We start from the raw sequence: 142,731 nt of genomic DNA, 5'->3' as shown, positions 1-142,731 counted from the left end.
TTACATGGGAACTTATGAGCTGTTTCTAAGGGCAGAATCTTAAACCTAATGGGTTATTATAAGAGGAGGCGGCAGGGGAAGGAACAGGATGAGAAGCTGAGAACAAAGGAGGCTCTGCTGGGTGCTGGTGAGACTTTCATAACCTCAGCAAGTGGGAGGTGGAGATAGAAGGCTGGAGCAGTGAAGGTCACCATCAGCTACACAGTGAATTCAAGGCCAAACTTAGCTAAATGAGATCTTGCCTCAAAAAATAACCAAGTAAGTATATAAACTGTCTTAGTCTCAGTACTTTCTAAACTAAATTTAATAGAACATATTCAAATGAGCCAATATATAATAAAGGAAATCCATGGTTTAATTCAAGAATGTTATTAACAAGCCAAGCCTAACAGTTTTTTGTTTCTTTGAGACAAAGCTCTGTACCACAGGCTAGCCTGGAACACTCAGCAGTCCTCCTGTCTCAGCCTCTGGAGTGCTGGGATTGCAGGTATGTGCCACCATGTTCCCCAACTCCAGCCTAAGTATATAACACTTGATCTAAATATTTCTCCCAGAAGTGCCTTAGACTATAAAGAGGAGCACAAAACAAAACCAGAAAAGAGAGAAAAAGAGCACAAGAAGCTGCTCAGAACCCCCAAAACTGTAAGCAGTCTGGTTTTTTTTTTTTTTTTTTTTTTTCGGTTTTTTCGAGACAGGGTTTCTCTGTGTAGCCTTGGCCATTCTGGACTCACTTTATAGACCAGGCTGGCCTTGAACTCACAGCGATCTGCCTGCCTCTGCCTCCCGAGTGCTGGGATTAAAGGCGTGCGCCACCATGCCCGGCCCACAAGCAGTCTGATTTCAATCTTCAGTACCATACCAAACTCAAAATTAGTAGCAAGCCAGAAATGTTCTCCTAGCAGAACATTTTCAAAGAGTAATGGAGAAGTTGGGGTGTAATTAGTGGTAGAGCCTGTGCTCAACCATGTGAAGGGCCTTGGGTCTGAGCTCTAGCACAAAAAGAATTATTAACTTTCTTGCTATCAAAATGCAATTTGGGGCTGCGAGAGCTCAGGGCAGAACATGTGCCTAGCACACACAAGGCTACACTTCAATCCCTAGCACCACAAAAAGCAACAACAAAACAACCCACATTTTAAAGGAAATGAGCAAAATAAGAAGTGTATATAGCAAAACACCCCATAAATAAGACCAAGGTGTCCGAGGGGAAGAATAGCTTACAAGACATATAGTTTACAAGACAAAGACCAAATGTCTGTAACAGACAAAGGACATAAGCAGAACAGGAAATGTAAATATATCGGAAAATCTTTTTTTTTTCCCCTTTGTTTTTTGAGACAGGGTCTGTGTATCCTTGGCTGTCCCGGACTCACTTTGTAGATGAGGCTGGCCTCGAACTCACAGAGATATGCCTGCCTCTGCCAACTGCTGGGATCACACCACTCATGTACCACCATGCCCAGCTCAAAAAATATTTAATCTCATTAATATTTGTGTGTGCATGAACACAAATGTAGCCATGCATACGCTGTAAGGCACATGTGAAAGACAGAGAACAACTTCCATCCACCATGTGGGTCTCAGGCTACCAGGCTTGACACTAAGTACCTCTACTTATTAGGCCATCTTGCTGGCCCCTTCATCAGTATTTTTAAATGAACATTAAAACAAAAGTTTACGGCCAGTGAGATGACTCAGTGGGTAAGGTGCTTGCCATGAAAGCCTAAAGACCTGAGTTGGATCCTCAAAATGTATATAAAGGATAGACACAGTGGCGCACACCGTTAGTCCCAGCACTAGGGAAGCAGAGGCAGGATGAACTCTGTAAGTTTGAGGCCAGCCTGGTCTACACAGTGTGTGCCAGGACACTAGGGCTACATAGTGAGACTCTTGTCTCAAAACAAACAAACAAACCAAAAAAAAAAAAAAAAACACGTAAAGGTGGAAGGACCAAATCCAAGAAGTTGTCTGACCTGCACATAAATCCTACATACTTACACCACACATACAGGATAATACTTTTTATTTTAAAATATATCCAATTTAATCAAATTAGAAAAATATTTTACAAATGAGTGCTAACTGGTGTGAAGAAAAACAAGCAGGCAAGCTGGGGGACACACATGGCATAAGATTTAGAGAGAGTGGCCTTTTCTGTGAAGCGGATTTAAAGTAACAGAGCATTTAGAGATTACAGCCATCACTCAGAAAAAAAGGGTGTTCAGTGTTAACTTACCAATCTTTGAAGGAAAAAGAGTTTCATCATCAAGCTGATCCTGAACCCAAGTCATCAAGTAGTCAATGTATTTTGGTGCAGAACACTTGATTGGCTTTTTAATATTGGTGCCATCTGCCCAATGGTATTCATACCTGCAGACAGCAATGAAGTGTTACTAACAGTTGTTTAAACTTTAACATGTACAATCTGTAAAATCAAAGCAAGTTCACATTCTGTCCACAGAAACTTTATGTGACTCTAAGAAATTATAGGAAGCTCTAAGCCTGTTTTTAATCCAACACCTTTTTTGTTGTTTTCTTTTGTTTTGTTTTTCAAGACAGGGTTTCTCTGTGCAGCCTTGGTTGTCCTGGACTCATTTTGTAGATCAGGCTGGCCTTGAACTCACAGCAATCTACCTGCCTCTGCCTCCCTGAGTGCTGGGACTATACATCCATTTTAGCCCAACATCTTTTGGAATGTGCACCTACTTTCATGAATATTATACAGGTAACAGACCAAAAAAAAAAACCAAACAAACAAATATTAAAAGATCACCAAAAAATTCTTGTAAGACATTGAACTCTAATAAAAATAAATAAACAAAATAGAGATCTTTTGGGATGAATCTAACTCACATTTCTTTTCAAAGTACATTTATTTATTTGTATGGGCTTGTACACACAGTATATGTGAGAACAACTTATAAAAGTCATTCTTTCCTTCCACCTAAGAAAGGAATTTAAGTCACCAGGCTTAGCACTAAGTGCCTTTATAGCCTCTGAGCTATCTCACTGGCCCCTAATTCAAATTTCTATACTTTTACTCCTACAATAGAACAATATAATTACAATATAAATGTTAAACACTGAGTACCCATATGCCAAAGTATGTAACAGCAAGAGCTATTGCTGAACAGCCAAGAACTCACAAACTGAAAATTATCTCTACATGAAAAAGGTAAAAAGTCTTTATTATCTAATGTTTATTAGTTATAGAAGAAACTATCCAAGAGTAACCTTGGGAGAGCTAAGATGGTGGTGCTGACCCCACAGCGCTTCTCATCAGCAGGACTGCAGAGCAACCTAAACCCAAAGTGAGAGCTACATGACACCAGTGCGCCTGAGTCCCAGCACCAAGAGCAAAACCTTTGAAGAAAGCTTCCCAATTGGTCCAGTATTTCAGTCTGTCCCACACAGGACTCTAATTAAGCCTTCAATTTCTCAACATTTAAAAACTAGACCACAAATGCTATTCCTAGCTTGTTTAACCATTTCCCCAATTTTATTTGGGCTCCTACAAAGGTATTAGTGTCCCAAATCAGCCAGAAGAAGCATTAAGAAAATGACACCCCATTACCTTTAAGGGGGGTCGGGTAGGTTTTTGTTTGCTTTCTTGGGCTACAGAGGGCTATTTTCTTTCTTTCTTTTTGGTTTTTCAAGACAAGGGTTCTCTGTGTAGCATTGGCTGTCCTAGACTTGCTTTGTAGACCAGGCTGGCCTCAAACTCACAGCAATCCACCTGCCTCTGCCTCCTGAGTGCTGGGATTAAAGGTGTGCGCCACCATGTCTGGCTGAGTGAGGGTTATTTTCAATGGGAGTTGGTTATAAGTTATTATTGGTCTTATTTAGAGAGAAAACAAGGTTGGACTTAGGGATATCTCTCTTTTCCTTTATCTTCCATTCTTAGATTTGGAGATAGGGACTGTAAAGAAAGAAGGGGGAATATAGAAATATATAGGGAAGATAGAACAAAAATTAGATTACTGAATCTATTCCTTAACTTAATGCCTTAATTATCACTCACAAGGTAATTTTTAATTCACTGGTATAGAACTTTGTATATAGATGCAAAATAAGTTTAATTTTAGATATAGTGGTATAGAATTCAAATTTAAGATTATTCTGCACATACATTATATATATTTCTACTCTTTTTTTCAAAAAGATGTATTTATTTATTATTATGTATACAGTGCTCTGCCTGCATGTACACCGGCAGGCCAGAAGAAGGCATCAGATCTTATTATAGATGGTTGTGAGCCACCATGTGGTTGCTGGGAATTGAACTCAGGACTTCTGGGAGAGCAGTCAGTGCTCTTAACCTCTGACCCTTCTCTCCAGCCCTATTTCTACTCTTAATATGTGGTATTGTATCCATATAACTCATTATAATACAAGGTTTACTTCCAATACTTTGAAAGTGCTTTTGTAGGCTGTTTATGATAAATAAGTTATACAAGTTAATTATTAATTGATCAAACCATATCAATTACTACCTATTTTTAATCACAAGAATATACATCTTAGGTGCAACAAATAGATAGGATTCTATAGAAAGATAAGGTAAAATAGTTAAATAAGGTCTTCAAAAACCTCACTCAGAGACATACAGAATATGGCATTTAAAAACATTTTTATTATTTTAAAGATTCATTGACAATGAGACAGCCTACCTAAAAGAGGATGATGAGCATCAAAGAACCTCTTTATAGAGATGGCTTCAAATGTAGCAAACCAGCCCCTTGGCAAAATGTCCTTGTTTCAGCCACAGAGAGAATTCTGCCTTTAAAGGGAAAGTTTGGATGCAAGCAGAGTCAACGGGCAAACTCTGCCAAGACAGGATAAGCAAGTCCTCAATAGCTCCTGCCTCACAAATATGTCTATCAGATATTTTGGGCTGGAAGGCTGAAGATGATGCTCCAACATTATAGAGAATTTTGGGTGACTGTTCAGCAGCAAACTGTCTCTGCCATCTTCTCATTTGGGAAGCTGCTAACCTGCCCTCTCTGTCGACTCAGATAATTAATTTTATTCATTCTGAAGTCTCTGATAGGGTTGAAGACCAGATAGTTTAGTTTTACAATTAACCTTAGTTGTTTAGAGATTGAGATATTTTTAGGTCTATATAGATGTTTTAAGTTGATAATGATGAGATATTATAGATACTGATTTACATTCAGAACTTTAGATACACCAAGATAGGAAAGATGTTTTCAAGGTTGCCAAATACAAATAGCCAAAACACTAAGAATGTAACATTTATGTAATTCCTGACTGGTTCATGGTTACTCTTGCTGTAGGTAGTTTATTGTATATATGTGTAACAATATAAATATATGTAAAAAATAAAAAAGATTAATAAAAATAAATAAATAAAGGAAACTATCCAAAACTCTACGTAAGCAGCTGGAGACCTGCCTGGGCCCTGCAGACATGACTGGGCAGCTGGCCTCCGTGCAGAATTCCGTAATGGTCCCGTACAGCATGTTGATCTGATTGAAGAAATCCACAGCTGCAGAGACAAAGCCACCAGTGTGTCAAGTATCTACATAAACTGCAACACACCAAAGAGACCTCTCAGCCAAAGGGAAAATAAACAATCTTTTCTTTTGTGAGATGGGGTCTACGTTGCCCACACTAGTCTTGACCTCCTGGGCTCACACAATCCTCCTGCCTCAGCCTCCCAAGCAACTGGGATTACAGGAGCATACTGCTATGTCCAACTGATTTGAGCAAAATACCGGGGCTAATCTTAATAGAAACTAGTAAATCACTGGAGTTTTTATTAGATTAAATCCAAGGAGCTGAAAGATTCGTAGCTTATCAATCTAAACTACTACATACCATCATCTGTTAGGAACGAGAAAAAGGTATTGTAGAGCAAATTTAGTGAGAAGCCACACACTGTATGGTACATTTCAAACATCTGCTTCAGTGTCTGTATTTGAGGCCTTTGGCATACTGAAGACCACTCAAAAAGGACTTGGAATTAAATACCTAGTCTGGGGTATATGCTAACAGGAGAGCTTAAAAATGAGTAATTTAAAACAGAAGAACTTGGGGCCCACATGCCAACAGTAAGTTCTAGAAGTTCAGAGAAAACAAAACATCAGGAAGGACTAAGGGAGTCAGAGAGAACATTCCAAAAGAGCTTCTGCTAGATCCAGAGGATGAGGAGGAAGGAATAAAGGACAAACTAGACTGGATGTGAAGAAAATCATTAAGACTTGGAACATTTTTCAAAGTATGGTGATCCTATCTAAAGGAGTACCTGAAGAAAAAAAAAACAACAACAACAAACTAAGGCTTTCGAAGTTTCTTCAAAAATGGATTAAGAAAATAATTCTGAGCCAACCAATGGTGTCAAACACTTTAATCCCAGCACTCAGGAGGCAGAGGCAGGTGGATCTTTGTGGGTTCAAGGTCAACCTGGTCTACAGAGTGAGTTCCAGAACAGCCAGGGCTACCAACAAACCAACCAAACAGTTCTCTGACATGCTCAGTAATCTTTTTTAAGACCTATTTTAATGTGGAGGAAGGGGTTTTGTACAGGAGTTCAGGTGCCTGTGAAGACCAGAAACGTTGGGTCGGCCAGGAATTGGAGTAACAGAGATGCCTGATGTGAGTGCTGGGGAACTAAACTCTCATCCTTTATAAGAGCATTATGAGGGGCTGAAGAGATGGCTCAGAGGTTAAGAGCACTGACTGCTCTTCAGAGGTCCTGAGTTCAACTCCCAGCAACCACATGGTGGCTCACAACTATCTATAATGAGATCTGGTGCCCTCCTCTGGCCTGCAGGCAAAACATTGTATAAATAATAAATAAGTAAATCTTTAAAATATATATATATTAAGGATTTTTTAAAAAGAGAAAGTGAGAGAGAGCATTATGAGCTCTCAAATACTGAGTCATCTCTCCAGCCCCAAAGTAATTTTTAAAAGAATAAAGAGATTCTGGGACCAAAAGTATTTGTGTGTGTGTGTGTGTGTGTGTGTGTGTGTGTGTGTGTGTGTGTGTGTGTTTGGGTTTTTTTGTATTTTACATTTTATTTATTCACAGTATGTGTGTGCACAGAATGTACATATACATGGAGCTCAGAGGACAATCTCCAGAAATTAATCCTCTTTTTCCACCGTGTGGATTCCAGGGATTGAATCCAGGCAACAAGTATTTTTACCAGCTGGACTACCCTGCTGGCCAAAGACAAAAAGGTTTGAATATATGAGTTAGAGCAATTAAACCTCAAAGAAAAATCTAAACTGGCAAGAAGCCAACACATACCTTCAGAATAACATAATCTGAGGTTTAATTTAAAAAAAAATCTTTGTTTGTTTTGTTTTATTTACACAGGGTTTCTCTGTGTAGTGTAGCCTTTGCTGTCCTGGACTCACTTTGTAGACGAGGCTGGCCTAGAACTCACAGAGATCTGCCTTCCTGAGTGCTGGGATTACAGGTGTGTGCCACCATACCTGGCTTTAAAATGTATTTAAATTATGTGCATTTGTATCTGTGGGTATAAACATGTGAGTCCAGAAGAGACTGCTAGATTCCCTGGAGCTAAAGTTACAGGCAGCTGTGAGCTGCCCTATGTGGATGCTGGGAATCAAACTGGGCCCTCTTAAACACTAACCTATTTTTCTAGCCCAAACTTGATAATTTGAATAAAATTTAAAAACAGGGTTTCCCTAAATAAGTAGTATTTCACATTGTTCAAACAACATACAAGCTTCCCACTGTGCATGTACTGATTTAGTTGACCTTATTCATTTCTTCACAATATTCTCCCAAACAGTGCCCTGGACACCCAGCACTTCTCCTTAAGTCTCACCGTTCAACCACACAAGCATATACTTTGCCAGGTGAAGTCTAAATATACTTGTATTTCCCTTTTCATAGATAGCTGTTATATTACAATAGTTATACCTATAGATGATTCATTAAATGCGATTTCAGCAAATTCTGTGAATCAACAAGTTAAACGTTCTTAAAAACTTACTATTCACAGCAATCCATTCATTGAGGTCCTCTCCCTCTGGCAACATAACAGCTTGCCTCAGATTGCCACTTCCTAGAGTTGCTTCTGCATGTTTTAAGAGCTCATACTGATGGGACCCTTCAGGAATATTCTTCTTCGGTTTGAATGTTTTTGAAGAGCGGCTGCTGCTGTTGGGTTAAAAGTAAAAATATATGAATATTTAGGAATGAAAGAAGAGTGGCATTTTAAGGACATAAATGGCCCTAACGGTGCTGGGAAGATGGCTAAGCAGTTACAAGCATGTACTGCCTTTACACATACACATACAACTAAATAAATATTGGAATAAATAAGTTGATCAATAAAAAGCACTCCCTGAAAAAGGCCAAGATGGAGAAGGGGATGATGACAATAAAGAATGCAGTAGCATCAAACATTTGCCCAGCACTTGGGAGGCCCTGGGTTCCAGCACAGCAACACACACACACACACACACACACACACACACACACACACACACACACACCTTTCTTTTTTTTTCCACCTATAAAAGTGAGAGCATAGACTGAATAGATGATTCGCTAGGTAAGAGCACTTGCTGCACAATCTTAAAGACTCAGAGTTCAGATGCTATCACTCACATAACAAACCAGGCATCCTGTGCACACCTGTAATCCCACGCTAAGACTTGCTGAGCACTTGAGGGCACTTCCTGGGGAGGACACCGTGAAGAACTGAGTACGGTCAACCAAAACAAGACTGACACACACAAGCTGGGAGCCTTATATGCTGTTTGAACAATGTGAAGCACATGCTTGTTAAAGAACTATATTCATTTTTTTTAAAGTATTAAGTCATAAAGATCACCCCGGAACACATGGAGATAGGAAACTGAATGACAGGAAACTAAACTTGGAAAATTAACATTAATTGACTTCTTAAGATTCAATATGATCTTCATATTATAAATTAAGATGTGTGCTTCAAGGGCTAAAGAGATGGCTCTGTGGTTAAGAATACTTGCTGTTCTTCTTCTTTTTCTTTTTCTTTTTTTTTTTTAATACTTGCTGTTCTTGCAGACGACTGGAGTACAGTTCCCAGCACTCACATGATGGCTCATGATCATCCAGGGGATCAGATGCCCTCTTCTGGCATCCATAGGTACTGGATGCACATGGTATATATATCCATACATGCAGGCAAAACACCCATACACATAAAGTAAAAATAAATCTGAAGATGGGCATACTGGTACACATCTTTAACCCCAGCACTCTGGAGGGAAAGGCAGATCTCTATGAGGGTGAAGACAGTGAATTCTAGGACAATCAGAGCTACATAGTGAGACCCTATCTCAAAACAACAAAAACTAACTAAATAAATCTTTTAAAAATACATTTTTCTTCCAATGATGCCATCAAGACAGTTAAAGTAATCCAAAGGATGGATTTTTAAAGTCATTTTTAAGTCATAGATGGGATGAGACACTCATATCCAAAAACCATCAAGAATTCTTACAATTCAAACCAAAAAGGCAGATCAACACAACCACTGCACCATATATACATGTATGGAAATGTCACAGTAAAGCCCATTACTTTGTATAATTAACAGGTGCTAACAAAAATTTTTTAAAACCTGACTTTAAAATAGGAAAAGAAGCCAGGCAGTGGTGGTACACACCTTTAATCCCAGCACTCGGAAGGCAGAGGCAGGCAAATCTCTGTTGAATTCGAGCCTAGCGTGGTCTACAAAATGAGCCCAAGACAGGCAAGGCTATACAAAAAGAAACCATGTCTCAAAAAAAAAAAAAAAAAAAAAAAAAAAAAAAAAAAAAAAGACAAAAAAAAAATTATATAGGAAAAGGATTACATTAGACCTTATCTACAAATGCCCTGAAAATACACAACAGTGCTTAACATTATCGGTCCCTGGGAGAACGTAAAACAAGAGATTCCACTTCATATTTAGGTATAACAGAAAGACAATTGACAGATGTATGTGATCTGTGGAATTTTGAAAACCCACCCAGTGAGGTTGGGAAACAAAATGACTGTAGGCTTTAAAAAGCTTGGCAGGGCCTCAAAGGGCAACATGTAAAAATTCACTTTTAATACCCAGGAGATATCTGACATGCATACTCCCCATATCTCTCTCTCTCTCTCTCTCTCTCTCTCTCTCTCTCTCTCTCTCTCTCTCTCTCTCTCTCTCTCTCTCTCTCTCACACACACACACACACACACACACACACACCTACACCTATAACCAAATGTTCACAGCAGTGTTATTCAGAGTTGCCAATGAGTGGAAAAAACTACGGCATCAGTTTAAGTTATAAATAAAAACTCACATTTACCTCATTAAGTTGAAAAGCTATGGAAGAGTCAGGAGTTTTCAGGGACATAGACTGCCCATAATCACATACATACAGGCAACACTAACTGGATTCACTAGGTATGTATGTACGTATGATGTATACATGTGTATACACACATACGGGACGGGGGGAGGACATAAATTTGAAGAGAGGTAACTAGAGGAGTTGGAGAAGGAGAGATAAAAATACGCATATATTGAGTTCTAAAAAAAAAAAAAAAAAAAAAAAACCTAGCCGCGCGGTGATGGTGCACACCTTTAATCCCAGCACTTGGGAGGCAGAGGCAGACGGATCCCTGTGAGTTCGAGGCCAGCCTGGTCTACAAAGCGAATCCAGGACAGCCAAGGCTACACAGAGAAACCCTGTCTCGAAAAACCAAAATAAATAAATAAATAAACCAGTAAAAAATAAAAAAACCTTTAAAAACAAAAGAATCACATCGCGGCGCCCACTTTTAATCCCAGCACCCAGAAGGCAGAGGCAGGTGGACCTCGAGGCCAGCCTGAACTACGTACTGAGTTCGAGGCCAGCCTAGGCTACATAGTGAGACCCTCTCTCTCAAAACCAAAACCAAACCGCCCTAAAAATCCACATTTAAAGCAGGTCTGTCCTGGTAGCCCAGGCTGTGATCCTAGCTTCTCGGAATGCGGAGGCAAGAAGAGCCCAGGTTCAAAGCCTGCCTACGATACAGAGAGAAACGTCACATTATAAGGCGCAAGGCTTCTCCAATGTAAAAACCTGTGGGAAACCACAGTGGATCTGGACTTTTCTTTCTCGGCCTCGGCGAGTCACGGAGGCAGGGCACATCCTCCTGCGAGAACCTTTCCCGACGCGCCAGGCTCAGGGCAGCCACACGTCCGGCTCCGCCCTCCGCTTGGCCCCTCGGCCCGGCCCGGGCGACCGACACCCGCCCCGCCCAGCCCCGGCCCGGCCCGGCCCACTCACAAGAGGAAGCTCATCCTCGTTAGCCCGAGGGGCCGCTGCCCCCGCCCCAGTCAAGACTCGGCGCCGCCGCGGACACCGGGAAGCGGCGGACGGTCCGCGCTTCGGCAGGGCGGCCGAGGCTTCACGACCCGGGTTTGGAACTGGGTTCCAGGCGCCACGAGCAAGCTCAGACCGCAGCGTCCTGCCAAGCAGCCTTCCACACCTCGTAGACCCGAAATGCGGAACCAACAGCATCTCGCGAGACCAAGCTTCCTCCCATCCGGCTGGGCTTCGCCCCGCCCCTTGCTGAGCTCAGCCAATCAGCACTCTGTGGGCCCGGGTTGACAACGGGGCTGACATGGCACTACTGTCAACTATTCTGAGGCCGAGGGACGGACGCCTACCAGAAGGACTTTATTCCGTTTCCTAAAGGAATACTATTTCAGCCACATCACCTATTTGTTGATGGACACTTGGGTGGCCTCTACACACACACACACACACACACACACACACACACACACACACACTATAATACTGCTATGAATATTCATGTGCGTGTTTTGTGTTGGTGAAGGATATATTTACACTATGGTAGACGCTATGACACTATGGTAGAATGAAAAAAAAAAAAAAAGAAGGAGAAAAAAGCTAACTGTGGAGATAACTGAGAGCCAGCATTTTGCTGCTCTAATTCCTGGTGGTTTTAAACCACTCAAGCGTCACCTGTCACATTAATGACATCAATTTTATTTTTATCAACTTTGGGTTTCTTCTCTTTTTTTCTTATTCTTTCTTCTTTGTGGAGACAGAATCTTATGTATCCCAGGCTAGTGTAAAGCTCACTAAAATAGTCACGGATGGCCTTGAAGTCCTGATCTTCTTGCCTCCGCCGCTGCCGCCTAATAGCAGGGATTACAGGTTTACGCAACTATGCTGGGCTCCTTTTATTAACTTTAAAAAACACTCTGTAAATTTGTATTTATTAGTGTGTGTGAGTGTGTGTAAGGGCAACATGTAGAAGTTGGTTCCCTTTTTCTCCCATACTGAATTGGGGGGGAGGCCCAACCCAGGTTTTCAGGGTTTTCAGTAAGCGTCTTCATTTTATTTTTGTTTTAGTAATTTCTGTAGATTTGTATGTGATTTAGACTGTGTGCCTGATACAGGGTTTTTTGTTTATTTCTTTCTTTTCTTTTCTTTCTCTCTCTCTTTCTTTCTTTCTTTTCCTGGTTTTTTTTTTTAGATGGATTCTCTATATAGTCCTGATGTCCTGGAACTTGCTATGTAGACCAGTCTGGTAATGAAACTCACAGAGATCTGCCTGCCTCTACCTCCCAAGTGCTGGGATTAAAGGCACATGCCAACACACCCAGCTCATAATAATATTTTAAACTAACATTATTAGGGCTGGAGAGATGGCTCAGAGGTTAAGAGCACTGACTGCTCTTCCAAGACTGCTCTTCCAAGACTGCTCTTCCAAAGGTCCTGAGTTCAATTCCCAGCAACCACATGGTGGCTCACAACCATCTATAATGAGATCTGGTGCCCTCTTCTGGCTTGCAGGCAGAATACTGTGTACATAATAAATAAATCTTTTTTAAAAACACTATTAAGGTTTGAATCTGTGTCCTCATGTTTATAACTATATCAAGGCAGGCCAGGCATGGTGGTACATACCTTTAATTCCAGCACTGGGAGGCAGAGGCAGGCAGAGCTTTGTGAGTTCATGACTAACTTGGTCTACATAGCAAGTTTTAGGACAGCCATGACTACATAGAGAGGCCCAGTCAAAAAAAACAGGTGCATATATTAAAGTATAATGTGAGGGCTAGAGAGACAGCTTAATGATTAAGAGCACTTGCCTGTCCTGTATAGTACTTGAGTTCGGTTCCCAGCATCTCCATCTGACTGTAACTCCAGTTCCAGAGGCTCTGACACTCTCTTCTGGACTCCACAAGCACCAAGCATGTGTGGGTACCACATTCATGTAATCTGGCAAAACACTTACAAAAATAAAATAAATCCTCTTTTAAAAAGAAGTGGGGGGGGGCGGGGAGCCCAAAAGATGTTCCACCATACCACAAGGACATTTGTCAACCATGTTCATAGCAGCATTGTTCATAATAGCCAGAAACTGGAAACAACCTAGATGTCCCTCAACTGGAGAACAGATAAAGAAACGGTGATACATTTACGCTATGGAATACTCCCCAGCTATCAAAAACAAGGACATCATGAAATTCGCAGGCAAGTCGATGGACCTAGAAAGTATCATCCTGAGTGAGGTGACCCAGGCCCAGAAAGACACGCATAAGTATGTACTCACTTATAAGTGGATATTAGTCATATGGCACAGGATGGCCATCTTACAGTCCACAGACCTAAAACAGCTAAGGAAGAAAGAGGACCCAAGGGAGGATGCTGAAACTTACTCAGGAGGGGAAATAAAATAGACATCTAAAGCAGCTGGAGGGAGGAAGCTGGGTGAGAGAGGGGGTGGGGGGAGAACAGGGTGGGGGTCAGGTGTGGGGAGAGGGGGGAGGGCTGGGAGAGAGAACTGAAATCGGTGGGGGGAGGCATCTGTGGAGTTGAGGCGGGGGAGGTGTAGGCTCCCTTGGGAGTATATGGTGTTGACCCTAGCTTAGACCCCCAGCAGTGGAGGATATGGAGCCTGGAGTGGCCACCGTCTGTAGCCAGGTGGGACTTCCAGTAGAGGGAGGGGACACCAACCCACACACAAAATCTTCAACCCAGTCAATTAGTGACTGGCCCAACTTGAGTCGTATGCCGTGAGGGAGCACCCGCCACTGACACTATTAATAACACTCTGCTCTACTTGCAGACAGAAGGCTTGTGCAACAGCCACCTGAGTGGCCTCACCCAGCAGCTGATGAAAACAAATGCAGAGACCCACAGTCAACATTAGGCAGAGACCCACAGTCAGTCAACTGGGAAATCTTACAGAAGAGCGAAGGAAGGATTGAAAGAGCCAGCGGTCAAGGACACCACAAGAAAACCTACAAAATCAACTAACCTGGACCATAGGGGCTCACAGAGACTGAACCACCAACCAGAGAGCATCCATGGGACGGTTCTAGCCCTACCACCACCACACATGTGTAACAGATGTGCAGCTTGGTCCTCTTGTGGGACATCTAGCATCAGGAGCAGGGGTTATCTCTGACTCTGTGCTTGGCCTTTGGATCCCTTTCCCTTACTGAGCTGCCTTGTCTAGTCTCAGTAGAAGATAGGCCCAGTCCTGTTGATATGCCAACATGGGTTGATACCCGTGTGAAGTCTCTCTTTCTCCAAAAAGAAAGGAGGGAGGGCATAGGGGGAGGGGACGGGAGAAGGCAGGACTGGGAGGAAAGGAGGAAGGAGAACTTCCTACCAGGATATAAAGTAAATAAGTTAGTTAATTAATAATAACAATAAAAAGACAGAATAAAAGAACTCCAGGTTTTGTTTTGTTTGTTTGTTTGTTTTTACTTTTTAATGAAATTATTCTTAAAGTTGTAGAATTATTAAATCTATGGTTGGTGGGAAACCAAGGTACTTAATAGAGAATCTTCTCAGTATGGAGAAAGCCTTGGGAACTAGGGAGGAAAATCTCTGCTCAATATTTAAAGAGGATATCAATATAATCCACTAAGGAGTCAAAGATAAAGTTTCCCAGTGAGGGAGGGGAGGGGAGAAGTTGCTTTCTACAGGGCAATTTGGTCTCTACCAGACAGGGGCCGGACAAAGACTGTGGTGCTTTATTCACTCTGGCTCAGAAGGATGGAAGATAACGCCATTCCACCTGCTACCAGCAGATGTGGGAAACAGAAGGCAAGCAGCAGAGCAAAGGGCCATCCTGTCCCACCTCTTCTGAACTGCTCCCCACCCCCACCCCAACCCCGGTCACCATCCAGTTCCCCTTTTGAGCTTCCTTAGGCAAAACTTGCAGCCTTGACTTTTCGTTCTGTGTAAGCACCCCGCACCCTCCTTTGCAGAACTTCAGCTTGTCCCTGCTGTCACCCACACAGAACCTCAACCTCGGACGCTTCGAGGTATCTGCAGCTCACTTTTGGGGCCCCCTCGCAGGTGAGTGAAGAGGCCTTGAAGGCTTCTAAGCTATTCCTGCTCCTTGGATCTCCGGTGTAGGAGAAATCTCAGTTTGTCAGGAACAAAACCCCATTCTCAGAACATGGAAGTTTCGATTCTGAAAATGATCTATAAAGTCCCTGGTCAGACTTCTGTGTCTGCCATATGCATCTGTAGACAAATGCGCAGCCTCTGTCGTCCTGGAGCTTGCACTGGGTTAGACGAGGTAGGGGTGCGTGCACAATATGGTTTGCGTGTGCATTTTGATTTCCTTGTCTTTTAGGTAGATCTCACGTAACCCAGGCTGACCTCCAGCGCACTGTGTAAAGTGTGGGCACAGCAGCTCATGCTTTTAATCTCAGCACTTGGGAGGCAGAGACAAGCAGGTCTCGGCGAGTTTAAGGCCAGCAGTGTTATATAATGAGATTCCGTTTCAAAAACAAAAAACATAACAGGCTCACCACGTACCTGAGGATGTTCTTGCTCCACCTCCCAAGTGCTAGGAATACAGGCACGCATAGTTTTATACAGCAGAGCCCAGGGCTTCGCGCATTCCAGGCAAGCACTTTACAGACTGAGCTACACCTTTGGGCCTGATAGACTGTACAGTAATCCATCAATCCTACCAGTAAATGGTACAGAATTGCAAATCACGGCACTATGATGAGGAGAAGCAAAAAACTGATGAAGATGATTGAAATACTAACAGGAGAGAGAAAAACAGACTGATTGCTCACTCCAGCAGCACACACACTAAAATTGGAACATGAGAGAGATTTAGCTTGGCCTTTGGGTAAGAATGGCATGCAAAATTTCTGACATTTGCTGCCAAGCTTAACAGCTTGAGTTTGATTCCCAGGATCTAAGGGGAAGGAGAGAACAGACTCCCACAAGCTGTCCTCTGACCTCCACATCCAGTGTAACACCCAAGCCCCAACCCCAACACACACACACACACACACACACACACACACACACACACATTTTTTAAAGACTGAGCAAGACATAGTAATACAAACATTTTATCCCAGCACTTGGGAAACAGAAGTAGGCAGATCTCTGTGAGTTCAAGGCCAGTCTGGTCTACAAAGTGAGTTCCAAGACAGACAGAGCTTTATAGTGAGGTTCTATTTTAAAAACAAACAATCAAATAAACAAAACAAAAACTCTGGAAAATTTAAATGTCAATGAAGCTAAGTCACCAGAAGATGAGATTGTCCAGTGGGGGGAGGGGGCACTGCTCAGAGCTGAGCCCCATGTGCAAAGGCTTTGATGCAAGCGGGAGTTTTCTATGTTAGCTACTGAAAGAAGAACTGAAAGAATTAAAAAAAAAAAAAAAAAAAAATCCAGCCTGATGAGACTGTGACAAGCCAGGGCGAAAGTGAAGGAAAATGAAACCAGCCACTCAAAAGTTCTTTATGATAAGGTATACAAATATTAAAAGGCCTTTTGAAGCTTAGTGTTCTCTCTCTCTCTCTCTCTCTCTCTCTCTCTCTCTCTCCCCCTCTCCCTCTCTCCCTCTCTCCCTCCCTCCCCTCTTCTCCCCTCTCTCTGTGTGTTTGTGTTATTCAAGCATGTTTCTGTGGATATATGTGTTTGTAGGTGCCTATGGATTGAATATATTTCTCTGTCATCTTTCTTCCTTCTTCTCCTCCTCCTCTTCCTCTCTCTGCCTCCCCCTCTCTTTCTCTCTCTCTCTCTCTTTCTTTCTTTCTTAACAGTGTTTCCCTATGCAGCCCAGGCTGGCCTGGAACTTGATATGTAGAGCAGACCGGCCTTGAACTCACAAAGATCTGCCTGTCTCTGACTCTGGAATGCTGGGATTTAAGTGTGTGCCGCCATGCTCAACTCAAAGCCTAATTTTTAAAAAGATCCATTTTATTTTATTGTTTTAAATTATGTGCATATGTGTATATGGGAGAGGCTAGAGGCTAGAGGGTCCTGTCCCCCTAGAGTGGAAGTTTCAGGCAGTTGTGAGCCCACTGTGGGTGCTGGAACCTGAATTCGAGTCCTCTGCAAAAGCAGTATGCGCTCTTAACTGCTGAACCCTGTCCCCAGCCTTCAGTCACCTAAAGTTACAAGATAGGGTCTCATCACACCAGGTTAGCTGGCTCCAGACCTGCAAGGCTCTCCTGTATATTCTTCCCAGCCCTGGGTTACAGACATGGCTGTTACATGGATGGGGGTCCAGCACTGACTAAGCCTCCTCCTCAACATCCATTTACTCTTTAAAAAGGGAACTCGATCCAGGTGAGGGAACAGCTGTAATTTCAGTGTAGAAGGGCTAAGGTGAGAAAATTACTACATAGCAAGACTTCATTAAAAAAAAAAACACACACACACACACACAAAAATTCAAAAATCCAGGAAGCCATGGAGATGGGTCAGTGGGTAAATGCGCTTGCTGCCAAGCCTGACTCCCGAGTTCAATCCTCAGAACCTGCATGGTGGAAGGAGAGAACAGACACCTGAAAATTGTCCTCTGACCTTCATACCTGTGCCATGGTGCATGTGTGTCACACACACACCACCACCACCACCATTTCCACCACCACCAACAACAATTTTTACATTAAATAAAGTTATTGGAGATGGATTTGATAGGGACTTAGGTCTGTAGAGAGTTAGGTAGATGGAACAAATTAAGATCTATTTTGGAAAGAAATTCTACAAGTTCTGAGCAGGCTCCAAAGACAAGGAATGTTAGGAGGGCATGAGAAAGGAAGGAGGCTCTAACCCCAGGAGTGTGCCTGAGACCTTTTGCCAGATGAAGTTCAAGATTTTTTGAACAGCTGGGCACAGTGGCACCTGCCTGTAATCCCAGTATTCGGAAAGGCAGAGGCTGGTGGGTCTCTGTGAGTGCGAAGCTACCCTTGTCTACAAAGTGAGTTCAGGACATCCAAAGCTATTCAGAAAAACTCTGTCTCAAAAACAAAACAAAACAAAACAACCAAACTAACAAAAAACAAAAAACAAAAACAAAAAAAAACAACCACCACAACAACACGAATTTCAGAACAATAAACATTAGTTTGAGGTCTCCTTCCCTCCCCAGAAATAAACCTGCAATGTTTGGAATTTCACCAGAAACCCAGTTGATAGCAAATAGCAGGCTCTAACTCCCTTGTACAACCCTTGTGTTCTTGTTAAGGTTACTATTTCTGCGATGAAACACGTGACCAAAGCAACTTAGGGAGGAACGAGTTTATTCAGCTTCCATTTCCATCACTGTTCCTCATTGAAGGAAGTCAGGACAGGAACTCAAACACGGCAGGAACATAAACACGGCAGGAACATGGGGGCAGGAGCTGATGCAGAAGCTATGGAGGAGTGCCACCTACTGGCCTGTTCTTCATGGCTTGTTCACCCTGCTTTCTTACACCACCCAGGACCACCATTCCAAGGATGATACCACCCACAGTGGGTTAATAACTAATTTTAAAACGCCATACACCAAGACCCTATGGAGACATTTTCTCAATTGAGGTTCCTACCTTCCATATAACCCTAGCGTGTGTCAAGTTGACAAAACTAGCCAGCACGGAGGGGCTGGGGAGGTAGCTCAGTAGGCAAAACACTTGCTGTGCAAGCATAAAGACCTTAGTTTGGATCCCTGGGACCCCTGTAAATGCCAGGCAGATGTGATGCTCTGTTTGCAATCCCAGTGCTCAAGGGGCAAAGACCGGAAATACCCAGGGCCAGCTGGCTAACTGGGCTAGCCAAACTGGCAAACTCTGGGTTTAATCAGAGTCCTTGCCTCAACAAATAAGAGGAAGAGGGATCAATGAAGACATGAACATTATTACTATTGACTTCTGGCCTCCGCACACATATGTACCCACATCACATACACATTTGCATTTACAAGCCAAGAAAGAAAAGGGGGGGAAGGGGGCAGCAGGGAGAATAAACAAATTGAAGAGTGGCTAGCTAGAGAACATTTTTGTTAAACGGATGACTTCGGCTTTTACATATGCTACTATGGGAAGCATAGAAGCAAGCAAGCCTTTTTATTAAGCATATTAAACCTCCACACTTGGAAGTCAGGTTTGATGGGGCATGCCTGTAATCCCACTTACCATCAGACTGAGGCAAGAGAGTCACAAGTTAGAGGTCAGACCCTGGGCTACACTGGAAGGAAGGAAAGGAAGAAAGGATGAAGGGAGGGAGGGAGGGAGGAAGAAGGAAGGGAAAACTAGGGGTTGGAGAGATGGCTCAGTCAATAAATGAAGTGTCAGCAGTCACACAAGCATGAGGATCTGAGTTCAAATCCCAAGAGCCATGTAAAAAAAAAATCATTTGTACTTGTGCATGTAGTCCTAAAGCTACTGGGGCAGAGACAGGAGGATCAGTGGAACTTGATCAGCCTAGCTTCAGATTCAGTGAGGTGCCCTGTCTCAAGAGAATATGGCAGGGTGTGATAGCATAGGGTACCTAATGGCCTGTTCTGGCCTCCATGTGCTCCTGTGGGTGTACACACCCAGAAATGTACACCATGCTCATATGCATGCACACACATAAAGTAAAATAAAATGAAGTGGAGAGTCATTGAGGAACACACCCCATGTTGACCTCTGACCTACACACACGAGCTCATATATATATATAAATTTAAAGTATATATATTCAGATGTACTGGTATACTTCTAAGAATTCATATTTTATGCTGGGAGTGGTGGTGGTGCATGCTTTTAGTCCCAGCACTCAGGAGGCAGAGGCAGGTCGATCTCTGAGTTCAAGGTCAGCTTGGTCTACAGAGTGAGTTTCAGGACAGCAAGGGCTACACTGAAAAACCCTGCCTCAACAAAAGTGTAAAAATTCACATTTGGGAAAAGCAAACTTTGAAAATGTGTAAAGAGGTAAGTGACTAGTCTTCTTTTCTTAAAAATTTTTCTTAAAAAATTCTTAAAAAATTTTTCTTAAAAATTTCTTTTTCTCAAATATTTTTAGATGCGTTTATTTTATGTCTGTGACTGTTTTGCCAGCGTGCGTGTGCGTGCGTGTGCGTGCGTGCGTGCGTGTGTGTGTGTGTGTGTGTGTGTGTGTGTGTGTACCACATGAGTGCCTGTGCCCATGAAATTCAGAAGAAGACATCATATCCCCTAGAACTGGAGTTACGGATGTTATGAGCCAGTATGTGGATGCTGGCAACCAAAACGCCACACTTACATACATGTACACCATGTATCTTGATCATATTCACCTCAACTCCTGCCCCCAACTCGCCCACGCCCAACCCCAACACACCTCCCACCCAGCCCCGTGTGTTTTCTCCTTCCACAAATAATCCCTGAATCCAATTAGCGTTGCCTATTTGCGCACAGGTGTGATGTCACTGATGAGGCGTAAGTGTCCCACAGTGGCCTCCCCTCAAGGTGAAGGGACCTGGCTCCTCAGCCTCTCTGAAGCAGGGCACATGCCTTTTCATATTCTCTCTGTCTCTCTGTCTCTGTCTCTGTGGCTGTCTGTCTGTCTGTCTGTCTGTCTGTCTGTCTGTCTCTCTCTCTCTCTCTCTCTCTCTCTCTCTCTCTGTCATGTAAGCCCAGATAATCAAAAGATGCCACTGCTGGAGGCTAGCTGGAAGCTGTTATCGAGTCCCAGTGTCTAGTCACATGCCCTGCAGGCCACTTGTGGGCCCACACAACTTTTCACCTCAACTGTCTTGTGGGCTTTCAATACCAGACCCTTTTTCTTAGTTTTTTTTTTCTCTTATTTGTAGCATATGTGCCTCATCCTAAGCCTCAAGAGTACAGAAATATTGCTATATTTTACATCTTTGAAATAATTTCAGGCATACGGAAAGGTGGTAATGTGCACAGAATACTTAAGGAGCTCCAATTGCTCCTATCTCACACTTGCTGTTTGTTTTATCCAATCATTTTTTTCCCTCACGAATGTACGTTGTCATTAAAAGGGTGTCCCCTTTCAATTCAATATATTATTTTGCTGGGGTGGTGGTACATGTCTGTAATCCCAGCACACGGGAAGGCAGAGGCAGGCGGATCGCTGTGAGTTCGAGGCCAGCCTGGTCTAACAAATGGCTACACAGAGAAACCCTGTCTTGAAAAAACAAAAACATCAACAACAAAATGTTATTTGGTTGTTTTTATTTTTGTTGTTGTTTGTTTTGAGATAGGGCTTCACTCTATAAAGCAGGTTGGTGGGACACTCAGTGTGTAGCCAAGGCTGGCCCGGAACTGATGGTGAGCCTCCTGCCTTAGTCTCCTGAGTGTTGGGGTTATAAGTGTGAAGTGCTTTTGTAGGCTTTCTTTGTGTTTTAAAAAATTATAATTAGTTTTAAAATTGCGTGTGTCCAGGATCCAGTTTAGAGTCACAGGTTGTATTCCGTAATCATAAACCTCAGTCTGGAACTTTAATTCCTCATTCTTCCATGATCTCAGCACTTTTGAAGATGGTAATTGGCAAACCTCATACCGTGACTTTTTGATATTGCCTTGTAAGTAGATTAAGGTCTTTTGTCTTATTCCAAAAGTTCAGAAACACATTTTTTTTTTTCCTTTTGCTGGACCGTGTTTACAGTACGAGCCTAAGATTTCTCATCTCCTCGTGGAAATGAGAAATACCTAGCACTTTTAAGGGGGCGTGTTAGTTAATTTTCTCACTGCTGTGAGCAGTCACCTGACAAGAAGAAGCCTAGGGAAGCAGCAAAGTAAGGTGGCTTGGGATGTACGGCTCGCTGTGATGCGCTGTGGTGCTCTGTGGTGCGCTTTGGTGCGCTGCCGTGGGGGAGGCAGAGCTACTCCCAGCTGTGGTAATAGGAACCTGAGGCTGCTGGCTCACATTTCAGTGGACCTGGAAGCAGAGAGACGGGGAACAGAGGCAGGCAGGCTTTTTCCTTCCCCACATTTAATTGATCCCCAGGCCCCAGCCCCTGGGATGGGTGGACAGCTCCTCCTCCTGTTAAACCTCTCACAGACACACCAAGAAGTATGCCTTCCAGGTCACTCTAAATCCATAGAAGAGTAACCATCAGTGGTGTCTTGCTTCTTTAGGAAAGTCACGAAATTAAACTTTCAGATTTGGGGCTGGAGAGATGGCTCAGAGGTTAAGAGCACTGGCTGTTCCCAGAGGTTCTGAGCTCAATTCGCCATAAGCACACGGTAGCTCACAACCATCTATAATGAGATCTGCTGCCCTCTTCTGGCGTGTAGGCATACATGCAGGCAGAGGACTGTGTATATATATATATATATATATATATATATATATATATATTTTTTTTTTTTTTTCCAGATTTGTTTAGACCTATCAAGTCAATGCCTCATATCAAGGCCACAAAATGTTTGTCCAATAAATGGTAATCTTAACTTTAATCTTTTTTTTTCTTCTTTTCTGGTTATGAGGCTGGAGAGGAGGCGCAAGAATTGGAGCACTTGCTGTTCTTCCAAAGAACCGAAGTTCCATTCCCAACACCCACATGTCGACTCACAACAGCCCATAATTCCAGTTTCAGGGGATCCAGTGTCTTTTTCTGGCTCCCATAGGCACCAGGCATTCCTGAAGTGCACAGACACCCAAGCAGGTAAAACACTCATACACATAAATAATGGGATAAAAAAGAGAGAGATCATGTTAAGTTCTCAATTGCCCAGAAGAAAAACCTTAATTTTGTTCATTTTATGTGTTTCATCTACATGGAGCTATGTCCCACAAGCATGAATGGCCATATGGGTGCAGGGAATAGGGAATAAAACTCCAGTCTTATGGAAAAGCAGCTAGTGCTTTTTGTTGTTGTTTTGGGGTTTTTTGTTTGTTTGTTTGTTTGTTTGTTTGAGACAGTGTTTCTCTGTGTAACAGCTCTAGCTGTCCTGGAACTTGCTCTGTAGACCAGGATGGCCTCGAACTCACAGGGATCCACCAGCCTCTGCCTCCCAAGTGCTGAGATTAAAGGCGTGAGCCACCACGCCCAGCTGCAGCTACTGCTTTTCCCAGCTGCAGCTACTGCTTTTAACTAACCACAGAGTCATCTTTCCAGACCCTGGCAAACTTTTAAAAAAAAGCTTTGTTTAATCAACCTGGTGATGGTGGTGCAGGCATTTAATCCCTACACTTGGGAGGCAGAGGCAGGCGGATCGCTGTAAGTTCGAGGCCAGCCTGAAAGGTCAAAGCTACACAGAGAAACTCTGTCTTGAAAAACAAAAAACAAAACAAAACAAAAAAAGGCTTTCTTTAATCTATGTGTATGTCGCTGTGTACGTGGGGGTCCGTCAGAGGCCAAAACGTATCTGATTCTTTTTTGTGGTGTGTGTATGTGTGATGTGTGCCTGATCTTTTGGAGCAGGCATAGCCTCCCCGCGGCCCCTGCCACAGAGTTTCTCTGTGTAACCTGGCTGTCCTGGAACTCACTTTGTAGACCAGGTTGGCATCAAACTCACAGAAATCCTCCTGCCTCTGCCTCCCATGTGCTGGGATTAAAGGCGGGAGTCACTACCGGCCTTTGGAAGGTTTTGAGCTGGAGTTATAAAAGGATTTGAGCCACTAGGAGGCTCAGAATCGAACTTAGGTTCTTTGCAAGGGCAGTAAACACTCTTAAGCGCTGAGCCATCTTTCCAGCTTCTATATGGCAAAGATACCTGCAAATATCTTGCTCCTTTTTCAGGTTTCATCATTGTTTTGACATCCTTCAGCGATTCCAGATCAATTTTCAGTGTGATTTTACTAAATGGTGATTTCTTCTTTTAAAATTGTTTTTAAGTGTTTTTCAGGTCCCCAGAAGACAGTAGGCGCTTCAGATTTTTGTTTGATGAATGAATGAATGAACCCCAGACCCCGTTGGCCTGGCTGAGAGGGGACCTCTGCTACTTCTGTCAGGGGCTTGACTCCTTCAGCCAATCAGGACGTGGTCCCGGACCGGCTTACGTAGAATGGAGACCTCCTATTGGCTCCTCTTTCTGTTCCGTGACCAATGGGCGCGTGGGTAGGCGGGGCTTCCGTGGGCCGGGGGTATAGCTTCGTGGCCCGCGCGCGCGCTTCTCTCCGGCGCGGGCACCGGCGCGGGCCATGGCTTCAGCTTCCCTGTTATCCGCGCTGGCCGTGCGGTTGCTGCGTCCTGCGCATGGCTGCCACCCTCGCCTGCAGCCCTTCCACCTAGCGACAGTGCGGTGAGTGTGTCGGGGAGCGGGTCCGTTGGGTCGCAGAGCCCGGCGTGGACAGATGTCCTTTCTGAGCACCCGATGGCCCTGAGGCTGGCAGCCGTTGGGGGGGGGGGCGTGTGGCGGGGAGACGTGGCACCGGGGCGCACGTGGAGGTGCGGACGCTTGGCAGGGGACACTGTTCTGCCGCCGCATCGAAGGGTGCGGAGAGGTCTGCTTTTCCTGGACCCTAGCGGCAGCCAGGGTTGCTGCAGTCTGATGAAATCCTTGAGCCGGCTTGCTCCAGGGGGTACCGACTTCCCTCCTCCCGGGTGGGTGTGGTTCGCAAGATGCTCCTGCCGGGCGGTGGCCCCCGCAGTTCACTCCGGAGCCTACCAGTTGTAGCCTGAGCGACCTAAAGTGATACGTGCCCCAAAAGTTGTCCGGGGCTGCTGGGAGTTGGGGTGCTACGGGAGTTACAATGTTGGACCTTCCGTTCTGCACGTGGACACCACTGGTGGTTACACCATTTCTGAAAGTGTTTAACGCACATAAATTGCCAGAGCCGGGCGCGGTGAGATTGCTTGTGAGGCAGGAGGATTAGTGCGGGTTCAAAGCCAGTTTGCAGTAAGTACATAGTGAGTTGGAGACCAGTCTGGGCTGCAGTGTGAGACTCCTCCCTCTCCCATCTCAAAATAGCAATTTTTAAAAAAGCCACAATGGCAAATTTCGTATGTGTATTTTAAACATCGTTTTTAAAAGTTGAAAAATAATGAACAACCCCTCCCCCCCAAAAAAGTTTAAAACAAAAACAACTGATAGGGAAAGCAGGGAATGTACCGTTTGCATTTCTTTCAGGAGAGAATTGATCTTTCTGAACCTCAAACTCCCATTCTGAGCCTAGGAAGAAGAGTCTATGAGGGGTTGCAAAGTCTTTCCCCACACCTGTGCACCTTAAGAGCATTTGCGTTGCCTGAGTCTTGGTTCTTGAAAAAGCTGGCGGTTGCCGCCGCCGCGCCCCCCACCCCACCCCCAACACATCACAGAGTTTGGGACTGAAAATTTAAAGCTGATAAAAACTGCAACTTCCACAATGGGACTTTTTGTTCTGGGTAAAGGGAAACAGGTGTGACTGAGGACATTAAAGCCATTTCCTGGCTCCTGCATGTTGGAGCATAGGATGCTGGGGCTTTGGAGGACTTGGAGGGACATGATTCAGGATTTTTCCGAGATCTGACCCTGACCCTGCCTCTTTGAGCTCCCGTTTTCATTTCCCTGTTCTACCTTTCCTCTTGCTGAGTTCCGGTCTTGTCAGAGACACTGCTTACTGAAAAGATCCCGAACTTCATTACCCAAAGAGCTAGAGCAGTTTGATTGCGCTCAGGGTTTACTCTTGCTTGCTTTTCTGAAAAGCGTGGGCTCCGTATGTCTGGAGGCAACCTGTGTTACTAGCTGTTCTGCTCGTTTGATAATTGCAGTGCTGGACTTGCTGTCCCAGAGTTTCAGGAACATAAACTCCATGGTTGAAGGGAGAGTACGGTAGCCTAGGAGACGGGGGTGGGGGGGTGGAGGGGGGAGAAGTAAATGAACTTGGTGGCAGATGTTTACACTTGAAGCTCGTTACTTAGTATTGTCTGGTTTTTCTTCTGTATAAAACAGGGTTTTTATAATAGGCACAATAACCAAGAGTAATTTATGGAAAGGTGTTGGCAAAGTACCTGGTGTTCAGTCGGTATTGGTTTCATTCCCCTCTGTCTTTCTCATTACTTGTCCATTAATTGAGTAGCAGAACATTACCCAAAATAACATGCTTGAGAGCTCTGTCAGCCTTCCTGATACTAACTGACTGGAAAATCACTAACTGTTGGTTTTGACTTTTATTAGAGGGTTATTAAACCTCTTCTTTGTAGCCTGTTTTTTTCATTTGAATGGAAACTTCTAGATACATCTGTGAACTCATTTAATATAAACTAAGTGTACAGACTTAAAATTTATTTATTTTAAATTTTGGGTCTGAGCTCAGTCTCCCATCTCCCTTTAAGTGGCGACTTAATTTGGCCCTTCCCAAAACCAATGGAGGGAACTTGGTAAATGGCTCGTGTTTTTGAGCGCTATGGGAAGCAGCAGAAGATTAAAATGCTGTTGGATTATAAGAAGTCATTATGTTGTAGCCTGGGTTTGTGTTGTTTTGTCTTCTTTCTTTCTTTCTTTCTTGTGGTACTTTGTCTTTTTTCTTTTCTTTCTTTTTTTTAAAAGTAAATTGGCATAACACCCAGAACCTTCCTTCTGAGGCAGAGATTATGACTTGGGGCGCTGGCCTCCGCAGAACCCAGTGTCCTTAACACAAGCCATCATTTTTGGACCAAGTGGGCGTCTACTCTGTGTTTACTGCTTTCCAAAGAAACCTTTTATGAAGTACAAGCTAAATCGTTCTCACGTAGTACTGTGTGTGTGTGTGTGTGTGTGTGTGTGTGTGTGTGTGTGTGTGTGATATCCTTATTAGTGTGTATATACCTTCCTTCTTCCCCCACCCCTTTCCAGGGTCTCAAGTACTCAGGCTGGCCTTGGACAACTATGTAGCCATGGATAACCTTGGTGGGTCAGCTGTGAGTGGACAGGGTGATAGGGCAGAGAGCCACTTGTGAGGATGACTCTATCCCAGTTACTTGCTGTTGCTGTGACAATAATACCCTGACAAAAGCAACCGTGCGTGGTGATAGTCCAGGCAGCAGGAGCGGTAGGCAGCTGGTGACGTCACATCCACACTTAAGAAATGGAGGGATGACTCCTGCTGCTCAACTCCTTTTCTCCACTCTTTCTTCCTCCCTCCCTCCCTTCCTTCCTCCAACACAGGGTTTTTCAAAGTAGTCCAGCTGTCCTAGATCAGGCTGCCTTTGATCTCATGGAGATCCACTGGCCTCTGCCTCCTGAATGCTGACATTAAGGGCAATAAAGGCGAGCCCTTTCCCCCTCCCCCTCCTCGCACCTCCCCCCACCCCTGCTCCCAGTCAGAGAACGGTGCTGCCCATAGTTTATGGGTTTTCCCTTCTCAAGCAAAGCACTCAAGATGACGGTGTTCACTGGCATGTCCAGAGGCCCATCTTCCAGGTGAGTTTAGGGTCCCCAAAGTTGACAACACTAGCCATCTCACCCTCTTATCAGAACAGTCCCCAACTGGGCAGTGGCAGGCGTTTTGAAGTCTGACTTGCCCAGTATGGTGGATGATGTTTATTGATCTAGCCACATGACGTAGTCTGTATACAATCAAGTCGTCTGTAGCATCCTAAACATATATGGATCTTTATTTCTTATTATTTCATAAACAATGTATTTATATAATAGCTGTTCACATAGAATCACATTGTGTTAGGCTTATAAACAAATTTACAAGTAATTTAAGGGTTGGGAGAGCGTACCTAGATCATACAAATACTGCACTATTTTCTATAAGGGGCTTGACTGTTTGTAGGTGGAGCGAGCATCATGCGACTGGTGGCGACAGCTGTGTTATTCAATACTGTCAAAATTAAAAGCCCATCCGCTGGGGCTGGGGAGTGGATCAGTGGGTAAGAGCACTTGTTCTCACAGAGAACCCAGGTTCTATTCTCAAAGTCCACATGGCAGCTCACAGCGTCTGTTGTCCTCCAGTTCCTGGAGATCTTATCGCCCTCTTCTGGCCCCCTTGGGTACTGCACACACACGGTACACATGCATGCATGCAGGCAAAGCACCCATACACAAAAAAAAGAAGCAAATTGTTTTAAAAAAGAAAATGGGTCCACTACCTAGGAAACATGGCCAGCTACCAAATCGTCAGCATGACACAAACTTAGATGGGATACCAAGATTTAGAGGGATGCTTAGCCTCAGAGTAGTGAGGGGGCCAAGGAAATGCCCACAGAAGTGATGAAAACTTTGGGTGGTGATGAGGAGGTGGCAATGAGAGACCCTGATCTGAAGTCTCGCCTGGGCAAGTGCCAGCTGTCAGCAACTTAAACTTCTGAGCCCCAGAAGAACTATTTCAGGCACGTGACCATCCTGAACTGGTAGCTGGTGACCACCCTTGAATCTGTCCTTTGGATTTCGCATTTAAACCTAAGCCTTTTGTGGAGTTTAATAACAACTTTTTCTATCTGGATCGTTCCTTTTTTTTTTTTTTTTTTTTGGCAAAAACCCAAGCCACATTTTTGTGACTGTATCACCTTTCGCAGAAATGAAGCTGTCGTCATTTCTGGAAGGAAACTGGCCCAGCAGATCAAGCAAGAAGTACGCCAGGAAGTAGAAGAGTGGGTGGCCTTGGGCAACAAGCGGCCACACCTCAGTGTCATTCTGGTTGGTGACAATCCTGCCAGTCACTCCTATGTTCTCAACAAAACCAGGGCAGCCGCTGAAGTGGGTAAGTGTCATCGTCAGAGCCTTGCTGTTGTTGCTTTGAGCAGTGCAAGGAAGGCCGCACTGGTGCATGCTTCTTTCTGAGTAGAGCCCTGAGTGATGGCTCACACCCTAATCCCAGCCCTGTGGGAGACAGAGTCAGGAAGACCAGGGAATTTTGAGGTCATCCTGGACTACCCAAGACCGTGTCCCAAAAATCTAAAATACAAAGAAAAAAAAAAAAAAAAGCCCCTCTACAATAAAAACAGAACACTCAAACATGTAAGACTAGTGTGATTAAAAAGAACCGACCCTTCTAGAGGGCTTTCCATGAAGGATGACTTGTCATGCTGTGGCTTCTGGGTTGTGACCTCGACGCTGCCCTTGGCCTTAACATTTTGCTGATGACCTGGAGCACACTTTGCATTTGCTTCCCATGAGCAGTTAAGAGTCTCTGTCTAGGGTCAGTGAGCTGGTCATTCAGCCCGGCCACGTCAGAAGGAAGAACACCAGACACTCAGACCATGGCCTGTCCCATCTGGGCCAGCTGCCTCTAGTCGGCTGTCCTCTGGTAATCTGCAATGACTCAACGGTAGACTCAAGCATCTCCCATCCACCCCGCCCCCCCAGACCCGAGCCACTTCAGCCCCACCATTATAAAGGCAATCAGTGAAGAACTCAAAAGGCACTTCCCTGAGTCATCCATTTCCTTCATACCTATAACTGTTTGACCAAATCACAGAGGCCTCTTCATCCCACTGCTCAGTCTTTCCCATGATGCTTCAGCACCCAAGAAGGCGCACGCGCGCGCGCGTGTGTGTGTGTGTGTGTGTGTGTGTTTACTCTACCTTTTGAGTCAGGGTCTCTCACTGAACTTGGAGACTGGCTGGCCAGCAGGCTCTGGGAATCCTCCCATCTCATGGCCCAGTACTCGGCTTACAGATGTGGGCCAGTGTGCCTTTTACGATTTATATGGGTACTTGAGGTGAAACTGGGGTCCTCAGCAAGCACACTGAGCCATCTCTCCGGCTTTCTAGCTGGTATTTTATCTAAGTCTCAGGCTCCTTGTCTCAAAATGAGGCCAATGAATGAGCCCCGAGTTGGTGTTTTGGGGTGGCTATCTGTGAAGGGCCCTGTAGGCAGCTCACTTAGCTCCCAGGGTGGTCGCACACTACAGGTCCTCGTTAAGAACTTGGGTGTTCTTTTTCTTTCCCCAGAGAAGAACTTAGTCTTTATTCATCCCCTACAGTTTGGAGCTGTGCACCTCCGCGTCCTCTTTAACCTTGACCTTTCTTACAATAGGGATCAACAGTGAGACGATTGTGAAACCGGCCTCCGTTTCAGAGGAAGAGCTGTTGGATTCGATCAGGAAATTGAACGATGACGAAAACGTAGATGGCCTCCTCGTTCAGCTGCCACTCCCAGGTGAGTTTCGGTCTTTAAACGCTACAGCGAGAGTAAGCAGGCTGCCAAGATGAGACTTGATAGCCTATGACCATATAGTGGGGGAGGAGGTCCCCCTCAGTCATAGACCTAGGGGAGGGGAATAGGGTGAGGGAGGGAGGGAGGAATGGGAGGATACAAGTGATGGGATAACAATTTAGTTGTAATCTGAATAAATTAAAAATTTAAAAAAAAAAAAGCTATAGTGATTTGGGCTTGAGAGATAGCTTGGTGGTTAAGAGCACTGGCTACTGCTCCAGAAGGCCCAGCCTTGCTTCCCAGCACCCACATGGTGGTTCACAACTGTCTGTAACTCCAAGGGTTCTGATGTTCTCTTCTGGACTCTGTTGGCACCAGACACAGAACTGGTATATATGCTAATTTTGAAAATTATAAAAAGGTAATGGTTTTTGGGCGGTGGGGGGACTCTGCTGCTGTTTGAAGTACTTAAATACTCACTCTCTCACTTTGTGCCATCCAGACTGGCCTCAGAGTTGCAGCAGGCCACGTGCTGCATGGATCACTGGTGGGAGTCATCCCTTGCAGCCTGGTAGAGATGTTGACGTACAGGATGGTGGAAGGAAGTGGTGGGGGAGAAAGATGCCGGCTGTGGTATTTGACTTTACTGTATGCTCATTCCGTGCATCTAGGTGTCACGTCACAGGAAGTGGGTTCACATAGGGAGCCTGACGCCCTGGTGCAGGGCAGCCTTTATATCACGGCTGGGACTTTAGGCTGTGACCCTGGTTTCTTGTTTTAGAGCACATTGATGAGAGAAAGATCTGCAATGCTGTTTCTCCTGATAAGGATGTTGATGGCTTTCATGTCATTAATGTGGGGCGAATGTGCTTGGACCAGTATTCCATGCTACCAGCCACCCCGTGGGGCGTATGGGAGATAATTAAGCGAACTGGTAAGTGTGTGTTTAAACTGCATTTCTGTGTTAGTGTTATGAAAGTAGTGTAGGTTGGGGCATCCCCATCCGAAAATCTGAAACCCTTTTAGCATTGTAAGTTTTGGTCAAATAGAAGCTATGCAGATATCCCCAAATATGAATAATTGGGACATTGGGACACACCCCTCGCCACATGCTTCATGTAAGGGTTATTCAGCCTGTAATCAGAACTGCCAGAAACCCTCAAATAGTGAAGAGTGGGACCCCAGCCCACAGCCCATAGCCCACCCTGCAGGGCTCACCTAGCCATTGCTTAGGATGGCTCTGTTCTATTCTACAAGCCTTGGGGAAGGAGGTGTAAGGGTTAACAGTGGTGACACCGAAGATCCGTGGGATCTTTTTCAGTTTACAGGGTACCTTTTTCTGTGTTCTCCATGCCTTCTCTATCCAGCTGGTGGTTTAATGATTGGATTCATGACTTCATGACCTCGGTCACCTGTCTTCCTCTGGTGCACATTCTGAGAGAGACCAGGACGGCTTTTGGTTTTTTTCGAGACAGGGTTTCTCTGTGTAGCCTTGGCTGTCCTGGACTCAGTTTGTAGAGCAGGCTGGCCTCGAACTCACAGTGATCCACCTGTCTCTGCCTCCCGAGTGCTGGGATTAAAGGCATGAGCCACCACACCTGGCTTTCCAGGACTCCTTTTTTTTTTTTTTTTTAATTTTATCAATTTATTCAGATTACAACTCAACTGTTATCCCATCACTTGTATCCTCCCATTCCTCCCTCCCTCCCACTTTCACCCTATTCCCCTCTCCTAGGTCTATGACTGAAGGGGACCTCCTCCCCACTATATGGTCATAGGCTATCAAGTCTCATCTTGGTAGCCTGATTATTCTTTCTTTGAGTGCCACCAGGCCTCCCTATCAAGGGGAGGTGGTCAAATATGGGGCACAAGAGTTCATGTCAGAGTTCATGTCAGTCCCCGCTCTCCACATAACTGTGATACTTAATTATAACTGGGCACCAGCCCAAAAGGCATGTCCCATGAAAGTCTTCACTTACCAGGAGACGGGGACAGATGTAAGGACATCCCACTGGGACCTCTAGGTAAGACAAATATAGGAGATGGGGAAATAGAAGGACCCAGAGGGTCCTAGAAACCTCCAGAACACCTTTTAATGCACATCTATATACTTGAACAATTCACTTGTGGAACTAGCTCCAAACAGATTCAAGTTCAGAGTAGAGCATGGTGGTAGGCAAGGAGTCGTTTTCAGATGTGGCTTTGATTGCACTTATTCAAAGTTGGTGTCTGTGCCCTCCCATTTGATGTACACACACATACAAGTGTATGTATGTGTTTATTTATTGTTATTTATTTTTATAGGCATTCCAACCTTAGGAAAGAACGTGGTGGTAGCTGGCAGGTCAAAAAATGTTGGCATGCCAATTGCCATGTTGCTGCACACAGATGGAGCACACGAACGGCCTGGGGGTGAGGAACTTACCTTTCCTGTTGTGTGAAAACTCTAGAAGCCATCCTGTGACCACTGTCAGCACTCAGAAGACAGCCACGGTGTGGAAGGCCGCACTCAGTGCCATCAGGGATCCTGCAATAGCCTCAGACAGATTTTAGTTTTGAGTAAAGCTTGGTTGTAGGCAATTAGAACTTGTCAGTCATGGCTTGGACAACACTAACAAAGCTTTCTTGCTCAAAATTGGTGTTCTGCTCCGTGTGTTTTGCAAGGAAAAGAAACAGGCTCCTGTAGAGGAGTGAACTGACATCACCACTGTGTCATGTCATCTTCTGTTAGCTCATCTAAGAAAAAGCTAAGCCAAAAATTGCGTGAAATTGAGCTGGGCGGTGGTAGCCCATGCCTTTAATCCCAGCACTTGGGAAGCAGAGACAGTTGGATCAATGTGAGTTCGAGGCCAGCCTGGTCTACAGAATGAGTTCCAGGACAGCCAAGGCAAGGCTACACAGAGAGACCCTGTCTCGGAAAAAAAAAAAAAAAAGAGAGAGAGAGAATTGCATAAAATTACCATAATAATGAACTTTATGACCAAAGCAAAAATGTATTTTCAGGTACCTTTTGCATTATTAAAGAGCAGACTCACCTTGAGTAATTCTGGTGGTGTTTTCTTAGAAAAGGTAAAACTCTTTAAAGTCCAGGAAATAGGAAATAGAATAAATGTGATTATATATGATCCCAGAGGGCAGAGCTGAGAGCAGTGCCAGATGCTGCACCAAGTATTGTGTTTAAATTTTTATTTCATTTGTGTGTGTGTGTGTGTGTGTGAGAGAGAGAGAGAGAGAGACAGAGACAGAGAGAGAGAGAGAGAGAGAGTTCTTGTCTTCCCTGAGCCCCGGGTTGGCCTCAAGCTATCAAGAATGGTTGGCAAGCGTGTTTACCCCTGACCTTGCCCACTGACCTGAGTGTTGGCTGTAAGAGGTAAATGACCATTAGCCATCTAGAAATCGTGCCGAGTCCTTGCTTTTCCACAAGTGCTGTGTCTGCAGTGCCCATGATCCCTGAGGTGTGCCTCCATCCCTGCCTGGGTCTGGAGCTCGAGGCATCTGTTCTCGCCCCTCAGGTGATGCCACAGTTACAATATCTCACCGGTACACTCCCAAAGAGCAGCTGAAGAAGCACACGATCCTGGCGGACATCGTGATATCTGCTGCGGGTAAGAGCGCTAAAGAAAGGCCGGGCGTGGTGGCGCACGCCTTTAATCCCAGCACTCGGGAGGCAGGGGCAGGCTGTGAGTTCGAGGCCAGCCTGGTCTACAAAGTGAGTCCAGGATAGTCAAGGCTACCCAGAGAAACCCTGTCCCAAAAAACCACAAAAAAAAAAAATGAAGAAGTGTGTACAGAGAGCGTATGTGTACGTGTGTATGACTTGCCAGAGCACGCGCCTGCCCAGATGCTACCCCATCCAGCTCTCCTCTTGAGCTGCCCACAAAGATGGAGCTGAAGTTGCAGGCGGAACACTTGTACCCGTCACTCTGTTTTAGACTGGAGGAGGGCACATCTAACCCTCAGAGTATTTCCACGTGGAGTTTAAATGGCTCCTTAGTTGGTGGTGTGTATAACACACACTAGTAAGTTTTTCCAAGTACCTGCCTATAATACCTGATTACTATGATGTCCCCTTCTGGCCTTCATGGCGCATATACATTCATTCAGGCAAAACATTTACGTACATAAAAGCAGAATCTAAAAGAAATGAAAAATGAGGACTGTCGCCTTTGGTGCCCTGCTGACCGGCTGCTCTCTGTTGCCAGGCATTCCAAATCTGATCACAGCCGACATGATCAAGGAAGGAGCAGCAGTCATCGATGTGGGAATAAACAGAGTTCAGGATCCGCTCACTGCAAAGCCCAAGTTGGTTGGCGATGTGGACTTTGAAGGTATTTAGTGCACTTTTTTGAAAACATAAATCTGTAAATAAGTATTACCTTTTCATGCATTTAGGACAGATCATTTTTCTTTTCAGGTTTGTTTGAGACAAGGTCTCAGCGGTTACCCTTGGCTAGCCAGGACTCACCCTGTAGACCAGGCTAGCCTCAAACTCACAGAGATCCACATACCTCTGCCTCCCAAGAGCTGGGATTAAAGACGTACATTTACTACATCTGGCTCTTTCCTTATAACTTTTAATCTTGAATTGTTTTGGTAATATTGTTTAAAATGCTTATTTTATTTAATTTATCTTTTAACGATTTATTTGTTTATTTATATGAATGGTCTGTGTGCATATACATCTGAAACTTAGTAGAGGGCATCAGATCACATTATAGATGGTTGTGAGCCACCATGTGGTTGTTGGGAATTGAACTTAGGACCTCTGGAAGAGCAGTCAGTGCTCTGAGCCATCTCTCCAGCATCCCTAAAGTGCTTATTTTTAAAAACGCGTGGTGTGTATGTGTACACAAAAATGTGTTTCTGTTTGCACATGTTGGGTGCATGTGTGTGGAGGCCTGAGGACATTGCGAGTCTTTCCTTCTTGCTCTTCACCTTCTTTCAAGAGGCGCCTTGGCCTTACATGCAATTTTGTTTTGTTTTGTTTTTCAAGACAGGGTTTCTCTGTGTAGCCCTGGCTGTCCCAGAACTCACTCTGTAGACCAGGCTGGCCTCGAACTCACAGAGATCCTCTTGCCTCTGCCTCCTGAGTGCTGGGATTAAAGGCGTGCGCCACCACTGCCCAGCTGAGTTTTTTTCCAAGACAGAGTTTCTCTGTGTAGCCTTGACTGTCCTGAATACTCTTTGTAGACCAGGCTGGCCTTGAACTCACAGTAATCCTTTTGCCTCTGCCTCCCGCGTGCTGGGATTAAAGGCATGGTGGCAGATTTTTTTTTTTTTTAAAGAAATTGTGTGTGTGTGTGTTGTGTATGTGTGTTGTGTATGTTGTGTGGATTTGTCTATTTGTATTATATGTCAGTGTTGTGTGTGTATGTGGTACGTTTATGTGATGTGTGTGTCTATGTCTATTTGTTATGTGTCTCTTTTGTATGTATGTGGTGTTTCTGTGTTGTGTGTCTGTTACATGCATATGCTATATGTGTGTGTGTGTGTGTGTGACATCTCTGTGTTAATGTGTATGTGTCCTGTGGGTATATGAAATATGCATGTGTGAGTTGTATATGTATGTTGGTGTGTGTTATGTCTGTCTGTCTGTCACTGTGTGTGTGTCCTCAGTGTCTTCAGTTCATGACTTGGAGTGTTTCCCTGGAATGTGCTGGTTTCCAGGCTGGCTGACTAGTAAGGTCCAACAATTTGCTTATCTGCCTCCTGGCGCTGGGACTGCAGGCACGCACCACCACATCTGGCCTCCTGGCCCTGGGACGGCAGGCACGCACCACCACATCTGGCCTCCTGGCGCTGGGACGGCAGGCACGCACTACCACATCTGGCCTCCTGGCGCTGGGACGGCAGGCACGCACTACCACATCTGGCCTCCTGGCGCTGGGACGGCAGGCACGCACCACCACATCTGGCCTCCTGGCGCTGGGACTGCAGGCACGCACCACCACATCTGGCCTCCTGGCCCTGGAACTGCAGGCACGCACCACCACATCTGGCCTCCTGGCACTGGGACTGCAGGCACGCACCACCACATCTGGCCTCCTAGCCCTGGAACTGCAGGCATGCACCACCACATCTGGCCTCCTGGCCCTGGGACTGCAGGCACGCACCACCACATCTGGCCTCCTGGCGCTGGGACTGCAGGCATGCACCACCACATCTGGCTTTTTTACATGGGTTCTAAGGCTTGAACTCAGGTGCTTGTTTGTATAGCCAGTGCTTTACAACTGAGCTGTGCGCTGGCCTGTAGGTACTATTTTTAAAACAATTCAAGATTTATTTTGCTTTTGCTTTTGCTTTTGTCTTTTGTTTTTTTTCGAGACAGGGTCTCTCTGTGTTAGTCTTAGCTGTCTTAGACTTGCTTTGTAGACCAGACTGGCCTCGAACTCACAGGGATCCACCTGTCTCTGCCTCTGCGGGGATTAAAGGCATGTGCCACTACGCCCAGCTCAAGATTTATTTTGTATATATGGGTGTTTTTGCCTGCGTGTTTATGCATGTGCACCAATGTGTGCCTGGTGCCCACAGAGGTTAGAAGAGGATGTCAGATGTCCTGGACCTGGAGTTATGGATGGTTATGAGCTGCCATGCTGGTGCTGGGAGCCCAACCCAGTTCCGGTACAAGAGGAGCCAATGTTCCTAACCTTTGCACCGATTCTCCAGCTCCATTCATGCGGTCTTTCCTGCTTAGTTTGAAGCTAATGAAGGCACTTACATTTTCTTTTGTGCTAAAACTACAAGAGATTTAATTTTCTTTTTCTTTTTCTTTTTTTTTTTTCCCCTCTCTTTAGAATTATTTACTCACTTTACATCCTGATTGCAGATTCATCTCCCTCCTCTCCTCCTGGTCCCTCCCTCTCACCTGTTCCCCCCACCCCCATCAGAAAAGAGGAAGCCACCCATGGCTGTTGGCTCTTACACCCTTTTTTTTTTTTTTTTTTGAGACAGGGTTTCTCTGTGTAGCCTTGGCCATCCTGGACTCACTTTGTAGACCAGGCTGGCCTCGAACTCACAGCGATCCGCCTGCCTCTGCCTCCCGAGTGCTGGGATTAAAGGCGTGCGCCACCACGCCCGGCTCGGCTCTTACACTCTTATTGCTCTTTCTTTGAATAGTTTTCTTTCATAACACGGTAAGGTACACGTGATCTTTGCCACACATATCTGACGCGGCCTGCCTGTCTCGTTTCGGTGCAGGAGTCAAGAAGAAAGCCGGCTACATCACTCCTGTGCCTGGGGGTGTCGGCCCCATGACAGTGGCCATGCTCATGAAGAACACCATCATCGCTGCCAAGAAAGTGCTGAGGCCCGAAGAGCTGGAGATGCTGAAGGCCAAGCAGCGAGGCGTCGCCACCAACTAGCAGCACTCCGCGCCAGTCTGAGAGGCATGGTGGGCCAAGAGGGATGCAGGGTTATTTTTTTTTTTTTAATTTATTCTGTCAAAATGATTTAAAATGACGTGTGTATTTATTGAAAGCTTAAAACGGGTGGGTGTGTGCTCGCGTGGCTCTGCAGAACCTCACCAGGGTGCCCATCAGTGTCCTCCTTTGACCTGGTGATGCATGGGAGACGCCCTCACGCTGAGAAGGGATGCTGAAATTGATCCAAAAAAAAAAAAATCTGCCTTCTTAGGCTCTCATTTCCCAAGTGCTATTTCAATACGAGTTGATGACTCATCTTAGGTCCCAGGCCTTTGAGTTCAACTTTCAAACCAAAGGAAAACTTATTAGAGAAAACTGGGGAAAAGGAGGAAGCAGCAGCACCTCACTTCTGTCTGTGTGTGCCGGCTCGTAACCAGCTTTCCCCAAGGAGAGCCCAGTTGGCGGGCCTGGTAGACAAAAGCCCAGCGTTCCTAGCTGTGCCCCTGTGTCACTGGGGAAGGTTTAGGGTCTCCCCATTTGCTGTTACCCTCATTTGATCTGTTATCTTTCTGTGAGCTTGCCCCATTTTAGTTTTCTAGATCGTTTTATAAACGATGTGTTGTCTTGTTCTGCTTGTGCAGTACGCCCAAAGTTTAAGTTTCAGGCTGGTAGACGAGAGTGTATTTCCTTGGCGTACGCCATGAAGCCTGTATTTTGAAAAGCAAAACCTGGGCGCACTAATCATGAAGGTAGCTCGTGTGAAACTCACTCGCCACCAAAGATCTGTCAGCAGCTGCCTGCGCGTCTTCCACGTAACCGTGTCAGCTTTCCTGAAAGGTATCGAGGAGCTTGAGTTAATATAAGATTTAATTGGATTTTCTTATTAAAGGATTTTGTTGCTGTTGTTGGCTTTTTTGTTGTTGTTGTCGTTTTGTTTTGTTTTTTAAATAAAACACATCTGTCTGGTGTGGAGTGAGTTTCTGAAACGCTGTCTTTTGTCTCAGACCTACGCCGTTCATTACTATTTCCTGCCTGATGTTCTGGCTAGCTGTTCCTAGATTACACCCACTCTGTGAGGAACTGTGGAGAAACCAGCCTAAACTCGTCTGTATCCCAACAGGCAGTTCCAAGCCAAGAGTTTATATTAATCTCTAAGATGTGTGTAAGTGATTCGGGGCGTCTTCTAAGCCATCCGGTCCATTCATATACACTCACCACGAAGGACTGGCTTACTTACAAAATTCTCACACACGCACCTAGGTATGCAGTAGGTGTATGTCATCTCTGCTGTGCAAAGATTTGATTGACACATGGAAGCTGCAAGCTGAACTCCATTCCTGTGTGTTCTCATGGGTGTCTAGACTTAGGTGCAATTCCTGCTCCAGGCAGCCCCGGGCAGAATGAGAAGCCATGCAGTGTTGACCTATTTTTCCCTTGTCCCCCTGCCAATGGGTTTACTCTCCCCGACTGGGTTCCTGTGTGTGCCGGGTGCATGCAATACTTGTGGTGGCCAGAAGAGGGCCTTAGGTCCCTTGGATTCAGAGTTCAGGTAGTCGTGAGTCATCATGTGGGTGCTGGGAAGCAAACCTGGGTCTTCTGCAAAAGCAGCAAGTGCCCTTAACCACTGAGCTATATCTCTCCAGCTCCCTTGCTGGATATATTTATAATTTTGGTTTTAAGAGACAGGGTTTCTCTGTGTGATCTTGGCTGTCCTGAACTCTCTCTGTAGACCAGGCTGGCCTTGAACTCACAGCGATCCGCCTGCCTCTGCTTCCTTGAGTGCTGGGATTAAAGACACGCGCCACCATGCCTGGTTTATTGCTGAGTATATTTTTATAAGTCAGGTATGATACACGTTATAGGCAACACCTGTTGACTTCCCTCAGATATTAAACATGACATAAGATAAGCAGACACAATTATGTTTTATTGAAATGCAGTTTACGTTAGAAATGAAAAAAAAAAAAATTCCCAAGTGAATGGAGAAGCAGTACACCAACATATTAAAGGCTACCGAGGTTAAAATGTTCACATATGTACAAAATGTAAATGATATTTAAGGTAAAAGTTACATGGATTGATTTACAAGCTAACTGGTTTCCCAGCTTGTTTGATTAATGCAGCACACTTAGCTCTGACTCCGTAACAATGCTACAGTTTAATCTGGATAGAGTGCTATTACTGATCAGTGAAGCTTTGAGACTTCTACATTTTGCCAGGATTGGTACAGAGGACAGCAACAATTTTATCTTGAAAAGGGTTGTATCAGGGAAGAGCTGGGCAGTCTTACCCCAGTTGGGAATGGTGTTTCTTCCAACCATTTGTATAAAGTACTAGTGTGATTCCAAACATTAGCTGCCTAACATGCAATGTTTGTGAGGCTGGAAATTTGGGCTTTCACTATTGCAAAATTCTGATGCTGGGAAAGAAGGGGACCTACTCAAATGTATCAACAAGTAGACTCCAGGTTACGAAGCCAGTGACAAATTTAAAGGCTCATTTGGTTGACCTACTGTGGCTTAAGAGTTCAGTTAATAAGCACTATGTTGCCTTTTCAAAACAATCCACTCAGAGGCAAGTGAAGAGGCACATGCCTTTAATCTCACAGGTTGATCTGAGTTCTGAGGCCAGCCTGGGCTACATAGGGAGTTTTTGGGGCCCTGGGGGCACATAGTGAGCACCTGTCTCGAACAGAAACAATCCAACCATACACAGGTTCTTCCACTGATAATTTTACAGCTGGCTTCTCAGTGTGGGGAAGGCCCAGACACACTACAGAGCCAGGCCCCACTGTACAGAGGACTCCAAGCAGGAGGTGGGAGATGGGACTCCTGGCTCTTCCCTAACACACAAACCTGCAGAACACTCAGCTTCAAGTCATTTAGACTTCAATCTGACCTTTAAACGACACTAAATTGATGTTTATTTTAAATAGAAGACCCTAAATCGGTATATATTTTAAATATAAGTCCACCGCTGACCCTTTATCTTCCTTGAAACTTTGGAAACCATTTTTATTCTTTTGAGAAGAAGGGGTGTATCTGTGTTGGGGCTCTGTTCTGGATATTTGAGTAACTGCAGAGGGAGGGGGAGGGGAGCTTTGTGCCTATGCTGGATGCCCCTGGAAGGTCTCCAGTTGTCTACCCGGGCTATGGGTACGGAAACATATGAAGCGCTTGACCCACATGCTCTAGATGAAGCCAGGGCCAGCCTTCACCCTGCCCCCAGCCCCGAAGAGCAGCGCTGTGTTAGAGGGTGGTCTCCCCACGCACCCCCACCTCTCTCCCATAGTCCTCGTCTGTGAGGTTGAGGTTGGACTCCATCTCTATCTTCACCTGCGGCACCGTGAAGACTGGACTCCGTGGGTAGCTGAAAGCCGGTGACGCCGGGCAAGAGATTTTGAAGTGCAAGGTGATGCTGAGCAGGACAAAGCAGGAGGAAGGAATGAGTTATCTAGTCACGGGTGTGTTCGCCACCAGCCGCAGAGCAGGGCTAGGATGGAAAAGCTCTATTCTCTCAACTTAAAAAAAATATTATGTGTGTGGGCATTTGCATGTATGTCTGTGCACGGCATCACATGCATGCAAGCTTTTTTTTTTTTTAAACACAATTCTTACAAGCCAGGAAGCAGAAAATGGTGAATCCAAGTTAAAGACCAGTCTGGGCTACCTACATAAGTGAGACTCTGTCTCAGAAAAATGATCTATTGCATGTATTTATTTATGGGTGTTTTGGGGTACAAGAATGGATGTCGGAGGACAATGCAGGAGTTGATTATTTTCTTCCACCATGTGGGTCCCAGGGATTAAACTCCAATCATGTTGTATTTTGTTTTCCCAGAAGGATCACATTGTGTAGAACAGGTTAACCTTGAACTTGCAGAGACTGCCTCCCAAATGCTTGCTTGGATTAAAGGAATGGCCCACTATTTCTTTGAACTCAGGTCACCAGGTTTGGTGGCAAGTGCCTTTGCTTACTACGTCATCTTGCTGGCCTTTTTTGGTTTGGTTTTTATTTGATTTTTATTTTATGTACATTGGTGGTTCTGACTGAATGTATGTTTATGTGAAGGTGTCGGATCCCCTGGAACAGGAGTTACAGACAATTGTGTGTTGCCATGTGGGTGCTGGGAATTGAACCTGGGTCCTCCGGAAGAGTGGCCAGTGCTCTTTCCATTGAGCCATCTCTCCAGTCGTTTGTTTGTCTTTTGATACAGGGTCTCATGTAGCCTCAAACTTTCTTTGTAGCTAAGAATGACCTTGACTTCTTGATCCCCTTGTCTCTGCCTCTCACAAAGGCATGAACTGTACATCCAGAGAATCAAGTGTCCTCTATCCGCTGGGCTTTCAGCTGTAGTCACTGAACTGGTCTCAGCCTGTTTTAACCTATTCCCATGGGTGCCAAACCCAACTTCCTGAATCATAAACCTGACTGTTCTGCTCTCGTTGGTCAGAGGACAGCATCCAGAATGCACAGCATGGCACACAGAGCCCGCTAGTTTGATTGCCCATCAATGCCTGTATGCGCGCTTTTCAAATGTTGCCTTAGGCCTGTTCACACGGCCTGTTCTGGTCTTTCCTCCTCTGCTCTGGCCCAGTGGGCATCAGGCAGGTCTTCCTGGCCTTTACGTGTGCCCATGTTTCTTCTTACACATGGTGCTGTGCCTTTGTCTGCACAACAAGTCTGTAACCCCAAGTAGGGCACCTCATGCCTGGAAGGCTTTTAAAAACACACTATCTTATGTATGTGTTTGCCTTCATGTATGTCTGTGTGCTCCTTGTGCCTGGGAGTCCAGAAGAGGGGTTCAGATCACCCAGAACTGGAATTACAAATGGTTCTAAGCTGCCGTGTGGGTGCTAGGACCCAAACTTGGGTCCTCTGGGAAAGCTGCCAGCCTGCAGGCCATCTCCCCAGCCCTCCGCCTCTCAGCCCCGCCCCTCCAGCACTGAGGCTTCATCTGTGGCCAGCCAGGTGCCGTCACTGAGCTCTGTCTTCTCTGGAGAGAACGCCTTTACTTCTATTTGCTTTCATAGATTTGGGGAAACACTAGTGCATATGGCAAGCCCCATCTCTAGTGAACCAAAATTCTTTGCATTTATGAACTTGTTCTGTGGCTCTGGGTAATTTAATAGTTTGGTTTTTTTTTTTAAGTCCCTATCTTGTTCTAGGCCCTTGCCTGCAGATGAAATGGTTAGAAGTTTGACTTAATATAAACTTTTTTTTTTTTAATTTAAAGATGTATTTGGGGGGGATGGCTCAGTGGTTAAGAGCACTTGTCATTGCAGAAGGGGGCTCTTGCACCCATGTTGGTGGCTCCTAACCACCTGTAACTGCAGTTCTGGGGGATCTGATGTCCTCTCTGGCCTCTACAGGCACCCACACACCCTAACAGGGTGACACCCAAGCAGCTTGAGCCATGTCCAGGACCTGCTGCATGCAAGACTCTCTTCATCCATGGCATCTCATCAAGACACCAGGGCATCCCATTGGTATGAGGGCTCCTGGCATCTGGACCTTAAATTTTTTTTTTTTTCCTGAGGTAGGGTCTCATATAACCCAGGCTGGCCTTGGAACTTGCTCCACAGCAAATGATGGCCTTGAGCTCTTGATCCTGCTGGCTCGGCTTCCTCAGTGCTGGGACTGTAGACACGTACCCACATTCCTGACTTCATAACCTTCTGGGGACTGAACCCAGGGCTTTTCACATGCTAGGCAAGCTCTCTAACCATGAGTTGACCTCCCTAGTTCTTTCCCCAAATGTTCCTCTCTCTGCTTAATCTTTACTTTCTAATCGGCTTTCCTTAGTCCTTTTTCTGACCTGTGATCAAACTAACCCACTGTTGTTTTTACTCCTTAGAGTACCTTGTGTTTTGATCCTTTGAATAGATCTACCCAAGCTTCCAGTAACGGATAATCAAGTTATGCTTTCACTGTTGTCTATGCTGGTTTCTTTCGTCCTGTGTTGACTTTCAGTCTTCTATGCAATATTTTGCAGTATGTTCCTTTTCTAAAGTTGAATTCCTCTGTGCACTGAAGCCAGGTTCGTGTCAATGAGAACACACATTTATTACTTAATCGCCACAACCAGACTGCTCATCATCACCTGGGCCCCTAAGTCTTCAGCTATTGCCTAGTCTCTTGTCTGACACGCAAGGGTGCACTTAACACGAGGACCCGCCCTTAACTGAGAAGCTGCGTGCAGTTTATGGCTGCTGGGGGAAAGAGTCATTCCTTTATGAGTGTATGCATGGATGAGTCTTCCATGGCCCAATCAATAAGCCCGCACCCATGCATATGAAACAGAAAAGTACCCCAGCAGCTTTTACCCGTAGGCATAAGGTTATTGTGTAATTCAAATGCTGATTTCTGTGGCCTCCCCAAATCTGGTTGTAATCCTTGTTCTGAGAGTCTCCTGTTTCAATGTTATGTAAACACTGCTCCCCAACTGTCCCCTGGTATGCCAATAAAGCAGCTTACAGCCAATCTCTGAGCAGGGGAGAGATAGGGCTGGACTTCCTGCCAGCCAGGGGGAGGAGTTAGAGGAGGAAGTAGGGGATCCGGTGGTGGGAGGAGTCCAGGAGAGAGAGAGAGAGAGAGAGAGAGAGAGAGAGAGAGAGAGAGAGAGAGAGAGAGAGAGAGAGCGCACTGGAACAGGAAACAAGTATCTGCACTTTGGGAGGAAACCAAATTAGCTTAGAGGGTTAAGAATAGTGTAATAATTTCTCAGATTTTATGCTGTGAAGCTTGTTAAAATAATATTATGACATCTCAATTATTTGTGTGATAGCCGGGTTGGGGGAGAAACTGAGACACAAACGCAGTTTCATAGAAATAACTTCAGCATTTACCTTCGGTCCAGTTCTGAGCCACTGAAGGAAGAGTCAGAGTGAGTAACTCCAACTGGAAGATCTTTTTCCTGGAAGGAGACAGAAATGCCAGCAGTGAGCAGGTCCAGCAGGGTACAGGGGGACATTCTAGGTCCCCGCAACCTCCTCACCATCCTTGTTTCCTGCCCCTCCAACCCTGCAGTGCACACTGCACAGGAGGAACACTGGGGTCTCACAGAGATGGGTGGCTTCCGGCTCAATCCCTCATACAGGGGGCTGGCTCCTAGCTGGTAAAGAAGGAAGGAGGCACGGGGAAGGCATACAGAGAATGACAGAAAGTGGGGCGGCAAAGGAAGGAACCTCAAGTGACCTTGTGCTATGATGGAGAGTCCTCGAGGGTCCCCTGAGGGTGCTGGCAGGATGTACCGGCCACCCACACCCGACCTGTCTTTAAGGAAAGTGACAAGTCCTGTGATAGGAGCCTCGGGACCAGGGATCCACTGCATCTTGCAGAAGACTGCAAGCACAGGTTGGACTATCTATCCCTGAGGTCAGATTTGAGGATACAAAAGGTCTAGAAAGGTCTTCAACGAGCAAAAGCTGATCCTTCCCAAACAACCTCCCTGCCACCTGGCAGGTGCCTGGGTTTTTCACAGCATCACAGCCTAATCTCGGGGCTGGGGGTCATCCAGATGGCTGTCTTTCTAATATGGAACGCTTAGCCCTGTCTGGGGCTCTCAGGCATCACAACCCCAGGAAAATGTGGGAGGCTCAGGGGCCACGTTTGGACAGATGTGTTCTAAAGGAAGGAGAAGACCAGCAGAGCCTAAGGAAAATTGGGAATGGGGGTTTGTCTAAAGTGAAGATTTAGAGGAAACTCTTTTGAGGGTGGCTTCTCCATATGGGTAAGTTCCTATGCTTATGGCAAGTCATATTTCTTTCTCCCTGATGCAGGAATCCTTGGCATCTAAAGCAATTAGAACACTGAGCTACAAGGGAGCGTCCATTAGGGGAGTAGATGGAAGATCAGTGGTGAGCAGGCCGGGAGAGAGACAGACAGAAGTCCTTTACTTACTGGCAATGCAGTGGATACCGTTTTGTGGGTCAGATGGAACACTTTCCATAGGGATCGTTATAACTGAGGGAGGGAGGAACTGGGGCTGGAGAAAAACAGTGGGAAAGTAGATAAACACCAACACAACACCTCATTGAACAGAAGATGCACACACACAGTGTTTGAGCCACCATTTTCTTTCCGCTCAGACCAAGAAGTGAGGCTGCGGCAAACACTCAGGCCTACCAAGACACCATGACACAGTTACCCACTGTTCTAGTGCCCAGGAGACAGGAAGGAATTCAGCCAGGAACGTCTTCCTGAAGAGTTTAATCTGCAGTGTAAGCAGTCACTGTGAGTGACTCACACTGTAGCAATATTGCCATAAAGGCACTTATAAGAAAGGTTTATGTGACTTGAATCTCATTCTTCCACTGAGTATATGAATTGTAAAATGCATAAATGTTTTACCTCAGACCTGGAGTAATTCCTGTCACACAGGAGTTACTCAGATGTTTACTGAAGAAACCAAAGAAATAGCATTTGTCTTTAAAAGACAGTGAGGGGCTGGAGAGATGGCTCAGGGGCTAAGAGCATTGGTTGTTCTTCTAGAGGACCCAGGTTCAATTCCCAGCACCCACATGGCAGCTCACAACTGTCTGTAATTCCAGTTCCATGGGATCCAACACCCTCATATAGACATACATGCAGTCACTTGCACTCACATGTACATAGCCACATACATATACCCTAACACATGCATGCATAATTAAAAATAATTAATCCTAAAATTAAGACACTTGGACTGTAACCCTCCCTCCCTCCCTCCCTCCCTCCCTCCCTCCTTCCTTCCTTCCTTTCTCCATAGGCTGCCCCCAAACTCACTATATGCCTGGGGATGCCCTTGAATTGGGGTGCTGATGGGGGTCTCAGCACCCAAGACCAACAGAGATGCCAGCTCTCTTTGCCAGGTACTATTGCAGTGGGTGGAGACAAGAGGGTCAGAAACTCAAGGGCATCGCTCGCGTTGGGATGGCAGGTATGCATGACCATGCCTGGTTTATAAGGTGCTAGCAACAGAACCCAGAGCTTCATGCATGTTAGGCAAACGCCCTGCCAACTGAGCTATCTCCTCAGCCCCAGAACGCTCCTCCTTCATCAAAGCACCTGAAATAAATCTGAGAGCTCTCTTTCCTCCTGAAAGAAGACAGCAGTTAAGGCTGGGAAAGTCTGGTTTACACACTGCTCACCAGTTGGCAAGGATCTCCCTGTGAACAGTTGTTATTTGCAAAGAGTGAGATCCCTACATGAAGGTAGATGAAGGTTATGGGTTTGAGTCAAATTGGGGCGGGGCGGGGTGGGAGTGGGGGGGGGGCTGAGAACTGGGCATGGACGGCCTCAGGAGACGGCAGGGACACAGTAGGAATGGGTGTTCTTAATTCTCTTAGACAGTTGGCTGTGTTTCCATCTTGGGAGGCCTTGTTCCCTCCGGGGAGGAGTTGTCATCATTGGTAATGAGTGTTTGAATCAGAAACTCTTCCTGCCTGATGTTTTGATGCTTACTGGACGGTGTGAACTATCTCCTTGACTCTCAGCTCCCAGAGTATTTTAGTGCTGGGATACAGAGGAAAGGTGCAGGCGGAACAACCAGGTGATCATTCTGTTTTCAGTGAAGACACACGTTTCTCCCACATCTATCCCTAAGACCCCATATGTAGATCCAAGCCAAGCTCGTTCCCAGGGCCACTCACCCGGAATCCAGGTGCTGCTGCCATCCACGCGAAAGGCCACCCCTCACCCTGGCAGACACTGAGAACCCCTCTGCCTCTGCCCTCAGCCCAGGCTGCTCACCGTCCCCATTTCCTCATCAGTGTTTTCATGGACCCCTTTCCTTCTCTTCTTCTTTTTGTCTGTCTCCGGGAGGATATTGTCAATCCAGGCCAGGTCATGCTGAGAGAAAACCAAGTCCAGGAGCCTTCGAACAATGATAAGGCCCAAGATCTGGGGTGGGAAGACGGGCAAAAAGGTTGAAGCTTCGTGGGAGCTCGGAGAAAACCGTGAGTTTGTGTTTTCTCCCCAGTTGGCTGAGGTCAGGGGCCATTTGTGGTCTTTGCAGCCATTCTGGTGTCCCCAAGACTAACTAGCCAGCAAGTTCTACAGATCTCAGCATCTCTAGTGCCAGGACTACCAGCCAGTGCCACCTGGGAACATTCTTTTTTTTTTTTTTTTTTTTTTTTTTTTGGTTTTTTGAGACAGGGTTTCTCTGTGTAGCCTTGGATGTCCTGGACTTACTTTGCAGACCAGGCTGGCCTTGAACTCACAGCAATTCGCCTGCCTCTGCCTCCCGAGTGCTGGGATTAAAGGCGTGCGCCACCACCACCACCTGGCCCCAGTATACATTCTTAAGTTCTTGAATCTTTGAGGATGGTTTCTGTCCCCTCATGAACCATTTATCTTTTCTAACGCAGTCGTGTTGCCCAGTGAAAACTTTACTTCCATTTCAACACTGGGAGCTTTGGTTTTCTGCTTTGTCCGGCTTCTCTCGTCCCGCCCCCTCCCACCTGCCCACCAGGGGAGGTTGGGTGACTTTTGCCTCGACCTCAGCATATGGGCTGTCCCTGCGGGGTGCTGTTCCTCTGGCACCCTTCCCTGCTCGCTGGCACTGAACCTCCTGGCGGGCACTGCCGAGCACCAAAGAGGCCCACTCCCTCCTCACCATGACGGGGAAGATGATAGCAGCTACGGATGACTTGAGGGTCCAGAGCAGTGCCAGGCAGAGGATCTGCACCAGGGTGAACAGGTGGATCCGGCGGAGGGGCACGTGGCGCAGGAAGGCGTGGTCTGGCTGGTGCTTGGCTGGCATGAGGAAGAGCTTACAGCGTTCCCAGAACTGGCAAGAATATGGCATAGGACTCAAACGGGAGGTCAATCTCCAGGGCCAAAGGCCTACTGGGCTATAGGAGTAGGGGAAGTGATGGTCTGGTGGGGTCTCGGAGAGGGGACTCCTAACGGGGCCTATGACAGACTAGTGGTACCTAGGCATGTATAACAGGGAAGGGGCCCTGAGCAGTGGATGTAGGAAACAGCCTGGAGATAGTGACTAAGGAACATGAACACAGTCCATAGTTAAGAGAAAAGCAACTTTTAACAATAGCACACACTGCCTGAGGCCCTGGCCTCGTAGCAAATCAGAACAAAAACGAAATCTTTTCCTTGGTAGACTAGCTTTAGGGAAGTGAGGCGGGAAGGTTCATCAGAGTTGACTCGACCTGGCCTTTAAATTCTCAGCCTCAGCTTCTCCACCTGTAAAATGGGGATCCAGGGGGGATCACACAGAACATATGATATCTGTCAAGTACCTGGTACAGTCATTTTGTTGGTATAGTCAATAGAAATAGCATCATTATCATTATTTTCTTATGGAACTGGGACAGAAAGCATTTAGAATCTTGGTAGTGCATGACTAAGCATGAAGTTCCGACTCTAGGTCATATTAGCCTGGGGAGGATACAACCTTACCTGGATGCCATTCAGGGAGGCCACGCCCATGTACAGGAAGACGCCGTAGAGCACTGGCATGGGGATGTACTGAAATGAGAGCAGAGGTGTGGGCTGCGGGGGCTCCTTGCTATCTGGTGATGGACAGGGGTGTTAGCCAACCACAGAGAGTGATGGAGAGAGGGACTTTGAAGGAGGCGAGGGTCCAAGAGCAGATCTGGAGCCAGAGGACATGGGGGAGCCCCATGAGGGTGGGACAGTACTGCAGCTGCTCTCCCGGCCACTCAGAACCTATGTGATGTGGGTTATTCCTTCCAGGAAGAGGAAGGGCCCCACAGAGTGATCACTACTGAGTCCCACCAGACCCTCCCCACTTCTGCCTCAGCTGACTCACTGAAGGGTCTGGGACCCTTGGTGAGCTGAGCAAGAGGGAGAAACAGAAGACGCATGCTACAGACAGCATTCTAAAAAGTAAGGCACACGGGTCACCACTCGCCCCCGAGGATTTAGTGAGCACCCTCCCTTGCAAACAAGGGCAACAGTTTGCTTGCTTTTTTCAGAAATAGAGCCATATTATTTATACTATCTCCCAACCATCATCCCAAATCTTCAAAAGCCTTCTTTCTACCACCTATCTAGGCTGTATTTCTGTTTTTTGTTTGTTTGTTTTTTCCTTTCTCTGTGCCTGTACTCATTGCTGAACCAAGGCTGAGCCTGCCTTGCTCTTGAGTGGTCCCAGGAGAACACTTTGGCAAGCACAAAGTTTGATACCAATACGGGCTGCCTAGCTTGCAGGTGCCGTGGAAGAATGTTGAGACGGGCTGGAGCGGGCGGATGCTCAGCAGTTAGGAGCACCAGCACCCACATCAGGCGGCTCCCAGGGGATCTCATGCCCTCTTCCTGCCTCTCCACAGACACCCGCATTCATGTGCAGATATCCACACACAGACACACACGCACATAGTTTTAAAAAATAAAATAAATGTTTAAAAGAAAAAGAGCATTAAAGGCATCCAAGGAAGTCCAGGTGAGGTGGCACATGCCTTTAATCCCAGCACTCAGGGAGGCAGATGTAGGCAGATCTCTGTGAGTTCGAGGTCAGCCTGGTCTACAAAGTGAGTCCGGGACACTCAAGGCTATGAAGAGAAACCCTGTCTCAAAACACAAACGCAAACAAACAAACAAAAAGACATCCAAGCAAGCGATCTCTTTTAAGTTAGACTGCTCAATGTTTAAGCACTAAAGAAAGATTTGGGTCTAGATACTGTAGACTTCAATGCCAAGGCATTTGAGCTAAAAGTTAAGAAGTTAGATGGACCTTGAATCTTCCTGTTAACACATGACTTGTGAAAAATGTCCTAATTATAAAACAACATACAAAGCCAAGAGGTTAACACTGGGCAAACTGCACTCCAAAGTATAGGAGCAATTGAAAGAAAATCTTAAATAAAGCATAATCACAGGCTGGTGTGGCAGCTCATCTTTGCAATCCTAGCACCTGAGAGCTCTGCTCTCAGCACTCGCGTTGGGTGGCTCACAGCTGCCTATAATTGCAGCTCAGGGTGACCCAGTGTCCTCCTCTGGCTTCTGATGGCACCCAAACAAACAGGGCAGACACTCACACAGACATATACACATACCCAAAAGTAAAAATAGAACAAATAATTTTCCCTTTTTCTCCGCCCCCCCCCAACCCCCGCACTTGGGTTTTCAAGACAGCATTTCTCTGTGCAGCCTTAGCTGTCCTGGACTCAGTTTATAGACCAGGCTGGCCTCGAACTCACAGTGGTCCACCCGCCTCTGCCTTCCAGAGTGCTGGGATTACAGGTGTGTGCCACTGCACCCAGTTAATAAAACAAATCTTTTTAAAAATTAATCAAACATAAAGAAGACAAAGAGGCTAGAGGCATGCACCACTAGATATCAGACAGTGCCTGGGTTGTGCAATGCTGGCATGGAACAGGAACAAGAAGGGGACCCACGTGCTCACGCATGCTCAGCAAGCACTCTACCAGCTGAGCTACCACCCTAAAACTTTGAAAACACAGCAGCCAGAGGCCTGGGAGGCTCCTGACACTCAGCATCAGGGCCGTGCGTTCCTCATAACCTCCTCGCGGTTGGACTGCGTGTGCACGGCAGGGCCCCCCGTGTCAGCAGCACCCCACCCGCGCTTCTGTTTCTTGGGGTAGAACTTTCTCATGTCCTGGGTTTGCAACTCTTGTGAGAGATGCTGTTGTTCAGCACTGGCTGCAAAGAACATAATACTTTTGAAATCCTTTTTATTTAGTGTGTGTGTGTGTGTGTGTGTGTGTGTGTGTGCGCGCGCGCGCCATGTGAGGCCAGAAGAGGGGACTGGATCTTCTGGAATTGGAGTTACAGGTGGTTATGAGCTGCCTGTTGTGGGAGCTGGGTACCAAATTCAAATCCTTGAGAAGAGCAGCAAGATCTCTTAGCTACCGAGCCATCTCTGCAGCCCCTTGAAGCCTTTATTTACAGGAAGGTGCATACCTTGATATGCTCAAGCCAGAAAGCCTATGGTTTGCCCAGTTCCTCACCAGAGTGGGGGTTCGCAACTGTGCCACCGAGTTCCACTCCAATCCTCATTTCAATTATTTTCTTTCCACTGCTGTGGGCCCTAGACTAGACACAGACAATGTTAGCGCAAAACCGGATGTCGCAAGTATGGGCATGAAAGACTGGTCGCTATATGCAGGATGTAATAAATGTGCCCATAAAAGGACTGATCACATTGGAAGTGGAACAAAAGGATAGAGACCATAGTAGAATTTTCTAGCTCAATTGTGTGCTCAATTCAAACGCACAGAAAACGCTTGTGTGGGATGGCTGGATTGCTGAGCCTGAGATTGTCACCGGGGGATAGTGGCTTTTTGACACAAACACTTGTCAAACAGAATTAAGCCTGACACATGATGGTTTTCTGGAAACAGTTTCATAAGAATATTCCCTGGAGGTTTAAAATACAACTTTGGGTCAGAGAGATGCTGGGTAAGTTAAGTCTACCAATGACTGCCAAGCCTGACAACAGAAGTCCAGTGCCCGGACACACAAGGTGTCAAGAGAAGCGATCCCAACAAGCTGTGTTCTGACCTCCACACATGTTCAAAACACATACTTACACACTTACACACACACACAAACACACACACACACACTGAAAGTGGTTCTATGGTCCAGAGCTACAGCCCAGCTTCAGAGCACTGTTTAGCGTTCACGAGACCTTGAGTTTCGTTCCTGAGACCATTAAAGTGCTTCTTAGATTGTTTGGGACTACACCAGGCCTCGCATATGCTAGGTGAGCATTCTACCACAGCTGACCCCAGGCCACAAATGTGCTAGGAAGGCATTCTATCACTGTGCTGCTCCCCTAGTTTTCACTGCAGCATTTTTTTTTTTTTTTTTTTTTTTTTTTTTTGCCTACGCCAGCATGGAACTCATTCTGTAGCACATGCTGGCCTTGAACTCATGACTCTTTGCTTCATTTTCTCAAATTACAGGTCTATTTTTTAACCTTATTTTATTTGTATTCATTGAATTAATTTTAAAGCGTAACATACTCATTTAAAAAGATTTATTTTTATTTTGTGTGTATGAGTGTTTTTTGCCTGCATGCATGCATGTGCATAACCTGTGTGCCTGGTGCCCACTGAGGCTAGAAGAGAGTGTCAGACCCTCTTGCAGATGATTGTGAACTGATGTGTGGTGCTGGGACCCAAACCCAGGTTCTCTGCGAGAGCTACCAGTGTTCTTGACCACTGAGCAGTCTCTCCAGCCTCGATTCATTTTTTCCATTTATGGATTGACAGATTGTTTGATGTGTGTATGTGTGTGTGTGTGTGTTCATGTATGCAGGTCACTGAGCACATATGAGGGTCAGAGGACAGCTGTTGGGAGTTGGTTCTCTCTTTCCATCATATGGTCCAGGGGATCCAACTAGACCGGCGGCTCAGCAACAGGCACTTTTACCTGCTGAACTATCTCACCGACCTGCAAACAGCCACTTTCTTTTCTTTTCTTTTTTATTTTAATTTTATTAATTTATTCAGATTACAACTCAATTGTTATCCCATCACTTGTATCCTCCCATTCCTCCCTCCCTCCCGCTTTCACTCTACTCCCCTCCCCTAGGTATAGACCAAGAGGGACCCCCTCCCCCACTATATGGTCATAGGCTATCAAGTCTTATCTTGGTAGCCTGCTTATTCTTTCTTTGAGTGCCCTCAGGCCTCCCCACCAAGGGGAGGTGGTCAAATATGGGGCACCAGAGTTCATGTCAGAGTCAGTCCCTGCTCTCCACACTTTCAAATGAACAGAAAACTCCTTCCCAATGTGTGATCCATTCTATACACAATGGAGACATTCTGTGGAAGGACCCGTCTACTAGTCAGCTGTGCCCAGCATCTATTTTCAAGCCAGAAACACCTGTCACAGTGAGCGAGACAGGTGCATCTGGCTGTTCACTCTGCTCTTTGCAAGGTCACCTCAGAATCAGCTGGTTTAAGAGACTGAAATGTAAGGTAAAGGAACGGCTGCAAAAGGGAACTAAGCTGAATAGAAAGAAAAGTCTTGGGCTGCAGAGATGACTCGGTCAGCAAAGTGCTGCCACGCCAAACACAAGGTTCCGAGTTTAACCCCCAGGATCCAAGCGACAGGGCCAAGTACAGAGGTGCATATTTGCTATCCCAGCACTGTGACAGTAGAGATGAGAGAAACCATTGGGCTTGCTTGCAGGCCAGCTTAATCAAATTTGTGTGCTCTAGGTTCAGTGGGAACCTATCTCAAAAAAGACAAAAAGAAAAAAACAAAAACAAAAAACAAAAAACAAAAAACCAACCGGGCAGTGGTGGCACACACCTTTAATCCCAGCACTTGGGAGACAGAGGCAGGCAGATTGATGTGAGTTCGAGGCCAGCCTGGTCTACAAAGTGACTCCAGGACAGTCAAGGCTACACAGAGAAACCCTGTCTCGAAAAAACAAAAACAAACAAACAAAAGGTAGAGAAACCAGAGAGATGGCTCAGGGGTCAAAAACACATACTGCTCTTGCAGGGAACCTGGGTTCAATTCTCAGCACCCATGTTGGGTGTCTTACAACCTCCCAAGAGTCCAGGAGAATCTGATACTTTTGGCTTCCCATGAGTAGTCTACACACACACACACACACACGTGCACACACAGACACGAAGGAAAGTCTTATGTGGGTATTGACTGAAGGAAAAGGGCCATGAACGTGGTAAAGAGCAGAGAGTGGTGAGACCCGTCAGGACCACGCGATTCCTGACTGGAAAGTGAATCTCCTAAGGGACACAGCCTCAAATGCAGCCCTGCTATAGTGTCCTCTAGCCATTGGAACAGCAGCAAAAGGAGTTTTGAGCTTTTGGGAAAAGTCACTCACGTGTCCAAGGTACATAAGACAGAGAAGTGGAGACGTGCTTGTAGAAGAGCTTGTGGGTTCTCATTTGCAAGGTTTACATCCAGAAAACAGGCAAAGAAGATCTGGAGTGAGCCCCAAGTGTGGCAGTGTGGACTGGCCCCAAGCGTGGCAGTGTGGACTGGCCCCAAGTGTGGCAGTGTGGACTGGCCCCAAGTGTGGCAGTGTGGACTGGCCCCAAGCGTGGCAGTGTGGACTGGCCCCAAGCGTGGCAGTGTGGACTGGCCCCAAGCGTGGCAGTGTGGACTGGCCCCAAGCGTGGCAGTGTGGACTGGCCCCAAGCGTGGCAGTGTGGACTGGCCCCAACCGAGGCAGTGTGGACTGGCCCCAACCGAGGCAGTGTGGACTGGCCCCAAGCATGGCAGTGTGGACTGGCCCCAACCAAGGCAGTGTGGACTGGCCCCAAGTGTGGCAGTGTGGACTGGCCCCAAGCGTGGCAGTGTGGACTGGCCCCAACCGAGGCAGTGTGGACTGGCCCCAAGTGTGGCAGTGTGGGCTGGCCCCAAGTGTGGCAGTGTGGACTGGCCCCAAGCGTGGCAGTGTGGGCTGGCCCCAAGCATGGCAGTGTGGACTGGCCCCAAGCGTGGCAGTGTGGACTGGCCCCAAGTGTGGCAGTGTGGACTGGCCCAGCTCTGGGAGTCAGTGACTAATAAGCAGGGACAGAACACTGTGGACCTCCCTGAGGAAGAATGTCCTCCAGAAAGATGACAGAACACAGCAGACATGATAGCAATCATGTCAACAGACCATGTGACATCACAGCCAGTGACGGATAAGGAAATACACCCTGGCCTGTCACATCTCACCTTTCCTATGGCCTGTTGGCCGCTGACCCCTAGGCTTTATGAGTGACAAGGCAGAGCCTCACCTTCAGGATAGGAGCCAGGAAGACGGAGATGCCTGTCAGGATGAAGACCATGACTCCAGTCACTCTCTGCTCCCTGGCGGAAATGAGGACACAGTTAGGTGTGACCTGGAAGATACTCGGTGACCAGTCCCAGCCCCCTTAGCTCATCTGTTAGACTTGAAGCTTGGTACGTCTACTGCTATGGACTTACAAGGTTCCTTAGTTGGGCTCTGCCTTGCAGCCTAAGGCCCAGATGACTTGGTTAGGAAAGGCAGGGAGCACCTGCCCCAGCCCAGGGGACTGTGAGGGGGCCAGGTGTGGACAGCATTCAGCCAGGCCATGAATACCCTGAGCAGAGTACAGTCAAGATAATATCGGTATGGCTATAGGCTTTAAAGTGCTTAGTGTCCTGTTTCTGTGACTCACAGCTAATGAAGATCTGGGAAGGTGTCTGACCGCTGGCAGAGGAGGCCGCAGTGGTTGCTGCAAGGAGTTTTCCTTCACTTTCAGGCCCTGGCACAACTCAGATAATGGCTGTGGGCTCTGGGGAGATTCCTTACGGACTAGGAGAGGACTCGCCCTGGCCAGTCTGGAGCACTTCAACCAAGCAAAGAGGTCTCCCTCAAGGCATGCCGGGTGGTCCATGTGACCCATAAAGACAAGAAGTTCCCAAGGTAGCCATTTCGGGGCCCCAAAGGGGCAGACCATGTGATTTCCTGCATGAGCCAGCTTGGGGCCTAACATGGGGCAGGAATGAAGGAGCAAACGGAAGGAACAGAAGTGACAAGCCAGGGCTACAGGCTGGAATCCCAGCTAGGTCCAGGAAGGCTCTCAAGAGGTATGGCAACTGAGTAGGCTGGGAACCTGTGGGAAGGCCTCTCTCTAGAGGGTCTTGAGGAAGGACATAGAAAGGGCAAGAAAAGGCCATACTATGGGTGAGACTCTAGAGCAGTGGTCCTCAACCTGTGGGTCCTGACACATACCAGGGGATCACATGTTAGATATTTACATTATGATCCATACAGTTATAAATTAGCAAAGAAATGATTTTATGTTTGGGGGTCACCACAATATGAGGAACTCTATTAAAGGGTCTTAGCGTTATGGAAGTTGAGAACCATTGCTCAAAAGTGTGTGTGTGTGTGTGTGTGTGTGTGTGTGTGTGTGTGTGTGTGTATGTGTTACTACTGGAGACTCATAAGAAATAAGTCCCACTTAGAACTGATAGAATTGAATTTTCATCTCTTTCCCATCAGAATATTCCTCCTATGGCTGTGGTTTCAATGGTCATAGGGAAAGCCTTTCTTTTTTTTTCTTTCTTTTTTTTATCTTGGCCGTCCTAGACTTGCTTTGTAGACCAGGTTGGCCTCGAACTCACAGTGATCCACCTGCCTTTGCCTCCTGAGTGCTGAGACTAGAGGCCACCACCTGGCTTAGAAAGCCTTTCTTACCCAAGTACCCTGAGGAGAGACAGGGTCCCTTCCCTTAAGATGTCCACTCCTGTTCAGGTGACCCATGCCTTGCTCCCCCCCACTCGTACCTGACCCCCAGGAACTGAGGCTGTTCCCCCGGGGCACTGGTCTCTGTCTCCATCTTGAGGCTGTCGATGTGAGCGATGGAGATGACCGTGGCAGCCACATACCAGGGGAGCCCCGTGAAGGAGCACAGCGCCATGAGAAGGCCCACCCAGAACAGGTCCAGATGGTAGCCAGCAGCCTTCTGCAGGACAGTGGACAGGAGAAATTCTGGGATTCTAATCCTTCCCAAAGCAACCGCTTTGTGGAGCCTAGTTCAAGGGCTCCCCCTGCCTTCCACCCTGAGGACTTGATAAGTGTTTGGGCCTCATTGGCCCCAAAGGTAGCTTTAGTTGCTACCTTGTCTTTAAAAAAAAAAAACTGAGTCAGGGCCACAGATGTGGGGTGCTCAGCCTTGGGCCCTGAGGTGGTGCTTGCTGGCCTCAGCCTCTCTGTAGTTCCCAGATAAGGGCCCCCAACCTAGAGTGGTCCAAATTAGGCTAGGGAGTGGTTGACTTGAGTCTCCCACAGGCAGCTCCCCTCAGACACACAGGCAGGAAGGGGAGCTCCAGGAAGTGGGGTGCTGAGGAAATTCCTCTGCCTCCTGATTTTAGGCCTAAACCCATCGGCATGTGTGAGGTGACCAAGTTTCACTGTCAGGTGGCACAAGCCAGAAAAATGTTTTGAGGGTTACACGGAGCTTGTGCCTGAGACCCAGCCTGGGCTTGCACCTGGTTCTCAGACTAAGTCACCTTGGTCCTGCTTAAGCACAGATCTCCCTCACCTAAAGACTGTAAATGGCCTCCCTTAGGTCCATGTCCGAGGGGGACCTCCTCCCCCACTTTATGGTCACAGGCTAACAAGTCTTATCTTGGTAGTCTGCCTAGTCTTTCTTTGAGTGCCACCAGGCTCCCCTCCAAGGGGAGGTCATCAAATATGGGGCACCAGAGCTTATGTCAGAGTTAGTCCCCACTCTTCACATAACTGTGGAGGTAATAGGTAAAAAAAAATTTTTTTCATTAAAAAAAAAAGACTGTAAATGGGACTTTTAAAAGTATGGATGGAAGAGCATCCCTCCTCCATCCCCACAACTGTGCTTTTGGCTCAGCCTTACCCTCAGCTTGTTCTCTTTCCGGTTAACAATGACGGCGGTGATCTGCTGGTCCATGAAGATCAGGATGGTCACCAACAGGGCGGGCAGGATGCTCGCAGGGTATACCCACCAAGGGTTCTTCCCAAAGGGGGCAACGAACCAGCCTCGGTCAGGCCGTGTGGGCTGAGTGGAGCAAGTGGAGAGGCCTGTTCCTCTCTTCCTCGTCCTGGACACTTGCCTGTGTCCCCTACTCACCCACTGCTTCCCCTTCCCCATTCGGAGGTGCTTTTCAACTACGATGTTTTCTCTTAAAGATGCTAGGTACCTGCATCTTTACAGAGCATCTTTACAGAGCATCACAGAGGCAGACGTAGCAGGGCTACAGAACTAAACAGAATACAATGGGCTGCGACACCCTGGGGAAAACAGGTGAAGGTCAGAGGCCAGCCAGGAGGGCATATGCAGTCGTCACTCATCAGAATAAGACAAAAGGCAGAAATGAGACCTGACAGAACAAAGCATTTCAGGGGCCCAGCGCTACCTCTGCAAAGCCAACTGTCTAAGGAGCATGGAGAGCTGTCTATAAGAAGCCAAACGGGGGCTGGAGAGATGGCTCAGAGGTTAAGAGCACTGTCTGCTTTTCTAAATGTCCTGAGTTCAATTCCCAGCAACTACATGGTGGCTCACAACCATCTATAATGTGATCTGATGCCCTCTTCTGGCCTGCAGGTGTACATGCGGGCAGAGCACTGTATACATAATAATAAATAAATAAATCTTTTTTTAAAAGAAAGAAGACAAACATCAGCTCAGACCTGCATGTCAAGAAAAAAGGGCTGTGTGTGCGTGTGTATGCGCGCGTGCATGCCTGCCTGCCTGCCTGCCTGTGTGGTGCATGCGTGTGAGCATGCAAATCCAGAGCAGTACATCAGGTGTTGATCTCTGTTGCTCAGCCCTCCACAGCCTTGATTCATGGCTTCTGACTGACACAGCTCACAGTTTTGGCTGGGCTGACTGGTCAGTGACCACCTAGACTCTGCCTGTCTCTGCCCTCTGAGGGTTTCTCTGTATAGCCTTGGCTCACTTTGTAGACCAGGCTGGCCTCAAACTCAGAGATCCTGCCTGCCTCTGCCTCCCGAGTGCTGGGATTAAAGGCGTGTGCCACCATGCCCGGCTCTTATGGGGTTTTTTGGTGGTAGATAAGTACATGAAAATATATTTGGTGGTGAAAATACAAAATCCAATAGGAAAACCCACAGCTTCAGAGCAGCTAATCTGCCTGTATAGAAGTCGTTGAGAAGAATGGACTTTGGGTCTGCCTAATCTTGCTGTGTAAATTTTTTCAAGTTTTTTTTTTTTTTTTTGAAGTTTTAACAAACTTTTTAAAAATGATATTTTATTTGTGTGTGCGCCTGTGCCACAGTGCATCATCTGTTGTCGTCAGAGAATGTGTGGGAAATCGATTCCCTCCTCTGCCAAGTGCATTCCACGGATTGAACTCAGGTTGTCAGTCTCGGCAGCAAGCACCTTGACCCATGGAGGCATCTCACCAGCCCCTAAAATAAGCAACTTTTGAATCATGGACCTTAACTTTAAGCATGCCCGGTATCATGTGGAGAAGTCATTAACTGGGCGTGGTGGCGCACGCCTTTAATCCCAGCACTCGGGAGGCAGAGGCATGTGGATTGCTATGAGTTCAAGGCCAGCCTGGTCTACAAGGTGAGTCCAGGACAGCCAAGGCTACACAGAGAAACCCTGTCTCGAAAAACCCAACAAACAAACAAACAAACAAAGTCTCCGCCTCAGTGTGTCAGATCCCATAGGTCTAGGATAGGACCGAGACTCTGTGTTAAAACTGTTTTTGTTTTTAATGAGACAGGGTCTGTCTCTATAGCCCTGGCTGTCTTGGACCTCACAATGTAAACCATTCTAGCCTCAAACTCCCAGAGATTCGCCTGCCTCAGCCTTCCTACTGCTGGGCAGGGATTAAAGGGATATGCCACCATACCTGGCAGAGAATCTGCATTTTTAAGCTTCCTCTTCCCTGACCCTGGGGGCTGTTCCCCGGGGTACTGGTTCTCTGTCTCCATCTTGAGGCTGTCAATGTGAGTGATGGTGATGACCATGGTAGCCATATACCAGGGGGGCTCCGTGAAGGAGGGCCATGAGGAGGCCCACTCGGACCAAAATGATACTAATAGGGGGCCACGCATTGGCAATGACCATTCGAAGGGGTCTCAGTTGGCCCCGTTTGTAGGTCAGGGAATTAGAAAGCCTCTGCCAGAATCCAGAGGCTTCAGCTGGCCTGGAGAGACCATTCCAGAATCTTCCCCACTGTGAAGGCCCACGGCCATAGATCATGATGCACACAGCTCCACCCACCTCTCAAATGACCCCCTGTGGGAGGAACACACAAAGGGCCAGGGCACGCAGGGTCTCTTGGCTGAGAAAGGAAAGCTCGGTGAGCACGAAGGAGAAGTTAGCAGGTGGGAGACAGGCAGAGTGACTGCCTAGGACAGGGTCAAGGGGCAAACCTTGATGACATTAGGCACATGCAGCTTGGGCGTTTGCAGGCCAAAACAGGCATCGATTCCACAGAACAGCAAGATGGAGAAAACAATGGAAAAGTCAGCCACCAGGGTCCGGACCTGCAGAGAGAAGGAGGAAGTGAGTGAGGCTCCTGGCTTGCTGAAGACTCAGTCCCTGGGTGGCAATGAGGACAGTGGTTAAGGGTTGGTTTGGGAAGTCAGCAGGCCTGGGCTCACACCCTGGGCTAGCAACCTTGGCTATGTCCGCCATCTCTCCCAGGCCTTGGTTTCCTCTTCTGCAAGAGGCAAGTAATGACAGCGCCCACCTTGAGGGCGCAAAGCCTGGGATGCATCAGTCAGAGTGGAGTGATCACTGAAGCCGTGCTCCAATCAAAATGACTGAATCTGGCCACCCAGCAGGTGGTGAGCTGAACTCAGAAGGAAACCCTAGCTCCTCTGTCTGTACCCCACCTGAGCTGAGAAAGGGGGGTCCCCTCCATTTCACAGAGGACTTGCAACTACTCTCAAGTCTTCCATCTGCTGGGAGTCTCTGCTCTCACTGTTTTCAGGAGGCTGCCCTCTCTGCCCCTTCGAAACCAGTGTCCCCAGGGTCTGCTTGCCATCTTTCTGTGCCTTTTCAGAGAAAGTGGTCGGGGTCAGGATGGAGCGACAGGGCCCCATCCATATCTGCATTCTAAAGGCACACCTGTTCTCTGTGTGGAAAGGACTCGGCAGGGACATGCTGTCATCTGCTTAGCATGTTCACACACTGTTCACACACTTACTTCCACCATCCTTCCTGCTCGTCCCTCACTCCAAATCCTGGGTAGTTGTTTTTAAATTCCTTCCATGAGCTGCCTCTGTTGTTTGCAATGACACCACCGTGTCTAGTTTTCCCAGTGCCTTTTATTCACCATCCTAGCAGGTGGCACTGCTGCCCTGCCCTGGCCACTACCTCTCTCCTCCTCGGTTCCCTGTCCACCTGGGACACTGTCACCATTGTCAAGTGGATTCTTTTTGTAAAAAGAATTTTTAGTTTTAATTTTTAATTATGTGGGAGAGACAGTGGGTTTGTGTACATGAGCGCACTGCTCACAGAGGCCAGAGGCCGGGATCCATAGAGACGGAGTTACAGGCAGTTGTGAGCTGCCTGGTGTGTGTACTGGGGACTGAACTCAGGTCTTCTGTAAGAGTAATACATGTTTTTAACTACTCAGCTATCTCATACTAATTACTCTGGCTGTACTAGAATTCACTATGTAGACGAGGCTGTCCTGAAACTCACATAGGTCTGCCTGCCACTGCCTCCTGAGTGCCAGGATTAAAGGTGTGTGCCCCCATGCCTGGCTCCATTTTTATTGTAAAAGGTTAAATATATAAATATTGGTCACATAGCACAACCAAATATAGGGCACGGATGTGCTTCATTTCTTATAACCTCTTCAGCATTCAAATCAAAGATTATGTTAAACAATATGAATTTGCCATTTTGTCAAATATAGGTGATTTCACAAAGATGGGCATAGTACTTAACAATGTACTTTCTTCTGCCTTAAGAAATAAAGATTCTCCTGGGTGTGGTGGCCCACACATTTAATCCCAGAACTCAGGAGGCAGAAGTGGGTGGATCTCTGTGAATCAGAGGTCAGCCTAGTCTACATGGTGCCTTCCAGGACAGCCAAGGCTACACAGAGAACACAGAGAAGCCAGGAGAGAGAGAGAGAGAGAGAGAGAGAGAGAGAGAGACAGACAGACAGACAGACAGAGACAGAGACAGAGACACAGAGAGAGAGACAGAGAGACAGAGAGAGAATATATTCCTCCATTGTGTGGATATCTGTCTCTCGTACCCAGTGGCATCCTTGATGTTGCTTTCTACAGAAAATCACTGGTAAATTTATCTCCTTCAACAAAATATAGTATTGTGCTTTGTGGTTAAAGTTTTCACATAAGTGGTAGCATATTGCCGATAATCTTCTGACACCTGCTTTATTTGCTCCACATCATGTTTGTGGCATTTCCCCTGGTAAATAGAGATAGCTATAGCCTGTGTGTATTGATTATAACCTAACGATTCCATCATTTTTCCTTTTTATTTACTTAAGGGTTTGTATTTTATGCGCATGTGTTTTGCCTGCATATATATATGAGTGCACTGCATGTATTCCTGGTGCCCAAGGAGGCCAGAAGAGGCTGTCAATATCCCTGGAACTGGAGTTACCAAGAGCCATGAGCTGCCATGTGGGTGCTGAGAACCAAACCCAGGTCCTCTAGAACAGCAACTCTCAGCCACGGAGTCGTCTCCACAGACTCTCCACTTACTTATTTGTTGTGCTGAAAATGGACTCAGATTAGCCAGTGTGGGTCTCTTACTTTGGAAAGCTGATGCAGGAAAATTGTATCAACTGAGTCTGAGGCTAGTGAGACCCTAGGCTAAGTGAGACCCTGTTTGAAAAAAAAGAAAAAGAAAATCTGGTTGCTTTCTTTTTTCTTTTTTTCTTTTTCCCCTTTTAGAATCAATGTTCTTGTGATAAGTTTTGTCCATGTGTGAGATTTCTGTGGAACGTACACCTGGGTGTGGAACTGATGATCAGAAAACAATGTTGTCTTCAGCTTCACCTCAGAGGGCACAGCATTCTCCACACTACGTGGGTGACACTCCTGGGTACCACTTTTCGTCTTCAGGTGACTCTGTAGTCACCAGCCCATGAATGCCAACCATTGCAGCCTTGTTTTTCTACATGAGGCAACAGAACATCTTTTTTTTTCCTTTAAAAAATGTGTGTGTGTGTGCCATAGCTCATGTGTGTGCAGGTCAGAGAACAGCCTGTGGGAGAGAGTTCTCTCCTTCTGCCATGTGGGTCTCAGGGATGGAACTTAGGTCACCAAGCATCTTTACCTGCTAAGCCATTTCACTGGTCCCTAATTTGAGTGAAATCTCGCACAACACCACACATAAGCTAGACATGCAAGGACAATGATGATGCTACTGAAAAAGGTGAAGAAGAACTTAGTCTATAAGAAAGATACTTATGAGCCGGGTTGTGGTGGCGCATGCCTTTAATCCCAGCACTCGGGAGGCAGAGGCAGGTGGATCGCTGTGAGTTCGAGGCCAGCCTGTTCTACAAAGCGAGTCCAGGATGGCCAAGGCTACACAGAGAAACCCTGTCTCGAAACAACAACAACAACAAAGACGGGTACTTAGCATAAAGCATAGGACTAAAGCTGGGGTGCTGGCATACAAATAATCCAGTGAAACTGAATAAAAATACACCCAGAGGGAACACTGTCCTGCAGGAACACATGAGCCATGGTGAAGGATGCTTTGCAGGACAGAAGAGAAAACAATGGTCTTTAAAAACAAAAAAACAAAAACAAAAACAGAAAACTGGGACAATGAACTATTTATACAAAAGCACAAAGCACCACTGTCTTCCATCATGCATTAGAGTCGCTTACGACGGACTGCAGAGCAAACACGAAAGGCAAACCGACAGGCTTTCGGCGCATGACCCGGGAGATTTCTGTATTTTCCACAAGAGAAATTCCGCTGTGTTTGACCGGCAAGTAAAACTGAGACTTCTGTTAATCGACAGATCCCATCAGAAAAGTCAGAGTGGGAGAGGCTGGTTGGAAGGCTCGGCTCCTGGTTCCTCTTGCAAAGTTTCTGTTCTCAGCAGCTATATGGTGGCTCACAGCAATCTGTAGCCCCAGTTCCAGCCCCTTTCCAGCTTCTTTGGGCACTGCATGCATGTGGTGAGCACACATACATGTAGGCAAAGCTTTCTTTCACATAAAATAAAACAAATGCATTTGAAAAAATTTTTTTTTCGAGACAGGGTTTCTCTGTGTAGCCTTGGCTGTCTTAGACTCACTTTGTAGATCAGGCTGGCCTCAAACTCACAGAGAGCCACCAGCCCCTGCCACCCTGAGTGCTGGGATTGCGGGCATGTGCCACTGTGCCCAACTCACAAATGAATCTTAAAAACAATAAGGAGGGGCTGGAGAGATAGCTCAGAGGTTAAGAGCACTGACTGCTCTTCCAGGGATCATGAGTTCAATTCCCAGCAACCACATGGTGGCTCCCAACTATCTATAATGTGATCTGATGCCCTCTTCTGGCTGCAGGTGTACATGCAGGCAGAGCACTGTATACATAATAATAAATAAATAAATCTTTAAAAAAAAAAAAACAATAAGGAAAGTTAAAGGGGGGCTGACAAGCAGGCTCAGAAGCTAAGCCTGAAGACCTGAGTTCTATCCCCAGTACCCACACGGTGCAAGGAGAGAACTGATCCCCACATGGAGTCCTCTGACCTTCATACATGAACCATGGTGTGCCTATGCACACACAGAAATAGACAAGATGCAACATCAAATTTTTAAAAGAAAAATCGAAGGCCAGTTAACACAATGGAAACAGATATTTACAGCATACAGGTCACAAAAACAGTAAACGCCATACAGGAATCAAATTCAATAGAAAACACGTGACAAGTTGAAACAGAACATTTCCAAGAAGAAAGCCAATTTGGCTCTATGGCCAATAAACACAAGATGAGGTTTTTTACCTAATCAGCCACCAGAGGAACAAAAAAATTTAGAAACACAAGGAATTTAGGAACCAAAGGTCAAAAAGGAACCTTTCTGCCTCCAAAGTCTGGTTTGTGGGCTTGTTTGTTGTTGCTTGATTTTCAACACTGGAAATTAAATCCAGGGCCTCCTGCGTGCTGGATACACACTCTCACTCTGAGCTGTAGCTCTTTCCCTCTTTTAAAAACTTCAATCTTAATCCCAAACATTTATTTTTATTTGTGTGTGTGTGTGTGTGTGTGTGTGTGTGTGTGTGAATAAATGGCATGTATGTGCAGTGCCTCCAGTGGCCACTAGAGAGCACCATGTCCCCTGGATCTGGAGTTAATTGGGTCAATCACCCAATGTGGGTGCTGGGAACCAAACTCAGGTCATCTGCATGAGCTTACAAATGCTCTTAACTGCTGAGACATTTTTGTAGCCCCTATATTTTCTTTTGAGACAGGGTATATGTTTCCCAGGATGGCTTTGAATTTCCCCCTGCCTCAATATCTATGCAGCTGGGATTACAGGCCAGTAGGGCCGCTGGGCTAGGCAAAGTTTATGCTCTTTTTTCTTTTTTTCTTTCTTTCTTTTTTTTTTTGTTTTGTTTTGTTTTGTTTTTTTTTTCAAGACAGGGTCTCTCTGGGTAGCCTTGGCTGTCCTGGACTAGATTTGTAGACCAGGCTGGCCTCGAACTCACAGCAATCCTCCTGCTTCTGCCTCCCGAGTGCTAGGATTAAAGGCGTGCGCCACCACACCTGGCTCAAGTTTGTGCTCTTAATTTGTAAAGATCCCTCAGGCTAGCTCCTCCATGTTTGTTCATTTCCTCAGAAGACAGAGCCCACTGGAGAGACTATGTGGAAGTGTTCCTTTCAAAAAAATTTTATTGTGAGCCAGGCACAGTGGTGCATACCTTTAATCCCAGTATTCAGGAAAGAAAAGGCAGGTAGATCTCTGTGAGTTCAAGACCAGCCTGGTCTACAGAGTGAGTTCCAGAACAGCCAGGGCTATACAGAGAAACCATGTTTCAAAAAGAAAAAAAAGAAAGAAAAATTATTTTGTTATGTCCATAGACTGGTGTCATTGGCTCAGCTGTGGAGGTCAGAGGACAAATTGTGGGAACAGACCATCTCTTCTCACCATGTGGGTCTTGGGGAGTATAACTCAGGTTGCCAGCCTTGGCAGCAAGCACCTTTACCTGCGGAGCCATCTCAGTGAGCCGAGGCAGGCTTAAGAACACTGTGGACGCAGGCCCTGGCTACCAGCAAGGGATACTTACCTTGGTTGGAAAATAGCGGCTGAATTTGAATTTCTTCAGAGTCAAGGTCATGGAGTAAGTCCCAAAGAAAAGGATGAAGGACATAAGTGCCAGGTCTGGGACAAACTGGCAGGAGTTCCCAAGCAGGCGCCCACCGTAGCTCAGACACTCCTTCCGGCTCAGCAGGGACCAGTCCAGCGCTGTGAGGTTAAGGGGAGTGTACTTGGAGACCAAGCACAGGAGAAAAGGAGTCAGGACCCTCCTGCTAGGTTGTGTGCCCTTCCCCCACAGTCCCCCTCTGAGGCTCCCTGGCCCTCCTGTCCATGATGGCGCCTCAATAACAGAGATGTCCCTGGGGGCAGGCAGCTCCCTGGGCAGATTGGACTGACAAGCGTTTTTGCAGTGTGTTCTGGGATGTGTGGTTTTGCCAGCAGGAGGAAGATGCTTTCTCCTTTCGTACGTCTGTCTCCTGTCCCAGTCCGTGAGCCACGGTGCTAGTAGCGCTACCTTCACAGAGACACGTGGTCCAAGACCTACACACTGCCCCGATTATAACCTCCCACCCTTCCATCTACTTAGGCTGGGAGAGGCCTGCTGCCCACACGTGCCATTGTTGGGGAAGGTAGACCAGCTAGGTCCGTGGAGACTAATAAGTGCAAAGGACAGGCCAGATTTATTGGGAGAGGGAGCCTATTAAACTTTGGGGGGCTGGGAGTGCACTGTTGGATGGGCACTCGGGGTCCCTGGCAGAAACTAGCCATGGGCTGTGCATGTGTGCAGCTCTGTGTATCATTTGCCTCCCCTGGGTATGCACGTAGTTCTGTATAGAGAAGCCACACAGTTGAGGACACTGTAGAATAGGGTGCTTACAGGCATAACCCTAACAGCATGTTCAAAGAGTCCAGGTACTCCTGGGACTGACCTCCCAACTCCTTCTCCACCATAAACAAGAACACACAGACAGTCTGTGGGACAGTGGGAAAGGGCTTACCAGAGACGCGTTGGTCTGTGGGACAGTGGGAAATGGCTTACCAGAGATGCGTTGGTGTTTGCTGCCAGTTGGGCTGAGGCATTGACCATAGTTGTATTCAATACTGGAGGAGACACAGAAGATGGGGTGTGTCAGTGGTTTCCAGAGGCACAGCCTGCAGCCTCCAAGGGCCCCCACCGTTTCCCACCTCCTTCTGATCTTTCTTACTGGTTTCACCTTTCCGCTCTGCTCCCGTAAGGGGAGGGCGTCATCACACGACTGACACAGAGCAGCTGGGTCCGTGCAGAGCAGCGTACCCTGAGGTCTAACAGCTACGTCTAACAACTCAAAGAAACAACTTGGTGCTGAGACAATGAAGACGGCATGTTGTGAGTCCCTGATGGGTGCTAGGGCCTAATTTTGTGCTGTTGAACTTTTTTTTTAAATTCATTTTTATGTACACAGGTGTTTTGCCTATATGAATGTCTGCGTGAGGGTGTCAGATCATGAAATTACAGACAGGTGTGAGCTGCCATGTGGGTGCTGGGAATTGAACCCGGGTCCTCTGGAAGAGCAGTCAGTGCTCTTTTCCTCTGAGTCATCTCTCCAGCCCCTGTGGAACTTTAAAAAATATCCGACAGAGCTAATTCCATGCTGTTTGCTATCAAACCCTGACCATGTACTCATTTGTTAAGTTCCTAAAATCTCCACAATGTGTCCCCATTTTATAGATGAGGTAACTGAGGCTACCTAAGGGTTTAGAGCTTCTGCTTGGAGCTGTGACCCCCATCCCAGATTGCTGGTAGAGAAACTATAAACCTCCCATCTCTGCCCAGTTTTCATCTACAGACACGTCTCTCCTACCCCTTCCACCTGTGCTCTTCAAAGGCCGCTGGACCTGCCAGGATATGTTTACTTTGATATTTATCACCTGCCTCCACAGTGCAAGGCAAGGAAAGTGTAACCTGGATCTAGGACCTGAAGGAGAGGCCTGAAAGAGCTGTGTGCTGCCAGCTGTTCACTCTGCATCCCTAGCTAAGAACCCCGTTCTCCAACCTCAGTGTCCCTAACTGTCACTGGAAGATCTAACAGTCTCTGAGAGGAAAGCTGGGGGAGCCATCACAGCCTCGTGTCCTGCTGTCCCTCTACTGTGTCTGGCTTCTCTGACTCTTCCAGGTAGGAAGGGCCTGTTACCCACAGGGCCAGGCTCTCCAGGCCATGTGTCTGCCCACGCTCCTCCTCTGGACTGCATTGGGTGTTAGGAAGACTGGCTCTCCCCTTCCTCCTCCAGGCAGCTCCTCTGTGGCAGCTTTGGGGGTCAGTGACAGTTGCCGCCACAGTCTGAAGTGTTGGAGAAGTCCCATTTACTCCTGTTGGCTAACTGCCTTTGGATGGACACCCAGAAAAAAAAGCCAAATCCTGGGGCTTTGCCCAGCTCCTAGCAACTTGGCTATGATCACAGAAACAGGTAGCTTCTGGGTCAGCTGGATCTACAATGACTCAGGGTGGAACAGTCCCGAGGCCATTACATCCTAAGAATCACTCTGAAGAAAGCCTCACCTATGAGAAATCGGGGAATCTGTGGCTTCTCTTCACAAGATAACGATGCCCAATTATTATTATGGACAGCTAAGCCAGGCAAGAATCCCAGTAGGGTCTACCCTCTCCACCACTCAAGAGCGCCCCAGCACCCAACGTTTTCAGCCTGGGCATCTTAATGTCTTCTACTTGGGCTTATCCATTCCTTTATAGGAAGAACTGAAAACTGTAAAGGAGATGGAAGAAATCTAGTATGGCAAAGTCCAGAAAGGGTCCAAGTATCAAATATTGTAAATTTAAGTGTTCACAGAGTGGTACTCACTTAAAGTTGAGGGCGGCCAAATCAGCATTTGCAGCATCCATAAACAGAATACAAATCAGTTACCATGGAAACAAAATTAAATAGAAAAAGAGACTGCCCCCAGCAAGGTTGCATGAGAAAGAGTGTGAGCGAAGGACGGTGTGCCATCTTTAGACTGGGCTGTGCAACAAAGTCAGGGGGATGGAGCAGTTTAGTCAGCAGGTGGCACATCAGCTGGGAAGAAGAGCCCATTAGTACCACATTGCCTGGGTCTGCCACATGTCTGGCCACTTGCAGTCTAAGTTCTAATCCAGGTAACTGCCACTGATGCCAGCACATTTATTCTCCGTGAAGAAATCTTACTGAGGTTAGTAGTACTCACAGCTCAGAAGGTAAGATTTGTCAGAATTGGGGGAGGCGGGGAGGGCAGCAGACGCCCTTGGAAAGCTTGTTCTACCCCACAGTTCCTAGATTCCTCAGATCTGGGGTCCGAGCTCACGATCCTGCATTCTGGTCCCGACGCCCCCAGGCTTGAGGCCAGGCTCTAAGAACCATGAGGATGATCCAAGACCATCAGGCACCGGGGCAAGAATGACAGGGAAGTGATTCAGAAACAGGCAGCTCTGCTTCGCCCCTCAAAGCCCACTCTGCACACTGCTACAGCACCCCGCTCATAGGGCAACCCCAGGTGGGCGGAGCATTCACAAGTTGGCCAAAGCTCCTCACAGGACCCCAGAGTTTGGGCTCTTTCTAAAAAGAGACAGGGATGGATGTCCCTAAAAGGCAGGTTTGAGGCAGGGGCAGGCCCAGTGCATGAACCGGGAATCTCAGAAACAAATATAGTTAAAAACAAGCTTGGCCGGAGGCAAGATTCACCCTGGAGCAGACTCAGAAGGGCCTGCGGTGAGACCTCTTTAGAGATCTAGGCAAGGACCTGGACAAAGGGTGAATGTCACCTGTCACTGCTTAATAGAACAACTCAAAGCTAATGCTAAAAAAAAAAGAAGACAGGAAAAATAACGTTAAGCCTAGACATCGCTACAAAACCAGTGCAGTGAGTGGAGGAGTGACCAACACTGTGCCCCTAGCATCCTAGCAACCACACAGGCTAAAGTAGAACCCCACTGGCTGACAAAAATCCACATTTTGAGGCATGGTCTCGGTATATAGCCTTGGCTGGTTTGAAACTTTCCATATAGACTAGGCTGGCCTTGAACTCACCAAGATTCACTTGCCTCTGCCTCTCAAGTGCTGGGATTAGAAGTGTGTGTAACTACACCTGACATCCTGACATGATCAACTCTTATCATTATCATCATCATCACCAAGCTAAGAGATTGAACAATCTAATATCTACTTATTTTTCTACTTCTTTGAAAAACTTGCAGGGATCTCTGACAAACACTACTGACCATTACCCTTTGATAATCAGGGAAACTGAGGTTTAGTGGGCATGGTTATGACTCTGATGATGGAGGCCAGAAGACCCGACTCTAAGGAGGCCTCCACTTTGCAGATGATGACTTCTTCGGTTGGGAAGCCCACTCAGTGCCGGGTCCTTTAAACACTTGGCACACGAATGCCAGGCAACCCAAGCAATTGGTCCCCAACGAAGACGGACGGTAGCTTTCAAGATACCCTCCCGACTCTTAACTTCCTCCCTCAACTCAGCATCCGGCTTCATGGAGATTCTCCTCAATTCTCACTCCACATCCTGTGGTCCCAGAGGGTACATGTGGTCCCTCATGATGCGGCAGTCTTCTCGACCCACTCGCTCCTAAGCTGAATGATGGCAGCTTCACCAACTCTCTCAACAGCACGATTGGCAAGGATTCCACCCTGATTGTAGGGCTGTTTGTCCCTCTGGGGTGGTCTTGTTCTGTAAGGTTTGTAACCGCACTGGCAGTGCTATGTCTGAGGCAAACGGTCATGTATCAACAGCCCTAGGAAGGGCCATGCCATCACACCTAACTTGGGCAGTATTACCAAGGGGCATTACTCTCCCAGCAGCCCACACTGCGATAAATCATGCCATGCTCTTTCCTGAAGTATCTCTGCAGCCTCCTGATTACAACCCTGAGTGCTTTCTACCACAACCATGTGGTGGCTTTTGTTAGAGCTCTCATCCTCTCGGAGCTTTTCCAAAAATTAAGTTCAAGACCCTGCAATTAGCATTGTCAATTTCAAAGCCAGTCTGGGTTACACGGACAGACCCCCCATTTCAATAAAGAAACAAAGACCCAGCATTTGCTCCTTTGGAGCGGTGAGCACCAGGCTAAACAACCCCTGCACTGAAAACTGTGGTGGGAGGAGTGGGAGGGCGGGTGGGGGCCCAGAGCACATCGGGGATTGCTGGTTACCTGTGTCAGGAGCGACGCACTCGCATTTGTAGGTGGTGATGGCGTCAGGCTTGAAGTCGGTGTTAATGGGATAGTATCTGAAGGCACCAATCATCTTTTTGATGGCGTCGTAGATGAAGATGAAACTGATGAGGGTGGAGAAGCCCTCTTCGGTGAAGCGGGTGATATACTTGATGATAAAGCTGGCGTCTGTGGCCACCAGGATAAGGCACTGGATGGCTGAGTGAAAGCCAATCCAGAGGCGGAACTCCATGTAGTCCAGGCCATTGGCCCTGGATGGCAGAAGGAAGTGAAGGACCTCCTGGGCTTGGCTCCCAAGCCCCATCCCGAGTGGCTCATACTCCCTTTTGTAGCACACATGTCTCTCAAAGGACAGGACAGGGACAGTTCCTGGCTTGGGTTGTCTAATCTGTGTGTGGGTACACCTGTGTGTGCATGTCCATGATTGCACATGAATTTATGGGTTTGTATGTATGTTGGTGCCCATGTGTAGAAACCCCCAGGTAGGCTAGGGAGTCCCTGGGACCCACCCATCTCCACCTCCCAAGCACTGGGATCATACACGTGCCACCCGGATTTTACGTGTAGGTGAGCTCTGGGTGTTGAACTCAGGTCCTTACTGAGCCATCTTCCCAGTCCGGGGTGCCTGGTCTTTGGGAATTCTAGGAAAGGACCTCACTGAGTGTCACAAAGCTCCTAACACCTTGGTGCTCACTAGGAAACTTGAGATGAATGGGCTGGAGCAGGCTTAGGCATGGTCCATTCCAGACCCAGAAGGCAGCTAGGCCTGCGATGCTGGGAATCACTGTGGGCTTGTGAGCTCCTGCCACACTGACTTTCTAGTGAGCAGTGGTATGGCCTGGCTTGCTCCCTATGTGCTAATCTGTACTCATGACTCCAAGACAGGCAACTTACAGGAGTCAGAAAGAACCGACAACCACAGTTTAAGATGCTTATGGGGCCTCATCACAAATCCCCTCCATCCTCCTACTCCTCAAACCCACCCCCACCCCCACCCCCACCAAACGTCAGCCTATCCTCCACCCTTGCTTAGGCTGGGCGCCTCAATCTCAGGAGTAGGCATAGGGCTCCACCAAGTGGTACCTACTTGCTGAAGTCAAAGAGGAGCTTCTCAAAGATGAGGATGGGCCCCGTGCTGCTGAGGATGATGAGAGGCTGCCCTGAGAAGAGGCAGAACAAGGCGCCAGCCATGGCAGTGCCCAGGAAACTCTCCATTACTCCCTGTTGCGTGAGAGAGCAGGAGGCTCAGGGAGGCAGAAGGGACTGTTGTACAGCTCACTAGGAAACGGGATTTTAGCCACGCACGGTGGCGTACACCTGTAATCCCAGCACTCCGGGAGGCAGAGGCAGGTGGATCCCTGTGAGTTCAAGGCCAGCCTGGTCTACAAAGCAAGTCCAGGACAGCCAAGGCTACACAGAGAGAGACCCTGTCTCAGACACAGGACTTTTACAGTGGGGTAAAACTCCCGTTGCTGTGAGGGAAGGTAAAACTTTCCATCCTATAAGGACCCTCCTTCCTTAAGCTCAGAGAGTAAACAACTCAGGAAGTCCCTGAACCTGACCAGATACACTAGTTAGCCCCCACCAAACATATGTAAGCGGGAAGGCCTGCTAGGAGAGAACCTCAGACCAACCGAGCTGCTTGGAGGAGGCTCAGAGCAACTGACCGGCTGGAGAGGATGCTCTCCAACCTGCTGTGTTTCCTGCGGACCGTGCCCTGGGCTCCAGGTTCTCAGCTTTGTGAGCTGTCCTCCATGCTGGGGTGGGCTTTAGCAATGCGGCTGTCTTTGAGTCGTTTCTGCTCTTGTACGTACCCCTCATCCATGTAAATAACCCCAGAGGTGAACCACGTTGAACTTTGGTGTTACCCTCTGCTTTTTGGTCTGTCGTGGCCTCCCTATCTGGGGCGAGTAGATGCTTGTTGTGCCTCCCTGGGAATATAACACACGTGACAACATGTGACAGACAGGGACCTTTCTACACTGGTTGCAACAAACCATCTCTCCAAGGCCCTAAGCCATTGTTTATGATTGTCTGGGCTCTGTCTTCCCAATCCTGCCTCCCAGCCCTACCATGGCCAACATCACTCTCCAATTCCATTTGTGTCAAGGTCCCCCGGGACTTCTGTTGTCATACCAAGGCCTAGAAAACAGTGGCTATGCTTGTCCCTGTGCCCACCCTATTGTCATTCATTTGTGTAATTATTCATTCACTCAAACATCTATGGGTTGCCTTTAAACTTTAGGTCATTCATTCATTCATTCATTCATTCATTCAAAAATCACTCAGCAGGAGCTGGAGGCATGGCTCAGCAGCTAAGATCACTTGTCACTCTTTCAGAGGACCCAAGTTCAGGTCCCAGCATCCACATGGCAGCTAACACATTCCAGTTCCAAGGGAGCCAAGATGCCCTCTTCTGGCTTCTGCAGGCATGGCTCACAAATAGTACAACATGGTAACACAGCCATATTAATAAAATGAAAATAAATCTGTAGAATTCTGTGTACCAAGCACTGTGCTTAGGTACTGGAGAGAAGCCAGTGGACAATACAGAATATTTCCAGTTTAGAGGAAGATACAGGTAAGTAGCTGGGTTTTAGGGAGTTTGTAGGTACAATGTGCATTGTGGGATATTTGGTAACCTTTCTGGCCTGTACCTACTAGATGCCAAAAGTCACTGCCTTCTCCCAGTTATAAAAACTAAACCCAGCTGTGGATATGGCCAAATGTCCCCTGCCATCACAACCGCCCCTGGTTGAAAGGTCACTTCCAAGACGCAGGAAGCTGGCACGGGTTCCCAGTGCCAGAGGACTTCACAGCAGAAGAGAGAGGGCCAAGAAGATCACTCTCGACAGATAAGTGGAAGCTAAGATGCAAACCATAATAAGCAAGTATCGGCTAGGCAACGTGGGTTAAGTGGAGTGAAGAGCAACTGGCTCCCAGGAGAGACCAGTGCACACCAAGGCAGGGGCAAAAGGGAGTGTGTCACAGGGACTTGAGGATGGTGAGGATGGACAGAAAGCAGATTTGGAGCAGGGCAGGGCACTGAGAGAGAGAATGCTGGAGACAGGACAGGAAGCCCGTGGCCGACCAAAACGGGGGTAACACCAAAGTCCCTCCAGGCAGGGACAGCAGAGTGGGCTATATGTCACATGATATGCCGGGAAGGAATCGTGAGCAGCCAGGGAGGAGAAAAGATGCTGGATGTCTTGCTGTCTGTGTGTGAGGCAGGGGATTTGGAGCGGCAGCCGTGTAGGCGTGCCCAGGAGGCAGCGAGCATGGACCTGAAACTTGGGGGACAGACGCAGGCAGCAACAGACATTCATTCCCACGTTTTGGAAATGTGTCTTTTCCTTGGTACTTTTGAGTTGTTGGTTTGTTTTTTGTTTTTTTGTTTGTTTGTTTGTTTTTTGGTCTTATATATATATATTTTAAAAGATTTATTTATTTATTATATACAGTGTTCTGCCTGCATGTACACCTACCTGCAGGCCAGAAGAAGGCACCAGATCTCATTATAGATGGTTGGGAGCCACCATGTGGTTGCTGGGAATTGAACTCAGGACCTCTGGAAGAGCAGCCCGTGCTCTTAACCTCTGAGCCATCTCGCCAGCCCCCTTTTGTCTTATATTTGTTGGAGGTTCAATACACATGCTAGAGAACCTCTGAGCTAGGTCCTTGCTATTTTTCTACCATTTAAAAATTTACAATTTTAACATTTTATGTATTATTACTATTTGTGTGTGAGTGCAAGTGTGTGTGTGTGCCACGGGACAAATGTGGAATCCAGAGAACATCTTGCAGGAGTCTGATTTCTCCTTCCACTGTGGGGACAGGAGATCTAAGCCCAATCTTCAGCTTTTCACAGCAAATGTGTTTACTCACTGGCCCAGCCTCCTTTGTTAACTTTTTGTTGTTGTTATTTTGAGGCGGGGTCTCGCATGTATCCCTGGCAGTCCTGGAACTCTCTATGTAGATCAGGCTGACCTCAAATTGAGAGAGATCTTCCTGCCTCTGCCTCTAAAGTGCTGGGATGGAAGATGTGCACTACCACCACCCAGCTGCTCCTTACTTTTATACTTTCACTTTTTTGAGATAAGGTCACATGTATCCCAGGTCATCCTCCAACCCAATATGTAGCAGGGGCTTGCCTGAACTCCTAATGTTTCTACCTACGTATTTTAAGTGCTGGGGTTGTAGGCATGTAGTTCCACACCAACATGATGAGTGTTTGGTGTGTGTGTGTGTGTGTGTGTGTGTGTGTGTGTGTGTGTGTGTGTGTGTAAACATCTGTATATTTGAGAGTACATCATGCTAAGTTGTCCAGGCAAGCTTTGAACCCCTGACCCCTCAGCCTCCTGAGCAGCTGAGATCATAGTCCAGTGCCACCAGGCCTGACATTGCTCTGAACGCCGATGGTTCTTCCCAGAGGCCTCTGTTGGATAAGATCTCTGGTGGGAGACTTGCAGGTATCTCTACTAAACTGACGCTTTCCCCAGGAAAGCCTGTGATGTCATGAAGGTTAACAACTTAACTATCATTCCATAAATGCATTAACACTAAGCTAAGAAATCAAAATTATTTTTAAAAAATATAATAGAGGGCTGGCTAGAGAGATAGCTCAGCTCTGAGTTTGGTCCCTAACACCCACAAGGCAGCTCACAACAGCCTGTAACTCCAGTACTGGGGACCTGATGCCTTTTTCTGGCCTCCATGGACACTGCATGCACACGGTACACAGACACGCCTGCTAGCAGTACGCATGTGCATACAATACAATAATTAAAAAAATAAATAAAATGAAAAGGTAGAGAAAAGGCCACAATTCGCCAACTTAGCATTTAGTTCATTAAATATCAGCTGGGAATGTAACAAACAGCAATATGGGAGACTTCACTAGAAGTCCAGGCCCCTTTGCATCATCCATAAAATTACTATTTTATTGGAAGCATAAGGCATTACATAAAGTGATGGCCCAACTCAGGGTGGTAGACACAATCTTAGTGTTGGGATTACAAACTGAAACTCCTTACTACCACCAGGTGGCAGCAGATCTGACTGGCGGTTGTCCACATGCCCGCAGCAAGGCTCATACTCACCTGATAATTGTCTGTGGCATCCCCCAGCAGGCCCCCGAAGGTGATGGCGTTGGTGATACAGCCGAGGTAGATGAACAGCACAGCAGAGATGGACTGGATGTGGAAGCCATCATAGAAGTCACTTGGGAACCAGGGCAGCTTCCGCTTGACATCCAACCGCAGTCCCCCAAAGAACCTGCTTGGGACAGGCAGGAGACATCTTTCCTCCACAGACACCAGGAAGGGCAGGGATGCCTCCAGGTCCCTACTGAGTCTCGGGTGAGGACCAGGGGTAGATGGAGTGACAACCTTTCTATCAGAACACCGAGGACCAGACATGATTCTTGTAGGCCTGAAAGTTTGCAGCCGGCACTATCCATGCTGGGGAGGGTGTACACAAACTGTCTGAGAGAAGAGAGTTCTGGTGGGGATATTCCACTGTGGGACCTTTCCCGTGTCCCTGTCCAGCCCAAGCCACGTGACATGTGATGGTTAGTGATAACTGTCAACGTCACAGAGTCATTTGGGGAGATGGGTCTCCATGTGTGCCTGTTGGGGATTATCTTGACATTGCTGGTTGATTTGGAAGACCCATCTTGACTGAGGATGGGGCTGCTCCTTGGGCAGAGAGGGGATCTTGGACTGAATAAAAAGGAAAAGGTGAGGTGAGACCGAACAGGTGCTTACTGCTTTCTGTTGCTCGGCTATGGGTGCAATGTGACCAGTCCCCTCAAGTTCTGACTCTCCCAGGGTGGAGAGCTCTAACCCAAACTCTGAACCCTCCTCCCTCAGGTTGCTTTTCTCAGAGTACCTCATCACCGCGAGAAACTAAGCCATGGAGCATTTGCACAGAGCCCTGGACTTCTCTGGACTTTGCTAAACCTAGGTCAACCTGTGCTATTCCTGGATCAGCCAGGGAACTCAGAGCAGGACAGTTTTCTCTTGTTCTCATTAAAAAAAAAAAAAAAAAAAAAAAAAAAAAAAAAAGACTCAAGCGAAGCTTTTTAAAAACAAAAGCCGGGCGCGGTGGCGCACTCCTGTCATCCCAGAAATCAGGGAGGCAGAGGCAGGCAGATCTCTGTGTGAGTTTGAGGCCAGCCTGGTCTACAAAGTGAGTCCAGGATAGCCAAGGCTACACAGAGAAGCCCTGTTTTGAAAACAAAAACAACAAAATTAAAAAAAAAAAAAAAGAATTTAAAGCATGCTATTATATGTTGGCGTGTGCTTCTTTTAAAAAAAAAGTGCATTAAATCTCCGTCCTCCCTAGACTCCCCACCCTCCATATTTGTGTATATGATTTTATTTTTTAAAATCTTTGGGTTGGGAATGAAGCTCAGTTGGGAGAGCGCTTGCCTTGTATGCATCAAGCCCCGGTTTATTTATAAGCCAAGCATGGTGGTGCCTATGAGTTCAGCACTGGAGAGGGAGGGGCAGGGGCATCATCAGTTCAAGGTCATCCTGAGCTGTAGCAAGCTAGATGTCAGCCTGGGTTACATGAGACTTCAAAAAAGGAAGCTGGGATTGCAGATGTCATTAAGTTAGAATGAAGTCATTAAAGTGGGCTCTGATCCAGCCCTCACAGAAACAGGGCAATACCCAAAGACATACACACAGGGACAAGGCCATGTGACAAAGGTGGACCGCTGCAACTGCCAAGTTAAGGAGCGCAGTGTTCTCTTGGCTGGCATTAGGAGGCCCAAGGAGGTGAAGGAGATTCTAAGAGGCTCAAAGGCAGTGCTGTCCCCCGGCACCTTTATTTAGGGGGCAAGGTGGAAATAGGTCCTCACACTATAACCCAGGCTGGCCTGGAACTTGCAGCAATCCTCCTGCCTCAGTCTCCCCAGTGCTGGGAATTATAGGTAGGATCCACCTTGGCCCTGCTCCCTGCTGACGTTTGCAGTTCGGCCTTCTGACCTGTGTGAAAGTGGATTTCAGTGATTTTATACTACATTATTTGTGGTACATTGTTTCTGCCGCTATAGGACACAGGTACCAAAGGATGTCTAGAGAAAAATTTGGGTTCCTTCCTCATGGGCGGGGTCCTTCTGTTCCTCTCACCCGTGGATCTTCTCAAGACCCAAGAGAGGATTCAACGGAGCGTGGAAAGTCTGCAGTGGTCAGACCCCGTCCCCAGGGGGCGCTGCAGACAGCAGCGGGAAGATAGCAACAGGACCGGAAGGAGAGAGGGTTCAAGACAGCATGGCTCGGGCACCTTCCGGTCCAGAGCAGCTCCTCCCCGATTTCATGTACAGCTGGCATCTCAGCCTCGTCGCCACTGCCTACTCCGCCGCCGGCCCCACTGCCTCCAGCCCCTCCGCCGCCGCCGCCGCCGCCGCCGCCGCATCCTCCAGATGAGGTACCGCCTCCGCCCACAGAGCCATTCATCTGGCCCAGCTCTGCTAGAGAGAAGACAGATTTCCTGAAAGAGAAAGGGGCATGGAACAAAGCAAGATTCTCAGCGCTGGGAAGGGCCCAGCCCCTCACAACTGTCCCTTTACCCCTCTGAACAAGCAAGCAAGCAAACAAACAAAACAAAACCTACCTCAAACCCTACATATCTTAAATAGCAGGGGAAATGAAGGTGGGCGTGGGCGTGGGGAGAGAGCTCAGCTGTTAAAGCATTTGCCACACACACAAAAGACCAAGGATTCTCGGAAGCTGTGAGAAAGCCAGGTGGGCAAGGCAGCCACTTGTTAACTCCAGCACAGGGGAACCGAAAAACAAGCTAGAACAAGACTAGCCAAATCTTGAGAGACTCTGCCTCAATAAATAATGTGGAGAACAATGAAGAAAAATTCTCTGATGTCACCCTCAGGCCTCCACATATGCACCCACACACATTCAAACACACACGCAGACACATACCACACAAAGACTGAAAATGATTCAGGAATGCCTCCCCCCCCCCCCCCCCCACCACTTTAGAGCTTGGGTTTTTTTTTTTTTTTTTTAAAGTTTTATTTATTTATTATTATGTGTGCTATGTTCTGCCTGCATGTACACCTGCAGGCCAGAAGAGGGCACCAGATCTCATTATGAGCCACCACGTGGTTGCTGGGAATTGAACTCAGGACCTCTGGATGAACCGCAGGCACTGCTCTTAACCTCTGAGCCATCCCTCCAGCCCTAGCTTCTGATTTTTTACAGGGAGAATATGACACCTGTGGTGTCCCCTCTGTCACTCTTACCCCTAACACGCACCTCTTGTCAGCTGAGGGCACTTTCTTGGGTGGCTCAATTCTGATGTTTGGGTCCCATTCTCCAGGGGGAAGGACAATGACCTCATCTAGAAATTCATCAATTCCTGCGATCAGATCCTCTCGGTTCCGGGCTTTATAAGCCACGTCGCTGAAGAGCTGGTGAGGGAGGAGAAAGGAAAAAAAAAAAAAAAAAGAGGGCTCGGCTCTCCCCTCCTAGGAGTGAGCACACCCACGGCTACTTTTAAAGGAACCAGTTTAGCCATTTCTCAGGATGCCAGCTTAGTTTCAGTGGGTGGATAAGGACAAAGGACAGTAGGGGAAATAGGGAACAATGGGAAAGAGACAGTTCTGAGAGCAGGCCGTCATCTGGAGAGCAGCACCCCAGTCTCTGTGATACTTTAGAGACAAACAAGCACAGGGAATAGCTTACCAACCCGGGACTCCTCTTGATTTGGGCTATGCACACTCTCCTCCTCCTCTTCTTCTATTTATTTATTTTGATTTTTAAAAAAATGTTTTTGGTTTTTCAAGACAGAGTTTCTCTGTGTAGCTTTGACTGTCCTGGACTCACGTTGTAGACCAGGCTGTCCTTGAACTCACAGAGATCCGCCTGCCTCTGCCTCCCCAAATGCTGGGATTACAGGCATGCGCCACTGCATCTGGCCACACTCATCTCTTCTTCTAATAGTGCATTTTGAGCCTAAGACCTTTACCTGAATATACTATGCACACATACCCCTTTCTGCCCATGTACTTACCAACTTATTAGCAACTTAGGGCCACCACCTGCACTGAGCTGTACACACACCAAAGGAACCAGCCCCCTCTCCTTAAGGACCTCCATTAAGGCCAAAGTCTGGGGAAATGTAAAAGCTGGCCTACCCAGTCCTCCCTTAAGGGCACCCATTAAGGCCAAAGTCTGTAAATCTCCTCTGCTTGGAGAGTCCAGCTTGAACCAAGGACAGACAGTGATATCAGATCACTATGTGTGTGGCAGGGTCCAGCTTGACTCAAGGACAGCGAGTTTGTGTTGCAGCTTGTGTTTAAAATTTCCACTTTCCCAGGAATGTACTTACCCCTCCCAGTAAGAAAGTTCCTAACGCCCCTGTGACTGCTTCAACCAATCACATGCTGTAAAACTCATTTCTTTGTCGAAAACCTATAAAAGGCCCCATGCCTCTGCTTCTCAGGGTCTCCAACTAGAAAGAATTTAGCAGACCCCATCACATCAGCTCAATAAATTGCTATGAGTTTACATCGACAATGGACTACATCTCTCAGTGAGGACTCCAGGAATAGACTAGTGATCTCTCTTGAGGTCTCAGTGTTACAGCACGCTGCACTCTGAATAATGGAACTGCCTCCTTCCCTTACGCAGACAGATTATATTCAGTGGCACTCTCCTTGTGTCTGGGTAAGAAGCAGGGAGGTCCATCTGGCCTGAGCTAGTTTTGTGTGATAAGTCACACCATGCCTTTTAAGTGAACGCTTAGGGGGATTCCTCTAGATAGTATCTTATAACCATGCAAAACTGGGTGTGCTTACTATCAAAGTCAGATGTGCATGGAAAGGGCCATGCACAAGGAGAGAAATGGTTATATAATTTAATCAGTCACTTAAAATACAGAACTACCCAAACTACACTCCTCCTTCTCTTGAACCCCATAAAAAGAAACCCAAAAATAATCTGGGTTCCTGAGTACCCTCACTCACGTGGCCTGCTGTCACTCCTGACAGTGTCCCTGACCTTGAGTCAAGCCCCCTACTGCTTCTGCAAATCTTTGTGTGGCTTTGTATCAAGTCTTTGAGTAAGAGCCAAAGAACCTGGACACGCTCAGCTTAGATGCTGACCCCTGGTGACACCTCTGCCAGACTTTTGTTCAGCTTGTTGACTTTCTTCATTTCTGTTTGCCACAGAGCAAGCACATGCGAAAACCTCCACAGAGCCCAGTCTGAGAAGTTCCCGCCTTTCAATTCCACTTCCTACTGCCCAGACGCTCTCCCTAGGCGGCGGGGGCGGAGGGGGGAGGGGTCATGTTACAAAAGACTCACGAGTTTGATGGGGTTATGTCTGTGTTTAAAGACCCCACCCCAACTCCTCATCACTCTGAGGACAGAAGAGGGCCTTTAGGCTCTTCTCCCAGGGAATGTATGGTCCCTGGCTCAAGCCACTGGTGTTGCCTTTGCGGAGTTCTCACACCAAGCTTACATTGCTCCAATTCTATTCAGCTTCTCTGAGCCTCCATCGCTTCCCTTTGTCCGGAAGGCTAGCATCCCAAGGTCATGCTACCTGCCTCCTGCTCGCCCTTAGCTTTTTATCAGCAGAGCTGGCCTCGGCTCCCCGGGCAGATAGCACATGGCTAATTTTATTTTGTATGATTTCGTTATTGCAGATCTGTCCCTCTCGCCGGATAGTGCTCTAAATGAGAGGGTCTGGTTCTACTCCCAGAATCTCTAACCCTTAGGTCTGTGGTCCACAGCAGGGGCTCCAGTGTGCCTGGTAGATAATTGGCGATGACAGGGAGCAGGGAAGGCTGTGCCAGTACAACAGCTATTAGCACGCATAAAAGAGTTTATGCTTTCTGTTTTCACTTACATCATCCACCATGAGGGTTGCAATGGCTCGGCCAATTTCATTATAGGACTTAGCTCTCCCAGAAGGTCCTAGAAGAATGAACAGAAATCTGCAAAGAAGATAGAGTAGGAGGAAGAAACAAAGAGGGAAAAATGGAAACAGGTGAAGAGAAGAATTCTTTGGCCTCTATGTATATATTATTCGCTTTTTAACTTCCCTTCTTTGAATCTTTTAAAAAGCCATCATTATCATTATTATTTTAAATTATGTGTATGTCTGTATGGAGATGTGTGTGTGTGTGTGTGTGTGTGTGTGAGTGCAGTGCCTGAGGAGGCCAAAAGAGGGCACTGGATCCCCTGAACTGAAATTACAGGTGATTATGAGCCACCCAGTATGGGTGCTAGAACTGAACTCAGGTCTTCAGCAAGAGCAGGAAGTACCATTAACCACTGAGTCATCTTTCCACATCCTATTGCTGTGTGTGTGTGTGTGTGTGTGTGTGTGTGTGTGTGTGTGTGTGTGTGTTTCAGAGCCAGGATTTCGTATAAACCCAAGCTCAAGTCAAGGATGACTTCTGAACTCCTGATCCTCCTGCCTCTCCCTCCCAAGTGCTGGGATTACAGACAAGTGCCACAACACCTGGCCCTTCCTTTTTGCATGTATTTAGTTGGCTATTTGTCGTGTGTATGTGTATACGAATGTGCACACATGCCACACCGCACACACCACTGCACACACGTGGTGGTTTAGAAGACAGTTCACGGGCGTTGGCTCTCTCGTTTCACCATGTGGGTTCCAAGGGTTGAGCTCACGTTGTCTGGCTGAGTGACAAGTGCTTTTACTCACTGAACCATCTCACCAGCCTTAGAATTTTTTTCTATTTTTTTGTTGAAGAAACATTTCTGTTTCTGCCCCTAGTAGGCATTCCTGGTAGCACCCCTGTGTTGGCATTGCTTTCGAACCACTCAACAACTTCCTTCTTGGCTACGTCCTGCCCTGAACACCTCTGTCTTTTGTGAGGGTCTTACTGATACCCTAGCTGGCCTGGAACTCTCTATGTAGAAGAGACTGGCCTCAAACCCACAGAGATTTGCCTGCTGAGTTCTGGGAATAAAGCTTATGTACCACCATGTTGGGCTTTATATTGTTTTTAAAAATATCTTTGCTTTCTGACTGCATGGGGAGTGGCTCCCTGAAGACAGGTGTAGTGGCACTTTCCGGTGGCTCACCTGGTGGGGACAGGCACCTCTGTGACCCCTCCCAGCATGGCAGACTGGGTAAGACGAATAAATGCAATAAAGGGCTGGTCCAGGAAGTCCACCTCGCCCACAAGCACGTTGGAGGCCTCGGAGTCCTTGGGGATCTTCTTCATGAATTTGTTTTTCCGCTGCTCCAGGAGGAAAACGACACACCCAAGAACACTTGGCGTGCTCCTGTTCATTCTTCACAGAACACTGGAGGTCTAACTTTAAACTCTCCCCAGGAGTGGCCGGGCATGGTGGCGCACACCTTTAATGCCTGCACTTGAGAGGCAGCGTCAGGAAGATTTCTGAGTACAACGAGGCTAGCCTGGTCTACAACGAGGCTAGCCTGGTCTACAGAGCCAGTACCAGGACAGCCAGGACTGCTCAGAGAAACCCTGTCTCGAAAAACTAAAAATAAATTAAAAAAAAAAAATCAAATCTCCCTGGGAGCTGGAGAAATGAGTCAGTGGTCAAGATCACTTGCTGTACCTACAGAGGCCTGACATTCTGGTCCCAGCACCCAATCAAGCCTCTCACAGCTGCCTTTAACTCCAGCTCCAGGGGAACTGATACCCTCTTCTGATGTGATATCACACACACACACACACACACACACACACACACACACACACACACACACGTTCCACAGAAATTATTAAGAGACCAAAGTAAACAACCAAACATTCTCTCCAGTTCTGTAAGTGAGGAGACTCGATGTTAACCTGAGACCAATTACAACTTCGTAGATGGTAGGATCATCACTAAGCAGACCCTAAAACACTTCTCTGTCGTGTGAGCCGAGCAGTCAGAGAAGAGCCCTGGGCTTGCTGAAGCTGGCTCTCGCCTACAGCCACCTTGTTGGGACAGATGGAACTCTTAGCACTTAGTGATACGCTGTCCAGACCTCTTCTGTCCAGCCCTTCCCCTTTGGTGGTGGAGGGAAGTCTGTTACAATAGTCTGTTTGCCCTTTGCCCTGCTCCTTTACTCATAGGCATCTCTGGACCAGTCTCCAAGGATGCAGGAGGATTTCATGCTTCCTGGCTCCCGCCAGGGGACCTCCTGGGGAACTTATAATTCTTAGGCTTTATAACTGAGACTGCAAAGGGGTCCTACTCCAGCCCCACTGGCTACCAGACGGAGTGGTCGGCGTCTAATATACCACACAAGTCCTCTGCTCAAACTATTGCACCCTGTCTTCAAGACTCCACCTCTCCAGAGTCATCTGATGCTGAGAACATCCTTGGGAAGGCTACTTACGGGTTTTGCTTAGTCCTGGGGAGCTTGTGGTCCCTTGCAGGAGAGAGGTCTTCAAGGGTTCACTGCCTTTGAAACCAAAGGCTCCACCCTTCCCCCCGCTTCCCCACCTCTGTAGTCTAGGGCAGAGCTCTCCTACCTGGTCTGTGTTTGGGGTATGTGAGATGTCATTCATACTTCTACTCTGGGCGTGACCTAGGAGAGCAAGGAAGGCAAGCCTGTCAGGGGCAGCCAGGCTCTCACCAGCTCTTTGTACTCGTGGCCCCGAGACTCTTACAGCCTCTAAGTGCATAACCACAGCAAGCCCCTCTCCCCCTCGGTGCTGCAGCCACCTTCAGCTGGCATCCCCCACATGGTTCGCTTGAATAGGAAGCTAGGTGCCCAGCCCTATGTCTCCCTACTCATTTCTCAATCCATGGCGTGCTTGCCTCTTGCCTTCAGCCCCTCTTACTCCGGGCACAGCTCTGCGCCAGCCTCAGAGGGGGAGGGACACAGAGGTGTATTTTTAGATGAGGTGCCTAGGGCGTGGTGAGAGAGACCAGTTTCATCGCCTCGCCTCCTGGTCCCGTGAAAAGTCTTCGAGCCAGGCTGATGTGCAAGTTGGCTGAATCCATGGGAAGACAGGGACAGTACAGGAACTGAATTGGCAATTGCTCCTTTCTCTGGAAGCCACTTTTAGTTCCCATTGGCAGTGCAGTCCAGTGGGTATGCTCGGCCCTATGAATCCTTGGCTTTGAGCCTCTAGCCCCGCCTTACTTTTTAGAACACTGTTCTCCATTCACTTCCCAGAATCCTCTTCTGCTTGACTCTCCATGGGGTTTTGGGTTTGCCATCGTGCCCTCCAAAGCATCTCCCATTTCATCCCTGTCAATTACAGCCACCCCCATTGCTATTTATTGCTTTGTGTGTGTGTGCATGCGTGTTTGAGTGTGTGTGTGTGTGTGCGCATGCGTGCGCATGCCCATGCAAGAGAGGGAAACCACACACAATGCATCTCAAGTTCCATCTCTCTGCCGAGCTTCAGAACCTTGGTGCCACCACATCTGCTACCCCCAGGTCATTATCTTCCTCCAAATCAACCCCACCCCACCCCCTCCACTCAGCACTCCCTCCACCTCACCCATTGGCCACTTACTGTCCTGGGAGGCAGTCTTGGCTCCTCCCTCACCCTTCCCTCGCACTTCCCTCCAGATGTTGACATCGTCTCTCTGTCTTTCCCCTCTACTCCAGGATGCACGCACAGCCTCTTTATTTCTTTCTCAGAGGCACTACGCCTGATTTCAGCTCTTCAGGGTCCCCTCTCCTTCAGAGTGATGGCTTTGCTGTTTTTGACAGAACACACCAGACCTTTTGTCTGACCCTGGGCTCCTGGTGAGCTGAGTGGATGTTCTTTCCTCAACAGCAACTTCCATCAGCTGCTGTCTGCGCCCCGGGTTTAGAGTTCCTGCTTCTCCTTGTCCCCCAATCCTGGACTCAGTCCTAGCTTTATTTCACACTGATCTTTGGGCTCACTCCATAAGGAGATGCTCTGGCGAGAGGGAGGGTTTTGGTTGGTTGTTTCTCTGCATGTCTCCTCCTCTCTGAGGTGTCCCTATTGCCATCTGTGCCCTGGGCCACCTCGGGGAGGCTGTGTACCTGAGCTGTGTACATGATCCAGTTCACACAAAGCAAATAGTCACTTCCTCTCATGACTCCTGTCTGAGGCTATCGCGGAGCATTGCTGAACAAGAGGGTCCCCTACACAGAGCTAGCTGAACAGAGAGCTCTTTCCGGAGCAACTTTCCAACTACTGTGACCACTGCCCCCTGGTGGCCACATGCGAAATAAGGGCAATCAAACATTAGGGAAGAGGAGATGCTGAACCAGGCAGGCAGGCAGGCATCTGCTGTGAAGAGACAATGGTAGGCACTTGCTGTCCCTCCCTCTTTCTGTCCCTCCATCCTTTTTCTCTCCCTCTCTCCTCCTTACCCCTGGCATCAAACTCTCAATCCTCCTGCTTCCAACCCCAAAGCACTGAGATTATAAGTATGTGCGTTGTCCCCATGGGTCCCCTGACTATTCACCACAGATGAGTTTGCAAAAGGCTGTCTGTGACCTTTGACCTCACAGTCCCCTGATCATTGCTACTGACCACGCTCTTGTTTCTTCTTCATGGTGATGAGGAGGTGTCTTGGGTGTCCTTGGGCAAAGGGCTTAGGTGGATGTTTTATGTTGTTGTTTGGTTATTGTTGTTTTGTTTTTGTTTGTTTGTTTGTTTTGAGAGTCTCACTCTGTAACCCAGATCGGCCTGGAACTCACTGTGTAGCCCAGGCTGGCCTCGAACTTGTAGCAAGCCTGCCTCAGCCACTGCACCCAGCAAGGTGGTTCCAGTTTCATTTCGCTTGTGTTTCTGTGGTGCTGGGAATCAGACATGGTGCTTTCAACATGCTAGGCTAGCTCTCTACCACAGAGCTGCACCTCCGTCCCCAAGGACCAGCTTCAGTGCCATTACTAAGAAGGGTTCTCACTAGAAAACAGGCAAGTGACTGAGTTAGTGAGAACAAGAGCTCTCACGGCTGAGATCAATGCACCTAGGACACGAGATGGGTGCTGACAATGCCAGGACTTGGTTGGGCAAGGAGTATTATAGTGGGAACCCAGACCCTGGGGCATGAGGAAGTCTGGTTTCCCCTGGTGGTCTCTTAAGCAAGCTACATCCTGGGCTCTTCTTCTCCATCTATGGACATGTGGACCTTCCCCAGCTGTCACAGACAGTGTGCTGCTAGCCCTGGTTGGCAGAGAACACTCACACAGATGGCCGTAACTGGTGCTTTGTCGAATCCTCAGGTCCTCGGTGGAACGGTGCAGGGTTGGGCCTGCTGAGGGACTCCGGGCGGAATTGCGATCTGTGAGGCAAAGGAAGGCATATGTGGTTCCAGCCTCCTCGCAGCTGCAGCCGCTCTGGGTAGCACACTGACTATGTATTCACTTCAAAGTAAATGAAGCCACTACAAGACACATCTCCCCTTCCAACAATAACTTTTAAAGGAATGCTGTGAATAAGATTACCCGGGCATGGGGCTAGAGAGATGGCTCAGTGGTTAGGAGCTCTTCCAGAGGACCTTGGCAAATATTTCCACAGTTGAAAGGGAGATAGAATACACAGTTGGCTAAACTGACACCAGCTACAGCCAACTACCCACCTTCATCTCTGAGTCTGCTACCTGCCAGCTCCTAGGTTCATCTGCGAGGTTTACCAGGGTTAGGGCCTTCAGAGGTTTCAAATCCTGAGAGCCAAAGGCTAGACAGTAAATAGTCCACTCTCTTCAAATGGCCCCAGGCTTTGCTAGTTAGAATATTGCTAGATGGCACTCAAGCCCTGGCACGCTAGAGGTGACCTCCATGCTCCCACCATCTTCATGTGCTCTGTTTTCTCCAGAAGTTTCCAGCTTCTCCTGGGGGTGGAACTTATTGGAAAACTCTTTCATAGGCAAGCCCATAGAGACCATATTACGAGGTCTCAAGCTGTGGCAGAGTGCAGTGCAGGCTGTGAGCCACCTGTTCCTAAGAAGTGCTGTGATCTGTAGTCAGGGACAACAGAGAGTATGGTCGGGGGGGATCCCCCCTAGGCCGTGGGGAGCCCCCACAACCTCACTTTCTTTAGTATCATAAAGTCAGACGCTTGCAGCCACACAGTTGGCCACATGGCCTGTGCCCACCAGCGCACAGCTCTACTCACTCGTGGGGGAGACAGACTTCCCGATGTCTGCAAGGGAGCGGTGGATGGGCTTCTTGGTTTGGTGACGATGCTTCCTCAGAAGCACGTAGCTGACCCTTTCCCGGAGCTCTGGTCGCAGGAGTCCGTCCCCTATCTGCTTCTCAATGACATCATCTGATGAGAAACAGACAAGCCAGGCCCATGTGGGACAGAAAGAGCCGAAAACTCTGGGCCCTTGCTTCTTCCCTGCTATTACTGGGCTTGAAGATGAGCAAAGGGACCAGGGCTTTGAGAACAGTCCTGTGGCTTTGCCGCTGACTACTGGGACTGCCAACCCTCTTCATGTATAAAAGTCCTGTATACGTCTCCAGGTATGTGCACGTGTGGACAGGAGTCCACGCTTTTTAGATCCCTGTTGTAAAAGTGTATTTTAAATAGGACCTACGAGGGTGTGCCAGGAAGCACAAAGGTGCTGTGTTAAATGCCTTTCACCTCCCAAATGAATTATTTTTTTTGTTTAAAGAAATAGTTACAGCAAAATCAAATTCACTTGAGGGACTAAAACTCACAGGGATGTTTAGGGACATGGAGGCAAGCCACCACCTTGTTTGACCCTCCATTAAATGGGAGCTTTCCTGTGGGGGAGCAACAAACAAGTCGCCATGGCAACAGTCGTCTCTCCCCATGTGAGGAGCCCCTCTCCCTTTCTCCTGTCTGGCTGAACCACATTTCAGGGACGTTCTTTTCCCAGCTGTTGGAGGTCAGCCTGGTACAGAGCAGCTGAAACGCTGCCCAGACAGCGCCAGAGTCAAAACTCATCTCTGCAGCATCAGGTGAGTGGTGAGTTGGCCAGTCGTACAGACCTGTGGGTTGACATGAGGTTGGGGGAGTTGCCCTGGCTTGTGGGGACCGCAGGGGAGATGCCCTGGCCTCACCTATGATCTGCGGCAGGGAGGCGCTGTCCAGATCCAGCAGCACCGTCCCTGTCTGCAGGCAGGTGCGGAGCTCGAACAGGCTGTGCAGGGACAGCGTGGACACATGGGGCTTGCTCCAGCGTTCTCCTCCTTCCTCTACCTTTTCTTCAAATTTTATCCACCTGGAAGTGGTTAAGAATGGGGCTCAGAGCTGGGCGTGGTGACGCACACCTTTAATCCCAGCACTCGGGAGGCAGAAGCAGGCGGATCGTTGTGAGTTCGAGGCCAGCCTGGTCTACAAAGGGAGTCCAGGACAGCCAAGGCTACACAGAGAAACCCTGTCTTAAAAAACAAAAACAAACAAACAAAAAAAGAATGGGGCTCAGGATGGCCATCCCTGGTCTTCCCAGTCGTGAGGTATAATAGTTTCCTCTTGAGACTGAAAAATTCCATTTGGCGGGAAGCTCCTTACACAGGAAGGTAAACAACTCAAAACAGCTTCAGGAAGTCCCTGAAACTGACCAGACTCACTGGGTCCCTCCCTGGCAGAGGAAGCACTCACTCATCTCTCAGATGAGCCAGGGTCGAGCTGCAAAAAAGACTTTCTGATGAGCAAAGCTCCCTGGAAGAAGCAGGAACCAGCTGAGCTTCCTGGAAGAGGTTTAAACCAACTGAGTGACTTGGAAGGGACACTCTCTGGCCTGTTGAGCTGTCTGCAGGCCATGCAGTGTGTGCCAGGTTTTCAGCTTTTGTGAGCTGTCACCCATGCTGGCATGAGCATTAATGGTATAGTTGTCTTTGAGGCATTTCTGTTCCAGGAAGTACTACTGTAAACCCCAATAAAAGCCATGGGTCACCAAGTTGTGCTTTGTACTCTGGTTACCCTCTGGAGTAAGTAGGGGTGTGTGTGTGTGTGTGTGTGTGTGTGTGTGTGTGTCTCCAGGACAAGTTTTGTCCCACAAGTTGACACGGGCCAGTGATCATATACTGTTGGAGACATTGGCCCTGAGTTCACAAGCAGAGGGTGTCTTAGGGATGCTGTCTGTCTGTCTGTCCGCATACTGACTGATGCTGTTTTGGTAAGGACAGAGTGACCACAGATGGCTGTGAGGAATCTTTCTGGGGCGACAGCATATTTTAACATTGGGATATGATGGTTGAAGAGCTCCATACACTGAACATCATTTACTACTTAAATGGCACAATATTAGGTTATCTTATAGCAATAAAAAATATTTTTTTTGAGACAGAGTCTCTCTGTGTAGCCTTTGGCTATCCTAGACTCGCTTTGTAGACCAGGCTGGCCTGGAACTCACAGTGATCCACCTGCCTCTGCCTCCCGAGTGCTGGGATTAAAGGCGTGCGCCACCACACCCGGCGGTAAATAAAGGAATTTGTAAAAGTCTCAGCTGGTACCTGGTAAGTGCTCGTGTGGTGTGCTAGGAACAGGGGAAATATCCCTAAACAAAAAATATTCCCCTCAGGCCAGGAAGATGGCTGTGCCAATAAAGCGCTTGCCGCATAAGCGGAAGGACTTTAATCCCCAGGCCCCATGAATAACCAGGTGCAGAGGTGTGCGCTTGTAACCCCAGCACTGGTGAGACAGGGGGATCCCTGGGACTCACTGGCCAGACTAGCTGAATTGTCCAGCCCCTGGTCAGTGAGAAACTGTCTCAAAGAAACCAAAGTGTAGAACTCCTGGGAAGTGTACCTGAGGCTGACTGCTGGCCTCCACACCTGCTCACACATACTCACACATGCCCTGGAGCTGTTTCCCCCCAGGTTCCACCACACAGGGCCTACGGGTTCTATGCTTTCTTCTCTAGAGCTTAACTCTGAACTCAAGTTCTGATTAAAGGGCAAATGGCACCTGGAGAAGGAAGGAACTAAAACCAGCCACATGAAGGAATTTTTCCCTCGCAGGAAATCTAGAATCACTGGGATTGGGGGTGATGGAGTAGGAAGGCCTTGGATGGCAAGCAGAGAGGCATCGCCCTGTTAGGCCCTGCATTCAGAGGCAGCTCCCCTGGGAGCTGGGAGGGTCCCCAGGAGGCAAAGCATCCTAGGTGCAGACTTCAGCCCACCCTCGTGACACATCACCTCCAAACCACTGGGCCGCTTCCACCTGCACCAACAGGAACTTCCGGGGGATTGTTCTGAACCATCAACTTCAATTTTTTTTTAAAGATTTATGTATTTATTATGTACACGTGTTCTGCCTGCATGTACACCTGCAGGCCAGAAGAGGGCATCAGATCACATTAATAGATGGTTGTGAGCCACCATATGGTTGCTGGGAATTGAACTCAAGACCTCTGGAAGAGCAGTCAGTGCTCTTAACCTCTGAGCCATCTCTCCAGCTCCCAGGCCATCTACTTTAAAAGTCTCTCTGAAAAACAAGTTTCTGGGGGACAGTGGGGAGCGGTCTAAAACGGAAGAGGATTGAGGGTGGCCAAGCCTTAGCAGATATAAAACCTCCGTGTGGAAAAGCTCCAGCCAGGCCAATGAGATTGGTCAACAGGTAGGGGCGTCACTGCCAACCCTGACCATCTGAGTTGCAGATTTGGTTTTCTCCCTCCACCATGTGGGTTCTAGGGATCAAAGTTGGTCACTTTTACCTCATCCACTTTTTTTTTTTTTTTTTTTTTTTTTGACTGGGATTATAGGAGATGCAGCACCACAACCAGCTGAACTTGGATTGCATGTGTGTTTGTGTGTGTGTGTGTGTGTGTGTGTGTGTGTGTGTGTGTGTGTGTGTGTGTGTGTTTGCGTGTGCACGCGGGTGCACTTGAAAGTAAGAGGTCAACCTTGGCTGTTGTTCCTGAGGATGCCAACAATTTGTTGTTGTTTTCAAAGGCTGATTTTTTTACTTTACGTATTCCTGTGTTTGCCTGTATGTCAAGGCATTGCTTGATGAAGTGTCCACAAAGGCCAGAGGAGGGCATCCGGTTCCCTGGAACTAGCATCACAGAGTTTGGGATCCACCGTGTGCAGCCCCATGCTCTTAGACATTTCTCCAGACCCCCTCATCTTGTCTTGTTTTGTTTTTGAGACAGATGTTGACCAAGTTCAAAGAAAAGTAATATACCAGGAGATGTACCATATTCCCTGCAGAACATGGCAAGACTAAGCATTTATGACGAACCTCCTTCAACTTAATAAGAAAAGCTCAGTTACTAGCCATTCCTGGGAGAAATGATGGCTATGTACTAGTGACCTGGGCTTTTTGGTCACTACAAATGCAGTAACACTTTCATTCCCAGACTGCCAACACCTAGACTAGGGCTGGAGAGATGGCTCAGCTGAAGAGCACTGGCTGCCCTTGCCGAGGACCCAGTTCCCAGCACTCACAGCAAACAGCTCGCAACTCCCTGTAGCTCCAGCTCCAGGGAGATCCATCGTCTCTGACCTCAGCAAGCAACTGCATTTATGTGTACACACCCCTCTACGTATACATAATTAAAAATGATAAAAATTTAAAGTACTCAGAATGGGCAAAGATCAGTATAGACTAGCAATATTGACCACAGAGGTGCAAAGATGGAGGTGTGTGCTGGACAGCGGGTAAAAACACTTGTCATACAACCAGGAGGACCTGAGTTCAGATCCCTCCAGGTCATGTAAAAAGCCAGGTGCTATTGGGACTGTGATCACCATGATTCCGTGGGAAGATGGAGGGTAAGAAGGCTTGAAAATCCATAGGAGCTTGTGGACCAGTTAGATTGGCAGAGGCACAGGAAAATAACAGACATGTCTTTAGACATGTGGGGGCCTGCATTCACTCACATGGATATGTACACACACACACACACACACACACACACACACACACGACCTACACAGAGGTCAATGGAGCAAAAAATACCCTCTGGTGGAAGAGTGCACCACAGATTATGAAACAGAAAATCAGGCGGAGGCAAATAAGCCACTCCCTCCTCTGAGTTTAGAGGAAGATCAAGGTGGGCAGAGAGACATGATAAACACCAGCACAGGATGTGATAAAGAGCACAGGAGTATGGAGAGCTGGATGGGACAATCATTGCAGCCTCTTCAATTACAACTGCCAGGATAAACACACAGTGGAAACTGTCTACTGAAAATTATTTCAGCCATGTATCTCTCAATGCAGGAAGTCTCAGCTGGCCTAAACTCACTTGTGTGAGCCACACTGGCTTTGAACTCACAGAGATCTGCCTGCCTCTGCCTCCCTCCCAAGTGCTGGGATTAAACGTGTGAGCCACCACACCCAACCCAACCAATTGTGGCTTTGAAATAGTAGATGAGCTGACCTAAGAAATGTGGGCACTGCATGCATAATTTGAGGATATTAACGGATTCTTATCATTTCTTTTCTGATACGGCAGTGGCTTCCTGTGAGTCATTTTATTTTAGAGACTGGATCTTGCTCTGTATGTAGCCCAGGCTGCCTTGGCCACCCCTCCCCCATGCTGAGCTGTCAGGCCAGCCGGATATGGCAGTGCTATTGCCGGTACGTTAAAAAGAAGGAGACCTCGGGCCGGAGAGTTGCCTCAACAATAAAGACCACGTGTTGCTGTTGCACAGAACTTGGGTTTGATTCCCAGCACCTGATTCCCAGCACCTATGGGGCAGCTCACAACCATCCATAATCCCAGTTCCAGGGGAGCCTATGCCCTCTTCTGAACTCAACAGGTGCCAAGCATACAGCTGGTATACAACGCAAATAAAATAATAACATAAATAAATCTTTAAAAAATGAAAGATGGTGTCCTTATATTTTTAGAGACAAATACTCATCCATTTACATGTGGAGTGACGTGGTGGTTGGAACGTGTGCTAACATGACACAGCATATATGTCGGGGACAGGGTGTGTGGCACCTTGAGAATGGCCATGGGTTCACTGGTAACACTGACAGGTGGCGACAAATACATGGAGGTTAATTCTAGTACGCATTGCTTTCATGAAATTTAAATTTTCTTTCTTTTTTTTAAAAAAGATTTATTTATTATTTATATAGTGTTCTGCATGTACGTATGCCTGCAGGCCAGAAGAGGGCATCAGATCACATTCTAAATGGCTGTGAGCCACCATGTGGTTGCTGGGAATTGAACTCAGGACCTTTAGAAGAGCAGCCGATGCTCTGAGCCTCTGAGCCATCTCTTCAGGCCCCAAACTGAACTTTCTATAACCCAAATGCTTAAGTATTTTCTAAATTGAATAGAGGCACAAACTGTTTCCAAAGTCTCTGGGTAAAGCCAGGCTTACCAGCTTGTAGATGTCTGATGGAACGGTTCATGTGATCCCCACAGCTCACGGCAAGGCAACCTTCATACCACAATTTGGCTTCCGAGCAATGAATTAGAGTCAGAGAAGCAGGTCAAGTGGAAAGAAAAATCTCTGAGTTGGAAAAAGACTTTTAGGTATTTCATCCAGTGCTGGTCAACACCGTGGCCTCCACTTCCGTGCGTGCCAGAGACAGGAGCCAGGTGCCCCCTTCTCTGCCTACAACCTCAAAGAGTCACATGCTCCAGAAAGCAGCTCTCTGTCACAAAGAGGGAGGCCAGAGATGAGGCCTTTCCTGTGACTGGTAACTCCCACCATTGGCTCCTGGCTACTGATACAGACATAACAATAGCAAGGGTCCCAGGGCTAGCCACTGGGAACAGGCTTCGGACATGAACCCCCAAACATGGGAAGAAACTATCCCACAAGGGAGGTAAACAAAGGGCTCACAGCCGAGATGGGGCTGGGGCAGTCACTCAGCAGTAGGGTGCTTGCCTTCAATGCCTGTGTTCGATCCCTAAGCATCTCATGGAAAACAAGCCAGCACAGCCGGGTGTGGTAGTGCACACCTTTAACCCCAGCACTCGGGAAGCAGAGGAAGGGGATCTCTGTGGATTGGAAGCTACCCTGGTCTACATAGTGACTTCCAGGCCAGCCAGGACCCTACACAATGGGACCCTACATCAAACAACAACAAACTAACATGATGATGCCAGCATTTGGGAAGTAGAAAGTAAAAGCAACAAGATCAGAAATAAATTCAAGGTTGGCTGACCGGATGGCTCAGTGGGTGAGGGTGTTTCCCAAGTCTAGCGATCTTGGTTTGGTGCCTGGAACCTACAGAAAGGCGAGAGGAGGAAACCAACCCCACAAACTCAGCCTCTGCCCTACATCCCGGGAGTGTGCAAGCATACACATAATACAAAAAAAAAAAAAAAAAAAAAAAAGTCCAAAATAATTCGCAGCTACATAGCTGGGTGTGAGGTCAGCTGAACTATGAAGTCCAAGCTGAGTCCCAGAGTGAGGAGATGGGAGTTTCGGAGCACTGGCAATCAGCCATCAATCAATCCGCCTCAGCGTTATTTAAAGGGGAGATACAAGAGGGCTGCTGAGACAGCTGGGCTGTGAAGAGCACTGACTGCTCTTGCAGGGGACTAGGGTTTGACCCCCAGCACCCACGAGGTAGCTCATGACCATCTGCAGCTCCAGCTCCGTGGGATCAGCTTCCTGCACTCTAAGCAAATCCTCTACCCACTGAGCTGTAGCCTTGATGGAATTTTTTTTTTTTTTTTTTTTTTTTTTTTTTTTGCTTTGTTTTGTTTCTAATATAGGGTCCCGGTGTGGGCTGGTTTTATGTCAACTTGACACACGTTCTAGCCAGCAGAGAGCAGGGGGTCTCAGTTGAGAAAATGGCTCTGTAAGAGCTGGCTGTAGGCAAGCCTAGAGGGCATCTTCTTAATTAGTAATTGATGGAGAGGGCTCAGCCTATTGTAGGTGGTGTCATCCCTGGGCTGGTGGTTCTGGGTCGAGCAAGCCACGGGGAGCAGGCCTCCATGGCCTCTGCGTCAGCTCCTGCCTCCATGTTCATGGCCTGTTTGAGCTCCTATCCTGACTTTCTTCAGTGATGCACTGGGATCTGGAAGCATAAACCAAATAATCCCCTTTTTTCCCCAAGTTGCTTTTAGTCATGGTATTCCATCAGAGCAATAGGAACCCTAATAAGACAGCTCCCTATGTAGCCCAAGGTGGCCTTGAACATGAACTGTAGCCCAGGGTGGCCTTGAACTTGTGACCCTCCTGTTGCAGCTTTCTAAGGGCTGGAATTACAGCTATGTCCTGCCACATATAGGCAATTTTATTATTTATTTCCATTTATGTGTTGGAGTGTTTTGCCTGCATGTACAGAGTTAAGTGCAGCACATGAGTGCAGTGCCTGCAGAGGCCAGAAGAGAGTGTCAGATATCCTGGGATTGGAGTTAGAGACAGTTGTGATCCTCCATTGTGGGTGCTGGGAACTGAGCCTGGGTCTTCTGGAAGAGCAGCTAATGCTCTTAGCTGCCTTGCCATCTCTCCAGCCCATAGATACATTTCTTTTGTTTATTTGTTTGTTTTTGTTTTTTGTTTTTTGGGGTTTTTTTTTTTTTTTTTTTTTTTGGAAAGAGGGTTTCTCTGTGTAGCCTTGACTGTCCTGGACTCACTTTGTAGACCAGGCTGACCTCGAACTCACACAGATCTGCCTGCCTCTGCCTCCCAAGTGCTGGGATTAAAGGTGTGTGCCACCAGGTCTGGCCTAGATTCATTTCCTTAAAAGTAATATGAATTCATGCTGATCCCCATCATCCGGCAAAGCAATGGAACCTTCCAAGTCTGTTATGTCAGGACTCTGCAGGTCCTAGCATAACTGAAAGTGAGTGTTAATTCAAATATAACCCAATTCCTAGAGACATCTGAGGGTTCAGCAAGTACTGTCTGGGTTCTGTCCTTTTCAAGAGTAGTGTACGGATATGAAACAAAAGTTTAGTAAGGATGGAACCCCTCGGGCCGGAGAGACAGCTCAGTAGCTAAGACCACTTATGCTCACACAGAGGACCCGCCTTTGACTCCCAGCACCCACATGGTGGCTCACAACCATCCGTAACTCTATCGCCAGGGAATCTCATGCCCTCTTCTGACTTCTGGGGGGCATCAAACGTACATGTGGTGCGAATACATACAAAGGCAAAACACTCATAAAATAAAATGAATAAATGCAATTTTTGGAAAATTTACAGAACAAAACGGTAAGCAAACTCCGCCTTACTTTCACAGTTTACAGGACAAACTCACACTGTCGAAGGGCAGGCAGGCTTGAAGAGATGGCTTGGTAGGTTAAGGTGCGTGCTTCTGCGTTCAGTCCTCAGAGCCCCACATGATGGAAGGAGAAGGGAGAGAACTGACTCCCATAATATGTGCTTTGACCTGTGCATGCACTCTGTAACACACACACACACACACACACACACACACACACACACACACACACGTGTGTGCACATGCACACACATGCAACAAAGAAATACAATGTATTGTTTTTTTTTAAGTAAATGCATGAAGGTAGGAGGGAAAAAGAGCATGTGATTTCTACAACTGATGTAAACACACACCCATGGATTATCAAGCGCACTCGGCAGTGAGTTTGAATGACTGTGGTGTATAAGAGCCGTGCTTGAGGGGCTGGAGAGATGGCTCAGAGGTAAAGGGCACTGACTGCTCCTCCAGAGGTCCTGAGTTCAATTCCCAGCAACCACATAGTGGCTTACAACCATCTAGAATGTGATCTGATGCCCTCTTCTGGCATGCAGGTGTACATGCAGGCAGAACACTGTATACATAATAAATTAATAAATTAATTAATTAAAGAGCCCTGCTTGGAGTGTTAAGGAGAGAGCAAGTTCAGAAGGCACAGAGGGGCTGATGAACAGCAGAAGGCTTCACGGGCCTGTTGGGGTACTCACTTTCATCGAGACTCAGAACTTCATCTTTTTAGGCTCCTGGGGATGATGACTAGAGAGCTGATGACCTGTGATGGCCAGCTTCACGAGAGCCGATGTATCAACCTAACAGCAAGCTTACAGAGCTTACAGTAAGACTTGTACAAGGCTCTCACCTTCCAGCTCTTTTGTTCTCTCCTTGGTAGACACACTGGAAAGCCAGATTATCCTCGGGACGCTGCTGGGTACAGCATCAACATGAGACACTTTGGCTAAGCGATTCCAGTGTTTAATAGACTCGGGACACGGAGCCAAAGCCTCCATCTCTGAAGATGAGCTATGTCTAAGACCCAGACCAGACCAATGAGATCCCCTTCCGTAAACCAGTCTGGAGTGGACCCACTGACTTCTTGCCAGAGTTACCTGACTCTCTGTAACTCAAAGTCTTCCTTTATGCTGGCCTATGAACCTTGGCAAGGCTTTGGTGATAACTGCCATTTGAGAATTTTTGGAGAGCCATCCCCTCCTAGGAAATGACCGTAGCAGACGGGATGGAAGAGAGAGCCATGGAGAGTGGAGTGTGCTGCTCCCAGGGCCGGCTCAAGGGAGAAGTCAACCCTGCTATACACAGGCACAGCAGAGCCACCAGACAAAGCAATTGGCCAATTCTGTGAGTTTTATTTTATTTTATATATTATTATGTATATAGCACTCTACCTGCATGTACACCTGCAGACCAGAAGAGGGCATCAGATCACACTATAGATGGTTGTAAGCCACCATATGGTTGCTGGGAATTGAATTCAGGGCCTCTGGAGGAGCAATCAGCGCCCTCAACCTCTGAGCCATCTCTCCAGTCCAACTGGTCAATTCTGAACTGAGTCTCTCAGGGAAAGGCCCTGGGGGCTGTACCTCTCTGAGTCCCCTTGTGTGTACATCCAGGAGGTTTATAGTGTCATCCCAGGGGACTGTCAATCTCCAGCTTGTCTGGGTCCCTCGGACTCTAGTCTGCACTGTCTCCTTCCTGATCTCGACGTTCACACCCTCTTCCCCACCTTCACTGTTATGTCAGGGCCAGGCTGAGGTCCCTTCTCTGTGAGGAGGCCTCCCAGGAACCCCGGGATGCACAGGTAACTCTTTCCTCTGGCCACCATTGCAGTGCTCACTAACGAAGACAACGGCTGAAGCTTACCAAATACATTCTAGGCGCCAGGCGCTCTGCTTCACGTGTGACATGTAGGACTCCATCCTCCACAGATGGGGAAACCGAGGCCCTTAGAGGACAGCCACCCTCCCCGTGGACCGTGGCAGGTGCTGACAGTCTCAGCCTACTGTCCACGCACAAGGAACATAGGCCCAGGCCTCTATTGTCCATCTTGGTCTGCAGCTGTACCACCCCGAAATCACCCCAGCTCATCTATTGAGTGCGTGCTAAGCAAGTGCTCCATCCGGCTATCTCCCCAGCCCATGCTCCAGGGGCCTCTCCCCCGTTGCCTACCCTCGCTGTGCTAACTCCGATCCACCCTCCTATCTTGGTGTGTGCACCCGTGCTCCCGGAAGCCTCCCTTGAGCCTTCGTGCGTCCGTGTCGTACACTCACACCCCCCCTCCTCACCAAGGATCCCCTTGTTTGACTTCTGTGCCTCAACACACAGGTTTGTTGGCCTCCACGGTGAGAGGTCTTAGCTTCCTTCTCTGATTTGTAAACAGGGGGATAGCTCTGGCCCTACAAGGCAGATCCCAGACAGGGCTACAGAAGCTTTCAGCCCCACACTGAGAAGAGAACTTATACCAAGAGAGAATTATGCAAGATCGTAATGAAAGCAAGTTCAAGGCTGAAATGGGAATGCTCAAGCTTCCGCTGTACTGTTGACATATGGAGAACCATTTGGAACATTTGAAAGCGTCCCAATGTGGGGCTAGGGACGCAGCTCAGCTGATGGAGCATTCACCTGGCATGCATGAAGCCCTGGGTTCAAACCCCCGCCCCACCCCCTGTACCACATACAACAGGCCGGGGGAGGAGCAAGAGTCCAAAACCAAAACCATCCTTGGCTACTTAACGAGTCTGAGGCCAGCCTGGGCTACATGAGACACTGTCTAAAAAGAAAGAAAGTGTACCAAATCAACTAAGCTGACCCACTTCTCATGCGCCTTTTGGCCTTTTTCTGGCCACGGCAGGAATGTCCTCAGAGCCTATGCATCTCCTAAGAGCCTTCTGGCAAGTTCTCGCTCTCAGGCTGCTGAGTAGCGGCCAGAAGAGCTTAGATTTGGAACTTGTGCTCCAGGCTCTTGAGCGTTAAGCTCTAGTTATTTCTGAGTAACCCTGAAGGGCCCTTCACTCTTGGGTGGGTTCCAACCCGGACCATTCTCCTTCTAGTCCCTTCACTTGCGGTCAGGCAGGTGTTGGTTTGAGAAAGGTTGGGTTGGGGTTTTTTTTTGGGGGGGGGGGGGGGGTAAATTATTTGCTCTTAATATGGGGGAGCCACCCCTGTCTCAGCCCTCCCTCAGGCAAGGTCAGACTGCCTGTGTGGGAATGCCAAAGAGACAGAATTAATAGCAGTCTATCTTATTAACAGCCTGGCCTTCCACCATTGATCACATCAGAAGGGCTGCTGCCCATGCAGTCCCGATTATATGCACGGGGCAAGACTCAGCAGAGCTCAAAAAAACCACTTCAGCCTTCAAAGCAGTGACTCCTTCAAGGACCCAAAATGTCCCCCAGACTAATGACCCTGACAAAGCACCGCCAGGGAAAATTCCTTGCGGATTTGAGATTTTCACTCTCTTAAGCTCCTAACTCAATAAAGCCAGCACTTGGTGTAACAAATTAAATACTTTTATGAAAGGGACCCCCTCCCCCACTCTCTTTGATGTATGATCAGCCCCCCTAATACCAAAGCGTGGGGGGTCTTAGGTGCCATTCTTCACCCCTTTCAGCTGTCTCCTGTTACTCTACAGAGGCCCAGAACCCACTGGGATTTGCTGATACTTTGATTCTGGAAACTTCTGAGACTTCTGGCTTCTCTGAGGTGGGTCTCACAGTCTGTTAGCTGAGAGAAATGCTTGCCATTCTTGTGGTGCGGTGACAAATTCCAAGCAGGCCTGACTAAGCACCTCTACTTTTGGTTTTTTGTTTGTTTGTTTGTTTGTTTGTTTGTTTAAAATTATTGTTTTTTACAACAGGGTACCACTGTGTAGCCCTAACTTGGCTGGAGCTTGATATGGTATTGACCAGGCTGGCCTTGAACTTATGGAGATCTACATGGCCTGCCTCTGGAGTGCTGGGGTTTGGGGCATGGACTACCGCTTAAGGAGGCACAGCACAGGTTTTGGGTACACAGTCTGCCCAGGGAGAGAAGGCAGTCTCTCTTTTCCGGGCCTCATTCTTTGTCTCTATTCACCTACTTTGAATGGGAGAGACTATGGCCAGAGCAGACTGGCTTGAGACCCCTCCCGCTTAGAGGTTTGTTTTGTGTTTATATGGTTTTGTTTTTGTTGTTGTTGTCTGTCTGTTTGTTTGTTGAGACAGGGTTTCTCTGTGTTAGCCTTGGCTGTCCTGGACTCACTTTGTAGACCAGGCTGGCCTCGAACTCACAGAGATCCACCTGCCTCTTCCTCCCTGAGTGCTGGGATTACAGGCGTGCGCCACCACGCCTGACTTCCCCCTCCAAGTTGTAAACCACTCCAGGCTGAGCTCTGGCCATTTGAACTGTCCTTTTCCATCTTGTGAGCCCTGGATAGAGGTCCCAGGCTCTAAGTCCAAAAAAAATTGCCTTCAGCCCTGTCTTTCCCCTGGGAATCAAAACAGAGGCAGGGCAGGGATATGGCTAATAACCTTAGTAAGCTGGAGGGTCAGAGAGGCCTGGAGGCGGGGCAATCCAGCCTTGGCTTCCTGGTCCTTCCTGGCAGGCTACTTGTCCTTTTACATCTGTCCCATCTGTCACTGTGGGTGCTTAAACGGGGGTGAGCCTGCAGTCTCAGCACTTTGGGGTTCAGGAAACTTTGGATGAGAAGAGGCCCCTGGGTTTGCATGGGAGGACTGGGTCCGACTGGGCTGTGGGGCTGAAAAGTGGCCCCTGCCTGAGACCAGCAGGACCTGTTTCCTCTTGGTGGCTCTTCTTCCAGACTCCCTTGCTACCCAGAAGGGGTGAGAAAGACCAGAGGGGGTGTGGAGATGCGCTCTTTCCTTGGCTCTTCCCTCTGCCCAGCCCACGGAGGGAGCTTTCAGACTCCCAGTGTCAGAACAGCACCCTGCAAACCCTGTGCTGGGCACCGCTGGGAGTTAGCTTATGCATTTTCAACTGGGACATTATTGCCTCCGAGGGGGCAAACTCGGGGTCTTAGGGGAGAGAAGTCAGGATAACTGACACTAACCATACATGTTTTAGCATATTCCAAAGCTCAGCTCGACGTGACAAATCGCGTGCTCTGAATGACCGTTTGACTGGAGGTCAAATATCAGATACCCTGCATATCAGATATTTACACTACAAATCATAACTGTAGCACAATTACAGTTATGAGGTAGCAATGAAAATAATTTTGTGGTTGAGGGGGTCCCCACAGCATGAGGAACTGTATCAAAGGGTCGCAGCATTAGGAAGGTTGAGAACCATTGCTCTAATATCTAATTTCTTCCTATGGAAATTAGTTGATTTAATTGTAATTTGGTTTTGGTTTTGGTTTTAGTTTTGGTTTGAGACAGAGTCTCAGGTATTCCGGGCTGGCCTTAAACAGGCTACGTAGTGCTGGTTGTAGTGGCGCACGCCTTTAATCCCAGCACTTGGGAGGCAGAGGCAGGTGGATTGCTGTGAGTTTGAGGCCAGCCTGGTCTACAAAGCAAGTCCAGGACAGCTGAGGCTAACACAGAAAAACCCTGTCTCAAAAAAAAAAAAAAAGAAAGAAAGAAAAGAAAAGAAAAAGAAAAAGGAAAACAGGCTACGTAGCTGCAGATGACCTTGAACTTCTGGTCCTCCTACCTCCACCTCCTCAGTGCTGGGGTTACAGTCATGTGCTTCCACAATTGGCTTCTGTGTTTGTGGAGATCAAACTCAGGACCTTGTGTGCTAGGCACACACTTTACCAACTGAGCCACAGCCATAGTCTAGATTTTAATTTACTAAAATCAAAATGTTTTTTTCCTGCATAGCAAAATGACTTGACTGGTAAAGTATTTGCTGTTCAGCGTGAGGACTCAGTTTGGATCACCACCACCACCATGTAAAAGCCAGGTGAGTGTGACATCTCATTTGTAGACTCAGCGCAGGGAGATAGGGTAACCTGGATAGCCACCCTCACCAGACCAGCTGAATGGGTAAGCTCTGGTACAAGAGAGAGACCCTGTCGTAAACTATAAAGTGGAGAGCAATCAAGAAAAGACACCTAATATCAACCTTGGTACTCCATATACACACACGTGTATGAGTGCCGCAAGACAACACACTCACAAACACACACACATACAGATCCCACCTGGACAGAGGTTAAAACAATTACTACTCGTCAGGAGTTGGTGGCGCACGCCTTTAGTCCCAGCACTCAGGAGGCAGAGGCAGGTGGATCTTGAGTTTGAGACCAGCCTGGTCTACAAAGTGAGTTCCAGGACAGCCAGGGCTACACAGAGAAAGCCCTGTCTCGAAAAACAAAATGAAAAAAAACAAAAACAAAATTATTAGTTCTCCAGGAAGGAGGGCTGTAATTAAAATGATGAAAAAGCCGAGAAACAAACAGCAGAGTCTTCAGCTCTCAGCAGCCCTCCCAGGGCCTCTCCTGCTGTCCCTGTCTCCCTCCCCCCCTCTTCTTGGGTTTTTGGGAGCATGTGGGACTGTTCAGAGGTCCCTCTGTCCTAGCCACTGGGGCTATGACAACATCCATGTTACTCACACCCAACTTCTGCTCCTGACGTCACCATGCAGCTCCCCACTAACCTTCTAGACAGATTAACGGCCTCCCCTGTGCATGGAGCTCTCTCTCCATGCTCTCTCTTTTTGCCATGCATATGCTTGTGGGGTGTGTGTGATGGTGTGTGTGTGGTGTGTGTCCATGTGGTATGTGTGAGGTATGTTTATGTGTGGTGTGAGAGTGTGGTGTTTGTGTGCATGTGTGGTGTGTGTGTGTGTATGTGTGTGCTGTGGTGTGTGTGTGCTGTGGTGTATGGGTGTGTGTGTATGTGTGTATGGTGTTCGTGCACGTTGTGTGGTGTATGTGTGTGTGTGCACGCCTATTCCTGTGTGTGAGAGTGCACATGTGTGTTCAGGTATATGTCTCAAGAAAGGACAAGCTTGTTCCTTGGGTTCTGCCCACCATTTTTCAGAGAGACCCTCTCACTGGTCTGGAACTTACTTAGGCTAGGCTGGCTGACCACAGGCTCTGGGTCTGCTGATCTCTACTCTCTGGCTGCCACTGAGGTTCTAAGCGCACAGCACCTCTGCCGGCTTATTTACATGGATTCCGGGGGCAGAATTCAGGTCCGCATTCCCCCAAACAAGCACTTTTTGCCAACAGAGCTAGCCCCTCAGCCTTTGCAGTTGCATTTATTTGACAATAACAACAATCATTTACATTTGCTCTGTTAGTGTTTACAGTTCTAGACACCAAAAAATGGAAGATGGCAAGATGTTCGTGAACGGAGATGCTCCCTGGCAGAACTTAAGGTGTGACCAGCCACTTCCCCACCAAGAGATTCTGCCCAGCCTGCGCCCAGACATGGCCCTCCATGCGGCTCTCTCTCACCTGGCTGACTCCTTCCACTCCATCTGGTCACCATCATGCTGTAGTGTGTCCATCTCTGTGAAGAGGGAGGGGTTGGGAGCCTCATCTTCCTCCCCCAGGATGTCCTGCAGCTGCTCAGCAGCCGGAGACCCTGAAACATGAAGGGTTGCATCTGCCTGGTGCCCTGCAGAGGGCAGGAGGGCCACAAGGCCAACAGGAATGGAGCCACTGGCATGGGGCGGGGGGGGGGTAGGAGAGGTCAAGGAAGGAGTATTTCTTGACCCGCTAAGGCTCCGGCCCTTTCAGCTGACCTCTTGTCCCTTTGGACTGGGTGCAGGTGTTAGCCTTTGAGGTAAAAAAGGATTTGATCTGTGTTTAGATTCCAAGGTCTGATATGTGACAGCAAAGACTGGGAAATGACCCAAGACACTAGAAGTAGAAGGATCCGGGAACAGCAAAGGGAATTGAGGAACACCCTGACCCAACCTCATGCAGCACAAAAAGCCTAGAACTGTCTCTTGCTCAACTGGGTCCCAAGCCAGTTAGCTCTCCAAGGCAACAAATCAGGGGAAAAGATGGTCTAGCGTGTCCCGTGGCCTCTTTCCTTGCTGGCAAGGTGATTCTCGGGTGTCCTGACTCCTCACCAGTAGCCCACTAGAAGTCATCTCCCGAACACTCCTCAGGCGCCTTCCTCCTCCTCCTCCTCCTCCTCCCCTCCCTTACCCTCCCTCCCTGTTCCTGTTGTCTACAGCTGCCTATTCTATAGCAAGCATCATTCTTGGTACTGGAAAACAAAGCTGCGAAGGAGGTCCATGCGCTCACCATGGTCTTTCTATGGCAGAGACGGGTAAGAAGCAAGTAAAGACACACTCACAAGTGACCATTTGGGATAGTGACAAGTGCTCTGAAGAAGACAGAACACACAAGGCTGTAAAAAAAAAAAAAAAAAAAGTACGCTGGTCGCAAAAGGCCCCGCTGAAAATGGCCTTTGAGTTGTGACTTGGACACACCAGGAGGAAGTGTGTTCGAGTACTGTCAATGTTCTGTGGTGGGAGTGGGGAGGGGGGGCAGTTTGGCTGCAACACAGTGAGCCATCGAGAGGGATGACAAGACATCAAAAGATGGCCAGTGCCTTGGCTCAGGGCATCCTGGGCTCCTCTGCCACCTCCCATCTCCAATGTGTTTTTTGAGGATATGTCTCTCTGATTCAGCCTCTTACCAACCGGCTGCAGACTTCACAAAGTTTTCTTATTTCTCCTTAGTCTCCCCATTTCTGCCTTCAATTATTTATCAGGGGGTCCTTCCTTGTCAGTACTTTCAAGAACTCTCTTCACACATGCTAACCACTCTGCTGTAACTTCCAGGCAGAGCCACACATTCAAGCAACACCCAGGCGAGGACCCATTGACCACGATCATCTTCATCTCTGATGTATCCCGGAGTCCCAGAAGGCAGGACACCCGTGTGCTCTCGTCCAACAGACATGAACTGCACAGTTGCCGATTACCCACGTAATTGATTACCCATGCAATCAATTGCCCATGTAAACGATTACAGGTGTTGACCTGGCACAAGGCTCAGGCCACAGAAGGTCCTTAGCAACGCCCCTCACCACCAACCCCAGCGCCCAGGCTCAGAGCCCATGGAAGAAAGCCTCTCACTGTACAACCGCCTATTTGCAGCCTTCCTGTGGCCCTCGGTGCGGGCCCTGGCCTTCAGCCCTCTCTGTAAGCTGCTTCAGTTCCTACACCAGTTCTGTGAGAAAATAACAGCACAGGCTGTGAAGTTCTTTAGCTTCCCCTCGGCTAGTCTGTACCCTGCTGCCAACCAGCCTTGGGCCAAAGGAACCCTCCCTCGGCTCACCTTCCTTAGCGTGTCTCCTCAACAGCCCCCTGCTGCCTCCCCCGCCTCACTGTCTCAGGGCACCCTTCCACAGCCAGGCAGTACCCAAATTTGCTCTTTAAACATTCCTAGCACACTCACGCAGTGGACTTCCAGAACCTCAGTGCTCTTAGGGCAGCACACAGTTCACACAAGTTAGAAGCAGGTTTCCTAGCAGAAAGTGCTAGTAACTTATGAAGATCCACAATGGATGTCACTGATTTAAATGCATTTGATTTTGACATTTTTCTGCTGTTTTAAACTTCTTTCCCTGGCTTATTGAGTTTAAGGACATTTCATTAAAAAAAAAAAAAAAGATTATTCCTGTAGACATAGTGGCATATGTCTTTAATCCTGAGAGGCAGAGGCAGGCAGATCTCTTTGAGTTTGAAGCCAGCTTGGTCTACATAGTGAGTTCCAGGACAGCCAGGGCTTCAAAGAGAGATACTGTCTCAAAAGCAAAACAAAACAAAACAACCTGAAAAACCAAAACCAAAAAAAAACCTGATCATTAAGAAAATTCAATTTCCCCCTTCAAGTTGGGAGAAGACCGTAGCTACTTGATTCTGAAGAAACAAGCTAGCTGCCCCTGGGATCAGTACAGTAACTTCCTCTCTATTTTGGGGTTGCCTGGCTGGGAACCAGATCCATTGAGTGTTCTTAGCAAGCGCTCCACAACTAGACTACACCCGCTGCGGGCCTACAACTCAAGGGTAGATTTGCTTTTTGGGATTTCCAGTTGAAACGCCTTGGGTGTTTCTTTATTACCTAAAGCTTGGTGATTGATGGTGTGTGTGGTTCAAACCCTCTCCAACACTCTGGACCTATCCCGGTGCATCCTTCACTTGGCTGCACCCAAGCCCAGCCGCATCAGACCACACGCAGAAAACAAGGTCAATGCAGCACCCCACCCCCAATTGGGCCTCTGGCTCCACATTTTGTAAATCTGGAATCTTCCACACACTTCAAGGCCAGGAATAAATGGACATATCCTGAAGAGAGAGCCTATTAGAAAGCACAGACAGCCAGGGCAGTCTGTGCCAGAACCAGCCTGTCTGGGCAATACCTGCTCCCTGGAACAGCTGAGCGCTGGAGTCTCCGGCGGCGGCGGTTGGTGCTGCCTCTGGCCCCAGCCTGTTTCTGTGGCTGCTACCCTGGCTGCAGCCTCCTCTTCCCCCCACAAAATAAACACTTTTGTTCCCAGTAAAGCAGCGAGGGAGGCGTGGAGGAAGAGGGCAGGAGAAGGACGAGAGGGAAGGAGGGAGGCTGGGGCTAGAGAGAGAGAGAGAAATATAGCCAAGAGATTGGGTGTGAGGTTGCGTAGAAATCCTGGGAGAAAAAGGCGGGGCGGTGGGGGGGGGCCTGAGATATGATGGAGAAAGAAGGCTTAGCAATGAATTCAGGCAGGAGCCTGTGTGCCTCACAGCAGCAGGGTGGTAGCAGCTGAGGACTGTGAGAGAACACACAGAGCTGCCCGCCCTCGTGCCCCCACCCCCCCCCCCCCCCCCCCCATGAGCCCTTCCCCACAGACCTGGCACCTTCGGTAAAGCGGAGCCACCTCTCCCCAGGCTCCTTTATAAAGGCGGGGGCAGAGAGGTAGGATTTGTGCACAGGCCCCCAGGGGCTCCTTAAAATCTTAAGATTTTGGTGGCAGGTGAGCAGGCTGCAGTAGCCCAGCGGATCCTATTCTCTCAGCCACCACAGCCTCGGCCGCTGCTGGGAGTTGGGAGCGGAGGTGGGTGGTGGTGTTAGACGCTAGCATTTGTTGTGGGCTCTATAGTGTAACACGGAACTGGATCACCTTCCTTCCTAACTTTAAACCCACTCCTGGTCTTGGCTGTTTGCACCCACTTCTAAGGCAAAGTGGCAAACATTGTCACTCGGTGGATGTTTTCTGAGACCTCAGGAATTGGTGGTCACTTCGGGGGGCGTGTCTGAACCCCCCCCCCCCGCAGGGGAGTTACTTTGCGATCTGAGAAACTTCTAATCTGGGGTTTGGCTCAGCAAGTGCTTACCTAGTGCAAGGCGCAGATCCTTACGTCTTAGAGATGGGAGGGGCCTTCGTGGTGGCGGAGTGCAAACCCTCAGTTCACAGATAAAAACCAAGAGCCAGGTCCCTGCAGAGCTCCAAGCAGTCACCATTGCAGAGACCCCAGCAGTGGGCACCCCAGGAGGTTCTTTTTCAGCAGCAAGGGGCGGTAGTCCCCCCCACTAAGGGTCCTGGCCTCACAGATTACACTCTTCTGTGAGAGTGGTTGCCCCCGCACCCCAACCCCCCCCCCACACCCAGTCCTTCGAAGCAGCCTCTGCAGGGCACAGTAAGCCAGAGGCACGGGGCTACCTCAACACCCAAAGAAAGATTTCAAAAGACCCTAGAGAGACTGTAAACATTGTAGAAAAGGGCAGGACCAGACTCATCTCCCAAGGCTGCAAATGAATAGTAGTAGCATATTTGGCAAAGCATTAACCGCCCTGAGACTCAGTTTCCCTACTAATTAAGTAAGAATGATGACATCTCCTTTTCTGAATTCTGGTGGGGAATGACTGGGCAATCCAAGTGTAGTGTGGCCAGCACACACCAGTCTCTCAAGTGATGCTTGTTGCTTGTAGCTGTGACCAGGTTCCTATGGCCGGTCACCCGCCTGTCCCCAAACACCCCAGGGACCCAATCCTCTCGCTGTCCCCTGCCACTTCTGTGTACTCCTCATTCTATCATTACCCCTCCCTCCTGCCCACTCAAGGTTTAGCTCATCACAAGCTGGGCCACTGCATCAGGGCTTCTCTAAGGTCCCGTGGCCCCATATACTCATGAAATGTCACAAACTGGCCCTCATCAAGAGAAACGCCACAAGTAATGTCCCCTCTGGTCTATAATCCCAAGAGGCACATACTGTGGGCCCAACTATTAAAACAGACTCAGACAAGCTTGGAGAATCAGAAGTTCAAGGCCAACCTCAACTATATAGTTCTAGGCTAGCCTGGGCTACAGGAGAGCCCATCTTTAAAAGAAAGAAAAGAAAGAAAGAAAGAGAGGGAGAGGGAGGAAGAGGAAGGGAGAAATAATGTAAGCTAAGGAGGAACAGGAAAGGACACAGGAAGAGGAAGGAAGAAGATTGGACTTGGAAGGGAAATGTGTGTGGCAGGGCTGAGCTTACGGCAGTGGCTGTTTCCCAGCGAGGACTGCCTGCTCATTGCTTGGACAGAGCGCAGATGACCTGCTGACCACAAACCCCAGCAAGGGACGTGGGCGTCACCCTAAGAAAGCTTTGGGGGAGCAGTTAGGGCCTCCAGAAAGTTAGTGCTGGGCTCTGAGGGAGCCTTTCTGTGATTCCCCTCCCCTTTAGCTTTGTATTGTTGGGGTCTGACACACACACACACACACACACACACACACACACACACACACACGGCCACTTCAATCGCATTGCTGTCCACTGACCTGGGCTTACACAGCATGGGCACTCAGCAAATATTTTCTGGGTGAGAGAGTTTGACTAACACTTGTGGGGGATTAGCTGCCACAAGAAAGGAGCTAAGTGCCTAAGATCTAGGAAACAGGAGCTGGGGCTGGAGCTGTAGGGGGTGTGAGCACTGCTGTGAGTGGCACAGTATGGGGGGGGGGCCCCCGGAGACAGAGCCCAAGGGTGCCAGCATCATCCTTGCCAAGTGTATGAAATGAGTCTTTGAGAGAGGACTTGGAAGCCCCACACCCTGGTTTCATGGCTGACAGATTTTCTTTTTCTAACACTGTACATAAACTCCAATGGGTTCCCTAAGGCAGGAAAAGAGACCCTTCCATTTGTGCTCACAGTAGTCCCCCACCCCCACCCTGCGCATGCCAGATGACATCTGCCCAGCCTGCATTTCGCATCCCTGAAAGCAGTCTTTCAGTAAGACATGACATGTCGCTGACCAGAACCTGTTAGGTCAGGCATAGTTAATTGGACATCTGACCCATGTCTGGAAGGTTTGGAGTGCGTCTTAGTTAACTGGCCTTCCCCAGTGGCTCCTGGGAATGCAAACACAGAGATGGAAGGTGAGAGGGAGCAGACAGAAAAGAGGAATGGATAGATCTGCCATGATGCTGCTGGGAGAGTCCATGCAGCCCCAAGGAGGGGGTCAGGGTCGCTGCATCCTCCAACTCAAGCCTGGGCTGCTCCTGTTGTCTTGAGAGAGAAGCTCCCCTGCTCCTACAGTAAGGGCCCTCACACACTTCCCTGGCAGAGGCCAGATTCTTAGAAGTCTCTCCTTCCTCCCACTGGCTCTCTCTCTCTCTCTCTTGAGACTTAGCTGCCCACTGAAGCTGATCTCTTGTACATGAACTGCACCCTGAAGTAGGTGAGGCATGAGCAGACCCTCTCTTCCAGAACTCACTCTAGTCTCGTGGTATAAGATGGTCACCGTCGAAGGGTGCTTGTCAGAAACGCTGACCACAGCAAAAACCTACCACAGGTCACCTTAACTGACACAGAAACTATGACCATTGCTGTCCTCTTTGGAGCTGCTGGCCTGCGTGAGTGAACTAAAACACAATGCCCTGTTCCTGAAGAGGCTGTTTCTTGAAACGTCAGAGGCTGAGGCATTTACCTATCCGGGCACAGGGGACATATCGCTCAGTAGTTAAGAGTGTCTGAAAAAAAAAATAAAATAAGATAAAAATAAAAATAAATTTAAAAAATTAAAAAAATAAAATAAAATAAAAATAAATAAAAAATTTAAAAAATTAAAAAAACATAAAAAAAAAAAAAAAAAAAAAAAGAGTGTCTGTAGCCTGGTGGTGGTGTTGGGGCTGCTAATGAAACATTTTTTTTTTCTATCTCTGTTTCTCATCTCTCCATTGGTGACTCTACGTGTTGCAGTGAACTGACGGGTAACACAGTTACAGTAAAAACAATCTCTCTGTGTGTCTCTGTCTAATTCTACTCAAGTAGGTTTCAAGTACTATTAGTGCCCCTCCATATATGAAATTCTAGGGTGTGGAGAGCCTTCTGTAAAACCCTGAGACTGTGCTGGAGAGACGGCTCAGCAGCTAAGAGCACGTGCTGTTCTTCCAGAGAAATCGAGTTTGTTTCCGGCATCCATGTCATGTGGCTCACAACCACCTGTAACTCCTGTTCAGGGAATCCGACACCCTCGCCTGCCCTCCGTGAGCTCCTGCAACACACATGCATCTATGCCCTTTACATTCACACATAAACACATAGTTCAAAATAAACGCTAAAAAAATCTTTTAAAATTGCAAGACTAAGAAATTATAAATAGGCCAGGCGGTGGTGGTGCATGCCTTTAATCCCAGCACTCGGGAGGCATAGGCAGGCAGATCGCTGTGAGTTCAAGGCCAGCCTGGTCTACAAAGTGAGTCTAGGACAGCCAAGGCTACACGGAGAAACCCTGTCTCAAAAAAAAATTACAAATAATGGAAATAGTTTGAACAAGAGGGCTCTGGGAGTCAGTAAAAGATGGAAGCCAATGGGCTGTGAGGCAGCTCTGTGGGTATGGGTGCTTGCTGTTAAGTCTGAAAACTTGACCTCAATTCCTGGTACATACATGATGAAAAAAATTCCCTCTCTCTCTCTCTCTCTCTCTCTCTCTCTCTCTCTTTCTCTCTCTCTCTCTCTCGTGTGCTAAAAACAAACAAAACAAAGATTGTAGCCAAACAGAGGTGGAGCTGGCTGAAGGAAGAAAAACAGGTCAAGGACAACCGCCTTGGCTGTGTCCTGAAAAGAGGAGAGCCAGACAGTCATGTGGCCTTCCCAACAGTGCTGTGGGCAGCGTTTGGGGCAGGACAACGTCAGTCCAGGCTTATTGAAAAACATCAAATAAGTCCCTTAGCCCTTTTCTTCTGAGTCCCCTAAGCCACTCTGCTCCTCAGGGCAGGTGTGGTCAGAGAGACCCTGAGCAAGCCCATGTGAGAAACTCTGTGGTGAAGGGTAACCCCACAGAGAAGGGAACCACCACCTTCATCAGTGTCACCTGTTCTGGAGACCCAAAAGGTAAAAGGCAACTCACTGTGTCACAGCTGCCAATCATAATCCAAGCTGTGCGAAAGCCACAGGCTGTCCTCAGTGTTTGCTTTAGCGAATTTCAACAGAAGCTAGTGAGTTCATTATGATTTTAAAGCGGATAGCTGCAGCTGAGCTAAGAGGGAGCGAGAAACAGCATAAGGACACACGAGGAGACCCTGAGGGCAGTGAAGTGGGTTAGAAATGCTGAAACTGAAGCGAAGGTGGCTTTGGAGAAACTTCCAGAAACCTCAGGCAAGAGGCTGAGATCTGAAAAAAACGTCACCCAGAGGCTGTGAGATTGTCATGCAATAGGCCAGCTAGCAGAAAGGAAGGCAGAAAACCTCTCAGACCCACCGGTAACAGACAGAGCAGGCAAGGAAAAGCCAGAGTATGCAAATGAGCTACAAGGGTGGGCACTATGCAAATAACCCATAAAGGGTCACCACTCTTCAGGCACATTCTCACTGAGCCTCTAGCCTTCCTTAATAAACTTTCCTTAATAAACTGCCTCTGGCACTATTACCCTCCACTTGACCCTGCCCACTTTTTTTGTTCAGGGGCACAAGAGACCGAATCTTTCCACAGGTCCGCTCTGGACTCACACTCACTGATAACAGGTAGGGAATAGTTTAAATTATTTCATTTTGTATGTCTATGGTATTTTGCCTTTATGTGTCAAGGCATGTTGTCATGCAGTGCCCATAGAGGCCATTGTGGGGGTGTTGAATCACCTGAGGCAGAGTTACAGTTGGTTCTGAGCCGCCATGTGAGTGCTGGAAATCGAACTCCAGTCCTCTGGAAGAACAGACCCTTTTCTCTCTTCTTTCATCTCTCCCTCCTATCTTTTTTTTTTTTTTTTTTTGGTTTTTCGAGACAGGGTTTCTCTGTGTAGCCTTGGCCATCCTGGACTCACTTTGTAGACCAGGTTGGCCTCGAACTCACAACGATCTGCCTGCCTCTGCCTCCCGAGTGCTGGGATTAAAGGCATGTGCCACCACGCCCGGCTTCTCCCTCTTATCTTAAAGGTGAGAAAGCAATCCCATTTTGAAGATTCAGGCTCCAAAAGAAACCCAATTTTAAGGTCTGGAGAGATGGCTCAGTGGTTAAGAGCACTCGCTGCCCTTGCAGAGGACATGAGGTTGCAACCTACGTTCAGTTACCAACACTGGACTATGGCAGGAAGTTCACAACTGTGCATATAACCCAGCTTCACAGAACCTAAATGTTCATATGCAGAACCACATAATTAAAAACAACAAAATACATCTTTTAAAACAGAAAACTGTGATGGCTGGTTTTGTGTCACCTCGACACAAGCTGAAGTCATTTGAGAGGAGGGAACCTCGATTAAGAAAACGCCTCCATTGGGCTGGAGAGATGGCTTGGTGGCTGGGAGCACTGGCTGCTCGTCCAAAGGACTAGGGTTCAGTTCCCAGCTGCCTCCGTGGCAGCTCACAGCTGTCTGCAGCTCCAAGTCCAGACGACCTGGCACCCTCACATAGACATATATGCAGGCAAACCATCAATGCACATACAGTTAGATAAATCTTAAAAAAAAAAAAAAAAAGAAAAAGAAAAAGGCCTTCATCATGCACGTTGTGGGCGGGCCTATAAGGCTTTTTTTTTAATGATTGAAGGAGAGAGCCCGGCCTGTTGTGGGTGGTGCCATCCCTGGCTTGGTGGTCCTGGGTTCTATAAGAAAGCAGGCTGAGCAGGTCATGGGGAGCAAGCCGGTAGGCAGCACCCTCCATGGCCTCTGCACCAGCTCCTGCCTCCAGGGTCCTGTCCTGTTTGACTTCCTTGAGATCCTGACTCACCCTCAGGGATGGACTGTTAGCTGGACGTACAAGACAGAACAAACTCTTTCCTCCCCAGGTTGCTTTTGGCCGTGGTGTCTCACCACAGCAATAGTAACTCTGACTAAGACAGAATCCAACTATCTTTGTGAGTATATTTGAAGCAGTGTGCTTCAGAAACTCCTGTGTGGAGGAGATATTGTAGAGAGAAACGCGCCTTCTGCCTTCGCTCTTCCTCATCAGAAATGGGGCAAGAGGGCTGCGGGTGTAGCCTCGTATGCACAAAGCCCAGGGTTCGAGCCCTGGAGCCACTGGTGGTGCATGTCTGTAAATGCCAGCATTCAGGAGATGGAGGCAGGAGGAGCAGGAATTCAAGGAATTCAAGGCTAGCCTGGGCTACATTGCAAGTTAGGCCCATCCTGGGATTTTGAGACCTGCCAGATGGGTAGAGGTGGGAGAGGAAAGGAAAGAGACAGAGAGAGACAAAGGCAGGGGGGGAGGGATGGAGGAAGAGAGATATAGACAGAGAGTGGGGAGGGATGGAGGGAGAGAGGAGAGACAGAGAGGGTACTAGGGAAAGGAAGGCAGAGGGCAGCATGTAAGGCTTCTTGATCCTAAAGCTTTGGAACTCTGTGAGGCTCTAGGATCTATTAGGAAGTAGCATTTCCTTTCCTTTGCCACTTACCCTGAAATGGTTCTGAATTCTCCTCTTTTTAGTTGTTGTTTTCTTGTACCTGCATGATAGTGTTTTGTCTATCCGTGTGTCTGTATACCCAGTGCATGCCTGGTATCTGCACAGGCAGACGATGGGATTGAATCCCCTGGGACTGGAGTTACAGACAGGTGTGAGCGGCCCTGTGAGCCCTGGGAATCAAACCCAGGTCCTCTGGAAGAGCAGCCAGTGCCCTTATCTGCTGAGCCATCTCATCAGCCCCAGTTTTGACTTTTTTTTTTTTTTTTTTTTTTTTTTTAACGGCCTTATAACAGTTCAATACCCAGTAAGTAGAAAACAGCTTCAATTTTTTTTCTTGCCCCTCCCATCAGAAGGAGTTCATAAGCAATCTCAGCAATGGCGAGGCTCAGAAAAAAATGTCTGCTCATAGAGGAAAAAGGCTCTGTGCTCTTAAAGTGGATTTATGTGTGTAAGTGTGCTTGCTGTGGGAGAGCCGACCAGTCATGGTGGACTAAGTTGAGTATTTTATCTGTTTTATCTCATTTGGTATCTCCTGACAGTCTGATGTAGACAGCCACCAAGTTCACCTGGAACAGACAGGGTTTTTGCCCTGGAAGACCTGACTCCCTCATCCCTGGAAGTACCTCCATCCTGAGAAGAGGGGGGCGGTGGGGCGGGGGGCAGAGGGGAAGAGTTTGGCAGCTGGCCATCTACCTTAGCCCTCCACCTACAGATGAGGGAACTGAATGCTGAGAGAGCTGAGGTGAGCCTGATCCAACTGGTCTAGCCTTGGGTCAAGTTCTCATTAGCAGCTGAGTGAAGTAGAGTTGGATTCATGCGGCTAACGCTTCTCTCAAGGCTCTTGCTTCTAAGGCATCTCAAGAGATTCTCAGGCAAGAAAAACCGCTTCTTTTCCGGGGGGGGGGGGGGAGTCTTTTCTCCATGCTTATTGTAGCTTGTGGGCTGTAGGCATCACACATCCTAGGCTTGAATGCATCTTAACAACCAATAACAATTGAGGTCCTAAATTATAGTCACTCTGAAAAGGCATTGGTAAAGAAAGAAAGAGCCGGAGTAGGAGGGAGGGGGCGGGCGGGGGGAGAATATGCTCCTTTTTTTTTTTTTTTTTTTTTGGTTTTTCGAGACAGGGTTTCTCTGTGTAGCCTTGGCCATCCTGGACTCACTTTGTAGACCAGGCTGGCCTCGAACTCACAGCGATCCGCCTGCCTCTGCCTCCCGAGTGCTGGGATTAAAGGCGTGCACCACCACGCCCGGCAATGCTCCTATTTTCATGTATTCCCTACCAGCCTCACTCTTTCACCATAAGCCAGCTTGGTTACTTGAAAGGCTCTAGTTTTCACCCCATGTCCAGCGTGGTCACTGACCACTGACCACGAATATCGTTCACCGGCTGATTTCCCAGCTTCGCTGATTACAGGCGGGGTTACACTGTGTGCCTTTGAACTTTGGCTTCCTGACACGAATACAGGATAACGTATTCCCTCCCTCTCAGGGTGATGTGAGGATTAACGAAGATGATCCTTTTCCTCCTCCTTCAAACCGCATCACGGAGCTACATCAAATTCAAACGGCAGCACTAGTGCTGGCAAACAGCAACAGCAAAAGCATATGCAGAGCACTGCCTCGCAGTGAACCCATGTGTACGGGGTCAGTTGCTATTTTTTTTTAAAGATTTATCTATTACATATACAGTGTTTGCCTGTGTGTATGCCTGCAGGCCAGAAGAAGGCACCAGATCTCATTATAGATGGTTGGGAGCCACCATGTGGTGTCCTAAGAATTGAACTCAGGACCTCTGGAAGAGCAGACAGCGCTCTTAACCTCTGAGCCACCTCTCCAGGCTCGGTCAGCTGGTATTTAACAAGAGCAGCAAGAATATACATTGGGGAAAGGACAGCTACTGTATTAATTAGTATTGGTAACCAATGGATACTCATATGCAAAAGAGCGAAGCCAGAAACCCACCTTATGCCATTGACAAGAACAAACTCAAAATCCATTAAAGACTCCAGAGGAAAACTTCCAAACCAGGGACCCGAGGGATGGCTCAGTGTGCAATCTGATGAGGTGGGTTTGAACCCTGGCTCCCCATTCCCACAAGTAGAAGGAGAGAAGCCACTCCCACAAGCTGCCCTCTGAACTCCACACTTTCACCACAACACAAACCTCTACCCAGAAAATAAGTGTAAAAGATGTTTCTTCCATTTCCAAACCATAAGATGAGTTGTTTTTTGTTTTTTTGTGGCTTTTTTTTGTTTTGTTTTTTGTTTTTGGATGTGCCACCAACAGCACAGGTAACAAAAGCAAGTGTGTGTGGTGGGGCTTCAGTGAAAAGGCCTCTGCAGACCTCAGCTGATGAAAGCCCCTCCCAGTGCAGGAGTTACAAGTACAAGGCCGCCACGCCTAGTTCCTGTGGCGCTGAGCATCAAACCCAAAGCTTCGTAAGCGCTTTGAGCCTTAACTTCAGGCCAGACCACAGTTCTCGATACCACCACAGAGAGACTGACAGAGGGCTTCAGGTTAGCTGTGGTAGGGAGACGGAAGGAGTGGGGAAGCCCTGAGAGGCAATGCTGAGCCTGCGGGATGTCACCTATATTCTACTGAGAAACCCCGACCTGGCCATACTGTACCCACCAACAGGTTGGCTCTCCAGAACAGGCGCTTGAGGGGAACTTACGAGTCCTTTTGGTAAAAGCCGCACCGCCTCCCTGGCTGCTGGCCCTGGTCCCTGGACCAGCCAGCTCCTGCTGCGGTTCATCTGGCCGCAGGGCCCACTGGACTTTTTGCAGGCCGGAAAGATGTCTCTTTGTGTCATTTTTTCCTTGAGAGTAACTGGAGACGGGAAACCCAATATGTATTGAAGGGAAATCTGTGGAAACAGCACAGGGAAGCGGAGGCTGTGACTAAACCAGTTACAGAGACAGCTTCAGAAGCAACATGGAAGATGCAGGCGGGCGTGGAGGGGGGCGGTGGGGGGGGAGGCGGAAGGGGAGGGGAGGGGAGATGCCTGGATGGAACCAAAGTCCCAACGCTTGAGAAGACAGCTCTGCATGCGCTGGGAGTAGGGCTCTGATAGAATGCATGGCGTCGCCATCTCTCGTCCTTGCCGCTCCGCAGCAATAGTGATGAGTAAGTCCAGGAAAAGAAATCCAAACTCAAAACTTAAAAGTGTCTGAATGCTTCTGCCTTCCCATCCTTACGAAATCAAAACGTCACCACTCAGACGTTCAGATCACAAGACGCTCTTAAAAAGACCTGAGTTTGATTCCCAACATCTATACCAGACAGTTCACAACAACCTGCCTATAACTTCTTCTCCAGGGGCCCTGATACCCTCCTCAGGATTCTGAGGTACCTGTACTCACATGTGCACATAACTAGAAACAGATACACATTAAAAAAAAAAAAAAAAAAAAAAAAAGCACATTGCATAGTTGTTAAGTTAGGGAATGGTTACCACAGACTTCAGGGTCTCCAACAGGAACAGGCCTGCAGTTGCCTCCTATAGATTCTAACTGAGCTGGCTATTTTCAGAATGTACTAAATGTTGGTATCTGCCCTTGATCATAGCTGGGAGCGCTGGTAAGTTTAAAGGCTTTTATGTTGGAGGACCTCTGCTCTAATCCCCCACAACAAAATGCCCAGTCATGCGGTCCCTAGAGACATGTTCAGTTCAATCTTTTAACACGGTGACATGACACTGTCAACTGCGAAGTTCACACCTCAAAAACTGCACAATTGAGTTACCAGAAAAATGTTTTTAGTGCCAAATAATTATTTGCATAAGTTGGAGGGGTGTGTGCCATTGTATGGGCTTATGTACATATGCACAGTGTGTGCTTTTGGAAGGCCAAGATTGGTGTCAGGTGCCTTATTCACGCTCCATATTATTTATTCAGGCAAAATCTCTTACTTAAACTCAGAGCTAGATGACTGGGCGAGTCTAGCTAGCCAGTGTGCTCTAAGGACTCTCTATCTCTGCCTCCCAAGTGCTGAAATTACAGATATCCACCTCACACACTCAATATTTACGTGAGAGCTGAACCCTGTTTTTCACACTCGCACACCAAACAGTGAATGCGTCACCCACCGGGCCATCTCCTCAGCCCACCATGTTGTTAAAGTAAACTTATGCTTGTGTTGGGCCACAGTCAGAGCTAGTTAGTAGCCTGTGAATCTGGGTTGGCCATGCCTGTTAGAACATGGTAGACTGGTTTTTACCAGTTTCAAGGTCACATTGCCAAGAGTCAAGGAAAGAGACAGCTCTCTGCAGTGTCCAACTAGGAGCGCTGATGGGGTGACACTGAAAAAAATTCTCAGACCCCCGTGGGATTCATTAGCAAGTTTTCAAAGTGCCTTCACCTTGTCTCTGCTGTCTCCTCTGGTAGCTTGTGGGGTCCACCCTTCTGATCCCAGCCTTTTCCTCTTCCACCTTCATCACTACAAAGAAAAAGATAAACATCAAAGGATGCAGGAGGCCGGGGAGGTGGTCCTGTCAGTGAAGTCTTGCCTTGTTAGCAGAATTTGATGCCAGATCCCACTTTCTAAAAGCCAGATGTGGGTTGCATACTTGCAATTCCAGTGACAGGGAGTTGGGTGGATGGATCCCCGGGGTTCATTGGCCACCCAGCCTAGCTGAGTTTGGGAGTTCCAGGCAAGAATGAGAAAGTTCGTCGCAAAACACAAGGTGGATGGCATGCTGGGGAGTGGTACCTCAGGTTAACCTCCGGCCTCCACAGGGACAACATATCCATGTGCATGTTCATCTGAATGCACACACACACAGTAGATTAAAGTTGTAAATTAATAAATAAAATATAGATATAATGGCTACCATTAATAGGTATTATTTTGAGTGTTTCCCATGTATGACCTAATGGACTCATCTCACCAATGCTATAGTAATATTAATAAAAGTATTAGTAAATTTTCTCTGCTAAGGATGCAGCCCAGAGCCTTGCCTATCTTTTGTTTTGTTTTGTTTTGTTTTGGTTTTGGTTTTTGGTTTTTGGAGACAGGGTCTCTCTGTGTAGCCTTGGCTGTCCTGGACTCGCTTTGTAGACCAGGCTGGCCTTGAACTCACAGCGATCTGCCTGCCTCTGCCTCCCGAGTGCTGGGATTAAAGGCGTGTGCCACCATGCCCGGCTGAGCTTTGCCTATCTTAAGCAAGTGTTCAGCCACTGAGCTTCACCTCCAACCATATTAGTCCCATTATACAGATGTGGAATAGAGGCACCAAGAATTTGAATTACTGTCAAAATGGAGAAAGAGACTGTCTGTTTTGGGAATATATGGAATTCTCAGCCTTAAGGTTTCTAAAAATACACTTCTAACATAAAAATAACAGAAATGTCAAACTTAACATTAAAAAACTTTTTTGAACACCTGAATTGATCAGTAGCTATGAATTATTGGTACAAAAGACTCATTGTTATTTTTGTTTGTTGTTTTGAAGAACAAACAAAAGGGCCTCACTATGTACCACTAGCTGGCCTGAAATTCACAGTGCCAACCAAGCCAGTCCAGAACTCACAGGGATATTTCTGCCTCTGCCTCTGCCTCTGCCTCTGCCCCTGCCTCTGCCTCTGCCTCTGCCTCTGCCCCTGCCCCTGCCTCTGCCCCTGCCCCTGCCTCTGCCTCTGCCCCTGCCTCTGCCCCTGCCTCTGCCTCTGCCCCTGCCTCTGCCTCTGGCCCTGCCCCTGCCTCTGCCCCTGACTCTGCCCCTGACTCTGCCTCTGCCTCTGCCCCTGCCTCTGCCCCTGCCCCTGACTCTGCCCCTGCCTCTGCCCCTGCCTCTGCCCCTGCCCCTGACTCTGCCTCTGCCCCTGACTCTGTCTCTGCCCCTCTGCCTCTGTCTCTGCCTCTGCCCCCTCTGCCCCCTCTGCCCCCTCTGCCCCTCTGCCCCCTCTGCCTCTGCCCCTACCTCTGCCTCTGCCGCCTCTGCCTCTGTTTCTGCCTCTGCCTCTACCCCTCTGCCTCTCTGCCCCTGCCCCTGCCCCTGCCTCTGCCCCTGCCCCTGCCTCTTGAGTGCTAGGAACAGGGTGGTCAGCACAACACCTGGTTAGTGCGTTCACCACCATACCCTCCATGTTCAAAACCTTTTGTGCAATAGAAAATAAATAACAAAAACCAATCATGGTGGCACGCTCCTTTCAGTTCAGGCCTCAGGAGCAGAGGCAGGCAGATCTCTGTGTTTGAGGCCAGCCTGGTCTACATAGTGAGTTCCAGGCCAGCCATGGCGGCTTAATGAGATGCTATCTCTACAATAAACACCAATAACAAAGAATTGATTAATTGTGCGGACAAACGTACTACCTGTAGATGTGTTATCTATATGCCTGACAGCTGGTGTGCATCCTCTCCAATCAGCTATCTGTTATGCCGGCCCAGTGCCAACGCCATATTGGTTATTAAGGATTCTGGGTATCACTGATGGAACTAACTGTCGTGGGAGATGGACAGAGGGAAAGCTAGAGGAAAAGTCACATGGGAAGATGTCTACAGGGACTGGTGCACTGGGTGACAGATCTCCAAGATGACTGCTAGCTCTCCTTCACCTAGTTGTAATGACATCTCCGTCTCATTAGCATTGCAAATTGCCCTCTGCTGTTAGAAATCTTGGCTTCCTAACACAGCTGGACAGAAATAAAGAGTAAGCCCTGTTCTAAGAAAGTCCCAGGGCTGGAGAGATGGCTCATCAGTTGAGAGCGCTGACTGCTGTTCCAGAGGACCCTGGTCCAATTCTCAGCACCCACATGGCAGCTCAGAGTTGTCTGCATCTCCAGTTCCAGATGGTCAGGCACCCTCAAACAGACATGCAGGCAGAATACCAATGCACATAAAAATACATAAATCTTAGAAAGAAAGAAAGACGGAAGGAAGGAAGGAAGGAAGGAAAGTCCCAACCCGCTCCCGGAACTCTCTACACTTCCCCTAACATAACTCATCAACAACTTACCTTTTAAAATGTACTATCTAAAATCCCAGGTGGCACACGCCTATAATCCCAGCACTTGGGAGGCAGAAGGCAGGTGGATCACTGTGAGTTCAAGGCCAGCCTGGTCTACAAAGCAGGTCCAGGACAGCCAAGGCTACACAGAGAAACCCTGTCTCAAAAAAACCAATAATAATAATAATAATAATAATAATAATAATAATAATAATAATAATAATAAATCTCAGTGGTGGCCAGCAAAGTGGCACTGGGTAAAAATATTGCCCCCAAAAGCCTGGGGACCTAAGTTCAATTCCCAAAATCCACAGAAAGGTGAAGGGAGAGAACTGACTCCACGGAGTTGTCCTCTGACCTCTACAGACTGGTGTGACAAATGAACAGCACACACACACACACACACACACACACACACACACACACACACACGACGATGGCAAATTAAATAAGTTCATATTTTAAAATCACAGCAGTGTAGCTCTCTCCCCTTTAATGCCTGTACTTTTATCTAAAAGTCTACACCACCACCACACCCGACCCCCGGTCAAGACAGCATCTCACGCATCCCACAATGCCTTCAAGTTTGATATGTGAACACACAGACACACACACACTCATACACTGAAAAAAAAATAGCCAACAAGAAGACTAAAATCATTTGCCTCAAGTCATAGCGCCAGCTCTGGGGAGGCCAGGAATCAGATAGGATTCTCTCAGATTCCCAAGCCCGAGGAAGTACGGGAAGGGAAGAAGGAAGAATGGGAGGGAAAGAAAGGGGGAAAGGAGGGGCCAGGAGAGAGAGGAGGAGTGAAGAGGAGGGGTACAGGCGGAGTCTTCCAGCAGTCTCCCACGTTTGGGTTCCAGCCCCTCTCTGAGCACTGGCTGAATTCCTGTACTCACCACAGCCCAGGGCCCTATGCAAGCTGGCACTTCCTCAACGCCTTCAGTTGATTAGCGTGACTAACATCTGAAGAATACGAACCCCTACAATTACCCACTATGGTATGTTACCAAAAGGCTTAATGGCAGTGACCCCTGGCACGGAGCAACAGGAAGAGCTTGCAAAGGCAGTTTTTCCTACCTATGTGCCCTCCCTTACCCAGATAGAACCACCATTCCCTCATCTACCTCAGATTCCCAAATCATCTTGGCCTTGAGCACGGTTCCCAGTTCAGACCAAATCTTCTTTTGTCCCGAGTCATTGACCGGCACCTTTCCGTGTCGCTGCTGCTAGCCCAGAATATAGGATCCCCAAGGATAATCGAAAACCTCTCTGCCAAGATCAATACTCTAAACTTGAAGGGCTGAATCAATGGTGCTCCGGCACACGGACACCCCGAGTCTTCCACCCAGGCAGCCTTTATGTCAAGATATACAGCACCTCATGCCCATCAGAACCCTAGAGGCTAAACACTGCTCCCCCCACCCCATCCATAGGATGATTCAGGCAAACATGTTCAGACATGTGTATCCAAAGCCTGGACACAGCCACGATGAAATGCTGATTGCTGGGGAGGATCGGCAAAGGGTGCTAACACATGCTCAGCGCTGGGCAGCCATGGCTCTGGAAATGCACTACCTACAGAAAGCTTGCTGCACTCCATGCCCAGCCATGTAGAGTTTTTTCTTTCACCAGTCTTTTAAGCCCTGTGACTGTTAAGAACGGTAGAGAGGACAGCGTGGTGTCTGGTGAATCCAGGGGATCTTAAGAAAGGACTTCCCTCTGCCAGATCCTGAATAATTCGGTCAAATAAACTGACAAAAGTGACCCAGAGCCATGCTAGACCTTAGGAAGCTGAGCCAGAACCCAGACAAAGGAAGGTGGGCATGGCCTCAGGTACCCAGCATCCCAGCACTTGAGAGATGGGGGCTGAAGGGCCAGGAGTTTCAGGACCAACCTGTGCTACATAGCCAGTTCCGGGCCAGCCTAGAACACATGAGACCTGACCTCAAAGAAACCAATGAACAGAAACACCACAGAAAGACCACCTTCCAACTGGAGGCTCGTCTGTTGCCTTCAGGCCTGCCAAGCAAATGTCTACACTCCGGAAGAGAAAGGGAAAAACAGGAAAACGAAATGTCCTAAGTGACTGGCAGTAACCACGTCAGGTACCGTATCCACAACCTAGAAGCAAAAATGCAGATCTCATAGTTAGCCATCCCAGGTGTTACACAGACAGCCACAACCTGGTCCTCTACAACTCCCAGTGAGAAAAGGCAAGCCTCGGGCTTCTGCGTGCTTCTGAAGTATTATGGCCAGTCTCACAAGCATCGTAAAGGCAAACAGAAATGCATAGGCCTAAAGCCAAAGATGCTCGCTTCCATCAGATGGGCTCCCCAGGGTTCAGAGGGCACAAGAGTCTCAGCTCACCTCCGTTCATTTGGAAAATCTACACCCCAAACCAGAGAACTCTAGAATGACATATACAGTACAACACCTGGGACTGGTCTGGAGGGTTTGTCTAGCAATCCAGGCCAGTGTGTGTGTGACGATCCCACGCCAACACCCAGTACCCACACTCAGAAAAACACACTTTGTATATGACATTTCAAGCTGCAGACTTACCTGTGCGTTCTTAGCAGTGCACGCTAGGCTCCAAATGGCAGAGGCCCTGGCTCGGCTCCTGTTGGGTGGCAGGAAAGCTTTCTGTGGCTTCCAGACAGAGCAGTATTTGGGGCATTGGAGATTGACTTCTGGGGTTCAGTAGCGGTCAGCCATGTGACTGGGGTGGGGGAAGGGACACTCCCACAGGCAGAGTCAGGCACAGATGCCTGATTGGTTGACAGACCAGGGTACTGGCAGGGGCTGACTACAATAGCCATGGGCAGGGGACTTTGCTCCAAATTTCTTCTCGGATTTCACTGGTGACTTTAACTTGGTGAGCATTTCATGGCTGTGGCATATTCCAGCCTGGAGTCTAAAACGCCTATTCTTCTCCCTGCTTGGTCTTATCCAAGATCTTTTCTCTGTGAAATTCTGTATTATGTGTGTGCACACGTGTGTTCCTGCCTTGGCAGACAGGCAGAGGTCATAACACAACTTGTGGGACTCAGGTCTCCCCTTTCACCTTGTGGGCTCTGGGAATTGAACTCAAGCCTTTGGGCTTGCCGGCAAGCGACTCTACCCATTGAACCATCTCGCCGGCCTCAGATCTTTTTGATGGCTTATTTTTTGTCTTGGAGGGATATTACAGTTGGAAGTTAACTTGAAGATGATTTCATCCTACCCAGAAATACCCATTTTAAACTGAGGCCCACAGAGACGTGGAGGCCCAGGTCTGTTGTCATGTACCATGGTGACCCCAATTGAGTAGAAATTAAAGCTCATTTGAAAGTCTTCAGCTTCTATGTGTTTAGATCGTTAAGGACTGCTAAGGTGCTGGGGAGGGGTCTGTCACACTGAGGGTGTGCGACACCTGAAGGTGCCGCTGTTAGATTGAGAAACAGTTAGGGGACTAATGTAGCCAGGGCAACGCACAGTGCATTGGGACATTACGTGTTTCCTTGCTTGTTTGCATATTGTGTTGTCCTGTAGTGTGGGAAAGACTTCATTTTATTCGCTCATATGTCTCTGATACCAAAGTAAAGTGTAGCTTGTATGTGTTTCGGTTCAAATACCAGCTCAAATTAACTTTGTTTGGTTTTGTTGTTGTTGTTTTTAATGGGTTCAGATCTCAGCTCAAATCCTTTTGGGACCTTGGACAAAGTGGTTTCTAGTGGTGACGGTGGTTTCTTCTCTCGTTCCCTCCCTCCCTCCCTCCCTGACTTTCTTCTTTCCTCCCCGCACCCCTCCCCAACCTCAGTTTCCTCAACTGGAGAAAGGGAGGAATCACTGAACCATCTTAGGCCAATAGAGTCTATGCAGATGGCATATTGGCCAGTGTCTGGCTTCTAACATTGCATAACTGTGACACTTGGAGGAAGGGTAACATGCCCTAGATTAGTGGGGACCGGGTGCGGAGCAGCCAGCCGAGAGGAGGCTCTGACTCCGTAGCCTTCCCAGAGTCTAGGAACCGACCTCTCCGCCCTGGCAGAGCGTCGCTGGACCTTTCCTCCCGCCTGATCTCTGCTGCCACCTGGAGGTCATCCTCGGCAGCGGGAAGAGAGTCCCAAATTTCATTTCCCACAGAGGAAAACAAGCTTTGCTAACAGGTAGCCCTTTTCTTTAAGTAAAGCCTGACGACCCTCAAGGTTTCCCACCTTCCAAGCTTGACAAAGTTTCCTCTGTAGCCGTTCGCCAATGGTACCGGAAACCAGGGAAACCAGAAAGGAACTGAGGGTAGGCCCCAAATGGAACCAGAGCGGTCAGGCAGCTAAGACTGGCCAAAGCCCAGCAACACCCCCCCCCCCCGCCCCCACCTAGTCCTCTATCCAGGCTGTATTCGATGAGCTAGGAGACAGTGTTCTGGTCACTTCTGTCAGGCTGAGTTACACTATTCACATCCTGACTGAAGTCCCTCTTTCTGGGGCATGAAAGAACATTGATTTGTCAGCCTACTTCTCTGGAGGCATGAAGGTGCCTGTGTATAGTGGCGGTGACGGGGTCATCTGGTTACGGTGTTGCGTGGAGGGGGAGGTTTCGTTCCCAATACAGCCTAGGGTGGCAACACACGCCTTTAATCCCAGCACCCTGGAAGCAGAGATAGGCAGATCTCTGTGAGTTCGAGGCCAGTCTGGTCTGAATAGTGAGGACACAGTAAGACCCTGTCTCAAAAACAAGTAAATTAAATTTTTTAATGCAGCCAGGCGTGGTAGTGCACACTTTTAATCCCAGTACCTGGGAGACAGGCGGATCACTGTGAGTTCAAGGCCAGCCTGGTCTACAAAATGAGTCCAGAACAGGCAAGGTTAACACTTTGCTTAGGAATATATAATAAGAAACCATATTCCTGTATGGGGAAAATATATTAAGTATTCAGAAATTTATATAAAATTTAAATATAATTCTAGTGACATTTTTGGATGATAATAACAAAAGAAAAATCATGCCTAAAGTATTAGAGACCCCCCTGGACCTTCACTGGTGAGCCCCACCATGCTCAATTTAATTAAAAGGAATTACTGTTCTAATTTACAGATGAGAGAACTGAGGCTTAGAGACGATAAAATGACTTGTCCAAAGTCACACCCCTGCTGAACCACTGAACAAGCTGCCGGTGGTGACTCACACATATAATCCCAGCACGTGGGAGAAGGAGGTAGAGTTTGTGTGAGTTTGAGGCCAGCCTGGGCCGCATAGCAAAGCACCCCAGCCAGGGTTAGATAGGCAGCCCCTGGGTGCTGGATATTCAGCAGCAACGTCTGAATAAAGCAACACACACCTTTAATCCTAGCACTTGGGAGGCAGAGGCAGGCAGATCTCATACGCGTTAAGGCCAGCCTGGTCTACATACGGAGTCTCAGGCCAGCCAGGACCGCACAGAGAGATCCTGCCTCAAAACAAAACAGCATGTTTAGAAGCAAAGCTCGGGGCTCGGGAGGTGAGGACACCCGCTGTCAAAAGTCTCATGACCCTGGTCTGATCTCTGAAAAACACCTGATGAGAGAACAACCTGTTGAGGGAGGGGTTGTCCTCTGGTCTACCACTTATGGTCTTGTGGAGGACGCAGCACCCACATTGATCAGTTCCAAGGTTCCCAGGGGATCCACACTGTCTTCTGGCCTCTGAAGGTCTGGAGCACGCACACGGTTACTCATACCTACATTCAGGCATTCACACATACACATTTGAAAAAGTAAAAAGAAATAATAAATTTTTAAAAATTTTAAGCAAATTAGAGCTATGCTGAAGTACCATCCTTGACGGTTCACAATGGCACATCAGCATTTCACAGGAGCTTTATTTGTGGCTCAGTTGGCAGAGTGCTTGCCTCGTATGCTTGAAGGCCTGGGTTCAGTCCCCAGCCCTGCATAAAACCTGGTGCAGTGGCACATGCCTGTAATCCCTAGAATTTGGGAGATAGAAGCAAGAGGATCAGGAATTCAAGGTTACCAGTAAGTTCAGGCCCCACCAAGACTACATAAAGCCCTGTCTGATGGTCTGAATAAGGGTGGCCCCCAAGGTTCATATATTGGATTGCTTGGTCCCCAGTTAGGGGGAACTGTTTGGGAAGGATTAGGAGGTGTGGCCTTGTTAGAGGAAGTGTGGCACTGGAGGTGGAGGAAGTGTGGCACTGGAGGTGGAGGAAGTGTGGCACTGGAGGTGGACTTTGAGCTTTCAAAATCCGACACCACTCCCAGCTAGCTCTCTTTCTGCCTCATGGTTCTTGTTTCAAGATGCGACCTCTCAGCTATCGCCCTATTGCCATGCCTGTCTGCTTGCCACCTTGATCCCTGCTGTGAGAGTCAAGGTTGTCAGAACAGGGTCTCTGAATGAACTTGTGTGAGGAGAATTCTGAACACTTGTCAGAAAAGGACAAGAATCTTGTGACATCAGCCCTACAGAGCACAGGCTTGTTCTTGAGATGTGCTTTCAGGCCCCTCCCAGGTGTAGGAATAGGCTTGCTTCAGACTACCCATTGCTGTTTACTATTTGGCCACGCACAGCTTGTCCTTGAACTCATGTGAACTTCACTCATAGGAGCTTGTGTAAACCTCAAAATATAATTGTCTGATGCTCTAAGTAAAGTTGACTATTGCATGAAACTTTAGGCCACCTCATTTTTGGGCTCCGTTCTCCCAGGCACCTCCACCTCTGGAGCAGTGACAATGGACTCACCTTCTGAAACTGCAGACTCCCAATAAACACCTTTTCTACAAGTTGCCTTGATCATGGTGTCTTCACAAGTATAGAAAAGTAACTCAGACACTATCTCATTTAAATAAATGGAAAAACAACAATCCACACACCTTTGGGTAGCATTGATTCTTTGTCTAGAAAATGGTTTCACAGACCAACTCCCTCTTGTGAACAAAGACAGGCAGGGTTTGGGGTGGCTGCCTCCCTGTGCTTGTGTCAGAAGGTTATGTGGGGATTAAATCAAGCCTGGAGAGGATGCTGAGGTGGGGATAGCAGAGCCTGGAAATTCAGTGACTGCAGGTTGTCAGGGACTCCTAGCTCTTGTCCCCACAGCATCGCTTACCACAGCAAAATTATCAGAAACTGCCTCGACACCGCCCACCACTAGGAAACGGATGTCTTTAAAGATTCGGTTGTGTTGTTTTTAACTGTGTGTATTTGGAAGGAGCTGACATAAGTGCAGGTGCCCACGGAGACCAGGGGCATCAGATCCTTTAGGAGTTGGGTGTTCGTATGGTTGTGAGGCCCCTCTTTGTGTGGCACTGGGCTCTGAACTCGGGTCCCTGGCTTGCTTATAATCCTAGCGCTTGGCAGGTAGAGACAGAAGGGTGTAGCCTTAAATACATAACCAGTTCCAGGCTTTCCTGGGCCATGAGAAACCTTGTCTCAATCAGTCTGAGCTTTGTAAAAGTGTAAAGATTTTCACTGGCATGAGGCTGCTCTTCAGACAGCTCCATAGATTAACCTTTCAGAAATGTTGGCAAAGCCGGGCATGGTGGCGCACGCCTTTAATCCCAGCACTCGGGAGGCAGAGGCAGGTGGATCGCTGTGAGTTCGAGGCCAGCCTGGTCTACAAAGTGAGTCCAGGATGGCCAAGGCTACACAGAGAAACCCTGTCTTAAAAAACCAAAAAAAAAAAAAAAAAAAAAAAAGAAATGTTGGCAAGTTGGGGGTCCTAGAGAGATGGTTGAGGGGTGGGGGTGGGGTGGGATTAAAACCCTTGCTGTGCAAGTGTTAGGGCTACACTGAAGATCCCTAACAGTGATATTTGTTAGCATTCTGCTTCAGTCTGCCTACCTGTGAGGTCACTGCTTACCTGCCGTGGGGGTGTGGCCCTGCCCAAAGCCATATAAGCCATATAAAAGACAGACCCTCCACGTGGCAAGCCATATACAAGACAGACCCTCCACGTGGCGCTCTCTCTCTCTCTCTCTCTCTCTCTCACCCACCTTTTCTTCTAATAAAGTCTGTATAACATAATATCTGCCTGGTACCTTGTATTCTATCATCTACCTTAATCTTTTATTTTTATATATAACAATATTAATGAGGGCACCTGTAATCCCAGCACTATGGAGAAAGAGGCAGAAAATCCCCAAAACAGGCAGCCTGGCTAGACTGGCCCGACTGGTGGTCTCTGGGTTCAAGAGAAACAGTGCCTCAGCAAATAAAGTGGAGAGTGAGTGAGAAAGACATCTGGTGTCAACCTCTGACCTCCACATGCATACTTTTAAAGAAGAAATATCGGCCACTAGAAACAATCAGATTTCAGCAGAATGCTTGTGGCTGCCCCCCCCCCCCATTTGTGTATGGGTTGCTCCAGGAAAAGGCAGAGCACAGAGATCTCCTCCAGCCATGCTTCAGGGACAGTGACAGGGAGGCTACAGCTTAAGGGCTGCCCAGCGATTAATTGTGTATTTTGTATTTGTCCTCCATATGGACATATTTCCTACTCAAAAGCAGCTAAGGTCCACACCCGAACACAGGCACGTGGAAAACGAGGAGGCAGGCCTCAGACATATCCTCCTGTGGCCCTGTTCCAACCCTCAGAAGCAACCCAAACATTCCTAGACAGAAGAATGGCCAAACGGAATGTGGAGGATGAGGTTCAGGCTGAACTGTATATTCGCGGGAATGCCGAGTTGAGCACGGAGCATGCGTGCAGCGAGCTGAGTGCACACAAGCAAGCAAGTAAGCCCATGAACAGCGAGCTGAGCATAGCATGCATGCATTTGTTCGCTCCGGTTCCCAAAGTGGGCGTGGCTTTACATGCTTACTGCCTTGATTTCCTGGAATCCTGAGCTAAAGTAAACCCCTTCTTCCCTAAGTTACTTTCTGTCAGGATATTTTACCACAGAAGTGAGGCTAGGGCACACATGACTGTATGAGGCATCCCCCTTAAGGCAGGAGATGAGCAGAAAAGGGTGGCCTCTGAGGAAAAAAATAACGGGAGCCAGACTCCTCACGCTTCGCTGAGGACCCTGGCTATACCGGAAGTCACAAACACCGGCAGCATCCTCCTGCTCCTCCTTTTTTTCTGCATCGCCACTCTGACCGTGTTAGGACCCGTGTTAGCCACGTGAGGAAGAGTGGCGACCTGAGACTTTGATCTGGACTCCCACCTGCCACAAGCTTCCCAACAGTGCCAGCTGAAGGATTGACGCTTGGATTAGCACAGGGATGTGGACACTGTAATTCCTGTCATAAGACTGAGCCCGAGAGTGACCAAAACAACCCTGTGACTGCCTAAATTTCACACAGGACAAGAGAAGGGTCAGGCTTCCAGAAGGAATTTTATATTATTATTATTATTATTATTATTAGTTTGTTTTGTTTTTCGAGACAGGGTTTCTGTGTAGCCTTGGGCTGTCCTGGACCCGCTTTGTAGACCAGGCTGGCCTCGAACTCACAGCAATCCACCTGCCTCTGCCTCCCGAGTGCTGGGATTACAGGTGTGCGCCACCACGCCCAGCTCAGGAGGAATTTTAGGATTTGCTTCCTAATTTTTATGCCCTTAAGTAGTGTGCAGTATTATCTTGAATTATTAACAAATATGTGTGCATCTTTTCTTACATTTTAATTTTGTTTTATGTGTATAGGTGTTTTGCCTGAGTGTATGTATGTGTACCACATGCATTCCTGGTGCCCTTAGAGACCAGAGGAGAACACTGGGTCCCCTGGGACTGTAGTTACAGATGATTGTGCTAGAATGGTAGTTCTAAACCCACACAGGGTCACGTATTAGATACACTTACATTATGATTCATAAGAGTAGCGAAATTACAGTTATAAAGTAGCAATAAAATAAGTTTATGGTTGGGGGGGGTCACCAGCACAAGATGAGGAACTGTGTTAAAGGGTTGCAGCCTTAGGAAGGCTGAGAACCACTGTGCTAAAACACGCCTGGTATCGAACATCTTCAAAAGAGGCTCAGGTTCAAAGGAACACCGACTGGGACTTCGTGCCCAAACCGTGAAATTGCCCTAGTGGCAGATTGTAGCCCAGTAGAAAGAGCTATTGGCATGTCATTACCCAGAGTTCACACTTAAAGCGTGTGGACATTTGTTTACTTCAGGTTTTTTCTTTTTTTTCTTTTCCCCTGTCCCCCATATCCCCTTTACTGTGGAATACAGGGATTTGAAGGGAGCTACCCTTGGATTAGGGAGGGGATAAGAGGATATGAGGTGGAAGGTTTCCTTCCGGTCTGGGGTGGGAGGCTTCCCGGTGGGGGAAGTGGAGCGTAGTGGGCACTGCCCTGGCAGAGACAGTGCTCTTCCCTGAGCCCAGTGTTCGGTGCGAGTTGCCTACTACACTGCTTGCCCTGCACCCAAACCTAAAGCTACCTCAACTGTTAGCCGGCCAAATCACTCTGAGAACCTTCTGCCTTGCAGGAACAGCCAGGTCAGAGGTCCTGTGAGCAAAGAGGGGGGCCGGTGACAGGAGACAAGAAAACTACAACTGTTGCTCAGTCTCACAGCTCAGGCAGGCTCCAGCTGGGCTCCTCTCCCCGCCTACTTCCCAGGTAATCCCTTCTCTGGGATAGGCGCATTCCAGAGAAGTGTTATCTAATGGGTGGGACCCAATTCACTTCTAGAACTCTAGAGCAAGGGTCTCCAGAGTGTTCTAAACATTGAGGTGAGAGAAGAAAATGGAAGGGTTTGATGTATCATCTTGAACTAGAGTTTCCCCCCTCCCCATTTGGTATTGATTAAAGAACATTTTCATAAATTGCCAGTTCATATCTATATTTATGGTGTTGTGTTTCTTTTTGCTTCTTCTTTTTTTTTTTTTTTTTTTTTTTTTTTTGGTTTTGTTTTTTTGTTTTGTTTTGTTTTGTTTTTCGAGACAGGGCTTCTCTGTGTAGCTTTGGCTGTCCTGGACTCGCTTTGTAGACCAGGCTGGCCTCGAACTCACAGGGATCCACCTGCCTCTGCCTCCTGAGTGCTGGGATTAAAGGTGTGCGCCACCACGCCTGGCTCTTTTTACTATTTATAAGAGGGTTTTTATTGCTGAATTTTGAGCCGACACCTCACTATGCAGCCCAGACTAGCCTCAACCTTAGTCTTCTTAGCACTGGGCTCACCGGTCCTCTCTTTTGATTAGAAAGGGAGTGGTGGCTCATGCCTTTAATGCCAGCACTCAGGAGGCAGAGGCAGGTGGATATCTGTAAATTCAAGGTCAGCCTGGTCTACAAAGTGAGTCCAGGATAGCCAAGGCTACACAGAGAAACCCTGTCTCAAAAACCAAAAGAAGATGAGGAGGAGGAGGGGAGAGGAGGAAGAGAAAGAAGAAGAAGAAGAAGGAGAAGGAGAAGGAGAAGGAGAAGGAGAAGGAGAAGAAAGCGAATCCATCCAAAGTGGCTTCTTTTTCCCAGATTGACAGTTATATTTGGCCTTCAATGACTGTTGTTTGTCCCATGAAACAGAAGCAGAGAGGCCGATGGTGAAGGGGGTACCCAGCTAACAGTTCTGGTCCTGGACTGTTCAGCCATGGCTGTCTCTCCACATTTGCAGAACTCTCCTGAAGAAGCAAGGTGCCAGTGTAAACGCCGGCTTCCAGGACAGCTTTGGAGTTTCCTCCTCCCTGCGTTCTGTTGTTTTGTGAGGCAGAGGCAGGAGGCTCTGGAGTTCAAGGCCATCCTCAGCGACAACACAAGTTCAAAATCCACCTGGGGTATGTGGTTGGGTTTCTTTTTTTATTCATAACAGTGTTTTGGTTTTGAGACAAGGTCTCACTATGTAGCCCTGGCTAGTCAGGAACTCCCTAGGGAGAGCAGGCTGTCTTTGGAATCTTGAAGAGTCTCCTGCTTCTGTACCGAGTGCACCACCACACCCGGCCCTGTGCGAGCATATGTGTATGCGTATAAATAATTATGTGTGTATACGTATATAATTTAAAGATCTTACACATATGTATTCGTATTTAAGTATTTGTGCGTGCATATCTATGCGGGTGTGCACACGTGCATGTGCTATGATGTGAGTGGAGGTCAGCACACAGCTGAAGCAAGTTGGTTCTCGCCACCCACCATGTTGGTCTGGAATCAAACTCCAGTTGACAGGTGTGGTGGCTTGAATGCAGTACCCCCTCCTCCCAAGTTTCAGGCATTTAAATGTGTTAACTGTTCAGGCATTTAAATGTGCCCAGTTAGTGGCATGGTTTGAGCAGTTTAGAAGGTGTAGCCTTGCTGGAGGCAGTATGTCATTGGAGGCGGGGGTGGGGGGGCAGGGGGGAGGCTGGGGGGCGCATAAAATACTCCCACCGTTTCCCTTCGGCTCTCTCTGCTTCCTGCTTGACTTTTGAGATGTGCACCCTCAGCCTCTGCTCCTGCCCGCACGGCCATGTGGACTCCTGTTCGTCTGAAGCTGTGAGTCTAAATCAACCCGCTCTCCTTCTATAGTTTGCTTTGGTCGTGGTGTTTTGTCAGAGCCATAGAGAAGTAACTAACAGATCAGATGTGACAGCAAATGCCTTTATCCACTGCTCCAAGTTGTCAGCCCCACCTGTACACATTTTTTTAAATTAAAATTTATTATTTTGTTTGTATGGGTGTTTTGCCTGCATCTATGTCTGTGCAGCATGTGCATGCAGTCCCTATGGAGGCCGGCAGAGGGCGTCATGTCCCTCTGGAATCTGGGCTTGCCTAACGCACTGGAGGCCCTGTGTTCCAGCCCCATCGTCGATGCATAAACCCAATGTAATGGCCTTTAATCCTAGCGTTTAGGAAGTGAAAGCAGGAGGATCAGAAGTTCAGGGACATGCTTGACTACATAGTGAATATAAGGTTAGCTTGGGCTTCATAAGACTGTCTTAGAAACATCTTATAATAAATAATAACTGTATGCTCAATTTTCTTAACCAATATATTTTATTAACAACTTAGTTCGAGTATACGTCACTTATAGCCCAACTAACCAAAACAATAGGAAATGAGGATTAATGGACACAGTAACAAAACTGTAAGGATATCAGTTCCAAGGAATGATTCTCCTGGCACAATCAGCAGGATTTCTTCTGCTGGAACCTGGAGTAACCAGAACCCAGAACCCAGAACCTCAGCAGGAGCCGGAGCCCCGAAGCCTTCCCTCGAGCGTTCTCTCTAGGAGCATCTCAAGGTGCAGCGATGAACAGCCAAAACTATCCCAAGTCTCCAAAAAGCCCCACCTCCAGTTCTGGCTCATTTATATATTTCCTCCCAGAGTCTGGTCATTGGATCTTTTCAGCTGGCAACAATTAAGCTCCTGCACGAGGTGGTTGCTCTTCTAGTGAATTAGCCTCACCTGTTCTCTCATGAGACCATTCCGATCCCACACTTGGAATCCTAAAAAACTGTTGCGCCCTCCCGCCAGCAGGAACGACGCAGACACCAGGATTCTTCTCAATTGCACTTTATTGGGAGCGCCCTTGAAGCTGAAGCGAAAGACCCCGAATGCCTGCGAGCACATCGTTTAAGTATGGTTAGTACGTGGCGTGTCAAGGTCTCATAGGCTGTAATTGGATGCCTCATTAGCATGCCCGCAGTAGAGAGGGCTGCATCTGAGTGCTTCATTAGCATGCCCCTGTTCGGGAGGGGTGCATTGAGAGGGCTTATGTCTGCACATGCGCGGGAGTGGTAACGGTTGCCGCCATTATTGGGTGCGGCCGCGCCTTACAAAAAACAGGTTTATCTCTCCTTCAAATAATAATAATAATAATAATAATAATAATAATAATAATAATAATAATAATAAGAAGAAGAAGAAGAAGAAGAAGAAGAAGAAGAAGACAACAAGGACGGGCATGGTGGCACACACCTATAATCCCAGCACTGGGGAGGCAGAGGCAGGCAGATTGCTGTGAATTCTAGGCCAGCCTGGTCTACAAAGCAAGTCCAGGACAGCCAATGGTACACAGGACAGCCAATGGTACACAGAGAGACCCTGTCTCGAAAAAACAAAACAAAACAAAACAAAAATAACAACAACAACAACAACAACAAAAATTGATATGCACAAGTCACTCTCTTAGTTTTTGTTCCCATGAATGTTAACAAATAGAACACAACTCCTCGCTTGTTTTTCGTGAAGGAATCTGAGGCAGAATGAACAGCAGAATGGTTTGTGTTTGATTTCACAATGTCCGGGTAAGCCATGTTTGCTCCGTGAGTACGAAATCTTCAGTTCACAGCTCTCTCATCTGCTTGAGGGCTCCCTGACACCCTGCCAATGCCAGCCCAGAACTGACCGGACCCCAGGTCAGAAAGGTTTCCTTCAAAGGAGAACTGAGCTGGCTTATACAGCAAGAGATGTCCCGAAACAGGGGGCTAATGACTTGTCCTGTAAGAGGGCTGGCTCTAGCAAAGCTGCACCGTAGCCTCAACAGGGGGGGAACCAACATGTGGCAGGGAACTTTGTGAAGGGTGGGGAACACTGCACTGTGACTAACAATAGTCTTCAAAGGGTAGTAAGTCAGCTACGTGGTGACCATCGGCCCGCCACTCCATGAAACATCTGCGTTATATTCTTAGACAATAGAAGTGAACCTGTATGTGTTCAAGGCCAGCCTGGCCTACATAGCTAGTTCCAGGCCAGCCAGAGCTATATAGTGAGACAGCTAATCAGCTTATAGAACAAAATGTTTTTTGTTTTTATGACTTCATGCCTTGGTAAAGAACACAGCTGGCCCCACCCAATCAAATTAAAGGGCAACTCCTGAGTAAGAGCCAAAACTTCAGTGATTCAAAAGTCCCTGATAACCAACCAACCAGCCAGTCCTGAATCCCCTCGTACACTCTGACTTAATTCTGTCTATAAATTGAGCCCGCGTGCTCATTTTGAGGGTCACTCTCTAGGGGAGAGAGGCGACCCTAGCATGCTAGAATAAAAACACTTTGTGGGGCTGGAGAGATAGCTCAGTGGTTAACAGCACCGACTGTTTTTCCAGAGGTCCTGAGTTCAATTTCCAGCAACCACATGGTGGTTCACAACCATCTATAACTTCTTTAAAAAAAAAAAAAAAAAGCCAGGACAGGACACTCATGTACATAAAATAAATAAATAAAATCTTTAAAAACACTTTGTTTTTGCAAGGCAGTTTTTGCATACTGCCTTGGAGTCTCTCTTCAGCAGATAACCCGAGCCCTAACACTCTGACAGACAGGAAAACAGAGCCTGCTGGTTGTACAGCACTGCACTATGCTTCACAAAGGCGCTTTCCTGCTGGGCACGTGACATTGGACCTAGGAATCTGCTCAAGAAACCTAAAAAGAGAAGGCTCATCGGGGGCACAGAATCCAGAGTCTTCACACCCTGCCTCTGCCAACTGCCAGGCAGGTTTTTTGGTTCTAGCACTTGTAGGTCTGGAAAAAAGACTGTCACCATGCTGTGTGCTCCATCCCTGAAGCAAAGAAGTCAGCCAGGAGTCTCCATCATCACATCTCAGTTCCCACAAATCACTCCTGTAGGCTTTGAACTTTTTCAAACCTACTTAATGCTTATACCTCCCTTCCAACCCACCTACCCTAGATAGAAGGGAAACGAGGCTAACAGGAAAAAGTAGACCTTTTTAGACTCAGTTCCTTGGAGTGATTCCACTGGTTGTCAAGTCAGGGGTCCAGCAGACCCGTTAAAACAGCAAACCGGCAAGTCAGCAAAGGTGACTTCACTGCAGCCAGAACCCAGAATCTCGAAGTTCTCTGGAGCATTTACTTAAGCAGAGTGATGAACAACCAAACGACGGGAAGCAATGCCAAAACCCAAAAGCCCCGCCTCTTGTTTTGGGCTCAGAGTCTGTACTGGGATGTTTATCAGTTTGCAAAGACCATGCCTCCACAAGAGGCAACAGTTCCTCTTCTAGTAGACAAACATCATGTGCTGTCTCACAAGTCTGTTTCACATCCCACACTTGAGATGAAAACAAAAACATGTTTGCATCCACTACACACCCCCACAGTTGTCTGCTTGGCCATCCACTGGCACCTGCAACCCTTAGTTCTATGGTACTCTCCAGTGAGCCGATGGATGGATAGATGGATGGATGGAACTGGGATGCTACAGTGCAGTGAGGTCCTCGCTCTCCTTCCTTGTCTGCATAACCTGCTGTGCCTCCATTCCAGGTTCCTGTCCACCAGGCCAGCAGGCACCTGGAAATCACAAAGTTCCCCTCCCTGACCTTACTTGTCTCTGTGCTCTGGTGTCTCTCTCCTCATTCGGCAAAGGACAGCATATGTAAAGGAGAGATAGGGGCGCTGTCATACCCTTTATGTGCCCCATAGCGCAGACTCAGTTATTACCCTCACTGGGAATATTTTCTGCATTATCCCTCCTGCCCAAATGCACTTGAAGGAATACAAGGCTGATACCAGCTGAACTCACATTTCCAGTGCCTCTGGGAGAGAAGAGAGGATATCCCAGGTCCCAGAAGTGTGGATGAGCACCTGGGCAGAGGGGAGCACTGAGCTCCAGTGACTGGCTCTGCAGATGAGCCAGAAGACATTCTTTTTTTTTTCTTTTTTTAAAAATTAATTTATTCTTGTTACATCTCAATGTTTATCCCATCCCTTGTATCCTTCCATTCTTCCCTCCCTCCCATTTTCCCATTATTCCCCTCCCCTATGACTGTTCCTGAGGGGGATTACCTCCCCCTGTATATGCTCATAGGGTATCAAGTCTCTTCTTGGCAACCTGCTGTCCTTCCTCTGAGTGCCACCAGGTTTCCCCTTCCAGGGGACATGGTCAAATGTGAGGCACCAGAGTACGTGAGAAAGTCATATCCCACTTTCCACTCAACTGTGGAGAATGTTCTGACCATTGGCTAGATCTGGGTAGGGGTTTAAAGGTTACCGCCTGTATTGTCCTTGGCTGGTGCCTTAGTTTGAGCGGGACCCCTGGGCCCAAATCTGCCTATTATAATGTTCTACTTGTAGGTTTCTAGGACCCTCTGGATCCTTCTACTTTGCTAATCTCCCATGCTTCTCTCATTTAGAGTCCCAATAGGATGCCCTCCCCTCTGTCCCAGTTTCCTGGTAAGTGAAGACTTTCGTGGGACATGCCCCTTGGGCTAGTATGCAGATATAAGTGAGTATATACCATTTGACTCTTTCTGCTTCTGGGTTAACTCACTCATTATGATTATTTCTAGCTCAATCCATTTATCCACAAATTTCGGGAATTCCTTGTTTTTAATAGTTGAGTAGTATTCCATAGTCTATATGTACCACAGTTTCTTTATCCACTCTTCTACTGAGGGACACTTAGGCTGTTTCCATGTTCTGGCTATTATGAATAAGGCTGCTATGAACATGGTTGAGCAAATTTTCTTGTTGTGTGCTGGAGCATCTTCTGGGTATATTCCAAGGAGTGGAATAGCTGGGTCTTGAGGAAGCCCTATTCCCATTTTTCTGAGATAGCACTAGATAGATTTCCAAAGTGGCTGTACTAGTTTGCATTCCCATCAGCAATGAAGGAGTGTTCCTCTCTCCCCACATCCTCGCCAGCATGTGGTGCCCAGAAGACATTCTTGGGGTGTTAATTCTATATTCTCTGAAAAAAAGCTCTACTTCAAGATTGAACCGGTCCCTATTCACTCAGTCAGATAACACGTCTGGCCAGACACTTTGCCTAAGAGTCCTAATGGCTGCTCCCCCAGTTCTATTGGGGCATGGGGCTGGGGATGCTCAGTTATCAGCACTGCGCAGCACTCTGCCTTGGCTGCTCTGTGCTCCCTTTGAGCAACTTGCTGCTGCTGTTCTCAGTTTCCAGCTCTGTTCTGGTGTCTCCTGCAGCCCAATGCCTGGTGTTCGCCTCACACCATGGAACACGGATACTATGGCATACCGTGTGCCACGGCAGCGAGAAGGAAGAGTTAACGCCCCACAATGAGAGTAGGTGAGCAGGCAGCGAGAAGGAAGAGTTAACGCCCCACAATGAGAGTAGGTGAGCTTCCTCTCCGTGCTTCTGAGCCCAGGCATGGTGCTTGTATGTGGTCTATCCAAGGAGGGCTCAGCAGGGCAAGCGACCAGCTGTGCCCCTGTGAAGCAATGGCCGGCTCTGCCCTAGCCTTTCATCTCCTCCTCTGTCATTGCTGCTGCCGACTGCATCTTCCAATGAAGTACTGGCAATCAAGCTTTGCCTCCCTCTCAGTGTTCTACTAACTAGGAATTAAGGCAGTGAACTCAGGCAAAGCATTCCTTCAGCCGCCACGGGTAGGCGCACTCCCAGCTCGCTGCAATTTGAACTTCCCTGCTGACCTCCACACCTGATGGACCCATGAGCTGAACAGCCATGACTAGACAGCCATCCAGCCAGCATTCTCACCAGTACCTCAAGCCCATGCCCAGAGCCCACACCCTCCTGAAACATGGGCTCTTCTCTTGTGTCTGGGGATGCAGAGATGGAAGGTACCCCAAAGGGAGAGGTAATGGAGACAGATGCAGCATAGTAGGAACCTGTGGCACCCCAAACAGCCCTGGAACAAAGGGCAGCACCCAGGGAGCAGCGGGAATGGTGCCTTCCCCAGATGGCAGCATTAGAAACAGTGCTCTGAAAAAGAGGGGGGTGGGGAGGAGAAACAGGGATAGGGCAAGGAGGTGGAGACCAGGGAAAGAGACAAAATGGCTTCTCTCCTTCAGAGGGAGAGGGTTGAGAGCACAGGGGAGTATGGGAACCCCAGGGGTTCACTAAAGCTGGGACACTGGACACATACGGAGGACAGACCCATAAGAGGCTAGAGAGATGGGCAGAACCCAAGAGCATATGACCTTGTGAATCCTGGAAATTTTACCTTTTAAATCCTAGACACTAGGAGGGGTCCTATCATTTCAGGATTTGAGGCTCCACTAGCTTGCATTTTAGAAGAATTCACCCAATACTGGTGTGCAGAACTTGTTGAGGAAGAGGCAGTGGACACGGGGTAAACAATTTAATACTGCGCGCATTCCTGCACAAACAGCTACGTGCAGTCGGAAGGCATTTTAAAATGGACAGACCTGGGGCTGGGAAGATGGCTCAGTTGGTGCAGTGCTCGCTGTACAAACATAAAGACCTGGGTTCGAGTTCCAGTAAGAGACGGGTGTGGTGAGCTTGTCAGCCATCCCGGGGCTTTCTGGCCAGCCAAAGTCCCAGTGAAGTTATGCTCTGGCCACACACACACACACACACACACACACACACACACACACACACACACACACGAGTGGCAGTAAGAGTCATCTTGTGGCTTGCCACACCCAGGACATTGGACATGTTGAACTCTGAGATCCTGTAGGGCATTCACCAGGAAGTAGTCAGCAAGTCACAGGACAGATGAGCCTGGGAATCCACAGTGCAGCTTGGTGTGAAAACCTGCCACCAAAGTTGAAGGACAAGGAAAAACTCAAACACTCCCATCTTCTCAAAGCATTGTTTGGTTTGTGTGTGTGTGTGCGTGCACATATGTGTGTGTGGAGGTTGTTTTTGTTTTGAGATAGGGTTTCACTGTGTAGCCCTTTTGGCCTGGAACTTGCTTTGTAGACCAGGCTAGCCTGAACTCACAAAGACCTGCCTGCCTCTGCCTCCTGAGTGGCGTGCGCCCCCATACCTGGCTGACCCTCAATATCTTAACCACCAGTCAGAGGCAAGACAGACTGCTGGGAGAAAGGACAAAAACAACATCAATGTGAGAGGCAATGTGTGGCCTGTGATTTTCTTAGCACCAGAGAAGCCAGAGTTGGAGAGATAAGGTGGGGACTATGAACTACCAAGACAGCAAACCCACAGGCTGGGGATACAGCTGTGATAAAACGATTGTACCATTCGTAAGGACTTGGGTTCAAATCCTAGCCACACACACAGAGCAACCTTGTCAATAGTTCTGTGGCAACCAAGCCCTACATTCCAGGCCTCCCTGGTACACAGCAAGTTAAGTCTTAGCATCTAATAAAACGTATTAGCCATGTACTATCCTTGAGGGTACTGAGGAAAGTCACCTAAAGGCTAGAGACATGGTGTTCAAACGCCACAATCCCCTGCCGTCCCTACAGAGCATTCTGATCACACATGAGGTCCCTGGCTCCCTCCTCATCCCCGCTTCCCCCCCAGCCAGCCTGGCCCTTGAGTGCAGGCTTAGCCCAGCTGGGTTACTACAAGCACGTGAGCTTCTTCCCCACCTGAACCAGACCCTTTGAGAACATCTTTTCCCATGTGGGCAACAGGACAGCACCTCAAAGAGCTGGTCAGTAAACAGCTGGACTGAGCTCTGAAATTCTAAAGTGCTGCTCAGAGGCCCAGTGATTCTTATATCGGAAGTATCCTTTTTTTTTTTTTTAAATTATTTTTTATTTTATGTGCATTTGTGCTTTGCTTGCATGTATGCCTGTGAAGGTGTCAGGTCTTGAGGTTACAGACAGTTGTGAGCTGCCATGTGGTTGCTGGCAATTGAACCTGGGTCCTTCGGAAGAGCAGTCAGTGCTCTTAACCACTGAGCCATCTCTCCAGCCCCACCTGGAAGTCTTTCAATAGGTCTAAATCAAGACCAGAAATCCCAAGATCTCTCAGCAGCAGCTCTCCATGACACTGAC

General features: G+C 47.8%; 3 protein-coding genes across 4 annotated transcripts in view; 1 reads left to right on the top strand and 2 right to left on the bottom strand.

Moving 5' to 3' along the window:
* Positions 1-11,524, bottom strand: part of Mob1a (MOB kinase activator 1A) — a 15,543-nt gene extending 4,019 nt beyond the window's left edge. The window contains exons 1-4 of one of the 2 annotated variants that reach the window (XM_051154795.1): positions 11,296-11,524; positions 7,995-8,161; positions 5,416-5,509; positions 2,237-2,370 (exon numbers count right to left, since the gene is read on the bottom strand). In XM_051154795.1, the coding sequence (XP_051010752.1) occupies positions 2,237-2,370; positions 5,416-5,509; positions 7,995-8,161; positions 11,296-11,309 (409 nt within the window). In that variant the 5' untranslated portion in view covers positions 11,310-11,524. The remainder of the gene's footprint in view (positions 1-2,236; positions 2,371-5,415; positions 5,510-7,994; positions 8,162-11,295) is intronic. The other variant, XM_051154796.1, reaches the window with a different exon arrangement.
* A 12,802-nt stretch (positions 11,525-24,326) lies between these two features.
* Positions 24,327-38,266, top strand: Mthfd2 (methylenetetrahydrofolate dehydrogenase (NADP+ dependent) 2, methenyltetrahydrofolate cyclohydrolase). Its single transcript, XM_051154793.1, has 8 exons — positions 24,327-24,482; positions 28,664-28,848; positions 30,126-30,248; positions 31,027-31,179; positions 32,550-32,657; positions 33,758-33,850; positions 34,448-34,573; positions 37,443-38,266. Exons 1-8 carry the CDS (start codon positions 24,382-24,384, stop codon positions 37,604-37,606), a joined length of 1,053 nt encoding a protein of 350 aa, XP_051010750.1. The 5' UTR covers positions 24,327-24,381; the 3' UTR covers positions 37,607-38,266.
* A 2,547-nt stretch (positions 38,267-40,813) lies between these two features.
* On the bottom strand, positions 40,814-108,007 carry Slc4a5 (solute carrier family 4 member 5). The gene is made up of 25 exons (XM_051154794.1): positions 107,799-108,007; positions 104,873-105,002; positions 89,425-89,585; positions 88,511-88,663; positions 87,582-87,677; positions 84,932-84,987; positions 83,523-83,680; positions 82,315-82,402; positions 79,720-79,874; positions 78,731-78,937; positions 76,540-76,714; positions 72,528-72,661; positions 71,420-71,691; positions 67,282-67,343; positions 66,271-66,471; positions 60,423-60,536; positions 57,910-58,071; positions 56,822-57,000; positions 55,303-55,375; positions 49,007-49,075; positions 48,204-48,377; positions 47,339-47,488; positions 45,509-45,593; positions 44,455-44,522; positions 40,814-41,023 (listed from the first exon to the last, which is right to left on the bottom strand). Exons 2-24 carry the CDS (start codon positions 104,923-104,925, stop codon positions 44,488-44,490), a joined length of 3,012 nt encoding a protein of 1,003 aa, XP_051010751.1. The 5' UTR covers positions 104,926-105,002; positions 107,799-108,007; the 3' UTR covers positions 40,814-41,023; positions 44,455-44,487.
* Between the last annotated feature and the right edge of the window lie 34,724 nt (positions 108,008-142,731).

The sequence above is a fragment of the Acomys russatus genome, chromosome 13 (assembly GCF_903995435.1).
Source record: "Acomys russatus chromosome 13, mAcoRus1.1, whole genome shotgun sequence".
Classification (NCBI taxonomy): domain Eukaryota; kingdom Metazoa; phylum Chordata; class Mammalia; order Rodentia; family Muridae; genus Acomys; species Acomys russatus.
This window is presented reverse-complemented; position numbering and strand designations above follow the sequence as displayed.

Bases quoted from the DNA above. Each gene is read 5' to 3' on its own strand.
- Slc4a5 (XM_051154794.1), bottom strand. From the start codon at position 104,925: ATGGACACACTACAGCATGATGGTGACCAGATGGAGTGGAAGGAGTCA. The intron at 78,938-79,719 runs GTGCGTGTTAGG...TTTCTCTTTCAG, and splicing joins GTGCCCTCAGCTGACAAGAG to GAAATCTGTCTTCTCTCTAG. The intron at 49,076-55,302 runs GTGAGGCTCTGC...CTCTCATTTCAG, and splicing joins TCCTGGCTCCTATCCTGAAG to TACATCCCCATGCCAGTGCT.
- Mthfd2 (XM_051154793.1), top strand. From the start codon at position 24,382: ATGGCTTCAGCTTCCCTGTTATCCGCGCTGGCCGTGCGGTTGCTGCGT. The intron at 24,483-28,663 runs GTGAGTGTGTCG...CACCTTTCGCAG, and splicing joins TTCCACCTAGCGACAGTGCG to AAATGAAGCTGTCGTCATTT. The intron at 30,249-31,026 runs GTGAGTTTCGGT...TTCTTGTTTTAG, and splicing joins CGTTCAGCTGCCACTCCCAG to AGCACATTGATGAGAGAAAG.